This window comes from Sinohyriopsis cumingii, chromosome 12 (genome assembly GCF_028554795.1).
Source record: "Sinohyriopsis cumingii isolate HCF-2022 chromosome 12, ASM2855479v2, whole genome shotgun sequence".
NCBI lineage: Eukaryota > Metazoa > Mollusca > Bivalvia > Unionida > Unionidae > Sinohyriopsis > Sinohyriopsis cumingii.
The window spans coordinates 77,980,201-78,124,379 of NC_142972.1; the positions used below are offsets into that span (position 1 = coordinate 77,980,201).

A 144,179-nucleotide genomic window follows, 5' to 3' on the forward strand; every position below is an offset into this window, starting at 1 on the left:
CGTTTCATAAATGAGTACAATGTCATTAGTCTACAATGGTATTGCCAGATAAACAATTATAATGTTACTGTTTATATCTGCAATAGTGCTTGATACATACACATATGACAAACATTTCAATGTTTTCTCTCAATGTCAACAGAAATTGTCCGGGAAATTGAGTACAAGTTGTGTACCTACCACTTACGGAAGGTGTTAACAGGCTAACATACCTATTATTAAAACAACACTATAAAGTTTCAGTTATATCCATATTGGTTGAAAAAAGTGTAATATATCTTATTTAGAGTTATCAAACATTAACTGACAAACAGATTAAATAATGTCGTTAGTGCTGTATTTGGCTGAGGGGTTGGCATTTGCTGTACTATTTATAAACAATTATAATGGGAGAGAAGAACAGAATAATATACTTCTGTGCATGTTACATACCTAGGTTTAGCGTACTTAATGGTGTAGTTGAATTCTATGTATTTTTGTATGTCTGTCCATGTGTCTACATATATTTCTGTTTATGTTCTGCAGTCCCCGTCTCTGTCTGACTCTTTGAGGCAAACGATTTTGACGGATATATGACACGCGAAGCATGCACATACATTATCCACATTGACCTGAAGTGGAATGGGAAGTTGTCTCAGACAGGCGGGGTATTATCGACGAGGGTGAGTCTCGTAATTCTAATTGGCCTCTGCCTTCGAAAGTGCACGTATCACTTAGCTATATATCATAGCGTAAATAACCAGTTTAGTTTTTACCACATACATTTGTATCTACTTACTTCTACCGCAGACTACATGTTATCTGTCCTATGTTACAACACAATGTTCATTGTCATCTATCACATGCATTTTTTTAGCTACCAAGCAAAAAGTTTAAAGGGAGGTTTTGCTAAACTCTTAAAACTAGCCAACCTGCTTTAGTGACAGATGTATACGTTTAAGGTTTTATTTTGAGTCTGCTAACTACGGTTGTCATGGAGTCAAGTACATCAATTTATGTTAAGTAATAGTATTCCATATTAAAAAGGCATTGGTACTTTTGACTTTCACATACACGCCTAAAAACATTGATTAAATTGTACACTTCTGATAACTTATGTAATCCCATTCACGAATCTTTAAAAATATCATGAAATTAGAACTCACATGCGGATTGCACATAAAATGGTCATTAAAGGATGTACTCTTGCAGAAATAACTTCTTTTGCAATAAGTTGTAGCCTTTAGAGTGTCTAAATGGAAACGAACTGTGTTCCTTTTCTACTCCGACATGTCGTAAAACAGTGATCCTTTATGATAAAAAGTTATTCCGCACAGGTTTATTAAATGAAATGATAATGATTATTAAAAAAATCGGAAGCATATTTTAGTAATCGTAAGCAATGGAGGACATCTCACTAAAGAAATATTAAGTGTGTATGTGTTTTTGAATGTCGTTGTGCGATTATGTACGTCACTTATGCGTGGACGTTTCAGACATTTCAGAATGAATGGAAATCAACGTTGTTTGACTTCTGTACGAATAATGCTCCCAAAGACGTCAATAGTATAATATGTCCTAGCGCGAAAACTATTATAATAGTTAGCATATTTAAGGAGACTGCACTAATTGTCATAATAGACCAAATAAGTATAATCTTCAAGGCAAGCTGAAAGGATCCAGCCTTCGTCTGCGAAATTTGTTATTGGTGTGTTTATAATGAGAGCGAGAGAGTTTTTCATACCATTCATTTATCCACATATGTGCATGGACTAGCCGGTATTCCATGCAAACTTAGATTACATGTAACTGACTGCTTTGCATCGCTCTGTGAAAGACAAAAATACGTTGTTCATTCAAATAATAAGGTATGTACATGTAAACTATATACCCCCACATCTCTGAGATCAAACGTTATATAAAGTGGGTGTTATATTTATAAACTTGATGTTTGTCACTCTACCAGCACAGTAAAATATTTAGTTGTGCACAATCCTTTGAGATACGTAGTATCAAGTAGACACAGAAGCAACCATTATCGGAAAAGTACAGATTAGGTATACAATTATACATACTCATGAACATTATGAAACAACGCAGCTAGTCTATTCAAATCATCAAATATGTTTACTTATTTATATCAATTTTTGTGTATTACTATACTGAGGATTTGTTATGAGTGAAATGGATGCTAACATAATGTCGATTATTTGAATATTATGTATCTTAAGTTATACACTGGCAATAGAGTTTTCAAAGTCCGTAGTTGCAGATTTCCTGGCAGAAAGATAGCGAATGTGAATATGAAAACAATCAAATTCATTTACCACTGAAGTATTTTCCCGTTCATCATTAGTAAAACCTCAACATTACGTTAAACCAGTGGCCGTCAGTGCATTGCTAGGACAAAAAAAATGTTGATGGTATAATACTCAAAAATGGCGTAATTGTAATTCAAACTAATTGATAATAAAGATTCGATTGCCTTGGGAAATTTTAAAGAGTTGTAGCACGAACAAAGAACTTGATGTGCTGCTTGCGGGCATATGTGTATGCTTTACCGAAGTTTCGTCACGTTTCATGAAGTTCCCCATGGTTTTGCAGAGGTTGATAATAACTGGTAACATGTTACATTAACATCCCTGACGTCTTGTAGTAGCACGGATAGTCAAAATATAATAATAACTTTATCTTGTTTCTTTCTCCATGTTAATCTTACCGGAGTATTTGGTTTTGTAGGGACGTTGATCAAGGCAGGTATGTACATTATCGTTATTACATTATATATTCCACCGATCTGAATATACAATCCGTTGTACATATTTTGCATCTAAGATGCACAGAAACAATCCCATGGTCTACTGGTAAAATAAGAGGGCCAAATGGCTAAATAATTTCAGAAAGAAAGTTAGCAAAAAAAAAAGGAAATAAAAGGGGGCAGACAAAACCATTAAACATAAAATGAGAACGAAATATTAAACAAAAGCAAAATAGTTATTAAAATTAGTACATATGAGACAAAGCAACAAGATCGGATCCTAAATACACTTAGATGTCAACGAAACGTGATCAGTGTTAGGAAACTATCTGCCGTGCACATCAATGCTACATGCTATCAAATTTTGGGCCTAGCTTCTAATATAAATATTACTTCTGCTAGCTCTTGTATCATGTATGGATAATAATGAAATATAGTTAAAATGATGGGTGTAAGGTTAGGCAAAGCTCGTCTTACATAGAGATGTACGTCATCGACAATCTACCTCGGACAGTTCAAGGCTGAATAATAGTATTTTTCCCCCAAATTTCATGACGTTTCGTTTGGAAAGTGAGTTTTGTTTTATATACAAATTATTGATTTAGCCTAATGAAGTTAAATTTTGATAGAAAGTAAAACTGCTTTAAAACTGATATAAAACAAAACATATATCACTAGTTAATGATACTTCCATTCTATTTTGAATATAAGGTCCTGGACTTTTTCACAAATGTCTAGACAGAAACTTGTTAATGTTTTTAGCCAGAACTAGATAAAATTTAATACTATTTTTATTACACAATCTAGTTAAAACCGAGTGACATTCTATATTTTACCTAAATGTGCCTACTAATAATACCCGTTCAAACAAACTCACAACTTATTTATAATCAACGATCCTAAAATATGTTGCACTTCAATACAAACTTACTTCAGTTTCCTGTTGTAATATATACTTTGACATAACATGTTTATGTTTCTTCTTGATAGTTTCCCAATTAAACCTAAATAAACCTTCCAATACCTTTAAGATTCAACGCACTTCAAAAAACGTATATTGCATGAGAAGCTCTATTATTACATCAAAGATAAAATGTTCATTTTCTAATCATGCAATTTAGTTTATGATGTACTGAAAATGGTTTGGGACAAAAGAGAAAATGGGATTTGAACTGGGTTAGCATGGATAGCCATGTAAATAATTAAACTGTTCAAACAATTGTACCGGTTGAACCACCAAACCTACACTTTTTAAAATAATCTTTTGTGCCCCATAAGTGTCTTCTAACCACTTTACACTATTGTGCGGAACTAAGCTCATGATCTGGTTGTTTTTCTTCCAAAGGGCATACCAAATATAAGTGACAACAAATGTGTGAGATAAATATTAAATTTATTTTTTCCAGTCTAATAAACGATATATGGGAATGTAGATATTAATATATTTTACAAGGTTTGGATTCATTCGTCGGTCAGCAAAAATAGTCAAATTGATCAGGTACGATAAGTACAAGAATAACTAATATACATTTCATTAATTTGTCTTTGTTTTAAATTATTAGGATTAATTTACGCTAAATGCAATCTCATGAAAACTTAGCAATGTGTTTCTCTTGAGACCAGTATTAGACACTCTTGAACATAGCAAATCATGACGTACAAATATAATACAAATGTTTATATTAAGTGAGGTTTTCTAGAGTTTCTGGTTTCGTGACAAAAGGCCGTTCTGTTTTCGGATGAACTGACACCACCATCTCCACCCCCGCACCCCGATTCCATCACCACCCCCATTATATATATATATATATATATATGTATGTATGTATGTATGTATAATGTCACATATATTAAAAACACGTCTTTTAAAGTGTTGGTATACAGCAATTGGATATACCAATAATGTTGGTATTTCCAATTGTGATCCGCCCATGGCGCAGTAATATGCCTATATAAACATTCACGCAACAGTGTGCTGTTGTGTCTAGATCAATGATATATTTCCACTCATTAATCATAAGTGACGTATAAAAATAACGATAAAAAGTACTAATAATCCCCGTTTTTTCATGAATTTAATATGGTACACAATTTCCTCGCCATCCTTTCTGCTTTCCGTTTCCCGTCATATCTCATGCATTCATGCCTAAGTTACAAAAAAAACCCGCGTAAATCTGGAGTGTGAGAGAGAAAACAAAATTGGGTTTGGATGAAAACCTTGAAACTGATCTTACATCAAGTAGCATACAAGAATATGGTTCGCTGTAACGGTATGTGTACACTTTCTTTGGGATGTGTCTGCTGTGTTTATATACAAAGTTTCATTAGCCTGCCGACATTACACGGTATATTTCTTGGTTACAAGGCATACATACTGTACTGTATGTAATGCTTTATTGTTGTTGTTGTTTCTTAAACCTACTACAATGTTCTAAAAATCGATTATTAATTAAATATGAAAATGTCCAAACGCCTCCTCTCTCTCTCTCTGTTGCAAAATACGGGCGAAAATGTACGAGAAGACGAGCGTAGCGGAATTTCGCTTGTGTCATACGATGATGTATTTGAAGGTATGAATAATGATAAACGATAAGGAAACCGACCCAAGGAGAGAGAGAGTATACATATGACATATGAGTATGTTTGTGTAAGTATATGTGTGTGTTTGTATGTACGATACAGCATAATTATGACTGAGTTTAAGAAGGTTCCTTATATTTACATGGTAACCATGTAATTAAATAAATGATGAATGATTTATTTTGATGATTTACGGCACAGCAACATAAGCAGGTTACTTAGTGCAGAGTCAATAGAAAAGTAAAGTGCAATGCTCGATGACTCATCGTTTCAAAAATGATACAAAATTAAAACATTTTAGTTACCATAACCGATGTTAATTAGTTCACGAGCATTATCTTTGTATCTTGTTTGGTCTGATAGGTCTTCCTGAATCAGCCCTTATCTTATGATATTTACATTCCTACAAGAATATGATCATCAAAGAATCGTAAACATTTAAAGTGAAAACTTTGCTTCTGGGAGTTAAAAACCGGACTGTATCAGATTCAAACTGAAAACGTGTATTTGCTTTGTGATCAGAGCCTGATAAAAATAAACTATTTCGTACCGATTATGCCCAAAATATTTGTAAAAATACAGACAACAATAATGTTTGTGGTTTTATTTTCTTACATGTTTCTCATTGTTGGCGTATGTTTGTCCCGACCTTCGTCATTTGGCTGAGGATATTTACTCTTGGCATACCATTTGCTGATTTCCTGTGGCTTGTTTTTCAACACAAGCAAACATGTCGTGAGTTGGCTAATTATCCTGGAGAACAGAATTATCCCGTTTGTTGTGATGATCGAAAACCATCTGCTCTCACTGTAGAAGGTCATGACTCAATCAGAAGCACATAACTTGGTAGCTATTAATCGTTTTGATACCTGACGGCCACGGTTTTGCTTCGGCTGTTTAAGAAATGCGGTACTCTTAGGGACAACAGGAAATCCAATTAAAACTCGACAATTTCCTCTAATAGCCGAGTAGACTCTTGTGTTAAAGGGCCGTTAGTGTATAAATCGTCACAAACAACATTTGTGCATAACAAGTAGAATAAAATATTACAATGGAGTATTTGATGATAATGTGTCTACTGTGGGTAATATAATTTCACATGACTAATGCTCTGCCGAGAAGGTAAGGCAAGAGTTTTATTACTGTCTATCCATTTATGACAAAGTTATTGCATGATCATTTATCAGCATGCTGATTTCATGTTTTATGTAACCAATGCGTAAGCAAAGGTCAAGAAGTATTAAATTAGTTCGAGGAATATTTATCAAATTTATTGTTTTATGGAAGGTAATATCACTGCTGGCCAGATATGTATTCTTTAAAGTTAGCTCAAACTTATATTTGGGTTAAATCAAACTTACTTTAAGGTCACCTCTGTCTAAAGGCTCCTATACAATAAAAACACATGATAAAAATGTTGCTGACATAGAGAAAATGTGCTTGGAGTAAACAGATAAAAGTGACTAATTCTTGAAGATTAACATGGTCATTAAATACAAACGACATCGTACCCTGACAATAATAATCCTAAAATATCCATAATTTGTATCGTCACAGTAATATTTGTCACTGCGGGTAATTCTGCCAGAGACTGCTTAATATAGGTAATTGTATGAATTCATGTTGATTTAAACGTTAGTGTATAAATAAGAATTATAAATGATGGGGCTTCTAAAAAAAATAGTACTATACAAATCATGTTCATCTATAAAAGACTTATTGAAACATTTTAAGCGTTTATTGTAGACAGGTGTTACGATAATATTAGCTCAGCTCTCAAAATAGATATAGCGCAAATAAAACTTTTGGAAGGTAACACGTTAGTTTTTCCTAATTTCTCCTACTTTTGTATGTGGTCCAAACATTTTATTAGCACAAATACACATGAAAATGATTGAGCCTTCTAAATTTTCAACCTTACGTAAAATGTTTTTCGACTTTAATTTACTCGCAATCATTAGACGTATTTACTACATGTGCTGTTCCTGTGTGATTGTGCTACTTGCATTTTTCAAATGTTGTGTGGCATCATAGTTGTAGTTTTACATCAGTTGGTGCCTTTTAGACATTCAAAATATTTTGAAGTGAAATGCTTTATATTCTCGCTCATATATACATGTTAGAGGCGATTTTAGGCTAAGCGAATTAAACAGGGGTCAATTGTTCAATGCTTATCATAAAACTACCACGTATGAATTTGAAACTAAAAAGAAAATTGGAACCCGACATTCAAGGTGTACATGATGAATGCCATATAAAATGAACGTGTTTACATTCTTAGTCTGCTTTATTTAGTTCTTTAATTGCACACACACACACACACACACACACACACACACACACATATATATATATATATATATATATATATATATATATATATATATATATATATATATATATATATATATATAGTTGTAACGTGGTGACTTAAATTACACTTGGTTAGATTGATTTAATGAAAGCAAACGTGTGTCAATGTTGATATTACTCAGACATTCGTGATTTGTAATATTCTTCTTTGCTACTATTAACTGTCATTCTATATATAAGCGTTGTAAACTTGTATGAAATAATATTATAAAGTATTTGTTCCACTAATTTATGACAAATATTGTCATACCTAGAAAACAAGTTTTTGTTTTTAAACGATATTAATACATTGCTAATTCCTATATCAGGTGTATGTTTCGAGATATAAGTCATTCTCGGGGAGTACGTCTGTTATACCATACATGTCAATCTGTACAATCTAAATATAACTATCCATGTGTTGATGACTCCTTTTCAATTTGTAATATTCGTTGTAACTCTTTTTTTTACCTCTGGTTACCGTTACGTAGGTAAAAGTATTTTGTTCGCTAGTCAGGCAACCCAAACTCTCATAGTCTTAATTGCTTATGCTCTTCTATTTTCTTTTGCTACATTGATTAATTGTTGTGTTTTGGTATCCTGTATCATCCTGAATTTACTTGACCTAATGTAATCTATGTTGAAGGAGTGATAAAGTAATACATACATACATACATACATACATACATACATACATACATAGATACATATATACATACATACATACATACTTACATGTTTTCGTTCCGTGTACAAACATGTCTTAAATTCGATAAAAGAAATATATCGGTTTCCAGGTATTACCGTTTGCCACTTGTTTTTTCTTCCAGATCCCACACTTCATCTGATTTTACAAATCCCTGCACGCTCTATTACAGAGGAAAAAGACTAACATCGAACATGTATATATGTTACCTCGTCGTTCCTGTGTTTTTCGTAAGTATTACATAAAGCCTTTCTAACTTTGCATTCACTGCAGCTGGTTGGATACAAAAGACTCGGTCGAGAGAGTTAATTTACAGTTACATGATTGTTACTATATTTAATTTTCTAAGGTATTTATTTCTACTGTAATTAAAGGTGCCTTGAGTTTCGTGAAGTTTAATTAAATAATTAACTCTCAATTGTGATAACATTTCTTTGTCTCAATTTATTTAACCTGTTTGTACAAGGGTTACAATTTGACTTGATTATAATTACTTTTGGAGATTAAACTTGTAAACATCATAGACACAATACTACAATCTAAAATATTAACATTGTCGGAAAATCGTGTCAGAAGGATTAGGCGTGCAATAGGTGCGATTAATAAGCACTATCAGTTTCTACTGGCAATACCAACGTCCACACTTTTCAAAAACATGAATACGCAGAACAAATTACATGTGTTTTGTTCCAAGTGGGTGGAAAGAACATGTCTGATTCAACGTAGGAATATCCTACATCGTACCACACGTTTTTTATTTATTACATATCCCCTTTAAATCAAAATTTTTAAACATTGTAATGTTTACTTTTTAAAGCAATAAATAGGCATTTGTCTTTTATGAAAGTGCATCGTCGTCATCATGTACATGTATTTTAACTGTGGATAAGCTTATATTAACTATGAAATTGTATTATCGGTCTGTGTGTATTTTAATTATGATTTTCCTATTTAGCTTTGAATGTTTAAAAATGTTGTTTGGGACATATGAATGGATTAAGTCTTCAAGTAAGTGAATATTTCCTTATTTCTCATATAGAACATATGTCTTAGAACAATAAGTCGCGAATATTCTGATACTCAGCTAATGGAAATGCACTTTACTTCCAGGCTAATATCAGGGCAAATGTTACAGAAAACCAGTAACTAAATACATTCAAGTTTATAGGGAAATTTCATTTATGTATACTACATTCAAACTCTCTATTTTTATGTTTTCAATGAATACAAGAGAGTATTGATAGATTGAACTTAAAGTAATAATTGGAGCTTAGAATTAAGCAATTAAAGATTTGCTCTCTTTCTAACATATACAATATATTCTTAATGTTGATTTGAATATATGTTAGCAAGAAAGTTCCAACATTCTAAACAATATTGCAGTATTGAACTGTTTTCTTCTCCTTATTTTCTACTTGAGCATTCTCATTAATCAAGTATGTCAGCATAGATTTCCGTCATTATTCCCAATGATCTCGTATACACTGTACATTACAGATGTAATACTTCTAATTTGCGTTAGCTCAAAATAACTGCTTATGTCTGTGACACGTGTACCTTTATATTTCAAATGTTTGTAGATTTAATCCTCAGAATTACTAAACAAATTCGATTCCTCGGTAATTGTAAAGACAAATCTTAAATCCCGCCACATAAACGTGCTCCTAAAACGTATAATTTAGCAGACCATATTTTTAAAACTTAAATTGATTTTAGCAATGTGTGTTTGTTTCGGATTTCGTTTGATAACTTATAGTGTGGACTGTCCTTTATGGATAAACGGAGAGCATTTTAATCATACACTGACTCTTGACAGGACTATGACTATTTCTTACTTTGTTTGGATTCCTCTGAGTACTTACTGTCAAAGATTATGTCGATGATATTCTTGTGCACCTCAACAAACTCTGATTTAGCTGCCTAGATACCGTAAAAAGTAATTAAAGTATCATTGGCTAATTACGGTACTCTTTCATTTTCCCAAGAGCCAAAAGCGGATATTTATTCTAATATTACTGCACTGCTTAAAATTTCAAACGTTGTAACGATTTTTGAATAATGTCAAATGTAAAATGTATGGCAATAAATAATTTCCTATATATTAAAATAGGACGACTATTATTTAATATTTTTAATTGCAAAAGTCATTCCGGCCTGCGTGTGCGATACGGAAATTTCAGGTGTGCGATACAGAAAATGAAATATTGAATAAAAGACTTAATGTATAGATCAAACGTGAGGTAAGCCATAGAAGATTAAAATGGTATATAACACAATCTTTATCCATCCTGCAGTGCCGACATATAATAACGGTATTAATCTTGTAAAAAGGTAACAATATAAAAATACTACGATAAGTGAAATTGAATGCTTTATAAAGGAATACAAAGTTTTGTATTGAATGGAGGCAATTAAAGATTATAGCTTGAGGTGGTACTGCTGCAACAGCTAGTGGACTAGATTTTGTAAGAATAGCTTTCCATAGAATCGGTTCTCTGACTCTTAGTTGATTTGGTGCAATAATTGAATGATTTATTGCAAAAGTTTTCAAGGAGATGGTAATCAATAGCAAATTATAAAAATAAGATAAAATAGTAATATCTGCCATTTGTGAGTCGAAAAGTATTAATGAGACTATAATCGAAGAATTAGGTTACAAATCAATTGGAAACAAAAGATTGTTTTAATCATCAACGAATCGTACACAAAGAGGTAAAAACTAGAATTAGATAATTAATACAATAAGTGGAATTGACAAATTAAAAGAAAATAGAAGAGCATAAATAATTAAGACTAAGAGAGATTGGGGTATCTGACGAGCGAACAAAATATTGTTACTTACGTCATCAACGCAGGGATATTTACATTTCGATTGTACAGATTGACATGTATGGTATAACAGACGTACTCCCCGAGAATGACTTATATCTCGAAACATACACCTGATATAGGAATTAGCGATGTATTGATATCGTTTAAAAACAAAAACTTGTTTGCTAGGTATGACAATATTTGTCATAAATTAGTGGAACAAATACTTTAGAATAGTATTTCATGCAAGTTTGCAATGCTTATATATAGATTTACTGCTCATAGTGGCAAAGAAGAATATTACAAATCACGAATGTCTGAGTAATATCAACATTTACAGTTATAAATTTAATAAAATTCTATGGTCAGAGAATTATATTAGCATCTGTTATATTTTATGACCGTTTGTACATATATGTGCACATTTGCTTTCATTAAATTAGTCTAACCAATTGTAATTTAAGTGACCACGGTACGACTTTGTTGGAGACTTTACATTTTACAATTCAAGGTTGCTTTATAAACATGCACTATAAACATACTAGTTATCAACATCGGACTAAACGATATACAAATAATAGTTTGTCACCGTATATCGACAACTGGTTCTTTTTTCAAGCAAGTAACTTTGACATGTTATTGCCGCGCATACTACTAAACATAATAAATTAGTAACCAAACAATGGCGATATCATTAAAAGTCCTTAGTGAAGTGGGCTTTGAATCTGTAGCTATGAGGTTCATGGTATACAATGCAAAGGCAAAAAGAGGTCATATGTGTAACACTAGACCAATCACCAGTGACTCATACCTCAACACATCGTCGAGCACAGTGCTGTCCAGCCATTTTGACACCATGGGCCACTGCAAAATATTTTCCTTGAAGCCGAGGGCCGCAGCAGAAAACTGAAAAGCAACGACTATATAGCTGCTCAAGCTCTGGCGGGCCATTTAAAATCAGCAAACGGGCCGCGGGTTGGACAGCACTGGTCTAGCAGATGAAATGACAAGTAAGGTAAATTTATAAATTCACTCCTGAAATGTACGCTGTATAATATTTATCTGGTATTTAGAATAAATATATGTCTTTACTGTAATGGCCCCTCTATCGGTCTATGTTCACCAATTATGAATCTAAACGTGTTTTATTTACAGCATTAAGAAATCTTCCGGCATTACGTTTCATTGGTATGTTATGCAGTACCGTGACATTTCTTGCTCACATACATTTCTTATCTTGTCAGCTTAGTGTAAGTAGTATTCCCGAAAAAGCTCCATAGTAGTCATTTAGTTGCATGTATGTTTTCAAGTAAACATTTTTTAAGACAAGCTGAACTTATTGCTAATCATCGTTTGATTCGAATGGTAAAAAGTGACCAGCAAAACTTTATTTGGGTAATATAGCTGTTTCGCTAAACCTTTCAAAGTGTTTCCAATTTTCTTTGGATACATGTATTTATGTAATTATAAAATACATCATAACTCCAGTGTTTCTGTTAATTGTCATCACCCTAACATTTAAGAAGCTTTTCTGTATATTATCGCGTGAAATCTAAACCATACTACAATCATTACTTTCCTTTTCCATGTATTTCTCTCCCATTGTTCTTGAACCAATCACCAATGAGATTCTAACAAAACTAAACATATTTGTATAGTTTTTCTGCATTTTTTCTTTCCATTATTTTCTGGATCAGATTGCTGCTCTATCCACACATGGCATGAATGAATAAATGTATGTATTTGGAGTGTTGGTGGATTAATATAATTGTTCGATAAGGGACTGTACTTTAGAACTCTTGTCTATTTCTGTAGTTTGCAGATACCCCATATATTTATACAGCTGTCAAAATGTTTTCATGTTTCTATGCATAAATACATCCGTTTCCTATGTAAGCTCTTGGTTCATAGGTATTGTGGACTAATTAAAGGTGAATGCAATGTCTGATGGAATGTGTTTGTTGTCCTATAGTCTTGAATAATATATTTTCCCAGAGGCTCTAACTTGCTGTGTGAGTTTCTTCATCACTGGTAGAGTATTGCTTTCAAAATCTCAATAAATAACATGGTATTGATACTTGTTGTAATTTTACATCTGATCGTTCTTCAAGGATAATATTTACACTTTAACACAGTATGGTTAGTTTTCAAAATATGTGTAAACGAAAAAAAAAAACTTTCCAGAGATATATTTCTGCCAGTGGTATTAGTTTTTTGTTTGAAAAACAACATTTGCATTTACTTTTTGTCAGACTTTAATGGCGATTTCCTAGATAAGTGTAATTTCGACCATCACATTGAAATACGATTGATATGTCAGAATATTTTGCCAATCCATATCAGTTATGATGACGTGTTTAATGTAGAATCTGTTATTTGCTCCTCTGGTATATGCTGCTCATGTGATATATGCCCCATCTAATATTTCATTCATTTTCAAATATATATAATATTTATTTTCAAACTTGTTAAATATGTTCTATCTCTGCTGGACATTTATGAAACCACTTACAATATGTTTCTAAACAGTAATTTGTTTGTCTATCCAGACGATGATATGGGTACCTTAACATGGAAACAACGTCATGCAAGGAATATCGAACGTCATTATTATCGATATCGATACACGTACTTTATATTAGTATCCCATTCCGGAAAAAAGTATGTGTATGAATTGTATCTCAGCAAATGATATGTATATATATATATATATATATATATATATATATATATATATATATATATATATATATATATATATATATATGTACAATATTAAATGTTATGCATTATAAAACAAGGACACAGTATTTTTTGTCATTGTCATTTTGAATAATATGTGAATGGCTGCGACTTGAAACAATTTTCCAGTTGGTCTGTAATGAATGATGGTCGCTGTGTTTTGTTTTTGTCAATCCAACAAAATTCTTTGCTTTAGTTGAGATGGACTGGACTGGGTCAATTCTCGAAGAATGTACATGTGACTGGATGGGCTGGACCTAATGCAAGCACATGTATTTTCTTCTCTCATTGATAGTTTGGAATTAAAAGGCATAACAATATAATTGTTTCATTATATATTTTATTATTTTGTATTTCCTTATTGTATCAATTTCATTCATTACAAGCAAAACCTAGACAAAGTGGCGTGAGTTAGTAACGCCGCAAAAATAAATTAAAAACACCATTGCTGACAAACCTGTATGTGTTGTTCGCTCCACTTCACCAAAGGTATTTAGTAAAATCCGAATCTTGAATTGCTCGGTGTATTCATTTATGTATTATTTGTGTATAGGCTTTGCTGACTGGAAAAGACGTGCAGTCACTTTCTTCCTAATATCTACTTATTGTGCATTACAACGTAACTCGGCCAAAAGCAGTAATAAAAACAAATTCATCACTTAAATGTATATCCCATTAATTTGAAGGCTACAACAGTATGTTTATATGATTTTAGTATTTAGCCAATTTAGAATGATCGAAAACAGCATTTGATAAACAAAGACTTTTAGCAAACATGCAATTTGCAAGTGGGTTAACTGATGTCAAACACACACTTACATTTTGCTGATATACTATTTTAATATTGAGTGAAATATGTGTTACAACTGTATGATTCGAACTATGACCTATTTATATCATAACTAAAGTTCAACAATAAAATAATTTAAGCAAGTGATTGCTTCAAGTATGTGTTCACTCTACAATGCTATAAACACACATGTATAATTATTATTATTAGTAGTAGTAGTATTTGACATATAGTGTGGTCTTTTTATGAACGATTGTGGAAGTATTGTAAGTTCTTTAAATATTTCAGATAATTTTATTTGAAGTACCAATGTGTTCATCAACAACGGTCTCATCGGTTGGTATATCAATATCAACAATCGAAGCAACATCAATAACATCAACAGCAGAGACAATATCAGCAACAAATACACAAACAGCAACTACAATAAAAACACTAGCAGCAATAACAGCAATAAGAACAACGGCAACATCGACTAAAACAACAGAAGTAACTGAAACAACAACTACAACAACACCATATTCAGGTACATTTGGGTCAGAAAATATCAAAGATTATGTCTGACAATGTTTTGTATACTTATTGATTTAGGAATTTTAATAGCGAAATCACACTCACTTGCTTTCGTTCTCGATCTCTTTCTCCTGTTAATAGCTAACGGATTATATAGTTTCACAAGTCAGGATACCTAATTAAAATGCGATATGATTATTTCTTGAACTGAAAATAGTTTTCAAGAAAAATAAATCAAACTATATATGGCATTGCATGTTTTATTTCTATTTCGAACCGCATCTGTGATAATTTTAAAAATAGTTTTACCTTCATCTGTGTTATTTGTACACTGTGGAAAATCATCTGGTAAAGATACCAGATACACTTTCTCAAACGTCTAAAGCTATATGAATAAACAATGTAATCTCAAAACCTCTGGCAGAATCTAAAAGTGAGTATGCGTTAGTTATTTTGAGGATATTAGATATATGAAGATTTTAACATAGCCCTGTACACATTTTTCATTATTGTACCAGACCATATCAAAACTGAATTTCATTCAGTATTATTTAGAAGTGTAGGTAAGTGCGAAATGTACTGAATAATTTTACTGTTATCAAAAAGATTTATTTTGACACAGATTTTGCAACGAAGCATACAAAAAAAGGTCTGTTTTGTCGAGCATAATTGATATTCTGCATAGCTATTAATCATTATATTTAGATGATATCTTTCAGTCCATGCTAATGTCAGAGGCGAGACAAACGATCGTCTTAGTAATTAACGTCAAAGGTCACCTTCAATAATCTTTTCAGATTCCTAAGGAAGATATGTTGTATAGACTTACATCAGCATATGCAGGAGAACATCACTCCTATACCTGATGAACTTCGCTATTCATTACACTTCCGTAAAGACTTGTATTGACATTTTGAAGTACAGTTAATAAGTAACAATGACAGCTTCCGTTCACATTAAAATATACAATAAAACAGCGATAGGACGAAGGTTTCTCTTCATTCGTAGTTTAAAACCACTCAGGAAATGACCGTCAACTGAGTTTAGTACTGGCTTTATGAAGAAATGCAACGTCACTGTGAAGATGTTACAGCATGTTTTGACCTCGCAATAGGGATAATGCAACAAATGTAAATAAGTGAATCTTTGAAGAGCGATCTAAAGGGGTTTGTACTTGTTTATGTTCTGCATTGATAAAACTACCCGCCTGTACAAGTACATTAGCAGTGAATTCAAGTCATTTGGAAGCAGAATAATACCGGAGGAATGACTCCATTTCTCATTCAAATGGATAAAAGTAGAGTGTGCGCTTCATAACCAGTGTGCAATTATAATGTAACGGGGTTAAATCCAAGATCGAGACATGGTGTCGAGATATTCGCATCATTAGACTGAGTTCTGAATAATTTGCCATGCGAATTATATGGTGCTACATGTATGCATCTAATAAATTATTTCACATCCTATATGATATAATCATGAAGTATGGTACCATAACCAGATGGGAAAATCACTTCAAAATGTAAATATTATATTATATTTGGTTCTGGTTTATTTTACGACTGTATATACGGTTACATAACGTAAATAACAGTCATGATTATGCATACCTGACCAAATCGAGTTGTTCCCGTGAACATTTCCTTCTTACCAGTATTATTGCAAAGATTGATGATTTAAGGAAAGTCATGCAGCTTTGATGGACATCTGTGACTTCAAAGACAAGCTTTAGAGAATAGAAAGCCATTCAAACATTACCAAAAATATATCGAGTTTAAACATACTATTGACATATCTAACGATCCTGTGTTTAATATTATCCCATAACGTTTATATTATTGTAGGTAAATGAACGTTTGATAAGTTAAGATGCAGTGTTAAAATTTGTCGAAACAATCAAGTCAATAACTACGTCAATAATCTTGAAATTCCAAGAACATACGCTCCTGCTTCTTTCAGGTTTAGTATAGCAGCTGTCTGAATCTTTTCGACTTGAGGTGCCTTATCGTATTGATCTAGCGTAAGAGTTTATCAAAACCAAATGACCAGTGCGCTTTTAGGATGGGTTGATAAACCAAAAATGTATCGAATTATGATTTTAGTCTACACATTTATGTGAATTTAGCTTGAAGGAAGAAAGTTCCTTAGCTTTGTTTTATTTTCCTTCAGGTGAACCGGGCTCAATGTATTTAATTTCTATGATATATATAACAGCCTTAGTATACAATTTTTATTTCAGTGCTTGAAGCGCCTATTTGTTTGAACGTAACATCATTTGGTCCTAACTCATTAAGCATATATTGGCAAATAAACGAGACAAGTGGGGCTACATACTTCCATATCAGCTATAATGACTCTGACAGTTATATCAATGTATCGAGGGATAGTGCTTGTACACGAAACTCCACAACATGTGGATACAACATCTCGGACCTGAGGCCTGGCAAAGAATATGACATACAGATATATGCCTCTGCTTATGGGATTCAGAGTAATACGTTTTCGATTAAGATGGCTACAAGTGAGTTCAATATATGTTAATTTCAATTAAAAAAGAATCAATTTAATATTTTGGTGATGTCAAAAATGATTTCTGAAAGGGAAAGTACTAGATAAGCAATATATTGTTGTTGTACTTTAAATATCGATGTTCGCGTTGTTTCTGTTTTGAGTTTCGATGGAAATTGTTATATATAAAAACATTTAAAAAAATTGTGTAGAACATACTAAACCATTTGCTTCATTAATATTGGTTGTTATGGAAAGAAGATAATTTTACCTTCATTTATCCCATGTATTATCATTATCAAGCTACCGTCTTCTAGCATTATTTAGACTGCACAAAAATAGATCTTGAAGTTGGAAAACCCTTTACATATACTTGTATTTTTTTAATAAATATCAGTGACAGTTCTTGCGGAATTTACAATCAGATAAGAACACTCTGTGATGACAATATTCTAATACATAACTTACTTGATTATAAAATAAACAGAATCACAGTGTGTATTGTACATTCAGTATCAAACGTTTAAATAATCGATTACCTACTCGAAAAATATGAAACTTGACTATAGAGGTATCATTATTAATGACAGTGAACATTTTGAAAAACATAGTAAATCAAATTATTTGGAAACATAGCAAAATAAGGATAGCCTCTAGCAGATCTCAAATGTAAATTTTCGTGTCTTGTAATGATTGGGGGTTTTTTTTCAGTGCCAGATACATCTAAATTATCATGACATGACATCACTCAGTACCACAACAGTGCATGTGTTTTGGAATATACAAAATAAATTATATGCAGCATGCTTCCAAATAAGTCATAACGCTCTGGAAATATTTCCAATATATCTAAAGACAGTGCATGCTATCACAGACTTGAAGTCAGGAAAAACTTACGACGTACAAATATTTGCCTCTGCTTATGAGATTCAGAGTGACAAGTGTTCGATAGAGATAACTAGAAGCGAATTCAGTTCTCGCTGGTTTATTTAAAATCATGTGTACGCAGAGCAAACACATTTATTTTGAAAATTACTTATCTCTGAAAAATAATCAGAAAAAAAAACTTACTTTTATAATGTAAAGAACGGAGTATGTATTTTGCTTAGAAACTGATTATGCAATACCTGTTGGAAACCTAAATCTAAATCTAAAAGAAATAAACCTACCTAACAACATTAAAATGATATGCATTAAAGCATATTGGTTGTCATCTAATTAAAAAGTTTCCTAAATAATGCTTCATCATCCTGTTGTAGAATAAGAGGTACAAGAACAAGGAAAACAAAACAAAGCTTTTTTGTCAGGATTGAAATCGGTTTGATGATTGTAGAAGGTTGCCTTTCTTAAAATTATACAAATTGAATTTGAATTAACCAAATTGTTTTTATCAATTCGAAAGGTGAATAAATCTTCTTTAAGATATAACATCTCTCCAGGAAAGCCAAACTGTCCAAAACGTTCCTAGTCTTAAATATAGAGTTTGAAATAAATCCCTTGAACTTGTATGTACTTTATGTTACCTTTCCTTAAAACAGTCATGAAGATTAAAACAAATGTTCGGGAAAGGTGGGTGTGGGTGTGGAAAGGAGCTCTCTTTACTTTATTTTATCGAAGTTGTAATTTACATTGAGTTCCAGTAATCATCAATCATTAAAGCTGCCTATTTATAAATTCCGGAAAATCGGAAAGACTTGTGTCATCTTAAATTGTATTATGTCTTCACCAAATATTCCGTACGCGTCTAAAAATTAAGTACAAGACACAGTGGTTCAGTATTCTCAAATGTAGTGAATCTGAGTAGAAAATACGAATCATCAGAATTGTAATTCCTTTTAAACAGTTTGAGGGTTACAGAATTTCAGTTATGCATTATTATTATTAGTAGTAGTAGTAATTGTATATATATATATATATATATATATATATATATATATATATATATATATATATATATATATATATATATATATAAGAAGTATTTACAAGGTATAAGAATTGATTAGCGGTTTAGAATTATATACTAGAATGCATAATGTTTCTACCTGGTTTGTTAGTCGGTTGTGGCATAAAATCGACAACAAATGGCTTCCTTTTCAGTGCCAGATAAACCTTTGTGCTTGAACATAACAGCATTCAGCACTACTACTCTGAGAGTATTCTGGAAGATAAAAATAAATCAGATGCAACATTCTTCTATATTAACCATAATAACTCTGCAAATCCTAAAAATATATCGAAGAAGGACACCTATCCAGCCCACTCTAAATTGTGTCAACACGTTATTACAGGGTTGGAACCAGTAAAAAGTTATTCTATGCAGCTATTTGCCTCTGCTCATGGTCTTCAGAGTAGCAAGTGTTTACTCTGTGTGATTACATGTGAGCTCAATTTGCGTTGGTTTATTTTCAGATGTCGTGGACAAAAACCAAACATGCAAATATAAACAATGACTCGTCACAACAAAATCAATCATCAAATATATATTAAAAAAAACTTTTATTGATTTAATCGTGAATTCAGTATAATAATTTCTTAGTCGTTTTGAAAATATATTAGCTTTTTGAAAACTGTTTTCAAAATAAAGAAGGCATATTCATCAATGTATCATGGTTACTTTGCAATTGAAAACATATTCACTAATCAAGATACCTTATTCCGCTGTAGAACGTCAGAAAAGTATTACAATTTCACGAAATGATACAATATATCTTTTGAAAACAGAAATCGACTTGATGGTTAATTTTATAGGGTTATCCACGTAAAAGCATACAAGCTAATTAACGGAATGCAATAATCTTAAATTATATATAATTACAAACTTGTGGAAACCGTATTCAACGGTATCATCTCTTTTAAACCTATGAAATGGCTCTAATGTGTTATGAAGCTACAAACTGTTGTTTAAAGAAAGATCTGATAACTTTAACACACTTAAATTTAATTATGTTACAGAATCGGCAACAGAGAATCCCGTGGTTTTCTAAACGAACTGACATTGAAAAAGATTATTTTACATGCAAGTTAGCACCGTTCGCAAATTTTAAAACTCTGCTTTTGTCCTTAGTCAAACCCTATGCCTATTTCTAATTTCTTTGAATTTGAAAATAATTTTCACTCAAGTAATTTCCTAAATAATTAGAGGCAAACGTGGAGGCATTTCCGTCAATTAGACTAAGTCTGTTATGTGAGGATTTTCTGAGATCATTCATAAAAAGTGGTGAAAAATAGTTTCCTGTGAATCCAATATGAAAATGGTAATTCTTGATTCATTTAAGTAGTGCTAACATGGATACAGGGTATATGGAAAAACATGCGAAAGCATTCAGTAGTATATAAACAATGATAATTAAGATTTAATAAATATTATTTTAACTTGGTTTGTAATATAATTTTATCATTTTCAGTGCCAGAGACACCTATATGTCTCGACATGACATCATTTAATACCACATCGATACAAGCATACTGGCAGATAGGAAATACATCAGGTGCAACACACTTCCAAATCAGTCATAACGGTTCTGGAAATCCCTTTAATATTTCGAAGGACATTGCATGCTCAAAGAACTCAAACGTGTGTAGCCACATTATTAATGACACTGAGCCAGGGAAAACTTATGTCGTACATATATTTGCTTCTGCTCATGGGATCCAAAGTAACAAGTGCTCGTTAAAGGCAACCACAAGTGAGTTCAATGTTTGCTAGTTTATTTTAAGATCAAGTGTACGAAATACATTAAGTTAAGAGTGAAACTTCTTTCTCACAGCTTAGTAAATGAGATATTATTCAAAAAGCTCTTATATTTTAAAGTTTAAATTATATATTATTTGTTAGTAATCGATAAACAAAATAGCTTTTGGAAACCTAACTCTCCCCTAACGAACAGAAAACAGCATTAAAATAGATTATATTCTACATGTTAAAACTATATGCTTGAAAGCATATTGGTTATAATATTACTGAACATTCGCACATCATACCATATCATCCCTTTAGCAGAATACAAGATATAAAGATAACTTGAATGAAGCAATATTATATTCATTTTAGAAAGTCATCTCAATAAATAGTTCTGGAAGTTTGTCTTCTTGAATATCATACAAATTACACTATAGAATATAACAACCATATCGTCCTTGTCAATTCCAAAGCTGTAAAACTAATTTTGTCTTTGTTATTTCTCTTCAACAAAGTCAAATTCTCCTGAATATTCCCAACGTGGAATTGGGAGTTACAAAAACTTTCTTTAAATATTAATACTTCGTAACGTAACTTATCAACTCATTTTAGCAGGTCTCATAATCATGAATGATTGATACTGCGCAATTTAAACTAGGCGAACAAAAACTTCAAAATATTTGTTACAGATTTAGACTGATTCGTCCTTGCCCCACATTTTTTCCATCTGGTGAAATTAAATGAGCACAAAAGACAACACCATCGTCATGTAGATTGTTATAACCTTTGTAAATACAACACGTGAAACTCTGATGTAAGAAAACCATGACTTTAACACCAACTCTCACAAATAAATTTTGTTTCAACTTTTCAGTATTTCAACAACAAAAAATATTATTAAGCAGATTCCATGCAGATTTTAATTGTGTAACTTTTTAATATGCCATTTTTATCGATTGAGATTCTTGATATCGGAATACATTGATAGTTGTAAACTGAGTTGTCAAATAATCTTTACACTGTAAAATGATAGTGACTGCTGATTAGAAATCCTAAAAATCAAACGCAGTGCAATTTGACTAAATTTATCACAATCGTAATATTCAGCTCTTTTGCAACTAGCTAATAACCAAGACAAATAACAGGATGGCCCAGTAGAAACTGCATCGATGATATATAGTGTGCATATACATATATTCTTTAATTCCATTTAATATATGAATATATTACTCGAATTTCCAATTGTGTATCAGACTTGCAATGGGATGTGCAAATAGATGATATAATTGTCATACCAGAGTCGATTATATTATTATTATCGGCATAGCCACGAACATTTCGTTGTATATCATTTGCATGATGAGTATTGCAGGTCATGTAAGATGGTTCACCTGTTCTTGCAGTGCCAGAAGCGCCGATATGTTTGAACGTGACATCAATTAGTCCTACATCTATATTGGTATACTGGCGAATAAACGATCTAGGAGGTACAACATACTTCCAAGTCAGCTATAAAGGCCCAATACATCCTTCCAATGTATCTAGGGATAGTGCCTGTTCACCAAATTCAACAATTTGCAGCCTCGTGATCTCGGACCTTGAGCCTGGCAGAAAGTATGATATACAGATATTTGCATTTGCATATGGAATTCAAAGTGACGAGTGTTTGTTAGCGGGGAATACAAGTAAGTATATATATTTTATTGTATTTTTCAAAGATCTAACCTGCGCATAATATACTTGTCGTATGATAAGAGATTGAATGAAATGCTTTTTTAGGATTTGATTCTGATGGAGAATATGAATTAAATATTTTCTGAAGAAAAACATTGAATTAATCATACTAATGTCGTGATGTCTTCCACAAAAGGACGATCTCGGTTGATTCAAAGGTAAAACCTGAAAGTTCGTAAAAGGTCTTTTAATTTTTCTTGACATTAATGCATCTTGGAGAGAAAGTTCTGGATTACAGAGTGTTTACGAATCGATTCTACTGCCCTGAAGTCATAAGCTGTTTTGATATATTTACCATTATATATGACTACCAGAATCAGCTGTTGCAGGCTTTGGAGGCAATGATATGATGGTTGTCATGTCAGCATTGTGCAATAAATATCTACATTTCCAAAGAAATGGGTTAAAATAGCTGACTGAGATTTTGGTGCAAATGGTATAGTTCATTGTTTGGCGTTTAAAAAATATTAGACAGACAAAAATATGTTGAAAATGATATAACTATTTGTGTCTAGTAAAGTCATTACTTAGTCAATCTCACACATACTGTTTAATGTAAATGGTACACTATTATGTTTCAAAGGACAGTGCCTGTTGATACAATTCGAAACTGCGCAAACAATCACATTCATTAGGCTAAACGTATTAAATATAGACATTTTACCGTCTGCTTGTGGGTTTTGGTATAATAAGTGTCTATTATCAGGGACTTCAAACGAATTCAACAAAACTGATTTATTTTAGATGATTTTGTGAAGAAACTCTGATTTTTTTTTTAAACGTTCTTTGCACTTTCTTACATGTTGATACAATTTTGTTTAACAAACATAACCTAAAAGGTTGTATTTTTTTAGTACGCCGCTGTAGAGAGAAATTATGTTTATATTAACGTTTCGAAAATGTGTATATTTACTGATCTACAATATTGTCAAACTATGTTTTTTGCTGCTTTTAAATGTTTGAAACTTTGAATCAGTAATAACATATTTAGGTTTGTTTCTAAGTTATCCAGATAGTTACGAGAACAATATGATAACAATTCTCACATAAGAAAGACTGCCTAGTTTGCAGATGTGTCCAAATAAAAGTTTAAAGTGTTTATTATCATTTTTAAACACCTTACTATTGAATATTTATGTATCATTGTTAATTTGTTATATTCCCAAATGTCGCAGTTATTGCAAGTATTTACTGCTATGAAGTAAAGTGCATTTGATACTTTACTGCTTTGTAAATGGTTTGTAGACAACAAACGCTTTCATTTTAGTCAAAACAATTATATGTTTGAACACGTCAGCAGTCAATGCCACTAAAAGATACAAAATACACCCAAAGCAGCACACTTGCATGTCAACCATAATCACTCCACATCTCCAATCAATATAAGGAAGACCATTTCTTGTTACGTCACTTGAACGTCTTTACCCACTTTATCACAGATCAACAATCTTCCATTGATCACCATGGTGTCAAAGAATACGATACACAAAACTATAAATAATTTATAATTCTGACACCTAGGTTGATCAAAGTACATAACTTGTGCAAAAATATGAATGATGTATCATCAAAAAGTAGGATATTTAATTTTCAGTTATGTAATGCTAAAGAATTCTTACTTTCACTATACTAGCAATATTAAGCATCGATTTAAAAACGGAATAAGTGTAAAACGTGGCATGTAGTTGATAATCAAGATGTATTTCCGGTTCTGCTGCTCTCGTCGAATGGCTAATTCACCATGCATGGCCCGTCACTCCCAGCCTACCGACGGATCTCAAGAACCTTTCTTTTCCATGCAGACCAACATCAGCGTACGGATTATACGAGACCCCAAAGAGTTCCACCACTTACAATCCAAACTCAGCTAAACATATAATGACTTGAAATGTATTGGTATACGATACACTATCATGAATTCAATAAATTACGTTACGCATGCGTTCATATGGATTTGCCTTCTTCCATAATAAATCATGTCATCAGGACTACTATTAGAGATTATTATTATTATTATAACAATATTCGTGGATCAATCTGAATCCGACAAGACAACTCAATATATATATATATAATTGGTAGAACTCTTTGGGGTCTCACGTAACCCGTACGCTGATGTTGGTCTGCATGGAAAAGAAAGGTTCTTGAGAGATCCGTCGGTAGGCTGCGAGTGACGGGCCATGCATGGTGATTTAGCTATTCGATGAAAGCAGTAGAACCGGAAATACCTCGTGATTATCAACTAGATGCGACGTGTTACACTTATTCCGTTGTTAAATCGATGCTTATATATATATATATATATATATATATATATATATATATATATATATATATATATATATATATATATATATATATATATAGTTTGTATTGTGAATAATTGACGGTATGTGTTTGGGCCTTCCTGACTATGATTTTGTATGTTGTAAACAAAATATTACATAGCCATTTTTGCCTATGATTGCAGATTATAATGTAAGATTATTAGCATTCTAGGTAAGGTGTTCATCTGGATTTGGGTTCAGGGCATTGATTCAAACCTCAATAATTCATATCATACCTGATGTTCTTTCATTGAAATATCTTAATAATAGACCTGATCTTGTTAATAACTTAGAACGTTCAAGATATTAATTGTTTTGCTCTTATCCCTTTCCTATTGTGTTTTGACTGTTTTTAACAAAGTTTATGTTAGAATTACTCATTCCTAACTGAACATCTGAAGTGGAAGCAGTCCTTTTGCAGTGTTGAGTTTTAAAGTATTTATTTATTTAAATCTTACTTTGGAATTACAATGTGCTCTTTGAGTTAGGACTAAATCACTATTTTGGAATGATTGTGAATTCATTTAGTGACATTTGCGATACTAACATTTTAGTACATCAAGACTGTTAGCACATTAACTATATTTTGGGTCATTTATATATGAACGCATTCAAGGTTGGAATTCATTCGGAAAACCACTGGAATAGTTTGATATTTATGGTCTTTTGGGATTTAGTTCACAGTACTGTAAATTCGTATTGAATTTTCACATTTTTTTCAATGGAAATAAATAACTGCTTTGTGTAAGGTTACTAAACTTGTTTTTTCCCCTATTTTTGTTACTTAGTGGATGGCCATATTCTATCTAAGATCATGGGCTACATGTCATGGGTCTGACTATATATAAAAGTTTGAATAAATTATGGAACATCCAACATAAAAACACTTTTGTCACATAATACGGTTAGAGAAAGAAGAGTGAAATTTTATATTTTGCATACCTCTATAGCTGAATATTGCTTCCGTGAGATGAACAGCTTGGCAAAACTAGTTGTATTGTGATAATACAGTCAGACTTTACTCTGTAATAAACTTAGTTACGGCGAAATCCACGGCCAGAGATCGTAAGGCACATTACTACTGCAGCATTATCTGATCTTAATCCCGTACTTGTTTAAAAGACAAAGACAAAAATATACAACCATTGGGTATCGATATGCACATTAACGAAACTCAAGTACATGTTCGTTCATATATAAGCATTGCCACGAATAAACACAACAAAGACTTAAATTTGATGTTTACAACATTAGAATTACATGATAAAAATATCTGCAAATAGCCACAAGGCTCAATAAATCGGCCTTTCGTTTTGCGACCCTCAAAATACCTATATTCGGGCATGAAACGAAAGTAAAGCCAATGTCCAACGCACACTGGCATATATCTTGCCAGGTTCGAGTTTTAAATGTCAAAACCTGCTTTTGTAGATGACAAAGAATTTGAAGCAAATCATGTACAGGTATGACGTTTAGAGATAGGAACAAGATCACTGTATAATAATAAGTCGAATTGGTTAATATCTTTTTTGCTAAACTTAATTGCTTTATCATCAAGAAATTATCCATGATTAGTGTTTAGTACGATTATATATTTACATATTGATATAATATATCGAATTTTACTTATGTATTCATTTAAATAAATCGTTATCGGTAATGGTGGTAAAAGTTCATGCAGTGACTAAATAATGATTGTGCTTTTAAATCGCAAGTTGCAATTATGTTACCAAAATAGACAAGACAAGCCAAGAGAATAGAAAAAAGGCAATAAGCAAAAGCAGGTTATATCTTGTTCTACAAAACACTTAATAAAAGTGTGTGTCTGCGTGTATGTGTGAACCTATACATTGCTAGTTGACATGGAATGTGTAACAATTTAAAGAACGATTGATTTCATATATATAAGTGTCTTAGCACTAACCCGAGACAGATTGAGAGCTCTCGCGGAACACGTTGGAAACGGGGAGAGTGTCTCTACCTTTCTGCATAGTTTACGCTACATGTGGTATTATGCATTATTAGTACACAAAATGTAATAAGATGGTGTTTTTGTATCACATTGTTCTTTCTGAACGATCCTTAATAATTTTGAGATGAGAAGTACTCTATTTTGGAAATTTGTCTTTCAAAGCAACAATCTTACTGGATATTGCGACGAACATAATGAAAGTGTGTCATTTCCAAAATAAATAACAAATACAGATTTATGTTCCTATATCCTCATTTTGCTTAAGTCTAGGGCTAAAACAACTGGTCTTGGGTGGGTTCAGCTCTTTTAGATACTTCCACACGGTCTTGGTACTCTTACTATCATCAATAGCCTCTTTATTGTAGTTCTCTTTTGCCTTATATACCAGGTGGTTAGTTTTATTCCTCCACTTTCTAAAGCTTTTCATGATTATTTTTTTCCTGTGAAAATTATCTCTTAGGTGAACCGCTCCGGTGGCCTAGTGGTTAGAGCGTCCACTTCGGTTGCGGGAGGTCGTGGGTTCAATCCCAGGCCGAGTCAAAGACTTACAAACATGGTTCTAACAGCTGCCTCGCTAGGCGCTCAGCATTAATATGTTAGTGTTAGGACTGGTTGGCTTGGTGTCAGGATAATGTAAATGGGTGGAACATCGTGCTACATGTATGCGGCATGATGCCCCAGTGCTAGACATCAGTATAAAATGTCACATTGCAGACATCGTAGCTATATGAGTGAAAAGTTGTTAAAGCTACGTTAAAAATCCAAAACACACACATCTCTTAGTTGCCTAGCCTCATTAATTCACTTGGGTTTAATATGGTGTTTAACACTTTTTGTTTTAATTATTGGTGTATGCTTGACGAAGGCTGCGTTGAACATCCGATACGATTTGTCAAAGACAGTGTTGACACCAGATATATTGCGGAGTGATTGGAAGGGATGGCAAACTAAATAATTTAAAAACATTTCCTCATCACATTGTTTAAAGTCCCTATATTGTCTGTCTACCAATGTGTTGACCATTTTAGATGTTTTCGTAATATGTCTAATTATACAGACCGGGTAGTGGTCACTTATGTATCTACTGGCACATTATTTTCACTTATTCACTTATATTTTCAGGTTTTTCAGTCTAGACATGATCAATGACAGTAGCATTTTTTTATGTTACTCAAGTTGGTATGCTAATAATTAACTGCGTAAAGTAGTAAGCTTCAAAGTTACTTATCCGTGGTAATAGTGGAGTTTTCATGTAGTCAGTGTTAAAAGTGACAATTTCTAAATCTTCCTTTAGTAATGCGTTTTGAATTTGCACCTCAGATCTATCAATCTAATTAGCTGATGCGGTGGTAGAATAAGCAATTAGCTAGTATAACATGTAACTAATAAAGCGAAGTAGTGCTAATAGTGACAAAATTACCACAAATTTGACATATGATGGTACATCGATTAAATTTGCCGAAACCCCTAAACACCTTTGGAATTGCCTTATTTGAGAAACTGTCTGCACTTCTTAAGGATTTCCGTTTCATTGTCACTGTTATAAACGTTTGTGTTCGGGCTGCTGCAGTTTCTTAGTGGTTTGCGTATCCGATTTGGATGCGGAAGGTTACGGGTTCGAACCCAGGCCGAATTATACCAAAAGCTATTTTTAAAAAAACTGCCTCGCTAGGCGCTTATCTTTAAGAAGTTAATGTTAGGACTGGTCGGCCTGATGTCAGGATATTGTGACTGTGTCGGACGTAATGCCACATGTGAGCGGCATGATACCCTAGTGCAAGACATCACTATAAACTGCCACACTGCAGACATCGTAGAGATATGACTGAAAGCAAAATTAAAGCTACGTTACAAATCCAATTCATACACACAACTTTATGCTCAAATGAACTACTAATTAGACAAATATATGTTGCCTATGTTAGGCCCATATATGCACCGACGTTGCATTTGATAAATGTAATGAAGCTGATGCTTATAGATCAGAATGTTTTAAACAACTGCAAAAATAATAACTGAATTGATGCAAAGTAAGAGATCAGAGTGTTTGTAAAATGAGACTGGTTACCAGTCTTAAAGAATTCAGAGGCAGACACACAAATAAGACAATTTTTAAAAACGATTCATATTATACCAGGTTTTAGACAATTACTTACCAACAATTGCTACTAACATTTAGACGGCAGAGCATGAGTAATGTGTTATTTGTTTTTGCAGCATTTAATCCTTTGAGCCTTTAAGTCCCAAATCATAAATAAATTACTTCAAGTAGTATTAGAATTTTTTCATCGCATTCATCCTTTAAAATCATTAAAACGAAATAAAAACATACCTTTATGTTTTAACAAGAGAAAGGAATGTTCAGCTTTTGTATATGCACCTGTTTTTTAAACCCTAAATATTGATCGTTTTGTAAATCATCTCGACGTCAGGCCGCGGTGTGTTTTGAAGAAGCCAATCAAAAGACTTATCATTACTGTTTTAAACGTTGATCTTCGAACATTTTACAGCCACATTTGATTAACTGCGGTAGGCATTATTAGTTCCCATCGACATAAACCTGCTCTTTGAATTTGGAAAATAAACTTAATACTATATAATCAACACCTGTATGTTAATTACAGTATCAATCTCCATCAAAATAAATTAACTACTTCTTGTAAAAAGGCTTTAAGTATATATCTTATCAATGACACTTATTAGTTTGAAGGACATTCCATTCGTGACATCTTTAAACGATATCAACTGCAGTTTTATTTGCCATCTATGTACTGGATACAATATTCTGCTATATAGGTACAAGCATCATGATTATTTAACACAATGCAATGGCACTACATTTACCCTGTAATAAAGACGTTTCAACACATTGTATGATAAAGCGTTTTCGGCCAAACTGACTTACTGCATATATTCGTATTATAGCCTAAATTCTAAACAATTATAATTAAGCACTTTATTCAACACGTGGGTTAAGTTGCAAAAGATATTATAATAACAAACGTTTCATTAGGTTCCCTATGTCTTAATACCTTGCATTAAGGTCGCGACAAGCCGACGCATATTTAAATAAAACTGGTTAAGGCACACATAGTCCATGCCAAAAGTATGACAATGTCATGACAAGATTTTTATGAAATGCAATCTCTCGTAATTAGTGCCAGAAGCACCCATGTGTTTGAACGTGACAACACTCGGCCCTACGGCTCTACAGGTGTTCTGGCTGGTAAACTATACTGGCGGTGCAGCATACTTCCACATCATTCACAATAGTTCTGCAACTTACGTCAATGTGTCAAAAGAGACTGCATGCTACCCAAACTCAACATTGTGTAACCAACCTATCACAGAACTGCAGCCTGGCAAAACATATGGCATACGGATCTATACTTTTGCTCATGGTTTCCAGAATAACCAATCGTGCTATCTACTAGGAACCACAAGTGAGTTCAATTTAAATAAATGTTTTTTTAAAAAGATTTTGCGTGAAATCTCTTCTAGTAATACGGTGACAGCTTTATCAGAATAATGCAAGAAAACGACAGTTATCATGCTTTTATGTTTAAATTTGTCGATACTTATTTAAAGATATGTGTCAATGGAAATGTATTTATGTTTAGAATGAATAAAAGAAAATTCTGAGCAATTATTTCATACCCAGTGTTATACATATACAAGGGCTTGGTATTTTCATTTTCATTTTGGTTACTCATTTAAACATGATGAAAATGTAGGCACAAGTATAACATGTAACTCCATTTTCTTAGAAATATAATAGTTCTCACAAGCGAAAGGAGTACCGGCGAGACAGTTTTAAATGTACTGAACGTAAGAAATGAAATTATCTCACAATTATTTGCACCGTCTAACGAAGCCTAAACCAGATCTCATTTGCTTACAACAGTGCCAAACGCTCCTGATTGTTCCCAAGTGAGAACGCTGAGTACTTCAGCCTTGCAAGTCTCCTGGAGAATAAATGTTACTAGTGGTGCAACGGATTTCCAAATCAGAGTCGGCGATAGAAATGAAACTGCATCGAAGACTGTTAGCTGTGTAACCTCGTCTTTTTACCATGTTTGTGAATATATTATCGCGGGGCTCAACCCAGGCAAAACATACGATGTTGCGATTCTTGCCTTCACAAATGGTGTGCATAATGAAAAGGCCTGCTTCTTACAGGGAGCAACACGTAAGTTATTTTCTTTGCTGGTGAAAGTCAAATACAGTAACTAGATGTTTAGACAGATAGACTTTCAATTAGTGTTGATACAGTAGCAAACAATTTTATAAGCTACATGATCCAGAATAACATGTTATATCGCCGATATTAGATGTTAAACTAGTATCTTGCTTTCTTTCATGTTGAGAACGTTTTCTACCACAGCAACACTTTGAAGGTTGCAACTTTCTGAGGTAATATGAATAAGAGCCTTTCGTGTGAAAACCACAGTGGCCGATCAGGACTGACTATATTGCAGGAATCTAAATCGTACTCTTTTCATCACTAGTATACGCCTTAACCACTTAGGCATCAGGAGATTCTCTCATGTCATTAAAAGGTGTTTTCTTTATTAAACTAAAGCTGGTTAGATGATCAATTATCATAAAATAACGAATATTGTGTGATCTTTAATACAATTTGATTATACATGGATAATAAACACAACATATTCCTGGGTTCGTATCTCAATAACCTATACTTCAGTTTCCTCGTTTGAAATTGCGCTCTTTCTGCATTTACTGAAGCTCTAATGTTTTACAAAATTAAAATAAAGCAATAAGGTACAATAAACAGATCTCAGCTATGACATCATTTTGTGATTGTATTCATTGCTGTTTCATTGAATGCTGGCTCTGTTCAGCCCATATCATAATAGCCTACAACATAGGCTCCCTTTCACACTCAGCAACGAGGTCAGGTAAGCACCCATCTGGGTATGTATTAATATAATATGATAATAACTTTCGATAAGTTTAGAAAAGTGACATACATAGTTACACATGAGCAGCATAAGATGACGCATATATCACGCGAGGGATAAAGACCAAACTGCTTTTCGCGCCTAACACTCGCGTAATTTTGACGTTACCGGAATAATGTGCTGTCTTTCGAGAGCTACATTATAACACCACCAGCCCCATTCACCATCCTTTACGTGTAAGGTATAAATACCAACATTCTCTAACCGCCATATAAAGCACTCATTGTCTAGTACAGACAATGTCGCACCCAATGCAATATTACGTTTGTGAGATTCGACTATCAAATAATACCGTTCACTTCAAGAGACATTTTATCTCCAAATTTGCAGCATTATGGCAGTTTTAATACACGTATAATAGTAGTTAGCCGCGTAAGTGTGGTACATTGTTTGAACGAGAGCAATGACACAATGCTTAGAACAATGTAACACCCGTGAGTGCGAAGCATACAAATGCAGCGTTTTGATGCAAGACCTGTGACATTCCATTTGTTAAAAATTTAATTGTGTTCGTTTATATAAACTAGGCCGTTTTATGTATATGTTGCAGTTTCGAAAAATTCTTGGAAAATCTTTAAATATTGAAATATTGAAATATGCGTGTCTTTCACAGTTAAAAATTTGCAGCAAAAATATAACTTTGATAAAATTGTTTTCATTGGCTATAATTATAAAACATTTTATTGAGATAAAACATACTCTTTCAGTCAACACCATTAAGATAAACTTTGCTGAGTAACACCAGTATTTATATAAATGTTTACTTTATTTGTTATTCAATTACTTTCTCAAGTAAATAGATGGCGCCCCGTTATCAAATTACGACACACTATAACGAGACAATGCCCTGAACCTAAAGGACACACGGTACTAATTATACGGAAGAACTGTGAACCAGTCTAGAAATGGGTGAAGAAATAATAGAGTATTTACAGGTTTGGTGGTCCATAATTGGTTAATAATGAAAATTAAAATTTTAGGAAAAATATCTTTTGAGAGCTTATCCTATATGTAATGTAAAAAAAATATTGACAAATTTTTACTGATGCAATTTTAGCATTTTTACAGGCTTGACTTAGGAGTACTCAATACTGAAAGTAGCACCTGATTCATTTGGTGCAGAATCAATAACATGTGTTTCATGCACATGTATGTAAACAAATTGCCGCGGGTCATATGGTGTTCCCCACACATAAGCTTGCACCAAGGTTAGATGTGCACGAAAAATTATAGGTGTCATTATCAGTACCCATAAATTTTAAGTTATTGAATTTTGAATATGATAGTGTTTCCATATGTTTACCATTGGAGTGGAATTAGTACCGTGAGTCCTATATGCGACCTATACCATAATAGGAGCTTGTTGTTTCCATGGTTACCACGTGCATCCAGGGTATCAATTTGGTGGTTTTTACATATGACAGTCATAATGGAGTCTTTTTATCATGGTTTGCATGTGATTTTGGAGAAAAATTCTATACAAAAGACAGATGGGGATGGTTTTATACACTGGAGAGTGGAAGTAGATAGCTCAGGCCATAGGGAAAAGAGCATAGTATGGCCTGATGGCAGAATTTCATATGATGGTACCCATAGATTGGCCTGTATGGTTAAATACCATTTAACACATGCAATAATTCCCCAAAATGGGGTGGGGTGGGGTAGATTTTATATGTAAGCGACTTATGTCACACTTATGTATCAGTACTGATCATTTAACTTTAGAGACACACTCAGCAGATCAAAGCAGAGAACCTTGTAAAAATAAGGACTGTGCACAAAACTGCACATGCTGCATTGCCTTAACATGTAAATTGAATTATTATATGTCGAGTCACATTGAATATCAATTATACCGGTCTTATTTCTTATCCTAGAATTAAACTCCTTGACACCTATTCTATGTTCAGCATGTTTCTCATATTGGTACATTACATTTTTGGGCAAACAGTATTGGAACTTTTCTGCATTCCTTTTGTTGAGGGAGCAGGGAGGGATATTTTCACTTAAAATAATAGTTTTCAACCCTTCATTCCCAATATAAGTCTGCAAAAGTCCTATCTGTATTGCATTCTTTACACAGGCAGTTTTTCTTCCCCAACCTCTCTTCATACAGTTGAAACATTCTTGATGTGCAACTGCATGGTGAACATACTGCTCTCTCCCACCAAACCAGATCCCTTTTATCTTCATGTACCAAGTCCCATGATAGAAAACCTTTATACTCAGGGTGTTGCAACTTGTGGTCTCAGAACACATTATTCCAAATCTCAGCATTTCGTTACTGCGTGCGCTAAGTGATATGTGTTTTGTTCACCATATATGTTGTTGTGAATAAATGAAAACAAGCTTCATATCAGAAATATGGTTTCATATTTGAAACAAAAGCTATTTATAAAACCTACATTGCTCTGTTCTTACCATCAAATAATAGTAAGGAATCATTTAGCTGTAAATTAGAGCTTGCTATTTGGTTTGCCAAATCAAGGTGTATTACCTCCCCTTTGACTGTAATTGAGTGATTGCAATGTTTGCTTTGTTTCTCTTTTGTTCAATAATGTATGCAAGTTTTCAGCTTTATATTAAAAAGTAAGTAATTTAACACTGCTTATAGTGGAAAGTAGCCACAGTAATGATTTTGAGACTTTTTCTTAACTTTTTATGAGCTTTGGGTAAATGTAGGTATATATTTATGTATTAGACAACTTCAATATGCAATTCAATTCTATTACTTAAATTTAACAAGTAGTGTATTCAGTGACAATTTTTATCAGTGTCTGCATATTGCATAGAGACATGAACTTGTCTTCGCATAGCAAAGTTTTCACACATTTCTCCACCTCCAGCATACTTAATAGCTTGAGTCATAACAGTTTGTGCATACACTTTCTGTCTCCAACATCAATGTCAGCATTATAGGAACTTTGCATAGCTTTTTCAAATTTGTCTCTTGTTGTCCTTATGTAACATACCTCATGTTGATGTGTTATTTGGGTTGATACACATTCCCCACCCCCCTTGTTGTGGGGAACATTACCAGGCTTGAAGAAATTACTCTGTCTATTCTTTGCTTATTCACCCTTCCCCATAGTTTTATACTAAAAAGTAGCACTATGTTATTTAATTATTCAGTATAATAAAGCTTATGGAACTCTTCCTTGGCTTTTATACCTTTTTATTAACATTTGGGGGTCATGAATCACATGTGATGATAGTTTAAATAAGTTTGGAATGTCAGCATCTCTTGATGCTTCATGGGTGTGTGTATTTGTTTTAGTCACAAAAGGGCAATGGCCTCTTATCATTTTGACCTGTCATGTGGCACACTTATTTGTTTTGTTTGATTGATGTGAATAGGGATGCACTGTATCTTATTTCTATGAGAGTCAGCAAGAAAAGAAATGCAATTTTGAAATTTAAAACATTTAAAACTTGTCTTATAGCCAGTGAGAGATGAAAATACAATGCGTCATGTAATTTGATACCCTGTGATGTCATACTTGCTGATGTCAGCATGCTTGTGTTTCTTTTGTGTAGCATGCATGCCATAGAAAGATAACATGAAGATACAAAGGCAGAAAACAATTATTTTAATAACAAGAATAAGCCATTAATAAGTACAATACAACACAGCAACATGTAATGCGGATGCAATTTAACTATAGGTATTGGTATCACATAAAATGCTATTGCACTATTATCCATGCACAAGCATGGCCAATTCTTTCTTACAATTATGCTCTAATATCAAGGAGTAAAATACAACTTTTTCAAAAAAAAATAAATCTGGTTATAGGACACACGGTACTAATTATACGGAAGAACTGTGAACCAGTCTAGAAATGGGTGAAGAAATAATAGAGTATTTACAGGTTTGGTGGTCCATAATTGGTTAATAATGAAAATTAAAATTTTAGGAAAAATATCTTTTGAGAGCTTATCCTATATGTAATGTAACAAATTTTTACTGATGCAATTTTAGCATTTTTACAGGCTTGACTCAGGAGTACTCAATACTGAAAGTAGCACCTGATTCAGTTGGTGCACAATCAATAACATGTGTTTCATGCACATGTATGTAAACAAATTGCCGCAGGTCATATGGTGTTCCCCACACATAAGCTTGCACCAAGGTTAGATGTGCACGAAAAATTATAGGTGTCATTATCAGCACCCATAAATTTTAAGTTATTGAATTTTGAATATGATAGTGTTTCCATATGTTTACCATTGGAGTGGAATTAGTACCGTGAGTCCTAAAAGTGTTTATCTTCGTTCAGCACTATCATTACCATTTCATAACATGTATACCTTAAATGGCAGGAACAGTGTCATTGTAGTCCTGTTAAACCTAAAAGGTCTAATGAAAGCGATCGAACACCACGTTTCAATTGATTCTTGCATCTTAAGTTTTCAGTTTTCATTTGAGACATATCATGCTCAATATTATCTTGAAAATAATGTAATAGGGCATATAAATAGAGAGAGAGAGAGAGATACATACATACATACATACATATATACATACATACATACTTAACCTATCTATTATGATTATTACATATCTTTAGCAGCATATAGTTTAGTAAGTTTTTTATCTTCAGTGCCAGAAGCACCTACGTGTTTGAATGTGACTTCACTCAGTCCTACCGTCCTACAAGTCCAATGGCAGACAAACTATACAGGAGGAGCAAAACACTTTCACATCAGCCACAATGGCTCTGAGAATTACATTAATGCATCGAGGAATAGCGCTTGTTCATCGGCCACAACAATATGTAGCGTCAATGTCACCGAACTTGGACCTGGCAAATCATATAACATGACAGTGACAGCCTTATCATATGACATTCACAATAATCAGCCATGTTCTCTGCTTGGAACCACGGGTAAGTGAAATGAACGTTGATGTATGATAGAAGCAGAATATATAATTAAGATATGACTGATATACAGTAAATTCGTGTAAAAAGGACATTCATGGGACCAAAAACTTTGTTCCTTATCGGAAAGTACATAAAATATTAAAGACCAATTAATAGACGTATGCGAAGCGATCAAGGGGCTACACATGCGTAAGTGCCGCGCTAGATGGCTGCACAATCAAAGATTTGAAGCATGTACCTCTTGAAATGGAATGCAGAATGACCTGTTTTGTGGCTTAACCAGACCTAAAAAGTTTTACATTTTACTATTTGCATATTATTTTGTATAATAACAAACTCGTGGTAATATATAAAAACATTTTCGAGTACTTAGCAAGTAGTGAAGGGGGGCACTCTACGTACAATGGGAATTAGCATTAAAAACACCCTTGGGTCAATCTACGTACAATGGAAATTTAACATGGAGAAAAATCGTGGGTCAATCTACGTACAAGGGGAATTAACATGGGAATAAATCGTGGGTCACTCTACGGACAAGGGGAATTTAACATGGGATTTTTTTTAAATTTTAAAAAAAATTTTTTTTAAAAAAGGGGTAGGCAATGGAAAGACTATCTCTTTTCGAGAAATATGGCTGGCCCTGAAAAGGGCCTTTGGGTTTTATGTTAATGTATTCATTAACATAAATGGCACCGCATTGGTCTTCTTCTTGTCCTTAGGCTGCGTCTTACTGTTGGTCCGTACATCAGCACTCTTTTCAGGCATCCTTGTCTTTCGACGTAGATCCTACGTATCCACAGGCTGGTGTTTGTCCTGTGGACAACGGTCCACTTCGATCGGACATACATGAGCAAGTCTGTCCGAAACATCATGGAAGACACAAGGGTGGATGACTCAACTGTAGTCCACATCTTGAAGCGACGAGAACAGGTGAATCAATGCATTGAACGGCGCTTATTTATAGGCGGAGGAAGGATTGAAACGGATTGAGTTCATTTACCAATCCGAACATGCGTTACAGAATTCAGTCAGCTCGCATCCAATCCGAAGAGAGCAGTCTGTGACGTCACGTAGTCAATATAGATTCGCTAGCGCTTGTGTGCAGTCAATCTATGCGACAGTGATTCAACATGACGGAAACTCAGAAAACGATCCAGTGGGGTGCACCAGCAGGGGAGACTGCCCAAGGGAACCCGGACTTACTTTCAGAAGAGGTGAATTGGGATTTTGTGGATTTTCTCTCCTCGCAAGAATTTGTTCCGGAACCTTCGTTACTTTCTTCATTACCGCAAGTGGAGAATTTTAGACAGAGACAGAAAGAAGAATTGGAGAAATTTATACAACGACAAAAGGAAGCGGAACAGACTTTTCTCCTACAGCAACAGCAACAAGAAGAAGAGGTAAGAAAAAAACAACAGCAAGAAGAAGTAGCAGCAAAGAAACAAGAGGGTGAAAATCAAACGGTCACGGTACTGTTGGACATTTTAGCGGAGTTAAGAAGTCTGAAACAAATGTATCAGACTTCTTTATCACGACCGAAGAGAATACGACCTTCCCGAGCCAAACATGTCAACCCTGTGACTAAGCCTACCGTACCACCCTTAGTGATTTCAACCCAATCATTATCATCATCAACATTACGCAGTCCAGAAGTAGGCCTTGGCCGTGGCAAAGGCTTAAGGCAGTTAAAATTGATTGCTTAAACTCACCCCTACACCATGAAGAAAAAAGGCCCTTTTCAGGGCCACCCACATTTCTCGAAAAGAAATACAATTTCAATTTGCCAATAACTCAAAAAAAAAAAAAAAAAAACTCACCCATGTTACCCTTTTAATACGTGTCTGTGTATGAGTGCGTGAGTGTAGCTTCTTATTTTAAAATCACAACTCAAAGACACTTACCTTATATCATTCATTTATTCTTTTCTCCATTTTTTACAATCCAATTCACAATTTATAACTCAACACTTTAATAAAAAGTTCATTAATTTCTTCTTTTCTCCTTGTTTAGTCTCTCTGTTTTTTGAATTTCTTCACCGTCACACTCTTTTCCTCTTCTTCCTCCTCGCTTTCTTCCCTTCTTCTTTTTTTCTCCTGTTTCTTTTTCTTCACCTGTCTTCTTTCTTCCTCTGAAGAATCCCTCTCTTCCTCTGAAGAATCCCTCTCTTCTTCTGAAGAATTCCTCTCTTCTTCTGACTCCTCTTGTTTCTTTTTGGGGCAATCTGGAGACCAATGTCCTTTTTCTTTACAATAATAACAGGTATCTTGACTTTTGTCTTTTTTATCCCCTGTTTTTTTTCTTTTTTGACGGTCTGGACACTCTGAAGACCAATGCCCTTTCTTCTGACAGATATAGCAAGTATCTTGACTTTTATCTCTAAAGGAAGGAGAGTAGTCCGTAGGCTGGTCTGAAGAGAATTTTCTAATGACCCCTCGCAAAGCTCTGACGAAACGTTCCATCTGGTCAGTCTCTTCCATCGTTGTGCTCGGCTCGAGAGTGAAATGAATAGTGAAAGGACAAGACACACACCCTTTTATATACGCTGGTCTGCTATGACTATAAAGTAGTTTATGGTGTTTGAACTTGAGTCATTTGACTTTTTGCTTTCAAGATGAAACGATCCCATTCATTCGAGAAGAAAGAAGAAAGTAAGAGGCAGAAACGTGATCTATCGCCTCGTACCAGGGCTGAAATCTTGGCACAAATTCATGCCAGTGATTTTGAAGAGGACATGAGTGAACCAGAATCCGAACCCTCTAAACCAAGTTCACCACCCTTTGTCAACCCTGAAAAGTACTATTCCATTCGAGAGACGGAAAAGCGCTCCTCTAGAAAATTTAGAACCACGGCTTACAAATACACGGTGAAGTTTAAAGATTTCAAGTCCGAAGTACCGTTAGAGAAAGCAGAAGGGTTCATCACCGGAGTGTGGGATTCTCTGCTCACTGCACTCAAGCGACAATGTCAACCCAAAGAAGACGATCGCTTGAGACTTTCCATACAACACGACGGTTTGAAATCCCCTGTTTGGATCGAGTTTAGCACCCCTGCAGAATTAACTGCTTCCAAAGTCATGGACAAGATTCAACACGTACAACAATCTAATGATCAGTTTGACATCACCGATGGTAAAGCCACACTGGATATGACCCACGTCTCTCCTCCTCAAGGGACTGGACGCAAAAAGATGTTATTGGTGGACGACCTTCGCAACACCAAAACGAGTCTCGTCCGAATTAACAACCCTCATGACCAGATGTGTTTAGCCCGTGCCATCGTGGTGGGACGAACCTATGCCAACAAGAACGACACGGTAGAATGGAAAAGAACCTGGAACACTATTCAACGTTCCGACCGAGCCAAACAACGAAACGAAGCAGAACTCCTGTTACAACAAGCCGGACTGCCCAAAGACACACCCTGTGGCATTCCTGAGATGCAAAAATTGCAAGATGCCCTAGCTCCACGCTACACCTTGAAAGTGCACCCTCAAGAAGTGCGCGGACCTCTGTTGTTTCGAGGCCAAGACTTTAAGGACGGAAAATACATTCACCTTTATCATCATGATGACCATTTCGATACCATTACCAGTATCACTGGATTCCTGGGATATGTTTATTATTGTGAGAAATGTGACCATGGTTATAACAATCGAGAGCAACACAAACATTGTGGATCGAAATGCACAGGATGTTTGGCCTCTTCACCCTGTCTGAGCGAAGAACCAGTGCCTTGTTCCACTTGTCTGCGCACGTTTGTCAGCCCTACCTGTTACCAACAACATTTGAAGACGCAAGGTTCACAGAAGAAATGCGCTTGTCAACTGCTGAGATTGTGCCCTACGTGTGAACAAGTCATACGTACCAATAATACCAAGGCACACGTATGTTCAGGAAAGAAAAAATGTCACATTTGTCACCACATCGTGGACTTGGAACACCAATGTTACGTGCAAAAATACCAACCCTCACCAGAGAAAGAGGACGGTCACAAGAAGAAAGGCAATTTCATCTTTTTCGATTTCGAATGCATGCAAGAGACCGGCATTCACATTCCTAATTTTTGCGTGGCTCATCGAGCGTGCGAGAAGTGCATTCAAGAACCTATCTTCAGTCATTGCCCTCACTGCAGCAAGATACCCGGAGGACGTGAAAAAATCTTTCGGGGACCGAACACGTTAGCCGATTTTGCCCAATGGGTCTTAGACCCCGTTGACAAGACGTGGAGCCAAGAGGACATCGAACGTTACGGAGATTGTCATCGTCATGCCACGGTGATGGCTCACAATTTTTCCGGATACGATGGACAGTTTCTTTTGAGGTACTATACGGAACAAGGCACCGAGCGTCCTAAAGTGACTTTGAACGGAGCCAAAATCATTTTCATGCAAGTGGGACAAGTGCAGTTTAAAGATTCGATGAGCTATTTGGCCATGCCTTTGAGTCGAATGCCTAAAACGTTTGGAATGACAGAAATGGCTAAAGGGTACTTTCCACACTTTTTCAATACGGAAGCCAATCAACACGCCGTTCTACCCCATTTACCTGAGGCTCACTATTACGACCCCGACAACATGCGTACCGAACAACGAGAAGCTTTCTACGCTTGGTACCAGGCTCACGCTTCGGACCCTTTCGACTTTCAGGAAGAAATGCTAAAGTATTGTCGTTCCGACGTGGACATTTTACGGCGTTGCTGTGGAAAATTTCGAGAACTGTTCATGGAACACGGAGGGGTGGATCCTTTGAAAGAAGCTTGCACCATTGCCAAAGCGTGTTCCCTAGTGTATCGACAACGATTCATGCCTGAAAACACCGTGGCTGTCATCAGCCCTCAAACGACCCACTTTGTCAAACGTCAATACTCGGTCAAAGCCCTACGTTGGTTACATTACTTGTGCGACAAGGAAGACAAGTGGATTCAGCATGCCCGCAACGGAGGGGGCGAAAAGACCATCGGAACGTATTCGGTCGATGGCTGGGACTTAGAAAACCCCAAGATCGTGTACGAGTTTAACGGTTGCTTATTTCACGGATGTCCTGTTTGTTACCCTGACCGTGGCACTAAAAATCAGTTTTTGCAACGAACCATGGAAGACTTGTACCAGGACACTTGTCAGCGACGCCTAAAGTTAGAACAGGAAGGATACCAAGTGGTGGAAATGTGGGAACACGAGTACGATCACCGTATGAAAACCGATCCCGAGTTTAAACGCCTCGTGGAAAGTTACCAGTTCATGGACCCGCTGAACCCAAGGGATAGTTTGTACGGAGGAAGGACCAATGCCACCTGTTTGCTGTACCAAGCCGACGAAGAGAAAGGAGAAGAAATCAAATACTTGGACGTGTGTTCGCTGTATCCCTACGTGTGCAAATATTGTCGCTTTCCTGTAGGGCACCCGCAATTGCTGACGGAACACATCGACCTGGTCAACATTCGACAATACGAAGGCTTGATCAAGTGCAAAGTTTTGCCTCCCACGAACCTATACCACCCCGTCTTACCTCACCATTGTCAAGGCAAACTGATGTTTCCCTTGTGCCGTACTTGTGCCGAAACGTGCAACCAAGACCAACCTTGTCAGCACAGTCAGGAAGAACGGGCCTTGACGGGAACTTGGGTCAGCGTAGAATTGTTCAAAGCTCTGGACATGGGATACCAACTGTTAGAAGTGTACGAAATTTGCCACTTTCCCAAGACACAACAGTACTGCAAAGGTGACCCTACTCAGAAAGGCATTTTCGCCGACTACGTGGATGCCTTTTTGAAACTGAAGCAAGAAGCCAGCGGCTATCCTTCCTGGTGTCACACTCCCGAAGACCAAATAAAATTCAAAGAGAAATACCGGGAACAAGAAGGCATCACTTTAGACCACATCGAGAAAAACGAAGGCAGGCGATCGTTTGCCAAAGTGATGTTAAATTGCTTGTGGGGTAAAATGGCACAACGACCGTGTTTACCCAAGACGGAATATTTGACAGAACCTTCCTGCTACTTCCAGATGATTCACGACAAAACCAAATACATGAAACACGTGGACGTCGTTCGAGAGAATTTAATCTTGGTCAATTACGAAGAAGATCTGGACTTTGTACAAGACGACCCTTTTGGAAATGTCATCATTGCGGCTTACGTGACAGCTCATGCTCGCTTAAAATTGTACGAAGCTTTAGAACTGTTAGAAGAACGCGTCCTGTACTTTGACACGGACAGTTGCATTTACATCCATCACCCGATTCAACATCACCCTAACATCGAAGGAGACCGTTTAGGAGCCTGGACAGACGAGCATCCCGACGACAAGATTCTAAGTTTCGTCAGTGGCGGTCCCAAAAATTACGGCTACGAATACCGGGACAAACAAGGAGAAGTGCACACGACGTGCAAAGTGAAAGGACTGACTCTGAATTATCGTACCAGTCGAGTGGTCAACTTTGGGGTATTGAAAGAAGCCTTGCAATCGGGAGAGGATGGAAACTTTAAAGTGACCACCTATCAACCGAACAAGATTGTACGTTTACCCACTCACCACATCGTCAGTCGGCCCTTGGAAAAAGTCTATCAAATCGTGTACCAGAAGCGAGTTCGACTTCCCAATCATTTCACCTTACCGTATGGACACGTTGGTATAAAACATTGGTTGTAAGAGGATAGTTACCCCACCAGAAAGATGACTTCGCCACAGCAAGAATCGAGTGAGAAACCCGATGAGAACTCCAAGTTCAAACCCTACCATTTTCCAGTCTTCTTACCTGACTATTGTGATTGTGCCCGTCGATTGGACACGTTTCAGAAATGGCCTACGAATAGGGAAGGATTACCTTCTTCGCATGTTTTAGCTAGAACAGGATTTGTCTACTTGGGACCTGAGTCAGGATTGGGATACGAGGTACAGTGTTTCGCTTGCGGACTGAAGTTACGAATGGATCTATGTATCTATAAAGATTCAGCTATTCTGGAGCATACTCGATGGTCTCCGCACTGCCCTTACCTTTCTATGGCCTTTCCACCCATCACACTACGGTACAATGTTGACGGTACCTTAGAGACGGTACCTTCCAGAACAGGACATAAAAAACGTAAAAAAGGAAAGATGTACAAGTTGGAGACTGCATTGAGACTAGTATAAAAAAGGGGCTATGGTCAAGATCGATAGTTCATTGTGACTACCAAGACCGAGCGAACAAGATGAATACTTTGAAAAAGACATCGTTTCAGTTTGGGGATTGTAAAAAAGTTGTATCTTCCTCTAGTGTGACTAATACTGGATGGATAAGACCCAGGCATTGCGACGGAAAATGTCCGGAAGGAAACTGCGATTGTCCATGTGGTTACCATTGTAATTGCGTAACGGAGTTTGCAGACGAGTGCGATTGTGAGCCTTGCGATGGGACCGATGCTGTACCTTGTGACCTGAGCGATGCCGTAAAGCATCATGGGAACTTTAGTACCCCTACCCCTGTCATGGAAAGTGATGCTGTGCGTGTCAAACCTGTGGGATGCGAAAGCGATGCTGCTCGTCCTCTTGGACATTTTACTGGGTTTCGTTTTAAAGGGGAATGTCGACCTTCACGTTTACCTCCCTACGGATGTCATCCAGCCCTGAGCAAACTCCTGTTCATGTCACCCAACCCTCATCGAAACGAACCTGTGAAAGACGAATATTCGTTTCCTGTGCGTTTGTCGGAATACTGCGACTTTGAAAATCGTCTTCAATCGTTCAAAGGAAAATGGCCAAAGTATCTGGGAGGACCGACCCCCGAAGAATTAGCCAGAGCCGGATTTTTCTACTTGGGCGAAGGAGATAAAGTCAAGTGCTTCAGTTGCGGTGTGTCACTTCACCACTGGGAACCGCAAGATTCGGCCTACGTTGAACATGCTCGATGGTCACCGAATTGTCATTACTTACCTTTAGTGGGACCGAGACATTGAAGTAACTTCTTACCATAATCATCTGTTCATGGATACTTTACAAGAGAACATTCGTGCTTTGCCTGTGGAGTTGAGAGAACGCATTTACCGAGAGCTGGTCAAAATACAAGTGAAACGTAAAGAACAATTGCATCCGATACGTCACCGGTGTTTGAACCACTGGTACCTGAAGGCTATACAAGGACTGATTCAATTGAAAGTGTTCCATTGGACAGACATTGATCAACGACCTTCTGGTTATAAAAAGGAATGGTTTGGTATGGACGATTGTAGTTACTACATTGTAAACGTACTGCATCGAATTCCAGAGGAAGAGTTAACGAATTACAAACTTTTTGAACACAATGTCAACTTGGTGAAAGAGGAAACTTCTGAACGAATTGTAATGTGTAGATTAGTGACTCAACGATTTAAATTCGACACTGAAGTGAAACCATGTTTGTGCAAAGAGTACATTTCTTGTGTCAGACCAAAGAGGATTTAGTATGACCTATTCATGGATACTTTGCTAGAGAACATTCGTGCTTTGCCTGTGGAGTTGAGAGAACGCATTTACCGAGAACTGATCAAAATACAAGTGAAACGCAAACTCAAAGTGATTCATCCGTTTTTAAATTATGCTCTGTTCCAAAGTACAAGAAGACTGATTATGAGTGGATATTACATTAGGCACAAAGTTAAACGAGGCTATTGGCTACCACCCAGCGATTCCAAAAACAGTGTATATACTTATGGATACTTTACAAGAGTACATTTTGGGCTTGCCTGAGGAGTTGAGAGAAAGGATTTATCGAGAGTTGGTGAAAATACAAGTGAAACGTAAAGAACAATTGCATCCGTTACGTCACCAGATCTTTAACCACTGGTACCTGAATGGTATAAGAGGACTGATTCGTCAGAAATTTTTTCACTGGTCAGACCTTGTTGAATACTTTCAGTATATGAATGATGATGGGCTAGACGTTCGTAATTTTGGTTACTTGGAGATTCACTTACTGCAACGTATTGAGGAAGACGAGTTAAAGGATTACCAACATTTGTTACATGGAATCTGCTTAGAAAAAGACGAAACATCTAGACAAACTCTGGCGTTTCAGTTACAGTATGTAACATTTAAATTCCCTACTGGAGAACGAACGTGTTTGGTTAGAAATTACCTTTATTGCTTCCGAAACAAAGACACTATAAAATCAAGTTGCCATGCCACGGATTATGTCACATATCATTCAACAGATTCCGTGGAAGGAACTCAATGACCATATTCAAACCGTGGATCATTACCATCAATTATTACAAGAACTGTATCCATTCAATTTTGGACGACAAGTGGTGTGTGTCTTAGTGACTTGTTTTCTGGGATTTCGTTTACCAGCCGATTCTTTGTGGACTCTTTACGATCAGTACTTACCACCTCCATGGCCTTAAATGGTCACGAAAAACTCCTTTTGTTCAAAGCCTTGCGTTTTCATCTGGATACTTCTCGACCTCAACAGGAAAAAAAGATTCGTCAACTTTTAGCGACCCAAGACGTGTATGACGATGTGTGTGTAGCTTGTGACTTACATGCCCATTGGACAGATGTTCGTGATTGGAAAAAGGGGGGTTTTGAGGCTTGGACCCAAGAAGTGGCCCAGTATGCACAAGAGTTGTTCAAGGAAAAAAGTTACTTTTCAACCCGTGTTAGTGACGGTGCCAGAAGAACCCGTCACCGAGAACAACCACTCGCTTCAGGACAGGACTGTCATGGACATGCCTGAAAGGTCATTCCGGGAGGACACTTGTGTGACAATACCTCATGTAGAAACTGTAAGAACATTACACACTGTCCCTAGGACATCTTGGTTAACCAAAACATGTTGTACAGACACTTGTTTATATTCCACTTTGATCACTTTGCTGTGTTTTATATTCCTGTACATCACTATTTGGGTTGTATGTATTTTTGTCTTTCGTGTTCATATTTGAAACATTCAATAAACGTGTTCTGAAAAAGTATATAAACTCTTGTCTTGTTTGTTTTTTCGTGTCACAAGTGACATTTCTCATACCATGGCTACCTCTGCTGTCTCTGCTCCCTCTTCCTCTACTGTCAAAGTCATCGACGAACACTTAGATCGTGCCAGTTGGGAGGCTTTGTATCTTCGCCATCCCTTTAACATGCTCATTGCTGGACCTAGCGGTTCGGGCAAAACCGAATTCGTCAAACGTTTGATCGAACATAAACATCATTTGATCGATCGGCCCCCTCAACGGATCGTGTGGTGTTACAAAGAGTGGCAATCGGCGTACAACCTCTTGCGAGAAAGTCAAGGCGATTCCATCGTGTTTGTGGAAGGCATTCCTAAAGAAGACGATGGCATCGTCTCTGACTCCCGTCTAACCCATTTGGTCATTTTCGACGACATGTTAGGAGAAGACGAAGAAGAAATTAAATTGTGGTTCACGCGCAAAGGGCATCACCGTAATGCCAGTGTCGTTTACATCACCCAAAATTTGTTTCAACAAAGTAAAGCCCATCGCACCATCAGTCTCAATGCACATTACGTGGTCTTGTTTAAAAGCCCTCGAGATAAATCGCAAGTGCAAGTCTTAGCCAAACAGTTAGGAACGCCTTGGCTGACTCAGGCGTACGACGATGCCACTCAAACTCCACACGCCTATTTACTCGTCGATTTGAAACCTACGACCCCCGAGGATTTGCGATTTCGTACCCACTTGTTTCACCACTGGTGCCAAGACGGAGGACCTGTCCTGTACACGTCTCCGTCCTCGACTTCATTTCACTCCTCCCATGAAAAAAATCTATAAAAACCTCGGACCCTTTTTCGTCTGTCTCACACAGTGTGAACATGACGTCCCTTCAGTCACATCTTCCCGTCAAATTGATTCGTGCCTTGTATGGCATCAGCCGAGAAAAAGATCCACAAACACGAGCCCGTGTCTTAGAAGCTAGTCTCAAAGAAGTCTTACGATGGTTCACGGTGACGGCACGTCAATTACTCCAAGGAATCATTCAGATTCCTCATCAAACCCAACGCTTTTTCGATCGAAACAAAGTCGCTTTGGTCCAACTGGCTGATCCCCGCATCGACACTCAAACCAAAAAACAAATCATTTTGAAACCTGGAGGGAGCGGTACTCTAGGAGGGGTCATCATTCGCTCACTCTTAAGATGGGATCCTAATGCCCCCAAAGTTATCCCCAAGACAAAAGTTCAACGAAGCCCCAAGAAGAAAAAGAAAAAGACCAAGTCCCCAAGAAGAATAACTTCTCCAGTGGCAGGACCCTCCTCTTACCAGACACCACCACCATCACCCCGGAAAAAGAAAAGAAGCCCCAAGAAAAAGAAACAGAGAAAAAGTCCTCAAAAAAAGAAAAGTCCACAGAAGAAAACTAGTCGCAAGAGAGGCACTTCAGCCAGGACGCAACCTTACACTCGCAAGCCACGACCTGCCACAACGTCTCCGGTAGCCTCACGTTTGTCCACTTCTCCGTTGATGTCACCAGGAACTGAAGAGTACTTGGAGACGTTGATCACACCAAGAACTTCTCCGTTGATGACCCCCAAAAGAGCTTCCCCAGTGGCAGGACCTTCCCATTTAGCAGCAGTGGCTGCTGCTCACAAAGTACCTTCTCCCAAAATCAAAGTTCAAGAAAGATCGGGCATGTTACAAAGTTTACTGGATTTGTCCAAGCAAGAACTGGCTCGATTTAGTCCGTTACGTACCCCTGCACGACGTGTCATGCCTGTCCTCAAACTGATAAAACGTAAAGACAATCAGTGGCGACGCGTTCCAGTATAAAAAAGGCCTGTGACCGAGTAGGGTATCAGTGTTTTTAGGTGCTCCTAAAGACTCAAAGATGTCACCCTCCAGAAAACCCCAAGGAAAGAAAAGGAAAGGACTACCACCACGTTTAGCCAAACATGGGGACCTGTTATCTGTCCTGTCCAAAGCTTCTCCACCCCTACGAAAAAAACTCATTCAAACGACCTCCAAAGAGGTCATCGATACCGTGTGCGAATGTTGTTTGAACGTTTTGAAAGGCACTATCCCTTTGTCCAAACACCAGAAACAATGCTTAGGCAAACATCGTCACGTTCTTCGGAAAATGGTTCAAAAGAAAATTCCCATTCGTCAAAAAAAGAAGATGTTGGTCCAACGTGGAGGCATTTTACCTCTCTTGTTAGGCCCCATACTGAAAGGAGTCTTGGGAACCATGTTGGGAGGACTGGTGGGAGCAAGATAAAAAGGCCTTCGGAAGTCCCAAGATCTCAGAATTCACCCCTGACAACCCCATGGAAGGACGAAAACTAGCTTTAGTGCCTTACAAACGATGGATGGAATACCATCGGTGGCAAGAACAACGCACCCCGCATTTACCTCCCAATCCCAATTTGAGCGAGATGTCCCAGTTACAACACGAATTGCAATCCTTGCTGGATCGCCAAGATTTGTCCGAAACAGAAAAATCGCAAAAGTACGGTCAACTCTTGCAAAGACTGCAACTCTTTCACCAGAAAGCTTTAGACGAAACAGCTCTACCCACTTTGAAAGATTTTAAGACCTTGATGAAAAGTCCAGCACCATCACCAGTACCAGTACCAGTACCAGTACCAGTGGTCAAGACAGAAAAAGGAAAAGAAGAAGAAGAAGAAGGATTTCAAACTCCACCCGAAAAAGTACGCAAGTTAACAACACCACCTACCTCCAGAATTGGATGGATTAAAAAGATGATGGCCACCCCTTCTTCCTCACAAGAGAAAAAGAAAGTGAAGACAGAAGTGAAGACAGAAGTGAAACAAGAACCGATATCCCCTGCTCAGACATCCTCCTCCTCTTCGACACCTATTGCTGGCCGCACACGCAAAGCCTTGCAATCCAAGAAAATACCCCAAGAGAAAAAGAGTAGCCTCTTCCAAGAGTGGGTGCCTTATTAAGACACCAATCAACACAAAAAATGGAAAAAGTCTTAGCTAGCATTTACTACGATCCCTCCCATCCTGCAGGTTACGCAGGAGTTCAAAAATTGTATCGTGCTGCCAAAACGCGACTGAAAAGTCTCCGTTTACCTCAAGTGCAACAATGGTTACAAGAACAAGCTACCTACACTTTACACAAACCCATTCGACGCAAGTTTGCCAGAAGTCGCACCCGAGTGGAAGGCATCGATCATCAATGGCAAGCCGATTTAGCCGATGTCTCTCATTTGGCCAGCTACAATCGTGGTTACAAATATTTGTTTTGTGTCATCGACGTCTTTTCCAAATTTGCCTGGGTCGTGCCTTTGACTTCCAAATCGAGCAGCGAGTTAGTGCGAGCCCTGCAACGGGTGTTGAAACAAAGTGGCCGTCGCCCTCTTCGATGGCAAACGGACAAAGGCACCGAATTTCTGAACCAAGCTTTCCAAAAAGAATTAAAGAAACGTGACATTCATTTTTTTACCACCGAGAATCCCGAAACCAAAGCCAGCATCGTGGAACGTTTTCAACGCACTTTGAAAGAACGCATGTGGAAATATTTTACGCATCACCACACTCTGAAGTACATCGACATCTTACCGCACCTGGTGCAAGCGTACAACCAATCTTACCATCGAAGCATCGGACGTGCCCCGCAAGACGTGACTCCCGACAACGAAGTGCTGGTGTTCGAGCGCCTGTTCGGTACGTCCCCGACGAGGGCTGTCCCCAAGAAAAGTGGAGAGTTGACCGTAGGAGATTGGGTGCGCATTGGCAAAACCAAACGCACTTTCGACAAAGGTTACTTACCTAACTGGACGACCGAACTGTTTCGCGTCACTGGACGAGTACATGGCCGTCATCCTGCCGTCTATAAATTGGAAGACATGAACGGAGAAGTACTCAAAGGAACGTTTTATTTGCCCGAGTTACAACGTGTCACCAAAAAAGAAGACGACGTGTACGACATCGAAAGCATTCTCGAACGCAGAACCCGTAAAGTGGGCAAACGACGTGTCAAAGAAGTCAAAGTACGTTGGAAAGGATATCCACCCAGTTTCGATTCTTGGATCGACGCTTCGCAAGTCATCGACTATAAAAAGAAGAAGTGACCATCATGCCCTTTCACACAGCAGACGCAGCTACGTCGACCAGTCCTTCTTCCCCTAGTTCTTCTGTGCAAGATTTACAAAAACAACCCTTGTGGGTGTGGTGTGGAGAACGTGTGCCTAAAACGCAAATCGTCTTTTTCTGCCAAATCTTCGTGGTGTATTGTGTCATCGGAGCAGCCATCGCCAATTTGAGTTTGCAACAAGGAGACAAACAATTGTGGACCATTTTATTGAGCAGTTGCATCGGTTACCTACTTCCCAATCCCTCCCTGAAATTCTCCTCGAACGGGAACGTTGTGTCCAGTGCCAGTGCCAGTCACCACTCCAACCACAATCAGAACCCCATTTTGGGCGGAGACACGCCTCTGACGTCCAGTAATATCCCCTCGGACAGCCACAGAACTCTGGAATTATGAGTCACCAAAACCAATTTTACTTAACCTTACCCAGTGACAGTTCCATGGAGGTGTTTCCCAACAACACGTTGTGCTGTTACACAGCCAAATTACCTCAAGCCATCCCCTTAGATCACGAAGCCCATTGGGAAGTGGCTTTAGTAGAAATGATTCACCCGACCCAAGTCCTCAATGTCATTGCCCAGCAAAATACTTTTACGGTGGAAGTTCATGACGAGCCATTGCAAGAGTACTTGGATAAGAATGTCAAATATGACAATAAAACCTATGATGAGAAAGTTAAAACGTGGACCTACAACTTTGTGATTCCCCCAGGCTATTATTTCAGTGGTCATCATTTGGTCAGCACCATAGCCTCCAAGTTTAATGGTGTGTTTGGGGAAGTTTTTAAGAAGGACAATTTCAGGAACAAAAGTGTCACCATGGAGTACCACAAAGTAGCTCGTCGCTTCTTGATGAAATTTGAGCGAAGTAAAATCGTGTCCATTATATTTTGTTCCGAATTGTATGACATGTTGGGCGGGGACACGGAGCTGAGGAAGAACTTAGAACGAAAAACATCACCCGAATTACCAGTCATTTTCGACAACGTGACTTTTGGCCAGTATTTTCGTACCCCGGTAGAACTGAACCAAGGACTGAATTTGATGTTCGTGTACTCCGATGTGGTGGAATACAACGTGGTGGGACACACCTCCGTACCGTTACTGCGTGTCATTCCTTTCAAAGTAGATTCTGCCACAAACGCTGACGAGGAAGGTGGAAACACTTATCACGTCCACCGCGAATTTGTCCATCCTCACTATTTGCCGGTCACTAAGTCGTATTTGGACACGGTCAACATTACTATAAAAGGAGATTTGGGACAAAATATTCCATTCACTAACAAAGGAAAAGTCACGGTGAAACTCCATTTTCGAAAACGGTTCTCTCACGACTCGTAAGTAAGTCATGTATCCAGTGTACCAAGGGGTGGCTCGACAGCGAGGACACGGTTTAGGAGACATGTTAAAATCGGCCTTTCGTTCGGTGGCCCCAGTGTTGAAACCGATGGTGACACGAGGATTGCACGCCTTGAAAGATGCGGCACTGACACAAGGCAAAGAATTTCTCCAAAATGTCATCATCGACAAACAGAACCCTAAAGAAGCCTTCATGAGGGCAGGCAAAAATGTCTTGCTGCAAACGGGCAAAGACATTTTAGGCCGACGAGACACACCTATAAATGCCCTGCACGCTACCGAGTCAAGCATTCAGCAAGGACAAGGCAGAAAGAGACGAAGAAGAAGAAAACACCCTTTCACCAGACTTCAAGCGAGAAAGGCCAAGAAAAGAAGAACCGTTCGAGACTTAGACGTTTTCGATTATTGAAACACAGCAACAACAAAAAATGATGCACCGAGAGTCTTGCGCCTGTTCCAAGACGGAACTGGATCTGTTTGCCATGCCCCCCACCATGATGACCATGCAAGAATCCCAATGGGTGGAATTTCATCCCGTCTCCTCATTGACCGATTCCGCTCCCATCGAGTTTGAAATCAAAGGACAGCCCGAAGATTACATCGATCTGAATAGCAGTTACTTGTACTTGAAAGTCCAAGTTCTAAAAAAAGATGACAAAGGAGTAGAAGACGATGATAATATAGCTCCCGTCAACAATTTCATGCATTCCTTGTTCAGCTCAGTGGATTTGTACTTGAATAACAAACTGGTCAGCAGCAGCATGGATACATACCCTTACCGTGCCTACCTGGAAAATCTCTTGACGTACGGAACAGATGCCAAGACAAGTCATCTCAATGCCTGTGTGCTATGGGTAGATGACACACCGGACAAGTTCGACGCAATAGATCCAAGCAATGAAGGCTTTGAGGCAAGAGAAAGCAAAATCCTAAATAAGAACAGTTTAGAACTGATGGATCGTTTGCATTTGGACATGTGGTTGCAAGAGAAATATTTGCTGAACGGGGTGAATGTCCGCTTGAGACTGAATCGCAGCAGTACCACTTTCCATTTGCAGGCTGCTGATCTTGCTAAGGCTCCTAAAAGCACAATTTTAGAGGCCAAACTCTACGTACGACGCGTAGAAGTGTTACCCAAAGTAGGTAACGACATCAGTCAAACGTTGAGCAGAACGACTGCCAAGTATCCCATAAGACGTGTGGAAGTGAAAACGTTCACCATTCCTGCTAACCAGCAATCCATGATCGAAGATCATCTGTTCCAAGGACAGTTACCCAAGCGTTTAATCCTTGGTATGGTCCTGAATTCAGCCTTCAACAGAGCCATCAAAGAAAATCCTTTCAACTTTCAACACTTCAACGTGAAGAAAATCGAAGTCAGTCGCGATGGCAAGACCTTGTGTACCCGACCTTTCGAACCTGACTTTGCCAACAAAAATTACTTGAGATCGTACTTGTCCCTGTACGAAGCCACCGGCCAGTTAGGAACCAACACCAGTCACGGCATTGAGTATGACGATTATGACGGAGGCTATGCTTTGTGGGCTTTCGATTTCACTCCAGACCAAGGCAGCGACGAGGGACATTTCCACCCTATAAAATCTGGCCAGATTCGTGTGGAACTTCAGTTTGCAAATCCTCTGCCAGCAACAGTGAACGTCATCCTGTATGCAGAATTCGATAATACCATAGAAATCAACAGTTTGAGAGAAGTCATTCTAGATTATTAGAAAGCCATGGAAGACTGCTGTCCCTCTTTACCTAGTGGAGACACTTTGGAGATGGAATGTAAGGAGACCGTGGAAGGAGAAGAATCTCAAGACAAAGACGAAGAAGTTTTGATGAAGTCGAGATGGCCAGAACAAGAAGCCCATTTAGTCTCCTGTTTTGCCAAACACTTGGTCGACAAAATGACGGAATTGATCAAGAAAAATTGTTATGGATGTCAAAACGATCATCCCAGTCAAATTCAACACGATAAATGCCTGATGTTGAGTCAAGAAGAAAAATTGGACGAGTATCTGGACGAAGCTTGGAGTCTCATCTCGAACAAAGACGTGTTGCACCAGTGGTATAAAGACTTGCGTGAACATTCTTGTCCAGCATTAACCACTCAAGAGATCCATCGCATCGAAGCTCTCCTGAATCAGAGTGAGGAAACAGAACGAATAACCGTTTATTCGTCAGACATTTTCAAGCAAAAAGTCAGGATCGAATTGACAACTTATTATTACCTGTGAAGAAGAAAAACAAACACAAAAAACAATGGATACCTGGGAACTTTATTACCTTTTGAACCACAGTTCGTATACGTCTTCTTGGAATCCCGTCGTCTGTGCTAAAGATGAACTCCCTCATCGCAAACCTAAAGACCATCAAGCTTACGTGATCAACACGGACGAAAGTCATCTCCCAGGAACCCACTGGGTAGCCGTCTACTTTCCTCAAGAAGGATGTGTGGAATATTTCGATTCGTACGGATTGCCCCCTTTGGAAGACGATATCATAGACTTTATGAGAAGAAATGCTCAAACCACCCGATTCAATAACGTGAAATTACAAGGCACAGATTCCTTGGTGTGTGGACAATATTGCGTGTATTTTCTGCATCATCGCAGCCTGGGCTATTCCTTAGAACATTTAGTGACTCATTTCGATCCTCGTTCTTCTGCTAGAAACGATGTGAAAGTAGATCGATGGTTTTGTGACCATTATGCTTATCTTTTGTCTCAAGCTAGGAAACGTAGTGTCCATCAATGGCCTAATGATTTCCAACATTGGAAATCACAATTTCATTCACAACGTTGTCAGCCTTGTTTAAAGTAGATTGTATTTGAAGAAAAAAATGTTTGTAATTTGAAAAAAATTGTTTGATGTTATAATGTTGGAGTTGTTGTTAGTTAGTGTTAAGTGATTTTTGAATAAAAAATGTTGTGTTTTGAAAAAAATGCCTTTGTGGTTTGTTTAGCTAGAAGAATGTTGGATTGATGCTCTTTCATTTCTTACTATCCCTCTCATGAACGTTGCGGCTCGAAAACCGTGTGGGGGATGTTTTCCTTCACGTCCGCGCTTTCACTTTAAGAACCGGGTTGTTCCCAGTCTAGCCATCCATTGTCGACTCATCCTCCTAAGAAGATGTGCTCCAAACTAGCTAAGCTCAACGAAGCCTACGTGAATCTGCATAGGGTCAGACACAGTCTGATACCGAAGCCAGAAGAAATAGAGAATGTGAGAATGTTAAAAATCACTGAAGACCTGATAGAAGAGCTCTTCAGAGAAGAAATGAACAGGGAAAAAGAAGAATGGACAGAGAAGTACAGACTTCAGAGACAGCAGCAACAACAACAGCAGCAGCAGCAACAGCCTGAAGCTGACAGAGGCTTTGTGGATTGTCGTATCGACACCAAAGAATTCTTCTTCTCTTTCCGAAGAAGCAGACCTATCGCCAGAAAGTCTATCCTCAGAGGACATCGCATTCTTAGAAACTAAAAAGAATGCCATAGCAAAACAAAAAACAGCCCTTTTCAGGGCTACCCAATACTCTAGAAAAGAAATAACGATCGATTTGCCAATGTATGTAGGTAGAGTAGTGTGAAAATAAACACTAACTCTAGCTTTTAAAAATGTGAGCGTATGAGTTTGTGTGATTGTGTTTGTAAGTGATAAAGTAGGTTGGTGTGGATAGTAGATTAAAATGATGTTTGTTTTTGGGGTTGTTTGAGGTGTATATTAGGGGTTAGATTGGATTGCTTTGCGTATGTGGATAGTCAATTGAAGTGATGGGTAGCATAAAAAAGTGAGCGAGTGTTTCTTTTAGGTCCGCGCGTTGTTGTTTTAGGTCATGATCTAGGTAAGATGAATTTTATGTTTTTAGGGGGATGTTTTCCATCACGTCCGCGCTTTCACTATAAATTGAAACTCGTTCGGCAGTCGAGCTACCCTTGTTGATTGATCAACACCAAAAATGAACACGAGACTTGAGAAACTGTTGGAGCTTCATGTGCATCTGGAATATGCCAGGCGCATATTAAATGAACTGGCCGCGGAAGCCATTGTCGAGGAGGGAAGGATAAGAGAGGAGGAAAGAAGAAACAAAGAAGAAGAAGAAAGAAGATATAAAGAGGAAAGAAGAAACAAAGAAGAGGAGGAGGAAAAGGAGAGAAGAAATTTCAAAATCCCAGAGAGTGAAAATTGGGATTCTGAAGCAACATATCCTGCCTCTGCTCTCTCCCCTCAAAAGGTAAAAAGTAACTGGGGGATAAGATGTGTATGTGGCGCCAGGCCTGGAAGGTGCCACCATTAACCAGGTGCCCATGAAGTTCCAAACAAAACAGCCCTTTTCAGGGCTACCCAATACTCTAGAAAAGAAATAACTATTAATTTGCCAATGTATGTAGGTAGAGTAGTGTGAAAATAAACACTAACTCTTTATTAATAGTGGAAGTGTATGTGTTTGTGTGTTTGTAAGAGCTAAGGTATGTTGGTGTGAATAGTAGATTATGGGTTTCTTAGCAAATGTGGAGAGTATAGTTAGGGTTATATTATATGAAATGAGAAAAGTGGGATGTTTTCCTTCACGTTCGCGCGATGTTCGGTCATCATCTAGGTAAGATCCATTTTATGTTTTAGGGGATGTTTTCCTTCACGTTCGCGCTTTTCGTATAAGAACCCACAGTATTCGTCGTTCAAACCATTCTGCAAAGAATACAAAGAAGATGGCGTCAAACCAAATGGACAAATTACAAACCTTGCAAGACGTTTTAGACAACTTAGGAATAATGGAACAGATGCTATTAAGACTGGTTGAAGACCATTATTCCTATAGTCCCCATCGTGTAAAGATGGAAATTAACAATTTAAGGAAAGCAAAGGACAAGATTAGTGGTGTAATGAAAGAGATCAAGGAGGAGAAGGAGGATGAAGAGGAAAAGATAAGAATAAGAACATGGAACGAAAAAATTGAAAAAGAAGAGGAAAATGAGAAGAGGAAGAAAGAAGAAGAGGAGGAAGAGAAGAAAGAAGAGAAGGAGAAAAAAAAAAAGAAGAGAAAGAGTGTTGGAGATAAAATAAGAAGTTGGTGGAGGAAAAGAAGAAATTAAAAGCAGAAGAAGAAGAAAACCCAAAGGCCCTTTTCAGGGCCAGCCATATTTCTCGAAAAGAGATAGCCTTTCCATTGCCTACCCCTTTTTTAAAAAAATTTTTTTTTAAAATTTAAAAAAAATCCCATGTTAAATTCCCCTTGTCCGTAGAGTGACCCACGATTTATTGCCATGTTCAATTCCCTTGTACGTAGAGTGACCCACGATTTATTCCCATGTTAATTCCCCTTGTACGTAGATTGACCCACCATTTTTCTCCATGTTAAATTTCCATTGTACGTAGATTGACCCAAGGGTGTTTTTAATGCTAATTCCCATTGTACGTAGAGTGCCCCCCTTCACTACTACGTTGTTTTTGGAAGCACTTTAAATAAAAGTGATTTGGACACATGTATACTGTTTTGCATGTTAAATTAACACACTTGTGTAAGGTTGTACATTCGTTGCATAGCTCTAAAGACTAGCACATGATTTCATTTGAATCAGTACATTTATTTACACTCCAGGCCCTGTTATATGGAAAATATTTAAGCATTTACACCGAAAACACTTCCCTTTCAATTATGTCGTTGCAGAGGCCCAATAGACAAAAGTATATTAGAAAAGATTCAATATAATTTTCTAATATTCTGACATCTCCCAACATCAAACAAACGAAACGGGTTATAAATTCTGCCACTACCTGCTCTCGAAAGAAGCAAGTTGCAATGGCAAAATTTGTAAAGTATCTGATTTTTAAAACGTCAAATCCTCTATCTAGAATTTAACTTTGTCGAAATGCAAATTAATAATCCGTTTGAAATAGTAAGGTATTTGTTATGCTTCTAATGTCTGCTTACAGATGAATCCGTTGCGAAAGACCTTTTAGTTTTATTTTCCGCACATATTTGCAGTGCCAAATGCTCCGAACTGTTCACATGTATCAGCTGTTAATACCTCGACACTTCAAGTCAATTGGTACAAAGACTCTGTTGGAGGTGGGACTGATTTTGTTATTCATTTGAATGGCGGTATATACAACTTTACAGTTTCCAATGAGAGTGCCTGCTCTACCTCTTCTATGTGTAGCTACACCATTGACGGATTGGTGCCTGCATCACAACATGACATCAGGATATTGGCATCCACATATGGAGTTCTGAATAACGACGCGTGTTTACTATTTGGAATAACAAGTGCGTATATCTTACATTAATATAAACAATATTATATTTTGCGCTTTGCCTTTTATAAACGTAAGTAATATTACTCTGTAGCTAATTACAATTAACGGTAAGTTACTGCAATTACTGTGTTTGTCATTATCAGATTTTTTAATTGATAGCTATACATCAGCTATCATGATTTCATAGCATACACCTTAAAATTCATGGGTTTTACACAGTACACGAAACAAATATTTAGATAAACATGTAACAACCAAGCATTTGTCCTAAATACACCTGCGATTTTGTTCGTGTTTAGATGCATTTGTAATTAACTATAGCAACACAGAGGTTGATGGAATTTTCAGAATCAATAGTTCTGAGACGTTCTGACCTCTCTGAGGAAAGACATGTAACTGATTAAAATCAATATGTTTTTGTATTTTGAACATATTTTAAAAGGGAGTGTCATAACAATTTATATATTCATCATCTATGTTAACCAAATTCGTTACTTTTGATACCCCTGTGAACAATACATAGTCTTGTTTGATGCAGTCGGATAGACAAATGCTTCTAGATTATGTTATCGAGCATTAGATGATGACGTAACCTTCCAGTTATCTGTTTGTTTGAAGACATATTTTTGCCAATAAGATCACACACATGTATATATGGCAAAGGAATGTAGTTCGCCTCCATCATAAATAATTAATTAAAGAGCATGCAGGCAAGAATTCCGTAGAAAGTAAAGAAGAGACGCACATACATGTAATGAAATTACAGCAACGAAGGAAGGATAAAGTATGGAGAGATAGTTTATGTGTGGTCCGGTAAGTAAAATTTAAATTGTAATCATAATCGATCACAAAATCATATCCCTATAAACAGGTACAATATCATACATGTCAATATGATAAAAAGCATGTTTCAGACAAAAATGTTTACAGAATCCTATTGTTCACATACATAACTTATAATTAAATTCATTGACCATTCAGAAAATTTTATTTTTGATATTTTTTGACTGGTGTTGCCACTTTAGATAATTTAAATTTTGGAATGTCTCGTTGTGGAAGTTGGGAACGAGAGATTAGCACAGCACACGCACGGTTCAGTAATGTTTCTGTTCTTTGATTCGTTTTCTTTCTTTTGTCTAGGTGTGTAGGTTGCGAACTCAGCACTTTGCGGCTGATAGCAAACTCATTTGGAACATAATATCTTACTTATGCAATATGGAAACACGAATTAAATATTTGTTTCGAACGCCAGTTAGCAGATCAGACACGAAATAATAAATAGATCTGTAATAAAAACTATAACAGAGCAAATGATTTTCTTACGTTTGCATTAAACGTTTTTCGTGCTACGTTTAGATCGTGAATGTTAGTAAACTTAAACTTAATATTATGTTTGTATTTTAATCAAAGAGACTTATGACAAAACAATCTGATTGCTAAATGAACCATGTTGGTGAAAGCATACATAATCCATGTTTAACTTATGTCAGTAGCACGGCAAGATTTTAATCCAAGACGATATTTTGTATTTAGTGCCAGAAGCGCCAATATGTTTGAACGTGACATCGCTTAGTCCCACAGCTCTACAAGTGTACTGGCGGGTAAACTATACTGGAGGTGCAACATACTTCCTTATCACCCACGATGGCTCTGCACGTTACACCAATGTATCGAGAGAGATTGCTTGCTCGCCGATCTCAACATTGTGTAATTACAATATCACAGATCTACAGCCTGGCAAAACGTATGACATACAGATATTTACCTCTGCTTATGGTGTTCAGAATAGCCACTCATGTTCACTATTAGGAACCACTAGTAAGTGTACTTTTGCATTATCCATTTAAAGTTTTAGATGAAATTCCTTCCAATGTGACGGCAAAAGGGTTATAAGAACGATGTAAGTGAAAGACAGTTAACACACATGTTCCGATTAAATGTTCTAAGAAGTACTTAGAAACGTATGGCACGACTTTGGAAAGATATTAGATTTATCAATGAATAAAACTTGTGCTAAGCAATGTTTCATACCGTTAAAGATATAAATATAACACATTAACTTGTTTATTTTTTGCTTCCAGGTTTAAATATGATAACCATTTAATCATGGCTAACACACATTAAATCGTATTTTCCTCACCAACTTATATATATTACAAACCAAGAATGGACTGGTGGCATATTTATAAAAGCACTTGGCCTACGAAATTAAATTATAATCTTCATCAGTACAAAAGTGCTTATCACTGATATAATATGTCTATAACAGTGCCAAACAATCCAGATTGTTACCAGTTGAAAACATTGAGTACATCAGCTCTTCAAGTCTTCTGGAGAATAAACGTTACGGGTGGTGCAACAGAGTTCCAAATCAAAGTAGGAGTTCAAAATGAAACTGTATCGATGACTGCTATTTGTAACGCCTCCTCCTCCTCCTCCTCGTTCTACTTTTGTGAATACAATGTCACAGGATTACATCCAGGTTCGGTGTATGATATTGCAATTTTTGCCTCTACAAATGGCACACAGAATGACAAGTTCTGTTCCTTGCATGGAACTACAAGTAAGTATTGTACGTATTAGATCAATAATGTTAGTAAATTTAAACTTAATATTACTTAAGGAAACTTACTACGTTTATATGGCATCTTACTAAATTTATATACCATTACCTGGGATCATTTTTTAGGCATGGATTTAGCGAAGAACGTGAAGATTTTCAAAATCCACACTGAAATGCCGAAGAACTAATTCTGATTAATTTTCGTTTCATTGATAATCATTTCCATTTTCATTTATCAATAGACGGACAGATGATCTAGCGCTAATTTTACAAAAGAAAAGGAATTTCATATACGCAGAGCAAGACTGTACGATATACGCTACTGTGTTCATAGAATGCAATAAAAGTAATATCATTCATTTTCTCTGTGAAGCTCTCTTTGAACATTTTCATTCGCTGAAATTCGTTACTATATATTATGAATGGAAATATTCTTGAGGCGCGTGTGGTGATTCATTCAAAATGTTTGATTTTTGAAACACTGATAATTTGACGAACATAATAATAATTCAAACATCAAGTGGCTTCATACTTATGTTCATGTTTAAAATAGGAGAAAAAACGCAATTTCTGGGCCAGTCAAGAATGAACAAACTGATTACAACAGACATTCACTGCCTGAGATAGAATGGTTAATCTGCTTCCCAAGTATTGTTCCGTTTCATTTTGCAAGTGTCTCTTGTTCCTAATCATAGGATGATATAAATATAGCAAACCTTTTAGTCATATTGGAAAGTTAGTTATTTTCTTCAGTGTTAAAGTCTGAAGATTTGCGCGATAGTATGTATTTTCAAGATGGCATCGATTTATAAAATGTGATAGATTTAATGAAAACAATGCTTGATTGATTGAAATGACAAACATACTAGAGAATGCTTACACAACGTTTTAAGAACGCCTGAAACAAAGTACTATTTTTAAATCTATAGTTTACAATTGTGGGATCAAACTTGAAGCATTAATGCAATACAATGATAGTGTTAGGTCGTAGAAACAAATCTTGACTTTTGCTGGATTTTAATTAGTTTCTATAAAAGTAATAGGGGTCACCCTACGGACAAGAGGACTTCTATGTTAAACTGGGGGAGGGTTGTATCATAGGGACAATGGAAATTTAACATGGAAATTTAAGGTAGGAATGTATAGGGAAAATGGATTGGGCCTGTCTACGGAAAATGGGAATAACCATTACAAAATACCCTGTGCCTGTTTACGATCAAAGGGTAGTTGAACAGTGGTTGGGCCTGTCAACGGACAAGAAGAACGGAACATGGATACGTCATAGCCTCTGGTAACATTGTAGTCAGGGGCTGACTGCAATCGGGCAAAACATGGACAGCGTGGGAAAAACAGGACGCTTGGCGGGACGGGTAAAATCAACTAATTCAGCAGTGAACCTATACGAATAATAAATGCTTGGCGTGGCGGGATATATAACTTAATGGAACGCTTACGCTTGGCGGAGCGAGGCTTAGATAAAGCTTCTTGATAGGAATATCACACAAATATATATTTATGAACATAAACCTATCATACAGAAAATAAACTAAAAAAAATTTAGGCAAGAGAGAGCACATATCCTTTCGAGACAATCGATTAAAATCTATTATGTATAAAAAAAACGACTAAAATGTTTTGTACAATGACAAGTACGATTTCAAGTAATTCTTTTTGACAAACTTAGGTTCCAATGGTCTGGTACACAAGGTTTTGCCATCACGCCTGGCTTCGATCTTGGATACTGTATATTGCTTAAACTCGAACGCTTTGGCAGTGACGGCTCTGTTGATGGCTTCGTTGCTGACGATACCAACAAGTAAAATTTTGTGTAACTGTCCTGGGAACAGATGATCTTCGATCTTGGACCGGAGTTCAGCGGAAATGGTCCATGTTTTCACTTCCACACATCGTATCGGATACATGGCGGTTGTTCTGCACAAAGTGTGACTAATGTCATTTACCACATTAGATTGCACTTCCATGCGTAGCACGTAGAGTCTGGCTACATGGATGATGGTTTTGTAATAGCTGGCATGAGGCAGCAAATGAAAAACGGAACTGCCGAGATTCAGTCTCAGTCCCAGGCGCTACGTTTAGCAAATACTTTTCTTGTAACCATTTGTCCTATGTAAATGATCCTTCAGTCTAAACTACGTCCTTGCAGGATTTGTTTTTCGACGGTCGTTAAAACCACAATGTGAGGATGTTCATCGGCTGTCAGGACTCTGCCGTTAAACATGTCTGGTTTCCATACCACACAAGCATCTGGATGAGTGTCTTTTGGCCTCCTTTCCGTACGTCAAGATATTTTCCAGGTACGCTTTGTAAGGGTAAGTATTCATACTGCTGCTGACTAGTTTGTTATTCAAGTTTAAATTCGCTTCGTAGAACAATGAATGCATTAAATTGATGAAGTCAGCTACTCTAGCATCGGCTCCCGGAGTGGCGTAGACCGTTTGATCACTTTCACTTTCAGTTATAAGTAACTGATTGTTAGATCGATGTAATCTCCAGACTGTCCACACGTTCTCCGCTCCACACCAACAAAGGCTGCTTTAGCAGATCTTGCAGAGAAGAACTCGGAGAAGGAGTGGTCACTGTGGAGGTTAAGGCTGTGTTGAAGGGTATGATGGTCACTTCTGTTTTTTGTCGATGACTTGCGAAGCGTTGATCTGAGAATCAAAAATGGGAGGATATCATTTTAACGTACTTTGTCTTTTTTACACGATGTTTACCCTCTCTTCGGGCTCTTCGATCGAGAATGTTTTCGATGTCGTACACTTCGTCTTTTTTTTGTCACTTGTTGGAACTCGGGCAAGTATAATTTTCCTTTTAACACTACTCCGTTCACGTCTTCCAATTTATGGGCGACAGGATGACGACCACGCACTCGTTAAGTGACAAACAACAATTCGGTTTTCCAGTTGAGTAAGTAACCTTTGCCGAAAGTAAGTTTGGTTTTGTCAATGCGCCGTTGATCTCCCGTCGTCAACACTCCACCTTTCTTGAGGACAGCCACAGTCGGGGACATACCAAACATGCATTCAAAGATGGCCACTTCGTTGTAGGGAGTCACTTCTTGGGGGCACATCCAATATTCCTGTGGTAAGACGTTAAAGTGTTCTGATGCGTACAATATTTCCACATGCATTCTTTCAAGGTGCGTTGAAAACATTCCACGATCTGGCTTTGTTTTCTTGATTCTCAGTGGTAAACAATGGATGTTGTTTCAGATTCGGTGCGTTTGTCGTTTTGTCATCGTATAGGGTGATGACCACATTGTTTCAACATCTGTGCTCGATTTGGAAGCCAATGGCACAACCCAGGTAAATTTACAGAAGATGTTGAAGAAACAAAACAAATGTTTGTATGAAAAAAGAGACATCGGCTAAATCTGCTTGCCATTGATGATCAATGCCCTCCACTAAGGTGCGATTTCTGGAAACTTTTCGTCGAATGGGTTTGTGCAAGGTGTACGTGGCTTGTCCTTGTAACTATCGTTGCACTTGAGGTAAACGGCCACGTTTGAGTCGGGTTTTGGCAGCACAATAAAACTTCTGAACTCCTCCGTAACCCGAAGGATGGGATAGATCGTAGTAAATGCTGGCTAACATATTGTCCATCAGAATGTTATTAAATAAGTAACCAACTCATCACTGATGTTACTTTGGATGGGGTGAAGGGTTGGTTTGGAAATGGCTTTACGTGTCCTACGTAGAGGGTAGTAGTGGTGGTAGTGATGGTAATATGATGGCTTTGGTCTTTCTTTTTCACTTCTGGATTCCCTTCCTTCATTTTGTCTTCTGTAGCAGGAGCAGTGGACATCATCTTTTTAACCCAAGCTTTGAGTTTTTCTCGTTGGGGTGTGGGAGATGGGTTCGACCAGGACGCTAAAATCTTACTGGGGATGGGAGCTGCAGACGGTATTTGAAGGACTTCTCGTGCCTCTTCTTCCTCAGGCATCCGTGGTCACTGGGGGTGGATGGGGATGGAATTATCAACAAAGTCTTAAAATCAATGAGAAACGGTCGAGCTGTTTCTTCTAAAGATTTCTGATGAAAATGATGCAGTCGTTGCAACAGCTGACCATACCTGTGCAATGTTTCTGACAAATCGCTCCGTTCCAATAATGATTGAAAATCTGGGACATTTTGAACAAATGAGGATTGTGAGGCCAATGCAGGGTCCGTTGCTTTGCCAAGAATATTATAAAATCAAAGGTTTGTAAGGCGCTAAAGTCAGTTTTCGTCCTTCAATCGGATTCCAAAGGTCACGTCTGAGACGTTTTGACCCCTCAGCATTGTTCCTAATACTCCTTTAAGCAAGGGTCATAACAATATTGGCAAAAGTCCTCCTTTTCTTTTTCTTTTCTGAGGACTTTTCTTTTTTGAGAATGTGAACTGATCGTGATACCACTGCTCTTTTCTTCTGGATGCGTTGGGGTCAGTTAGTAACTTTCTCTTGGGGATGACTTTGGGACCATAGTGATCTCATTTTAAGAGGGAGAAAATGATGACACCTCCAAGAGAAACTCTACATCCAGGTTTCAAAATGATTTGTTTTTTGGTTAGAGTGCCGATGCGAGGATCTGCCATCTGCCAGTTGCGTATAGGGTACTTTATTTCTGTCAAAAATCGTTTGGCTTGATGGGGAATTGAATGATGAATTGTAGTAACTAACATGCTGTCACCGTAAACCATAGTAAGTCTTCTCTGTTATTGGCTTCTAAGACACGAGCACGTATTTGTGGATGTTTTCGCGACTGATATCATACAAGGCACGAATCAATTTGACAGAAATGTCATATTGACGATGTGTGAAACAGACCAAAATTATCTGAACATTTTATAGACTTATTCGAGTCAACTGGGAGTTGTACACGACAGGCCCTCCATCTTGACACCTGTGATGAAACAGATGAGTACGAAATCGCAAATAATCGGGGGTAAATAGGCGTGAGGGTATTGAGTGGCATCCTCGTGCGCATGAATCATCCAAGGTGTTCCTAACTGTTTGGCTAACACATGCACTTGCGAAATTATCTCTAGGACTTTTAAACAAGGCCGCGTAATGAGGATTGAGGCTGATAATGCGATGGGCTTTACGTTGTTGAAACCAATTTTGGATGATGTAAATGACACTGGCATTACGATGATGCCCTTTGCATGTACACTACGGTTTAATTTCTTCTTCGTCTTCCTCTAGCATGTCGTCGAAGATGGTCAGATGTGTTTGACTTGGGTCAGACACGATCCCGTTGCCTTCGTCATGAATGCCTTCCACAAGCACGATGGAATCACCTCGACGTTCTCGCAGGAGACTGTATGCCGATTGCCACTCTTTGTAACACCACACGATACGTTGAGGTGGGTGGTCGATCAAATCTGGTTTTGCCTGAACCTTCTCGGTCCAGACACTAACATGTTAAAGTGATGTCGAAGATACAAGGCCTCTCAACTAGCCTGATCTAAGGTTTCGTCAATGACTTTGAAAGTGGAGGAAGAGGGAGCAGAGACAGAAGAGGTAGCCATAGTGGAGGGAATGTCACTTTTTAAACGAAGACAGGCAAGACAAGAGTTTTTATACTTTTTTCAGGACACGTTTATTGCAGGTTAAAATGGAACATGAAAGAAATACATCAAGGCCAACGGGTTATGTTAAACGATAAGCTAGACATCGAACCAGTAAAGTGGGATATTAATAAGTCAAAGTACAACATTTGTGGTGACGAAAGTATGGTTCCCTAGGAACAGTGTGTCATGTTCTTAGAGTCTCTACACTTGTCACAGTCACACAGGGGTTCTCCACGCTTCAGAATCATTAATCCTGAATGGTTTCTATTTGAAAGGATTGATCTTCCTGGTTTGGCAATGGTAGGCACAATGAACTCTCGGTCTTGGACGTTTTCCTTTTTTATATATAGTACAATATTGGCATATCCGAATGGTAAAGTTAAGTGTTTTGGAAGCATCACTGTCTTTTGGTACACGATTTGGTACAGTGTTTCCAAACGTCAACTGTTCTATCTCCCTTGTCGTTATATCACCGTGAAAGGCTCTAAAACTTGGCGGAGCGGCACATATCACTTTATATAACGCCTGGCGGTGCTGTCTGAAGAGAGTCCTCATCTAAGATCCAAAGGTAAGACAAAGTTTGAGGAAGAGAAGAAGATCCGTGAGATCCCCTCTATGTCAGCTAAATGGTATTAACATAAAAACGAAAGGCCCTTTTCATGGCCACTGCATCGCCTCGAAAAGATCAAAGTTCTTGCCTGAAGAAAAAAAAATAGTCGATTTTTATATAATTGATTCACTCGACTGTCTCTAAAAGAGATATATATTTTCTCTTGCCTAAAAATTGTTTAGTCGATTTTTTCTTATGATAAATTTATGTTCATAAATCTGTTTGTGTGATATATTCAATTAAGAAGGTTCATCTATGTCCCGACCCGCCATGAGTAAGCGTTCTATCAAGTTCTTTGTCCCGCCCCGCCAAGTGTTATTACTCGTTTAGTTTTATTGCTGAACTATCTGAGCTTACCCGTCCCGCCAAGCGTTCCAGGGTTTTCCGTTGTCCATGTTTGGCCGATTGAGGCCAGCCCATCGCTACATTGTTGCCAGTGTCCATGACGTCATCCTATTTCATTCCTCTTGTCGGTTGATAGGACCAACCTCTGTTGAACTCCCCCTCGTTCGTAGACAGGCACATGGTATTTTCTAATTGTAAACCCCATTGTCCGTAGACAGACCCAATCCATTGTCCCTATACATTCCTATGTTAAATTCTCATGTTAAATACCCATTGTACTTAGGGTAAAAGCCCCCTAGTTTAACATAGAAGTCCCCTTGTCCGTAGGATAACCGCTATTACTACCTTCTATTTCTGGTAAAATCATTCAGAGAACCTATAGATAGTCGGGGAACAGTCATTGGATGTATATATTTAATTACTACGGTTGTATTGTTCATTCATGGAATGTTTGATTTTGTTATTTTTTATTTTTTGTTTGTAGTTTTAATACATTATTTGCTTATTACGACCATACATTCTCTAAGAACAACATTATTAGCCAACATTCGCATCAGTGAGCTTAGCAGTTGGAAATATTCCTCAGTTGTTCTCATAAAAACTCGCCAGCGCCAATACGTTCTGACTGACCAGAGAGCTGAACCGTTTAAACAAATCGGCATTTACGTATCGAATCAATTCGCATCCACAGTAACATTAACATTTTGTAACATTTTGTTTATATCTGGTCTAAATGTGTGGATCTGTAAAGTCCGATTTCAATTCAAGAGGTGCGTAGGTAAATTGTTCTGCATCCTAAAGATAGTAGAATCCTGGAAAGGCGACATTGATCCTCTGTATGCATATTTCCACACTCTTGCTGCCTATTGGTAAATAAATATGTAGTCATGTGTCTAGGAAAGGGGAGATAACTTTTCACACGCAAATGACTTTTGATTACCATATTTCGCGGCAGCGTTCTTTTATAAACTTGTAGCATTCCTTTTGGTAGCTAATTTTAATCCACAGTACATGATCGTACTTAGCATCGGCTTGTTGGACAATTCCTTTCCTGAGTTTGAAATATTGGATCTGCAGCATAAATATGATTTTGGTTATTATAATAATTTTAATTGATATAATTATCCAAATCATTATGTAAAAAAGCATAATATCTTTGCTTAATAGCACCAGTATTGTCATAGCGTTTGTATTATTTTATAATTCAGTTATTTTCTCAGATGATATATCTACTAATCGTAGATGACACCAGGTTATCTGGAAAATATCTCAGATACATACTAATTTGTATTGTACTAAGGGATCATTTCAAATATATATCTATACTTACGTTGTACTTCTCTATTATTCTTTCATTTTACTATTACAACCAAGAGCGAACTATTTGTCTTAGATTACACATGTATTACCTTACGTAACTGATTAGATGTCTTATAAGCCCTTTCTTATCTTCAGTGCCAGAAGCACCTACGTGTTTGAACGTAACAACGCTCAGTCCTACCGTATTGCAAATTCAATGGCAGATACCCTATAGAGGAGGTGCAACATACTTCCACATTAGCCACAATGGTTCTGCAAGTAACATCAACATTTCGAGGAATAGTGCTTGTTCATCGTCCACAACTATATGTAGCGTCAATGTCACAGCACTTGGACCTGGCGAAAGATATAGCATAGCAGTTTCAGCCTTTGCATATAGCATTCAGAATAATCAATCCTGTTCAATGCTTGGAACAACAAGTGAGTGAAATAAAAGTTGATTTAAGATATAAGCATCTTATGTGATTACAATGTGATTGATATACAGTGAGCACGCGAATTTAGAACAATAATAAACCGACAAACTTTGATCTTTATCGGCAGCTGAATGTTTTATTAAGATCAAAATCTGAAATCAAAATGGGATCAATTTTTTATATATGCGAATTGATCAAGGGGTGATGCATAGGTAACAGCCACCTTAGGTAGCTGCAGCTTTGCGCATTTGAACCCTGGGTCAAAATATAGTATGCCTCTACAAATGGAATGCAGAATAGCCAGTCGTGTGACTTAAATGGGACTACACATTCAACATTTAAATGGGACTCGAAAGTCATTCATTTTAGGTTTAGCATATAGTTTCATATTATAGCGAGTTCGAAGAGATTTATCAAAACATTATTTTCATACTTAATATCAATATTTTTGTATGCATCCTTGCTAAAACTGATTGGACACTTGTATTCTTTTTCATACTGCTGTCATACGACAAAAGTTTAAAGGTTGACCGGTATTGCTAAACTCTATTGATGAAAACATGATTTTACACACATGTCCTTTCAAACAAAATATTAATTTGGACCTATTGCTTTGTGATATGGAAACATTTTAGTATTTGACCGATGACAATTCCCCTTCAGTTCTCTCGGCAAATATGCATTGAAGTGGCGGATTGGGCTTAATTTAGGTTCTAACTTTATGAAGAAGAAAGCTTCTTAGCGGCTTCACATAATTCCCAGAATATGTAAATAAAATGGTGATTACTTTATGCTGCTAGGTTTAGATAACAGAGCGAACAGGTCTAAAAGGAAATTTATGTTGTCAAATTGTACTTTCCTTGTACATTTTGCAGTGCCAAATCCGCCAAACTGTTCACATGTAGCGGCTGTTAATGCATCGGCTCTTCAAGTCCATTGGTACAAATACACCTGTGGAGGGGGAACTGATTTTGTGTTGAAGTTTGACGACATCGTGTACAACTATACGGTGTCAAATGAGACAGCCTGTTCTTCCTCTTCCTATTGCAGCTACACAATTAATGGATTGGCGCCTGGATCCGAACATGATATAAAGATTTTTGCCTCCTCGTATGGAATTCTGAATAATATGGCGTGTTCTCTTTTTGGAATAACAAGTGCGTATCTATTATATTAATTTATATCATAATATTGTTTGCTTTCTGCATTTTTGTTTGCATAGAAGTATTTTTATTATACAATTTAATTCTCTATTATGGCCAATTTACAATGAGTTACTATTATTTATTGGATCTGTAATTAGGAGTTGTGAGTATATTATTATGATTATACAATCCTAGTAAATGGATATCTTTAAGGTAGGGTATTTATTTTATATCTGTTTTGTTGTTTTTAATTTGTGTTTGAGTAGCCGTTTATTTCGTTGTGTTTTATAAATTTCGCAGATTACCTTCGTACGCTTAACAATCAGAAAACGAGCGATGATTGCTAAACAAAATGGCAGTAGATTATTGAGAGGTATAAAAACCAAAGCCATTTTGAGAAGTAGCTTAGATTCCTCTAAAATAATATATCCAATGTCCTGATAAAGCGAATTCAATTAGAGAAAGATTACCAAACAATTGAAGAGCAGCTAAAATGAATTCATGATGCGTGGTCTATGCGAATATATACATTATTTCTTTACTGCTGTTGAAGGATGCAACATGCGTTTCTCGTGAGCAAAATTAAATTTAAAACCTTCACAGTAAAAACACAAGTCAACAAACAAGACTATTCATATAAAAAGTAACGAAATGAAAACAATAATTATATAACTAATGTATAATAATATATAATATCCCAGTTTGTTTCAATTTTATTTCGATTGTAATATTTTTGTCAGTGCCAAATCAACCAACGTGTCTCAATGCCACTGCAGTAAATACATCAGCCATACGAGTGTTTTGGCAGAAACCTGAAGGGGCAACGCACTTTCAGATTAAATTAGATACAAATGATACAGATGCCAATGTCTCCAGCAAAATTGACTGTTTGTCGTCTTCTTTATGCAGCCGTATTATCAACAACGTCACACCTGGTTCCAGGCATGTATTTAAAATTTTCGCTTCATCAAGAGATGTACAGAATGTTCAAAGCTGCTCTATATTGGGAACAGCAGGTATGTTATTTGTTTAGCATGTTCCCTTGTCTTACGTTTTGAATGACATTAGCTAACTAATTTCTACGCTAAATATGAATAGATTGTCTAATGCAATCAAAAGTTGTTTGAGTATGTATATTAACAATAAAAACAAAGAATACAAAACAACAAAATAACACAATACGTCAACTTGGTTCTCTGGTTAAGGAGATATGGCTTTTTCATCATCCAGTATTCACACCCTACTTAATAATGGTCTTCTATCAACAGTTACCGACCGGTTTTTCTTATGACGTTGTACTCGTTATCTATATGGAAAAGCAAAACTACTATTTTATGCAAAACTAGTTTTGTTACAAGAATCTTGCGATTTTAGTTAGCAAATAAACTTTACACCATTCATTGTTTAATAGCCCATCAGTTTAATATAGAGAAAGGTGAAACATTAAAGAGCATATAACATTGGTGCATTTATTTGATTGCTTAAATATCATCCACAGATAAAATGGATTTTAGAAAAATAATCTAGTTTTCATACACTGAGATAATAAAAGTTGATTCAGTATTAAATATAAAACCATTGAATCCTGATACAAAACAAACTTGCCTTCAAATTCTGCTCATTTAAATTATTCAGAAACTTTGTATTTATCAATGTCTAATATTACGGTATCGGTCAAACCCTTATATGCTAATTAGTGTCTATAAAGTGTACACTAACTATATAGCGATTTAATTATTGTCAAAGCTGTACTTGTTTCTGTAATATTTTGAGGATTGAACTAGTATTTCTTGGAGACACAATTTTGTGAAGCAAAGAAATAATACTACACTTATTTGCGCTAAACGTAGTAGGTGTTTTGTATTGATCCTCCTATCATCTATAAAATAAATTGGGCAAAATACTGTACAATGAAGTTCAGCAAAGGTTACCTTGGGCCAGTCCAGGATTTGAGAAGGTACCAAATTCTACAAGTGCGACATGTGAGATTGCCAGTTTTAAATCACAAGGGCGATTAACCTCATATTTTAAGGAACATATTTTATCAACGGCCCTTTCGAATTTGATACTACCTGTTGAACATTGTTTAAATGTGCCTGTTGTCTTTAATTCAGTGAATATTTGCTTCAAATTCAGTGTAGCCCTTTAGTAGTCACATTGTCTATCCATCGATAAACATACAGGCTCTCCAACCAAGTTTGAACATTTTTGATTTCGCAAGATAAATGTACACATGTACTTGAAATCGTTGGATTTTAAGCAAGTATTACATGAAACTATATGTTGATGATATCTGGAAATAAATTTTTAACGTTACGTCCCTAGCTTCCATTTTCCATTGATAGTTTAAATTCGCCAAAAGCTAGTATGCAACTCTAAATTGATAACACCTTAAAGGTATTTATTTCCATTATTTCAAGCCATATTTTACAGAAGTTATTCCCCGCACTGCCCTTACCGGACTCATTAGTTTCTGCAGTATAAGTTTGTGTTTCTATGTTATAGGTCCTCTTGCAATGTAAAGCATGTATTATAGTGAAATTGCATTAGTTATCTTGAAAGGTTTTTCTAATGAGTTTCATGCATAAAATCTGAAGGCGTGTTTTAGTTATGTTAGGTAAAAGAAACATGTAGCAGCTAATTTTTCTCAGTAAAGAAATCGCAAAAACGAAATTCTTCACAGGAGCTTGATAAAGGAGATAAAACGAAAACAAGGAATTGAATGTCGCACTTGTTATATATGTACACCTGAAAACGTAGAGACACACACGAACTCTCCCAGACAAACCCAAATGCATACATACATACATACATACATACATACATACATACAACCCCACAATAGGTTAGATAGTTCTAGAGAGGAAAACACATTCAGCCGTTTTAAATATTTAAGAGATGCAGCTGACAAATGTCACAAAGATGGTCAATTTTGTATTTGCTTTTATAGTGCCATCGGAACCCATTCGATTCCAAACGCTGGAGCGGACACCTCACAATTTTACCATCAAATGGGAGGATGGTTCAGGATACAGGGATTTTTACAGAGTCTACTACAATTGCTCAAGTCCAAATGAACCGAGTGAAAGTTGGCACGATCGCGAGGATCTCAATCCGACAGTGAAGACATATACCTCCATATATCTTGAGCCTGGAACACAATGTGAATTAAATGTTTACTCTGTAGTCATAACGGGGATACTCAGCTCTCCTTTAACCGCCAATTTATCAACAGCTGAAATTGGTTAGTTAGTACTGACAAATTAGTTGCAATGTTCAGTCAAAAGGATTATACGGCTGCATGCTTTTATCCCTTTTATTAATCTACTATTAATGTAAATGCAATACAACAATAGACCAAAAATGGTCAGTCTTCAAGTTGATGATAACGTAAAAGAACACTATACATTTTGCCTTGGCATTATATTCACCAACATCATTACCTAAAATTAATATGCCTAACGTAATCATGTGTTCTATGCAATATTACTTCGATAACAATAATTACCAACAGCTAAACGGACGACCACGCATTTCACCGAACCTCTGAAGTAATTTTAACGACAACCAAAATTTCTTCTAACATTTTGTTGAATTCAAGCTCAAATTAATTTAGAAGAAACCTTGTACTTTTGTCATTGATCCATTATATAGAGAGATGTGTGTTGGGTTTATAAGCGACTATCTTGCAATTTGTAGAAAATACTAGTTGCAATTCAAAGAGTAAGATATAATCTATGACATAATTATGTAAGATATTTTTATTTATGAGAAACATGACGTCAATTTATTTGGATTATTGTTTCCAACATTCATAGCTCCAGGACCTGTATCCTATTTCAATATTTCGGAAGCTGCCTCCACATATGTGAAAATAAATTGGCTACCCCCTTCCAGAAAAAATGGAATAGTCAGAGGTTACATTTTGACTGTAATGAAAAATGAAGGATACTGCCCAGAAAAACAAGCGTGCGTGAAACATGTAAATTTTTCCAAACAATTAGGAGGTCAAAAAGATCACATTTGTCAGGTAATATTGTCTTCATTCATTCATTATCCTTTTTTTCTTATTTTGAAGCTATTTAATATTCGATGTTTTGATAACATAATCAATATAAATCATGTATGAAAGTTAACATTTATATATTTGTTAACATTAATTGCATTATAAAGAACTTGATTACATTAATTAACGTATTGGCTATGAAAACATATTACTAAATTGTTAGAGACCTGTGGATGTAATAAAGTTTTACAAGCACATATTTTAAATGAAATTTAACAATAATTTGGTTTACAACAGAATAGTTTTAAAAACCGCAAAAAGACATTTTCCTTTTCTTGATCATCAGGATTTCCTTTACTACACAGGATACAGTACCATGGACAGATAATGCAAGCTGCTCAACAGATATAAGTCCAAACTGTAGATCGCTTCTGCTCAGCAATTTGAGGCCGTATGTTACTTATAGCATTGGAATAAAGGCATACACCATATGCTCAGGACATCAGATCCTCGTGAATGCAACAACATTATCAACTGGTATGGATATGCAAGCCTAAAAAGTGCAAGATATACTAACTCTAATGATATATGTTCTTTCTCCAGTGTTTCTGTTTTATCCTAAAACCATTCTGACTGTGTATTGCTTTTCCCTCTTTTTCAGCTGCAACAGACACATACACTTTCTGAAGTTATCTTAGATATAGTTTTAAAACATACGAATGTGTGAGTGTGTGTGTGTGTGACTTGGATTTTTAACATAGCTTTAACACTTTTGTAGTCATATCGCTGCGATGTCTGCAATGTGATAGTTTATGTGATGTGATGTCAAGCACTGTGACATCATACCGCTGACATGTAGCATTATGTGCAATCCAGACACATTATCTTGACACCAGGCCGACCAGGCCTAATACTAACCAACTAAGGACGAGCGCCTAGTGAGGCTGCTATTAGTGCCATTTTACGTCTTTGGTTTGACTCAGCCGGGGTTTAAGTCCGCGACCTCCCGAACCCGAGGAGTTCTCTCTAACCACTAGGACACCGGAGCGGTCTAAACAAAATGTATTAAACTATTGTATGAAACTAAAATGTACGAAACTATTGTTTTTAATCCATGTATGGTGTGCTTGTTTACGATTATACAGTCAAATTGAAAGAATAAACATTTTTTTACTCTAATTGCAATTTGTATAATCAGTACATTGACCATATCTAGGGTATCAAAGAGAGCGGCCCACAAACAATTAGCATTAGGTTTAGATTGTCACCAACCTGGTAAACTCTCTACATAGTGTCGTGAGTTTCCCTCGTCAGTCAGCGAAGACAGATTAAAAAAATTCATGTTAGAGAGACATACAGGTTACCACAATATATCTCGCGCCATTGCGTGGACGTAATAAAAACACTGAAAAGATTTACCTGACTAGGTTTTAATGCTATTACACGGATCCATAATCCAGGATCATGTAAATGAAATCATACGGTGCCATATATATATATATATATATATATATATATATATATATATATATATATATATATATATATATATGGCACCGTATGATTTCATTTCTTTCTCTCTCTCTCTCTCTCTCTCTCTCTCTCTCTCTCTCTCTCTATATATATATATATATATATATATATATATATATATATATATACACACAGAGATGGAGCCTCGTTAATCCAAACACTTCGTTCCTAGCGAATGTAAGGATGCAAAGTTATGTCAATCTATATCGAGCACAATAATTTGCGCCAGAGAACAATTAATTAGATTTATGGAGACATGTGCTTCGTAAATCGCTATACTGCAAAAATGTATAATGTCTGTGTCAGGAGAGGAAATGATTTTTAATTAAGTCTTCTAAACGAAGACTGTTAGACGACTTGAAAAGGAAATGTTACCTTCGATTTATATCGGAACTGTCAGAGTTGAAATTTTCCAGTCCTGTTGTTTGGAATTCTATAAGTCATGCTGTCCGAAATTTTGGCGCCTAGTTATAAAATGTGGTAGACATATTTAATCCTGATTGGTTACGCTAAATAAGGGGCGGAGTGCCCACACAAAACTTTCTTGGGCTCAAATTGCTCTCTTCAAAAGAAATCTAGCCAGTCTGCAATTTTCCTGCAAGAGTGAAAATATAAGAGACTCCGAGACGGAATTTGGACTAAATTCTCTCGTAAAGCATTGGTCAAAGGGACCGGATGTATGGAAAGTCAACGGACACAATTTTGGCGGTAGAAGCGAACAGATCTTTAAAGCACAAGGTATTTGCGTCAATTGCATGTAGTTCGTTGAAGCAATATAATGATTTGCTTGAATTTAATTGTTTATAGTTGCATGAATTTATTCGTTTAAAATCGAAAATTAATATTCTTGATATGCGTATTACTGTGGTGAGTTCAGATATCTGAATTCGTACAATGATCTTCTTTATATAAGTTGACGAATCGTTTGAATCTCTGGTCTTGATTGTTATAGGAATCTAATAATTTAATGTATTACTTTAATTGATATGAGTTACGAGAATCTGTGTGAATTCACTGATCTTGAATTATTTCATGTATGATAAAGACTTGAATGTGTGTATTCGCTGAAACATAACGTAGTTAAAACATTTAATGACTATCATTCATTCATTTATGTAATTGAGACGAGAACGGAACCGTTATGTCTCGTGTAATATTCATGAGAATCTGTAATGAAATAGCCATTAGGAAGTAAATCAATCTTGTGAAACTAGGTTTGGTTATAGTCTGCCATGTTTACCTTGAGCAGACAGCATTTGGTCTGTTTGAATTCAGATAGAACGATATCTGACATAACGAGAGGGGAGTAATGATCTGTCCCCACTAGGACAACTTACATAATATTTAGGTTGCTTCTGTTTATTTTGAAAGGGGAAATTGCCCCACGAACGTATCCACGGACGTGTCCACTGACGCGTCCACGTACCTACTTATCCAAGTATCTACACACTTACATATCCTCCTGCCCACACAAAGTTTGAGGGTCGAAAAGACGCGAGACAGTAAAGAGGCCTGAAGAGGAAAAAAGCGGAAGGACTAGGAGGAACCACCATAGTGAAGTCGGAGAGGATCGGAATAAGCAGGTTATGAAGTTGTACAAGGCAATGACTTCGATTATATGATGAACTGATTATATAATTTAAAACAGATCTTCCATTTACATAAATATATGTTTGAAATTCGGCGAAAGATTTATTTCAGAAAGTATTGTATCTTCGTAATGTAATGTGTTATCCCAGTTGTTTATGTAATTGATTACATTTATGTTTGTTTTTCCATGTACGGGTGCTCGTCTCATTCTGTTCTATACATCTGCTCAGATCTCTATTTATTCCATGTATAATTTCACACTTTATTTTAAGATTTACTCGATCCGGGCAACAATACCGAAAGCGATCACCCTCTAGACAACGATAGCCAAATAAAGCGTACACTTTGTAAGAAGGCTTAACCTCATAATACCACACCACCAGTAGCAACCGCTACAGCGAATATGACCTTATTTATGAGTTTTCTGGATAATTCAATCAGTTTTATTTTACAATGTTATCATATGGTATTCGTATGCAACTATTTGCAAGTTGTTGATGTATATTCAATACTGGTTGAAATAGATTAAAGAATACATAAACTGAAATGTTTATTTCACTTTATTATAGCATGCACTTGTACATAGATATACGTTTAAACATTTACTGGCAAATCTTTATATGCTGCCAGGTATCACTCTTCATCTGCCTTTGATTGATGGTGTCCCCATAATACATGTAATATTACACATGCAACGAATAGGGGCCCCGACTGGCCGAGTGGTCTAAAGCGCTCTCCGTTACGGATCACTGTCATCTCACCTCTGTCTGCATGGGTTCGAGTCTCAAATTCAGCCAATGTTGGTATGTGAGAAAGCTTGCCAGTAGCTTCTCGTGGGTCGGTGGTTCTTTCCGGCGTTTTACCAGGTTCTTCCTCCACCATTAATACTGGCCGCAATGTATAGCCTATCGTGTCCTGGAACATGGCGCTAAATCCTACAGTAACAACAACAACAACGAATAGAAATATATATTGCAGTTGAATGCGTTATGGTGAACTAATAAAACGCAATTATTCTTATAAGTCGTACTTTGCAACTGTTATAGCCACTAATGAGCCAACAATTTGTCATTTTATTCTGATGAAAAGCATTGTACAGTCCACAACTTAAATTAATCAACATTATTTGTACAGACTGTCACGGAATAAGGCAAGAAAATATTTAGGTTTTGCATTAAACGATGACAATGTATATTTGACTTTGTCGACGCGTTCAGCGTAAACTAAGGAGTAGCATGTTTTTATTACCTTGACGTCTAGTTGATGCTGCACGAATACATCTCGCTGTGGGTCGCTCGTAGCGTGATGCCCATGTTTCTCGACACGCACGGGTACGTTACCCTTGGGTCTTGAACGTCTTGTTTTTTATATATAGTATAAATAGTAAGGTTTTACTACAAGCGGTACATCATCGCTTGGATCTTGTCATGGAGTGTTGAATTGGAACCACAAAACTACAGCCACAGAGCTGAAACTGGTGGAGGAGGAAGTGTAGGTGAACCAGACCGGAACTGATGGAAGGCGTTGTTGTGCCAGACTGAAACTGAGGTCTCACTGGACAGTTTATCTGGTGAATTTGCATCCAGCAATGACCTATTGCAGAACAATAAGAACACTTTTACAGTGAAGGTACAAATAAAAACAAACTAATTATTTTTGTAGAAAGCATGCATGTGAGATTTTGACTGCGGCAACCAGATTAATTCCTGATGCAACTGGTGGTCCTTATACTGAACCAACACTGCCACCAACCCCTAAATGTTACATTCCTTTTTTACAGCAAATAGCTATTTTGAATGATTTCATGTGACAAGGCAGCTAAAAGAAGCAGTATGTGCCTTATGGATGAATAAAGTTCACTAGTACTATAACAAATTAGCGTATTTTTCATCACCCCTCAACCATCTAGATTTTTAGATATTTACCTCTGAAGCATGACACTCGTAAATACGTAAGCCAAGTCGGCTGCTCATTTGCAGTCCAAGTTACATATTTGATCTCTAATGCTCTTCTAACTATGACAGGCAGTCACTAACAAGCCAACCCATTTCCAAGCATAACTCAAAGTAAATATAAACCACATGACATATTTAGCTTGTGTGTGAATTTACAAATGCTAGGCTTGTGATAATTAGGTTTATGCCTTCTGCCTTACAAATTAGGGGGTGTCAAAATACGAAACTATCCAATGAGACCTGATGGGAACGTTGTTGCGCCAGACTGAAACTGGTGGAGATAAAAGTAGAGCCAAAGTGGAGGGTGAATTTGAGCCAGTATGAATCTGGGAAGTTGAGTCAAAGTGGAACTGTGATATTTTGTGCTTTTTTCCACTCAAAGTGGAAGTTGAACCAGAGTGTACTGGCTTGTGTCGGAACTATGATATTTTGTTTTGTTTCATTTTATATAGCATATCATATCAATCCTCGTCATTATCATTATATATATTCTTTTGTGAATGTGTGAAGGGTGTGTGTGTGTTATTCATTTAGACCAAATCCCACTCGGTTTCAATTCCGTTACACATACATCAACAAACTGTGATTGTAACATACAACTGGTAACCAATGACGAGACTTAATGACACATACAATTTATTAACCATCTGTTATGTCTAAAATGTGTCCGATTTGTTCCCCGTGTGTGTATTTAATTATTAGCAACAACCCATCCCCGTCGAAGGAAAGCAGAAAAAAACCTGAAAATTGTTTATATAATCGTTGGTTATAATATGATCCCGCTTCTTTAAGTTTGTCCACACAAACGATTATGTGATCATTTATTTAATTTTAACGTACTACTAGAATATGACCAAAGATTGATAAATTGACATACCTCCACATTTGCATATATGAATCTCTGCTATCTGACTAACTGTGTTTTCATATGACTAACTGTATTTTCATATAAAATCTTTCAAATTTTTTTATGTTTGGACGGATTATTTCCGGATTTTTGAGGCAGCATTTACAGTAATTTTACACTTTGCTGCCCAACGTTGATTTCAGGATCCGGAACGCAGATTTGTGGATTAACGGAGCAAATTAACGTTTAGAAATTCCGTTTCTGTTGAAATATTCTGGATTTTTGAGGTTTACGGATAATCGGAGTCCGGAATGACGAGGATATATTGGCTTTATTTCAGCACCACCATATCCCTCAAGAACCCCGACACAATCTACAGCGCGTGTGACTGATCGAACAAGACAGATTGCGATTGACTTACCATTGTCGGATTTTCTTTGCAACACAGTATATGGATTTCCGGAAAGTTGGGGTGTTGTTGTATCTCAGTATTCAAAAGCTACAGGTTACATGCATTTGTGAACGTACATAACGTTACCTTGGAATAGATGACATTCATAATAACATTTAACAAATATTTTAGTCATTAGTTTGACACCAACTTTTTCATTTATTGATCTGGTTTTCTAATTTAATTAACTCAATAAACATATTCAAACAATATCCATAACCTTGCAGTTTATTATTAATAATAGTGATTATTATTATTAGTAGTAGTAGTAGTAGTAGTAGTAGTAGTATGCTAATTATATATTATTAAAGATTTTTATTAAATATTAGTATTATGAATTATTATTATTATTATTATTATTATTATTATTATTATTATTATTATTAAATAATATTGTTATAAACAAGTCTTAGAATATAAAGAAAATAGTGGCTACATTGCTGATTGCGTTGACGAAATTGTAACATCCATTTGTTTTGCAAGATCATCTAGTACAGAGCAATGTTTAAAAAGGTATTCTACAGATGTGATTTCTTACCAAACTTATTCTCAAATTCTAAAGAAAGGTTTTGTAATTGATGTTTTCCATGAATGAGTCAGTAAATTATTGAATGTGCCTGTATATTGTTTTCTAGATGATCCATTCAGGGGAAACACGTCAGATTTTCAAACAAAGCTAGGTCTAAAATACAAAAGTTGGAGAGATATAAAGGATCAAGACACTTTTCCACCATATCGAGCTACTTATGCAGCTTGGAAACCCACTGAGTCGTGTGGTAAGTAGCATTTTCTTCGTGTTATTCAATATTATGTAAGTTAGGTTTCTTATTCCGTCTACATGTCAGACATTTTGTAATAAAGGTCTTAAATTATCAAAATCATCTGACTAACATTGTCATTGGTGTGGTAAGTACTTCTATTATCCGATAGGAATCTCTGCGTAGATTCAAACATTAATAATTTGAGCACTGATCATTTAGCTTTAAAAAAACATAATTGCGCATGAAGCTATAATTTTAATTTTACATAAAGAAAAATAAAAATAAACAAAACATCTTATGCTAATCAGTCAGTCTTCCGTCATATATATCAAGATAATAATCGTTAATTCTGGTCAGGTCAGGCATCTCCTTCAACAATAAGTAACAGTAGATGGTATTGCCTGCCTGACACTGTTGATCAAGAGTGGACAGCTACACCTAGCTCCTTCTAGAATGTCTTTTCTAGTGGAACGTTTGGCAAAGCAGAATTATGCAATCCGACCGTTAAGGCAGATGGCAAGAGCTTTATGCACATCGCGGGGCATCAGCTCAGGTGTAGTAAGAATTTATGGTCATCCAATGCATCTGGACGTGTCTCTACACGTCTCTAAATAATCGAGCCATTATATTCAGATAAGCCTGGACGAGAGAGTGAGAATGAATCTACGCACCCTTCCCTCACTGAAATCCAACTCACGTGCAGGGCATGACATATTCCCTTTCACCACAGACGCTTATAAAGAAAATATTGACATAGCGACAAAGCAGCAGGTGTGGATTCACTGTGAGCAGCAGCTGTAGACCAGCACACACCCTAGTGTCGCTTTTCACTGGATCGAAAGAGCAATGAAATTTGGTAGCCCCCATTGGTGACTGAGCAGCAGCCCTTTTTAATGATTACACTGCTACCCACAAAAGGCATGAGGAAGGGATATAAAATGTCTCTAAACATTGCCTGCAGACCGCAGCAGTCTAAAACAATCAAAAAGACAAAAATCTTTGCAATATCCAATCGCTGCATAGCATATACACACTAATGGACAATAAATCAGCAGATAGACCAAATAGAAGAACACCCTTAATTGGCTTGATGCAACATTCTGATTTTAGCCCTGAGTTAAAACCGACTAGCTGAATAGGAACAACTAACTGTAGTCGGAGCATGCTCCACCTTCTTCTATAGTGTCTAAGTGAAGATGAGGGACGTGAACCTGCTGTTGCCTTTGCCATCAAATCACAGCTAGTCAGCACACAAATCACAAATCTCATAAAGGGTAACTATAAGACATTACCAAGTATCATTGACAATAATAGGCTTGACAAATGCAGCAACATTCGATTCATCCAGCTAAGAAAATATGACCTCATAATTACCAGTACAGTGTTCCACCTGCCAAACCAAAACGCGACGTATTAGATACATCCGCTCTCCAAGAATTGGTATCTTATTGACTATGTCATCACCAGGAGAAGAAATAGGCGGGATGTCGGAATGATGAAGGCTATGAGTGCTCGAATGACCACATGCGACTAGTCTCCCAGCTTAATATCCGATCCAGCTTATCAGAGGTCTACAAGACATGCAAGTTCCCCAAAAGATGAATGTCACCAACTAGAAACTGGAGAATTCGAAACAGGCATTTGTTGAAGAACTTTGCAGCAAGCTGGATACAATCGATACAAACTGCGAGAATGTCGATTATATCTGAACAGACACTACGTTAAACTCAACTGCACCCACAACTGGAGTTGTACCACATGCAAACGTCAATAAAGTTTTGATAAGAAGATCAGAACTTTAGAATCAGAAGCATCGGATGCAGAATACTTACGTAGAAGACAGCACTTCATCATCTAAGGCGACAACCTTCGACAACATCACGAGGATTCCCAATGTACACTCAGAGAGCTTCAAAACCCGTGGCTAAGTCATAAAAGGCTCAGGCCTATGCAGACAAGAACGATAATAATAACTTATTTGAAGCTTTGAGGACAATGTACGGGCTACGATCATCAGGAACCCATTACGAATTGCTGACAATGCCACGCTGCTCACCGACAAATAAACGATACTTCAAAGATGGACAAAACAGTTCATCAATATCCTCAATCAACATTATTCCACCAGCAAAGATTTCTCTACGTAGAAATCGACATAATAATTGCTGATTCTCCAGCGATAACTCAAACGGTGCAATCAACACACCTGATGTCAAATGGCCAAGCACCTGGAGTAGATAATATAACAGCAGAAGTATATAAGGCACTATGCTCACAAATGGCACAGTAACTAACTGAACTATACCCCACAAGTACAAGGATGCACCTATCGTATACTACTTGTACAAGCAGAAAGACAACATACAATCCTATTTGAACCATATGGACATCTTGTTGTCAATAGCTGGCAGAATCATTGCCAGAGTTAGTCTGAATCGCCTTGTGTATTACATCGATCAAACGCTTATTCCATATAGTCAAAGTGGCTTCAGGAAAAGACGAGGCATCACCGATAAGATGTTGCAACTTGTCAACGGTAGGAGCAATGCCAGGAACAAAACTAATATCAATATATGATATGCATTCATCTACTTGACAACATCCTTTGACACAGTCAGCCATGAAGGCCTTTTGAAGATCATGCCAAAATTCAGTTGCTCAAAGAAATTCATTGTGATGGATTGGCAGTTTCATGCTGGCATAATCGATAGTAGTTTGGATGACGTGAGTCATCTGAACCATTCCGTCACCAAAGAAGTCAAAAAAGGCTGTGTGTTGGCCCCAACCCACTTCAGTATAATGTTCTCCTCCATGTTTCTATAAAGCCTTCCCGAGTACGAGACTATGACACTGGGATTGACATAAAAGATTGGACTGAGGGCACAATGTTCACTCTGAGAAGACGCCAGGAAGATAATATGTCAAAGGAAGTGACTGTTCTTGATCTCCCATTTGCTTATGACTATTCCCTGAATGCAAAATATGAGTCTGACACGCAACACAGTCTGGACGATTTCGCTTTATCTTATGCCAATTTTATCTCACAATTAATGCACTGAAGACAGGGATAACGAACCAGTCTGCATCACGAAAGCCTTATGTACAGCCTACCATCACAGTAAAGGACTAGACCATCTAGGTAGTGAACATGTTCACCGAACTCGACAATACACTGTCACGTGCAGTATACATCGATGATGAAGTCAACACTAGACCTAAATCAAGTGTATCCTTTAGCATGATGCTTGCATGGTATCGGAGAGCATGGTTGTCAGTCTGCAAACATAAAATAAAGTCTAAAATGCCATTGTGTTGGTGACCCTGCAGTATGCTTAAAAAATCTTGACGGTATAGAGACGCAGTGCTAACAAGCAAAACTGTCTTCACACGGGATGCCTGATGTAACTGGTGATGACGATGCAGCCCATAACAAACAAAAGAAACAAACTGATGCATATACGTTTACAAAACTACATCCTTACAAACAAGAGAGAGAAAGAGAGAGGGATACAGATGCATTATATCTTACTATCTAAGAGTAAATCATCTTGTTTTTCATACAACACACATACACCAGAATAATGTATCAGCTAAATAATGAATACACAAGACCTTGTTTAATCTTATTCATTGTCCGTAAGACTGCCACAATCTAGAAAATCTAAAATAGTGAATCGATATGAAATCACCTTATATTCTCTCCAATATACCCTAACAAAAGAGTGTTCTGAATAACTTAAAATATTGGTTTCCAATCATTTACAAAAACGAAAGCAATTTACAAATACTAACAAAGATGTAACACAAAAGGCGATAGCAAATACTAACTATTTACATAACAAGGAAATTCTACAAAGAAGTTTTTAAAAATACTTTACGAAAATGAAGGGGCCACGGGTGGCGTTGTGGTTTAAAGCGCTCGTCTATATCGATCACTGCCATATCTTCTCTGTGGCTTCGGATCGCGGGCTTGGCAGATGTGATATACGAAAAGCCAAGCTTGTGGCGAATTTACTGGGGTTGTTTGCATCACAGTTTATACTGGCCGCGATGCATACCCTATCATATGTGGCATCAAATGGCGTTAAATCCAAAACAACTAATAAAAACAACAATAAAGAAATACGAAACTCTAATTTGCCTAAACCTATGTCTAGGCTGACTACTAAGAACGGACACGATACGCTGAGAGATACAACAACGCCATCTAAGGCTAGCAAATTAGCAATGTACTAACCATTCAATGCCAGTAAAGTAATGCGCGGAGATGCACGTAAATGAACAATGTCATGTGTATGTCATAGCTGGATACTGAAAATATTTAACAATACTAGTAATACTACAAATAAAAGCAATAGCAATCATCATTATCATCATCATCATCATCATCAAATAATTGCAAATAAAGAATCAATGAGTATTTACTTCGGCAATATTTATTGAAATTTTACCTCCTTGTCATAATATAATGTTAATGTGAAATATTAATAAGAGTGCAAAGCTTCTTATCGCTTAGATTACATTCCCAATATGTTCTTAGTTGTTTTAGAATCCGGATTTGTTCCTTTAGTTTGCGTTCAATATTTCACTAAATCCATTACATTTCGGAATACTCTACTGAGTATAATATGGGTAAGGGACTGAGAAGAGAGGTACGAACGTGTCACAAAAATGATCCATTTTTCAAACATTATTGACGATCCAACCAATTCTTTTTCAAAGTAACAGCTGCAAGAAATAGACGTTCGATCGAAACACAAAACGGACATGACAGCGTCAGTTATATCACAGGGGAGGACGGGGATTGTTCAGGCTCTGGTCAGCGTTTCTGTAATGGCTATTTAAAACAAAACACTGAATACAGGTATATCTGCCCATACTCAAAAGAAAGATTGTCTTTCAGATATGAATTATGCTGAACGAATCTTTAGTGTGGCTGTGTTAATATTTTCTTTCAACTAACATCAGATCTGGAAATTTGAAGACGTCAAGATTGTATTACTAAGTGGGTAAATTTTGTCTAATTATACGATCATTTATGTTTGCAACATTAATTCTCGTTTAATTCTCGTTTACTTTTATCATTTACACAGTAATATGGAACTGTCTTTACTGAGCGAAAAGCGTTATTCATTTTGTTGCTGCATTTTTGTTGCACAGATGATACAACTGTAGACCTTTCATGGTTGCCCTTAATTTCATACTAAAATATCCCTCACTAGAGTTTGATAAAAAATAATTTAAAGAAATTTCAAAATGTATTATTGGATTTGTAACTCTTTCATCAGTTTACTAGACTTTGTCACAACAAAATTGTCCATATTTGTCTTCATGACTATAAAAGGAATGTCTTAATTTAATTCCACACTTTCTCACTGAAACAGCTTTAGAGTGTATGTTTGCACATCCGGAGGTTGCACCGAAAGCTTTTGGTCCCCGCCGATTAAAACAGGTAATACCACAATAAAAACATTGCATTGTATTAATGATACATAGTGAAGAGAGCTAAATTAGAATGTGGTTCTTTAAGGGTAATAATAAATACCAATTGAAATACAATTTTCGCGTTTTGAACGCAAACATCGTGCATTATATAAGGATTTTATTGAAGTTTAATGACTTTCTTCTGCGTTTGTATGTGTTTCACTAAACGAGTATGCTTCCAATCTTAAAATATATATCTATGCATTTTAGAAAGGTTCGAGGTTGACCTTTAGAACGACTTTTTCTGCATTTTCAGAGGCCCTTGAATGACGTTTTTCCTGTACATTTTTCAAAGGAATTTCAGATTTTATAAAAACATAAATGTTTCTTAAGATTGTGTACTTTTTATTTTAGGGTGTCTTAGCAAGTCTCCACTTACGTGATATTGGTGTTTAAATAGTCATGAATGTTATCTGTTTAATGGGTTTAGCTTAAAATGTTTTGCCGTGAACGTTTCATTACTTTAGTTTTCATATTTCCGGCTTTAGATGAGTGGTCCAGATATATTTTTTTGTCTGATTTTAGATCGTAAGAATACTCATTTTATCATATGTTAAGGTCGTTAGGATATAGTTTGGATAGCATTATGAATGATTTTGTTGCACGTTTGCGAGGATTTGGTATGATGCTTTGTGGATTTTATAGGGTCAGGAATGGTATGCATGGAGAGGGTTGCGAATGACTGTTTTCCACATTTTAAGAATAAATAATTATCTTTGATTAAGTTTTACTTGCTTTAAAATGATATTTCTCTGAGTTTAAGAGGTTAAGAAAGAAGTGTTCTGGAGTTTTATGGGGGAAAATAATGATTTTCCGAGTTTTATTTTACAGTGTAAGGAATGATTTTAATTTAAATTTTAGTTGGTCAAGAACGACGTTTATATGCGTTTTAGAGGGCGTCTTGGTAGTGTTATGAATGATGTCATTTCACGTTTCGATGGTTTAGATTGGTGTTTTATGCGTTTTTAGTGTCAGGAATGATATGCTTGGAGAGAGTTGCGAATGCATTGTATTCCTATAGTGTTCTAAGGTCTTATGCTTTTTAGAAGGTCTAGATCGGCTGATAATGATGACTTTTGGTTTTATGGGGCAAGTCATACTATTTGTAAGCGCTGTAGAGGGTCACAAATTGTATGCTTAGAGAGTTCCTAAAATCAGATACTCCGAAGGTGTATAAACTGATATATTTTTGTACTTTTAAAGTGTACAAATGATCTGTTTAAAGTGCTTTTCATGACCAAAAGTGATCTAGTTTCTAGGTCTATCAAATTTAATGTATTTGCAGTGTTTTGTCGTATGAATAATGCGATATTTATATTGTTTAGAGAGTAAACATTTCTTTCTATTCTAGTAGCTGCCTATTTGTGTGCTGCCTACTAAACCTAAAAATACCATGGTACTCCGGCACTAAACTTTGCAAGACCTTGAAAGTCATAACAGCGCTTCTGAAACTAATATGGTCCTTTATTGGCATCCTATCTTAGAGGGCTTTAAAGAACAGATGCATGCGTTACAATTTCCTCGACATTTAAAATCGCCCTGACTGCGTTTTCTATAATCAGTAAAATTGCTGCACGTTAGTGGAATTTTGAAGTTCTCATAACAAAGTGGAGAAGTAGATAAAATGTGGTAAAAACTGCATTTTTTTGGATTAACTGTACCGACTATAAACGTCTCCCTTTTTCTCAAATTACTATTTTTGAACTTGTTTTTATTGAAGTGTTTCAATGTAGCTGGAACTAGATAAAGTATTATCCGTAAGGTTGTCTAAAAATAGTTTATTCAGCAGATTCACTTTCACAGTGTATCATTTACTTCTAAGTACAATTCTCTACTCTTGGCAGCTCGTTATGTTATGCTTGACTTTCTCCGCGGTACCATACTCTCTTTATCATTATAATTTATCATCTAACAACGACATTTGAAAGCTTGCGTTGCCAAGTATAAAAGCACTATTATTGACCCACTAACTCTTGAAAACGCATTTCTTAACCTCGAAAAAACGCGAAAACAGCAGGTTTTCAGCTTCTAGCAATAGTATCAGTCATGACTCTCTAAAATGCATGAAAACGTCATCTCGATCCTCTGTAACGCAGACAAATGAACATAAATTTTAAAAACTGAATTTAAAAACAATCTATAAAAGACATACAATACATCTGAATTAAAGTACCATAAACTTATAATTGGAGACATACAATACAATTGCAAACAAAGTAAACGGAGAAACGAATATTGTCATTTATGATAATTTTCATTCTAAAACATGAAATACAAATACAAGATATCTAACAAACATTGTATTAAATTCCAGCCATCAAACCCTCAGCAGCGCATACATCATTATTTTTGATCATGTGTGAACAAATCATCACTACTGGGAAACCTCTGTATGCAATTTCCAGATAATAAGATTATTGTATTCAATCATCCTGTATCAAACGAGAAAAATATGTACATTTAAAGGGTTGTTCCAGAATAACATATTTGTAGCGCAAATGTTCAGTTCGTCAGGGTTAATTTTATACATTTCTCATATGTCATATGATCATGTATCATCTATGTTTCTAACAAAGATGACGTATATTATTTTGAGCTTCGTTGTTATATCATTATCGTATATGTTTCCTTTCAGACAAAGATTCTACCTCATTGATCATCGTGCTATCTCTGATCTCATCATCATTACTACTGTTTTGTATAGTGGCCGTTGTGATTCTCAAGCTAAAGAGTATGTTGTAAGTGTACAATAGTTCTTATACAGGAAACATGTACTGGCCATATTTATGAATGTCTTTCTTCAATGGTTTCAACTATTATTTGTTTGCAGGGAGGTATGAAATCATAGATTAAAAAGGGACTGCTACTGTTAAAATTTAAGTGAAACTCAAAAAACAAAATAGGTTGATGTTATTTATATACAGTGGATTCTGGATAAATATTCATGTGTAATCAAAGTAGTAACCAATTATTTGTTATAGCTGACGTTTATAAGTTTTATACAGGAATACTAGGAAATATCAAATGAAAATTATAAGTCATCTGGTCAGTAATGATTAGGCCTATTTGAAAAAAATCATTAAAACTACAAGGTTGCGTAGAATGCATTACACGCAAATATAGTGTCGTCTGACTGAATAGGCTTTGAATACTCGCTGTACTAGCAATAATTTCTTTTTTTAGTAGACAAATATTTTACGACAACTATGATCAGAACCAATGCCGAACCATAAAATTGATCCAGACTGTTTTAATTGCAGAAACAGGAAATATACCTTTGTGAAATAATTTTATATAGACAGTGATCTGAATCAATAATACGAATGTACATTTGATTTAGGGTCTCAGGTAGTTGTTGTGAATATATTTTGCATTGCCTATTAAAGGCGTTCTATATTATTTTGAAATAGATTCCACCGAATACAGTTAGGATTTAGGGGCAGTTTATTTCTAATTGTACTTAAACAAATGCACCAACTGAGATTTTGAACACATTTTATTCATCTAACACGATGGGTGCAGGGATCCACTATTGTGATACTAGAATGACGTTATTTCAGAATAAGCCTTATTTTAAACTAGTATGCTCAGTGTTGGCATCCAAGGTATGTTCTTCAAGTTAGGCTGGACTTCAAAAAGTGAGATGTGCCTTAGTCACTATACGTCTACTATATAATCAGCTGAAGAAAAAAACATTTTCTCGATAAAAATAATATTTGCGATTAAAGAAGAGTTCGAGCAACCCATTCAAACAAATATATGTGATAAGTTTTTAAAGTTCGAATGCAAAGAAAATATATAGTATGTTGCTTGTTTGTTGTTCTAGATAAAGTGGATCCCAATATGATCAGTCAGAAGATGATTTCAGAGGCTGGTAGAGATAAGGAGCAAAATCCTAAGTAATAATTGATGTTTTGGGATAGGGTGTGTTTTTATAGAACGAACATCTTACATCTGGTTTGACTAAATAAGGATTATTAACATTTTAGTAACACAAGGTGTAAAAGATATATCTAGATGATGTTTTATCTGTATATCAAGACCTTTAGAAGTACACAAATAGAACTCAATAACCTTTGTATAATGAGATACTGAACGCAGTTCGTGCTCCACTAAGGAATAGGCAAGGAGATTGCAGCTCAAAAATGTCACTTACGAAGGAATACCTTTTTGATAGGAAAACATACAAAGCTACTCATCTATTGCTAAATAATATCTGTCGTTTTTATTTGTTTGGATAAGAAATCATGAAAATTTAATTTCACATATACGTTGGTTCATCTAAATTATGCTAATCAATGGCTGTTAGGTTGTGATGGTATTGTATCATAAATCCATTTTAGTGTATTTATTTTGTTCTTTTAATGTTGTTCAGTTTAACCATTATCAGTGTGCTTATGAAGGAATAATTTAATCACCATATTGTATCTTAACAGATATTGCAACCCACATATTAAGATACTATGAATATATCTTATCTTCTAAGAAAGTAAGAGAATGAAATGACTTTGTTGCTTGGTCTAAAAAAAATCATTTACACTTTGTCATCCTGTTCTACGTTTATTTTGTTTTATTCGCTCTTACTTTTTCACTTTCTGCAAATATAATACCTATTAGTTCTTAACACGCATCACTCAGTCACGTACAAGTAGAACAGGTTATTAAGAAAACATTGACATGCTCAAACTAACATTCGGGTAAAGTTCTAACGTCCATGGAAATGTTACAACCAGACATCAAATTTTCGGTTGAGTCGAAGTATAAGCATAAGACTATTTGTATAACCTCCAGCCAGGATTTCGGATAATGACACCGGTTCCCACACGATTTTTCAGCACTCATCACTTGCTATCATCCGATTTTTATAAGTTATAAATCCTTTTATGGAATCAAAACGATTAAATCATTTTGGATAATGATATACTCAAAGCGGTCAGCACATGTACATGCAATAATGAAATATGATAGCACATTACAGTGCTCATCAAAATGCTCAAAATATTAATTGTATTATTTACCTTTAATATTTTAACCTAAATAATATGCAAGCGATATGATGATGGGTTTTATTATGTTTATTGTTGGAGGGATAAGTGGGTTGTGGTCGTGGAGGGGTCTGATGATATTCGGGGGAAAAAAAGTAACTTGTTATTGGAGTTTTATCATATTAAAAAGGAAACAAATATCAAACGATCGTATGTACGATCGTATGTACTTTATTTAATTTGAAACGTGTAGCATGGGCTTATATCAAATAAATAGCTAATACGCAATGAAAACAAGCGCCAAAGAGCTTGTATGTATGTATGGATGTATGGATGATGGATGGGTGGATAGAGGATGGGAGGGAGGGAGGAATGTACATAAATAATGCTAAAGTGTTAGATGTTGTGTTGCATGTTTCACATGAAGGATCCCAAGTGTGTTTTTTTATGTTTTTTGGTAGGAGAACTAGTATTAGTATAACTCATTTTAATAATAATAATAATAATAATAATAATAATCTGTTATAATCAATTAGTACTAGCATTGTTATTGTTATTATTAATAGTAGTATTATTTCCAATAGTCGTAAAAGCAAAAGTATAAGTAAACATAGTAGTTATTTTAATGTTAGATTGTTGATATTGTTCAATGAATAATAGACATATTAACATAATAGAAAATATATGTAGTATATGTTAAAGACGTAAGCTTAATACTACCGTCAGATCGATTCAAATATTTGTATAAAAATAGGTGCTTCAAAGTCTACAAGACAGAAGAGACAGGGACGTTTACACATGACACCCCTTTTGGAATGGGAGGATCCAAACTAAAAATACACAGGTATGGACATTCTGATACAACTTCATAACAGTTTTGCGCATGCTCCTTACTGTAATTTGATTGACGCAATGATTAATGTTTAACGAAAGATCAACACATGAAGGTTTAGACTGTGCCAAGGAGAATGGAGTAAAGTGTCTTGCCCAGAGACAAACCAAGTCGCCCCAATCGACTTAGTCGGGACAGGAATCGAACACACTATCCTTGCATGTCAAACACACTATCCTTGCATTATTAGCAGGAAAAAGAAAATTAATTTCATGATGACTGCAAATGGGATCAGTGACATTTAATAATTGTAACGTCCATAAAGTTAAAGTTTTGAAAACACTGTATAATATTAATGCCAAAAAAGGTTTAAATTGGACAGAAATTAAGCAAAGCCAACTTTTAATAACTTAGTGCAACATAGAAATAACTCGGTGATTATTCATTAAATCAGTCAGAGAATATGGTCTTTCTTCCTCGATCTCTAATGTGTTCGCGGCTTTTCCCCCTTTATTTGATTTAGGAAACATTAATTGCCTGATTATCTTGTCCTCATTACTTATGACACAAATGTTAAAATCTCGACCAATATATACTGCTTTATATTCATTAATAATATACAGTTAAGTGTGGTGCACGTTGTTATCGTATTCATATTGTTTAAACATGGAAAAAGAAATATGAAGAAGAACTGTGTTCGCCTTTTCGGCTGTCAGATCTAAAAATATCTATTTTGCACAAGCTATTATTGTTTGCCATTTTCGTTCTGATTCAATGTGTGCTACTGCATCCTTTTGGTTAAACGTTTTAATATGGTATGTATAAACAAGACGTTATGCTATCAGAATAGTTTTCTAGTCGAAACTTCATATTGTTTATGAAACTTGCATTATCTATATTTTATGGACTTTCATTCCATTGTTTTCTATGTTAAAACATATTGATCAATTAAATAATCTTGGTTAATTTAATATATAAATTCCGAAAATGTGAAAAGGTTGCAAATAGTGTTTACTAGATGTCTACTAATAATTAAAGATTTCAAAACACGTTAAATTGCAGGTATTTGTTCTTTATTTGTTGGGTTTACAAGTACCTGTAGCTGCTTGAAACGATCTCCATTGTCATTGTTTTAAATGTTCTAATTGTCCAACAAATAAAGAGAATCATCAAAATATAATATTATTTCTTTACTTTTGTTATTCTTATAATGATGCAATCTAAACTTATGTCTTACAGGCCAATAAAATTGTCTGAACTAAAAGGTCACGTCGACACAATGCACAGGGATTCAAACGTGGGTTTTTCAGCCGAATATAAGGCAAGTAGGGACGTCGTTGTCTTAGTTTGTTGTGTAATTTAATTCCGTTATTTTATTTGTGCTTTTAGTTGCAAAGTCACTGGTGTAGTAGGTAGTCATCATAAATTGTCATTTAAAGAACTAATTGTATCCGAAATTCTATTTAAAAGTTAATATTAGAATATTAGAATCAAACACGTTATACAGTCTTGATTATTATATATTATTTCCATTTTTCGTAACCAGAATGATATTCAAATGTGGTCAAACATATTCAAAAGATGATAATAGTCTGTAAGCACTAAGGGTACACTCGAAGGAAGTGTATATTTATACCACGAATTGATTAATTCTGTATGTTTGGTTTTTGTTATTTTTCATTAGTTAAACTCATAGTTTTCATTATTTAATCAGAAGTAGGCATTTATACATTAGTAGAGGTTATTTGTTTCATATTTGCCCCTGTCGCTCATTCACCTTTGTTGATAAATGCAATTGCAGGGAGCATTTCTATCGATTTTGTTAGGTACTATTGTCATGAAAACATCACCAGCACGTGTTTGTTAAATTTTCCAAACGTTATTTATAATTATTCGGAAACAACTGATAACGATAATTTGTAAAATATGGAAGCGGTGTGAGTAACCGCAATGGTGTCCTTTACTGGAAACTTTGGTTTCACAAGTATGATAAAAATTTTGGATTTCAAAGATTAAACACTCAGAGTTAATTTATACCGACCTCACTGGGTTAATATTCCTGGCTTGCCTAAGTAGCGAACGGATTGTACTAAGCAGCAAGAATGTGTGATATTAGGAATTCTTCTGTTGTCATATTGATTATATTGGATCCTTTGAAATGTCTGTAACAATTATAATATAAATATGTTGCTTCACACGATATATTAGGGGCATTCTATATTACAATCACATCACGCTCACGTGACTGTCCGTCGGTATAACTATAAATCTGTCATTATATCTATCTATCTATCTATCTATCTATCTATCTAGCTATCTATCGTTTTCTACAATGAGGTAGTTTACTTGATTTCATTGCATCCGGTCGCTCTGAAACATTTCTGTATGAATCTGTTATATTTATACACGAATCACTATGGCTTTGAAACATAAAGATCATGAAAATTATCCCATGCTTTTTCTCGAAAGGATGCATTATCTTTCTGTTGTTCTTAAAATAACTGTTAGCGGGAATGAATTTGTTTTTATCATTACTATGAACCAGTTCCTAAAAGAGATTGAACCCAAACATTCTACGGAAACTGCAGAATCTCAAGCTTGCCGATCAAAGAACCGATACACCAATATTCTTCCATGTGAGTGATTTTGCTATTTTAAGAATGATATAGTTTTTAAATATGTCCTTGAATTCATTATGTTGATAGTTCCTTTTGGTTATACTGTTTTAAAACATATATGAATGTATCTCTATCTCTCACACAGACAAACAGAGAAACATAAAAACACATATGTCATTTAACTTGTTTGGATGTTGTTGGAGAAATATATGTTACTGTAGTTCGTATCTTTAAATCTTTATTAATTTTATAACTTCACTGGATTCGTTGTGTATTGTAATTACTAGCTTATTTTACATTTTTAATTCATTTTTGATTAGAAATGCGTTTTGACGGTAAAATAATAGCGATATGTATCTCCCTCAAAATGATGAGCAGTACCTCTCAAGTGTTCCTCTCACCCTAAACATTAGAAATCGAGTCTGAAAAGAGTATCATAAAATATCTACTTCCTCATTTTTGTACTTAAATATATAAGGAAAGGATTAGAAAAGGGCAAGCAGCAAAAACAATTCTAGATAGCTGAGTGCTAAATTGAATGACACCTATTTGAAATCTGTTCTTCCATTCAAGTGATGATTATATTATGTTTTCTGTACACTAGGCTGTTACACTAATAATAAGCGTATATTGGTTGTAACTTTTATTGTATTTAACGGAACAAACGATAAACAAATACCTAACATAAACTTAGATAAGGATTGAAGCGATGAAACATGTGCCATTTTCAGTGTTCGCTATCACTGTTAACAGTAGGCTAGTATCAACTTCGAGGATTTCATTTTGCTAAAAACATCCCAATTTTCATATCAATTGTTAAGTACTCCATGTAGGGTAAGCAAATGGTCACCTTTGGTCATCGCATACATATGCATGAATTAAAGAGTAAGATAAACCATGTGATTCTATAATGCAGATGACCATTCTCGAGTCAAACTGTTGCCAATAGAGGACGAAGAAGGATCGGATTATATCAATGCCAATTACATTCAGGTCAGTGGTTAGATGGTGTCACGATTAATCCAGTCATAGTACTATCCTCTTGTGAAAATTATGCAGTGAAAGAAAATAATTAAAGAATCGTCTATTTAGGAAAAGGACGAAAGGAATTTTACCCTTAGCAATAAGGTAACATGTTGGATATTAACCTAATTAATTCGAATATTAATTTTCTTGAATACAACATTAGATCAATAATTCGGATTTGCCATTAAATGTACTGTTACCTACATTTTTCAGGTACCTACATTTTTCAGGAGTCGATTAACATAATTTTTAAGAAGTCAGCTAGGACTATTGATGAGTGTCATCACGCAAACAATCTACACGTTTTGTATGGTTACAAATATGAAGACATTCCGATTATTATATGCTTTTCCAGGGTTATAACTCTAAGAGAGAGTATATAGCTGCCCAGGGTCCATTGCCAGCGACAAGGGATGACTTTTGGAGAATGGTATGGGAACAAAGTTCTGAAATTATCGTCATGTTGACGAAATGTACGGAAAAAGGAAGAGTAAGTGCTGAACGTTTTTGATATAAACGATAACATTCAAATTGTTCGGAAAGCTTCTGTTGTAACTGTACACAATAACTTTATAACAGTAAGCTGTACAGAGAGTTACTTTGGGATAGTTGAAGTAATTGCTATCCTACAAAAGATGTATCTAGTGTGCAACATTAATACCTAATTTTCTCTTTGCGTTGCCTAAGAAGACTAATGTTGTTCATGTCTGAAGTATGCATGCTGCGGATTCAAGAGGAGAATCCTTTTCCACTGCTAAATGCACCTTCTAGTTGTGGATTTTACCTGTACTTTATGACTTGACCATACAATTTTATTATAAGACGGTTTCTTCGGTTAAGATTTGCTAGAAAAACATGCTGCAAATAAATTGTAAAACTGTGTTATAAACGACATAGGAGTTCTCGCTGGTACATGGCAATTTTCTTTGTGCCACATGCAAATTAAATCTGAATGAAGACGAATTCTCAGGATTCCCCAATATGCTGATCTTGATTGGCGAGAATCCTTCTCCTCTTCTATCTTGTACATTGACATACTTCGAGTCACTTTATTAAATCATGCCATTTTGCTACACGGCAAAGCTCATCACACTTGGTATTACGTTGCAGGCGTTTATAAAGACCCTCTATTTTGAAATATCGATGGAGTTTGATTTCATGGTGCATCCTTAAGTAATTTCGCATGACGAATGAGAACAGATACATGCTTCATAACAATTACATCGCTTCAACGCATAATTTGTATTTCTTTTCATAGAAATCGCTTTAGATATTTTCATTCCTTGTGCTATTCATGGAACGTCTAACCCAACCGACAGTTCAACAATAATAAGTAATCATTTAATATGCATATAGTTTATTCAAAGGAAAGGAGACAAATGTAATTATCTTTGAACATGCAACAAAAATACATTTTGAGAAGCCACTTTGGCCTGAGTGTGGTCGCGATGTGCTAAAAACCCCAAACAAATACTAGTACAAACGTATTTAAGAAATACTTGATCACTCTTATCTGCAAATTATTAGCTTTACTAAAATTTGATGGTTATTCCATGAGGTGAAACTGTGGTTAAGCTCATAAAGCAATTATCAGTTATACAGAAGATTTTATTGAATCACTGCCTGGTACTGCATTTAGAGGCTATTACACGTTTCTTGCTTCATGCCTTCTTGTACCACAGCGTCGCACGTGCATGCATAAAGGCTATTCAAAACATCGTAAACCAGTTGAGAATGGCTAACTACAACATTCACGGTCTCCAGTACATAAGATCAAAATTTAACCATAATATAAGCATATGTGCTCTTATATTGCAATCATTAGGTCAGAATGGGAACAATCAATTGTGTTAGTACACTACAGTTGCCTTTAGCTGTTGTCGCGAGAAATCCTATCACTGCCAGAACAATGCTGTCTATTCTATGACGAGTTATTAAACTACCATAAAGATGTTTTATCCATAATAAATAATTAAAGAAACTATTTTTGTTGGAATGAGCAAAATGAAGACTCTCGTAGTGTAATATTATATACACACATTGAAGAATACTTCCAAATAGCAGATATTTGCTTTTGTACCCTTTAATGCGAAAAAGCACATTTATATATGATGATACGACATAAGGGTATTTTGTAATAGATTATAGCTAACGGGACGTAACTCCTGCATGTGCAAGAGTTAATATATATATATATATATATATATATATATATATATATATATATATATATATATAAAACTAATTTTAAATCTCTTTGTTATTTTGATGAAATTCTGAATACATATTCTAAATAATGAATATTGGATTCCTAATCAACTGGAATGCCTTTAAGAGAGTTCACTCCGTCATACATTGTCAGCTTGGACGAGCTTTTATCAGTTATTTGCTCTTTCCCCACATGTCGCAACCTTCGAACGAAATTAAGAGAATTATATTTGTCGAAAATTCCGTCTTCTTTTAAATGACTTAGTGTTGTACTATCGTGCAAAATACATATTAATTTACCATATTGCAACGTATATTATTATGCAGGTGAAGTGCGACAAATACTGGCCAGATGTCAACGAACCAGTTTACCATGGAGAACTGATAGTAAACGTCTCATCTGAATCTACACTTGGCGACTATATAATCAGAGTCATTCAGTTAAGACTGGTGAGCTTCTGCTGCTATAAAATTTAAGTGATCTTTATTTGAAAATTAACCACCTAAGAATGTATCATTTTGAGGAGGACACACTCACACATGAGTTAATTTATTTAGCTGCCCTAAAGTTTGAACCACGTTTTGTTAATTCTTTTTCTTTTTACCACCATCCTCCGAAGCATGCTTCTATTTCATAGAATGCAAAGCACTGCTATGCTTGATGTTGGGAGCATGGTTTTAGAGATGAAGGTCTTGCCATAGATTATCAGGCTGAAATGTATACAAAGCAACGTACAATGGATCACATAAGTCACTTCCGAATCAGATTCAATGCCTCATTACTCACTGTGGGATGTCTCAACAATACGCAAAGACAACTACATCATAATTCTCGTGCTCGAAAGAATAAACGTTTGATTTTAAATCATGAATGCTAAATTCAAAGTCTTGTATCGCCATCAAAGTATGAGATGAACAATGTTACGTGTTTAGGCTCGAATAAACAGTAACACAGAAACAGTGAAAACAACAAGCTTTTAAAATTTAACAAATAATTTTTTCCTGGAAAATTCTGTAGAAACGAAAAAAGGAGAAGAACTTACGGTTTCAAGAATTAAATCCAAAAATATCTAAGAATAATCCACGAAATAAATTACAAAAGTCCTAGTAATATATGTTCTAATAATTTCAAATTCGAATCCTGATGTAAAATCCAAGATGGATGACGATGACGTATGATGTTGTCAGTAATGTGTTTATCTACAGTTCCTTGTAGAAATGTAAATAATGGCAAAATCCAAATTAACCTTGTAAACAATGTCTTTCCAAAATCTGTGTGAGCATTCCTTAAAATATTTCCAAAGAATAAAGAGTTAATCCTTTTGAAATCCAAATGATCTAACGAAAATTATAGTTCAAGATCTGGCTACAACAAATTAACTTGACATCAGTGTGAAAAACCCAAAACTGAGATCTCTCTCTCTCTAAAACAAGGGTTATATTTTATCATAAGACGCCGTTTCGAAAATCCCCATCGTTGCGAAATCAGAAAGGGGGTCACGTGATCGTGTTTATATCACGTACACAGAATATGGCCTTGATTAGACCAATAATTTTCTCTATGAAATAAAAAATTAAAAAAACTGTTTACATCTTAAATGTAATCCCGTCATGACCTTGGAAACAACCAATCATTTTAAAATAAAATAGAACTTTGTTTACTAATTTTGAATCAACGTCAGTGTTTAGATCAACAAATGCTCTAAAATAGACCAGGACTACTTTCGTTTTTACTTAAACGGGAGTAGCAATTATGATATAAGTCCGTGTATTATCCGAACATCTAGTAGTTGTGTACACCAAATGCAAGTAATTTGTCGGTCCTATATCCTGTAATACGCAATATAAGCAGTACGATAACTGTCATGAGCGGCATGTTTGTAACGTGATACATATCAGTCCAAAATGACTACTCATTAAATCTGCATATACTTATTCTTTGTCGCCATTAAAATAGTTCAAAAGCCTCTTATAACCCTTTATTGATCAAATACATAACGTTTATAGAAATTGAAACGAGTATGACAAGAATATTTTTGTCTCAACGGTATATCATGCTGATTATTATAACGATGACAGCCAATAATTCTCACTATTTCTGCTGGGGTATTGTATGCTGTGCCAATGAAATGGCTTCAAAGGCTCTAATTGAGGAAATATTATTATTAAACAAGAAAAAATGAAAACGGTACTTTATTTTATTTATATGGATTGATGTACTCTTTCGCTTTCATGATCTTCGATTTATTCGAAGTCACTTATTATCCGAAGTTTTCTTATATTACTCAAGAATCTAGCTTCTACTGCATGGATATATATATATATATATATATATATATATATATACACATACATACATACATATATACATACATACATACATACATATATACATACATACATACATACTTTGTATTTGTTAGTTTTTCTCCAAGATTATAAGTCATATTTGCATGTTGTGTTTGACCTTGTCCAAAACAAGTTCACATTCTTCGCGACTAGGGACACCGATGTTTTTATTTTGATAAACAAATAATACATAGCGAATATTTTAGAAGAGTGTGGATTTAATATCAAGATCATTATCAAGAGAAATAAGCAGACTGTACGGTCTAGGTCATAGTTATTGGAATGCCTCCATAAAAATGCATAGGCTACCAGATGAGTTCCACACCCTACTTATCATTTCAGCAACATATGTTCCACAATGGAAATTTCCATTAAGCCATAATATTTCCAAAATAATGCTAATTGTGACCAAGTCATGTAGAGGGCTTTTCAGTCTTGTTTATCTGGAAATTATTCATTCTTCTTATCAGGTCGTGAAACGCAGTCATTTGTATTGTTATGTTTAGTACTTTGATTTCGAGTTATTGAATTATTCAGATTATTTATTCAGCGGAAAACGGGCTGTTAAATAATAGTCTTAGACAGAAACATTCATTTGGAATTATAGATAACTCAGACAAAGACATTCTGGATTATGTTGTTGTGATTAATGGGAAAGCTGCTAATGCATCATCAATCTTCAATATATTTTTACATTAGTACATTTAAGACAGTGGGCGACATCGGCGCCTTCAATGCTGGATCTTAATTCGAATGCCACTGGAATTCAATTAAAATTCATTATTAGGTCTGGTGATATAAATGTTTGACCATCTAGCATCTATTTCTCAATATTGTAAGTTCCTTAAAATTATTAAATGTTTGTTCTAGGGGAAAATATTATTTACAGAATTTTACAAAATTGGTATTCACTCTTTTCTGTTAGCTAGTTCCATACGATAGACCGAGACGTATATATATATATATATATATATATATATATATATATATATATATATATATATATATATATATATATATATATATATAATGCTTAAAGGTCAATAGATTCTCAGTCTCATAGTTAGGTGATGTGAATCGTGCTTAATGCTTACAGACATTTTCCGTGATAAAAAAGGCTAAAAGGACGCTATCAGTCGGACTTTGTGCCTTTGTTCCTAAAGGTAGATAATGTTTTTCGATTCTCTTCATTTTCGTTCCTTGCATTGATATTCAAAAAAGGATGTAATGTTAACAGGTCAGCATTCATCAAAATATTTTGTCGTGAAAGACAAAGTCATTAAACTATTTACATGTTCGTATCCTTATTATCAATCATGGTAGTATAAAGAGTAGTAGCGTTAGTATTCGTATTAGTAGTAGTAACATCAGCAGTAATTTGTGTAATCAGTAGTAGTGGTAGTAGTAGTAGTAGTAGTAGTAGTAACACCTGTATTAGTATTAAAGAAATCACTATTTCTAATTTACCTGTGCGGGAATGTTCTTTTCTTTCTGTTCTTTGTTTTGGAGAACTATCCAGTGACAACACCACATCAGTTTAATAATTTACTTTAAACTAGCCTAAGTTACACGAAGTTTTCCTATTTGTTTTCGTTTGCCCTATATTGGTATTTCTACCCTATGTAACATATTTTTTGATAATACCGTGCACTACACTTGACATTTAGTATTATAAAACACATTGATATTATGATGTACTATGTCAATGGATGAAATTGCTCATTACAGGCACAGATGACAAAAAAAGTTTACCACTTTTCCTTCTTGAACTGGCCTGACATGGGTTGTCCGAAGGCTCCAGCAGCTCTTTTGAACTTCGTTACATCTGTAAGAACGTATGTGAAACCTAATTTCCAGTCTCCCATTATTGTGCATTGTAGGTAAGTTATTCCATGCACCATTTACCCCTTTATGTAGCAGTTAAATCTATATGGAAGTAATTATATAATCATACTACATTTTCCAGGAAAACCCAAGCTACATCTATGTAACTGCTATGACCTTCGTTGTTTATACGACCTTTAGAGGTAATTATTGCTTCTACAGTTCACTAAGATTGTCCAGCGGGATCATTACGTCTCTGAATTTGAACTCCGTGACTTGTTTACAAATCTCAGTGTAGATACTAACGCTCCTCATTCTAGTTTTATTTAGATTATTGTTGGAATATTGTTTAAAGGCCTTTCACTCTAAGACGATAATGCAGTTTTTATCAGGGTACAAATATGTACATTAAAATAGATTTAGCAAGGGAAATAGACTGAGTATCACCTAAAATGTCAATAAAGTTTTCGTGACCATTGTCGTCATTAACAATGTGAAAACAAAATGAAACGACCAATTAATAATGTAAAACATTTTTTCAACAATCATGCTTGAGAGCAAAAGCAGATTGTGTTTTATGGTGTAATGAGATTACAGTGTGTAAATAAAACAAATAACACGTGTTTCAAATACAAATGCAATTGTTACCGATAAAGCAAATTATCATCATAAGAAAAATAAAACCATATAAAAAATCTAAGTTATTTGCAAATCTAGCAATATATATATTTAATGCACTCTTTCTAGTGCTCACTTTTTACTATATAAGTATTCAGAAAGGAGTGTTGGTAACGCATACAAAGCTAATCACTTGACAAAAACTGTAACCAAAAGTTGCAACTCAAACACTAAAATGGATTGTATCAGCAAAAACTTGTATATCTAACTTTTAATAATACAGTGCTGGCGTTGGACGCACGGGTACCTTCATCGCTATAGACCACCTGATGCAACAAGTGAGAGATTATGATGAAGTAGACATATTCAACTTAGTGTACGAGATGAGAAACCAGCGTTGTAATATGGTGCAAACAGAGGTAATATATGAAAAACACATGCGTAAATGGAAATAGGCAATAATTAATCAGCAAAGACGATATCTAAGCTCGACTCTTCAAGTGCCTTGTAAAACTACCTTATTCCCCCAAAACAACGTAAATGAGATAAGTTGGAATAGAGAGTATAAAAAAACAAGAACAAAGTAAAAGCTCAATTATTTATTATTTATTGACTTTGGTCTTCCCAAAAGCTCTGGTGTGTGTGGGGTTGCATCTGATAGAGAAACATATTTGATATCAGTACATAAATATGCATTTCTCTAGTAGATGTAGAGTTATCCGATTTTAACTTTGCAAAAATGTGCGGTTGCCTATAAGGGCTGTATGTGTCCAATATTGATAGTACTTGATTTTAAGAGCAAAACTCAAAATGTCTTAGAATGTTTTCGAATACTACATAACCATACGCTTTGGCTCTAGACAAACAATGCTTTTTCTTTTCCATTGTCATGTATAAACATATAAACATTCTCAACATATACCTAATGTTTCATATAAACAATCTCAACAAATTAATGACAATCAATAAGATACACATTCATATATTTTATCAGGCACCTAAGAAGGAAACATTCTATTTACAGGATCAGTATGTCTACATTCATGACAGCATTCTTGAATACATTACAGAAGATGACGACGGTGAGGAAGAAGAGGGTACGTAATGTAATATCCTGGATCTTAGTTTAAATGTGTACGAGTACATTCGTCTCTAAAAAAAACAACATATATTAAATATTTTCGTTATAATAGCCATTACGTTCTTTAAAAGATTATAAAGTGTTTATCTATATACGCACCAATACATACCATAATGATCAAATTAAAACTATATACGAGCCAGCTAATTAAAAAGGTCATACAGATATAATCACAATGACATGCATATGACGTCTTTCTTCGCATCATGATTTCGTAAATGTTTTGGAAAGAAATTCAAACTTATTAGCAGCGTCCATGGAAAATGCCATTCTTAGTCTAAAGATTTAAAACGAGCACACTTATTTTGCTTTATCTTGCAGAGTGAAATATATTTACAAATTCTCACTATCAAAAAAGTTTTGGAATAATGACAATTCATAAATGGGCATTACACTCGATTTATTAAATTTGTGAGCCATATGTGAGCTTTGGGTTATATTGGCAACATGAAACATGTAGCTTGGGAAATAAAGTAACCCCATAAAATTGGTATACAGTGCAGTTAATTCTATTATAACGATCTCATGATTCATATTTGAGAATAACACATTTGATCGAAGTCCAAAATGACAATATTTTTCTCTTTGAAAAAGTTGAAAATGATTTTATCAATTTATGATTTAAAGGAAAAGTCACGAATAGTTTTCTTTACTTGCTTTCATAACTTTGACCTCACGTAAGTCTAACACTAAAGTACATATCAAAAAAAACTTTCAAATATGAGTGTGCATCTAGTTCATTACTGCATTATATCTCTTTTTCTGCGAATGGGGAAATATAAAAGTAAACGCATTGTCAATATCCGACGTCTCAAAGTGAGCTTATTTGTTATAACATGAACATGTCCGGCTTTGTTGACTTAAAACGTTCTGAGAGCACCTTTAGTAACGCGAGTAGTTGATTGTCAACATAACCCTGCCTTCTAGTTTTTTTCTTTCTACTAGACGTAATTATTGTTTGCATTATTATTTCACTATGAATCATGAACAAAAAAGCATCAAAACAGTTTCATTGGACGAAAATGACAGAAAATCTTATATATTCCATGCTATCAGATGATTACAACATTTAAAATTAAACCATTGGAATTCATTGTCCACAAATGCTATATTGTGCATTTACGTCCTCAAGGATAATACTATTTACAGCTTTAGGAAGATATATACTGTATTGCAGAAGAATTCATTCCATTATTCATTTAACATGATATTACTTATGCTATATCCAGCCATCTCCAATTTTTTCAGCACTTTACATTCTTAATTGGTATCAACTCAATAATCGTTTATAGAAATCACTAAATTGTCCTTTTTGGCTTTATGCGAAAGTTTAACTATTTTTATTTCTTTCTTACATTTCCTGGAACTGAGGCTTTTGAAATGATTATAATCGAGCTTTTACAGCTGTCGCACAATTATAAGACTTACATTTACTTTTTCATTTTAGGCATTTACGTTAGCAAAGATGATGATCACAACAAGGTCCATGAAAATACTGCAATTATCCAAGACTAATATCATGGAGATTAACATGCGTCCATTTTTGTATGCAACGAACTTACTGATACCATGTATCATAATGTTATTTCAAATGTTCTCATATTTCCAATTTCATGAATGATTGTGCTGCAGAGACCTTCTTCTGAACAAATGTACGCATTCGGTTCTCTACGCAAAAGTGTGTGCGCGAGCTAACTGGTTCTTTCAAAAGACAGTTGACATTAAATGCAAGAGTTTCACATGACGTTCCAAAATAAAATTTAAATAAAGTAATATTTAACATACTTGTTACAACACTTGATGCATGCAGTTAAGCCGAATATCTATCTATCTATCTATCTGCACACACACACACACACACACACATATATATATATATATATATATATATGCATGTGCTGTTTACCAGCACTTACGGCTTGAATCTCGATAGAGTACCAAATAAAAATTATCTAACTTGTATCATGATGTTATGTATTCGTATTTACTAACTTCTGTTAATATTATCAAGCATTTTCGTTTCGAATTTAGGGATAACACTTTCGGTTCTCTTTGATATGTATGTATGTATGTATGTATGTATGTATGTGTGTATACGTATGCTGTGTTATCACTCCAAAAATAAGTATATGATCTAATGTTTTCTCAAAGGGTCGCGACATCGCTCTATATAATGGATACATAAAACATTCAAATTTGACAAGGATTCGATTCGAACATGTAGTGATGGGATTTCCAGTGCGCAGTTACGCTGTTGCATCATAAATGTGCCAGTCCGTTGTATTCTCTCCCCACCAGTGGTCTTATATATCTTCCTTTTCGGAGCCTTTAGTAATTTCCTCCCTTTTCCTAAATTGGGACCTTATGGAAGTTTAGGTTATATTTAGTAAAAGTATATTTAATGGTTAATTGTGCGTATTAACTTATTTTCTATTTCATTTATTATATTTGTTAATGGGCCATTTCTTGTGGGCGATGTGCCCATTATTAATCATGATCTTAATTATGAAATTAGGCACCACTGCATATATAGTTGTATCACCTATCCAAGCTGTGCCTAAAAGTAGGTTTTCATGGTATATCCATATTTCCTGCAGCGTTTGTTTGATTTTATTTGGTTTGCAGTGCATGACAGAATAAGATGTTTGTTTTTGTTTTGGTGTTTTAAGCAAGCCCTTTTTGCATAAAAGGCATTTGGGAATAGCCCTTATAATGTGTAGATATTGGGCGAAATTGCCCGTTAATCAAACATCATGAAGATATTTTAGCATGCTATTCTGTTTCTTGGTTGGTCTCATTTATGCCTTCATTTCCATACCCGTGGTCACATAACTTGTCTTTCACTCAGCTGTACTTTATGTTTTGTGTGTTCAATCCTTTTTAATAATAGAGTGTATTTTATTATCTTCTTTTTATTCCCATATGTCTCCCAGCTCCCTATATTGAGCAACAATAACCCTATCATATTTATATTATTAGGTGGTTCTAGCAATGTCATTAATTATTATTTCTGCAGATTCCTACCCTAAATTTAATGCGAAATCCAAACCAGTATATATACATAGTTTCCTTGCCAAAATTGCGTTTGTCTGTAACATTATACGTTTCGTTTCATTTTAAATTTTTTATATTGGGCCTTCCCACTTCTTTCTGTCTGCATAAATAATCTCTAGTCTGTGTGTATGCACGTGATTTTAGTTTATCATCGGAAGATTTCTCCGAAACCGAAATATTTTAGTATTTCATCCATATAGTTTTCTAATAAATCAATTCTTGCGGGATTATTTTATCAACTAGTATCGTAGCTCCTTTTTTCTCGTTGTATTTATGTGTTCATTTGTAGTCTATATTGCTATGATGTTGTTCTGAATATCCTTTCCTTTTATTCCCACAGCTATCTTTTTGTACTCTGTTCCGAAATGCTACTTAAAATTGTATTACCTATGTTCAGTAGAGATATGTCTCCAATGCTTAAGATTGTCATGTTTGCCCTTCCGTTTGAAAAAAGTAGTTATAATCCATTCCGTCATAATCTTAGTAGTATCCCCTTTAAAAAGTAAATTACTATGTAGGGTTTCTAGCATAGGAGTTCATTCGTGTTCAATGATTTGATATAACTTCGAGGTTAAACCATCGGATCCCAGTGAATTCTGTTTGGCAACCTTCTTGATAGTACTATTATTGTCTGATCCCTTTATCTATTCTTTGCATCGTTTGTCTAGTTTTATTTTTCCCAATGGGGTTTCTTTAATATATGTGTCTATTTTTTCCTGTTTATATTTTGGATGGTGTACAATTCCTTTTAAAATAAATGTGCTGGTTTCAATATCTTCTTTTTCTCTGTATAAAGATTTTAGTATTGTCTTCTTCTTATCTCCTCCCTTCTATATATCCCTCTTGCTTTATCATATAATTCCCCATATGTATTTGCCCCTAACCTGACCCTCTGTATGTCTGCATCCTGTAATGTACTATAATCCATCTTTTCTTTCAAGGTCGTTTCTGTACCATCAATCATTTTACCTATAAATTTCATTAGTTTATTTTTCCTTTTAGATTCGAGCCCATTTTCACTCAGCAATGTTTTTGAGTTTTTCCCTTATAGTTACTTTTAAGTGTCCTCATTCGTCTATTATGTTACGTTTCCCTTTGTCTATACATTTAGTAAATTGTTTACCTGAACTTGATATTATTTAAATTTTAAAAATGAATTTTTATCTTCCGTGAACGTTTTCCTTATCTGTAATTTTTATGGTTAAAGTACACGTATTCTGGTCCGATATTTTTAAGTCTTTGATTTCACATTCTTTTAACACATTTTGTCCCTATTTTGGATAAATAAATGTATACAGTCTACTTCCATCGTACGTTAGTATTTAGACGAATACACGTTTCAATTAAAGTTTGATCCCTGTATATATCTTTTAAACTATTTTGGGACGTAAACGTAAGAATAATTTCCCTCCGAATATAATCTTCCCCTGTTAATACAGTAGTCCCATCTATATCAGACTCCATTCCAGGTTTTTCATTGACTCACTTTGCGTATATTCCATCAATTTCTCAATAAATTGCACTTTCTTTGCCCTATACTTTGATGGTACGTATACTTGTAAAATATGGCAAATAGTCATTTTCCGTGTATTAATCTCCTTTTTAAACTTTCTCTCATAGTATATACCCCTATTGCGTTACGGACTTACAATGTTTAAAATAGCTGCCACAATATCATTATCTTGCAAGTTATTGTTGTTGTTGTTGTTGGGTTTAACTCCATTTTTCAGCACACGATAGGCTATACATGGTGTCCAGTATTAATGGTGGAGGAAGAACCCGGATAAACTCCAAAAAGAACCACCGACCCACGAGAAGCTACTGGCAAGCTTTCTCACTCCCAAGTTATTATTTGTTAAAACTGTCGTATTCATTTGTTCTTCTATTTTCCTTCGGAGCTCACTCTCTATGTTACGAGTCTCTTGTATCAAAACATATTAAAATTTTACGTTTCCTCATTGATCTTATTTTTTCCGTCTTCATTGATCCCATTTATATTCATAGTAATCAAACGAAGTTCGATTGCCCGTTATTGCTGTGTAGATAGTTTTATCCTGATCTAAAATAACTTTTATTGTAATTTTGTACATGTTTTTCGTCTCATTCATGGTTACTATCAGCCAAGATTTATCATATTTCGACATCGCATTATTGTTGGTCTTTGTCTTCATCGTCGTTCTGCTCTTCCGTTTCTTAATCCATTTCCTCTTCTGTATCTTGTTCTATCGTTTCTGTCTTTTCTTGTTCTTCCTGGTCATTTTTTGTGTCCCCCTGGTTCGAATTATATTGTCTGTGTGATCCTGTCATGAGTTTATCTTGCTTCTTGCTCGCTACTGCTCAGATGTAATCCTGTTTTTATCTACCCAGTCTTGACCTGCCATTCTTCGGAGTGTTTGTTACGTCTTTTCCGTTTGTGCTGAAAGGGGCTTGTTGTCAGGGATTTACCACTTACTTCTTAACCTCAGTTTTTCGCCCCTTTTCGCTCTCCATGTTTACTCCATCGTCATTTTTACTCCATAATCTGATGAGATTTCTTCTAATGTTCTGTCGGCGTGTCTTCGGCTTGAGATTTTTCTCTCCGTTTTCTTCGTTGGAGGAGACTTGCTTTAGTACATAACACTTGTAGAGTCTATCTTTCTTGAAAGGCTTTACATCGTTTATGCCATTATGTTAGATGGAATTAGGAGGTCTTCTTCTTTTTCGGAAATTACATTTTCCCGTTCCGTGGTTGGGGTTTTGGTTATACTTTGATGCGTACCCGGATGGTTGCTTCACTCACTAGTGCAGAGAAACTCCTATGATGTATGTGTCCTCTATTTCATTTACTTGTTTCCCAATTTGGGATCCCAATCTCCATTGTAGTACGTATCCTTTGTTAGAGAGTTATGGCAATCCCTGAAAGAAGTGTGGCACGTAACATTTGTTGAACATCGTCAAGCCGGTTTTCATCCCCTATACAATGTTTTTTTTAAAGAACTATTACTATACATACACCTTAGTTTACAATGATGTACCCCCAGACAGTCACTAGCGTTTGTTTCTCGATCGAGTCTTTGTTTTTTCCATTCTCCCCCAAGTTATTTAGTATATATTTCCAACTGGGGTAGACTAATAATTCGGCGCTCTTTGCCTCAATCTTTCTTGTAATGTGTTGGTGGTAATGGTGGAATGCTTTTAACAAATTTGCAAGTTTTACATTTATGGTGATTAAACCTACTGATAACAGGTGCTCTACCTTGGCATATAAGTAAGATTTATTTTGTCATCCAGTTTGCAAAACAGGGATGTCTGTAACTTTTATTCACTTTGCCATTAGTGCTATCAAAATTTCCGCATGGCGCGGTCACTCTTCAATTTTGGTATCTCCAAAATCTATAAATTCACACATTGGTAGATGGTGTGCCACTATTTGCTACCCTCATATATTCGGCCACCTCCGTCTGGAAGTATTGTTTCAGTTAGGTTCCCATTTTGATTTTTGGTTTAACCTCAAAATGTCTTAAACCCACGTGATATATATTCACAATGGCGGTCATGTGATCATCTTCTGGACGTTCATAGAATCAAGTACTTTTTACAGCTCACGTTTACCCAGTGTGACCCTGACGAAAACAAATAATTTTCACTCTAAGAAATAAAAAATAATAAAAAATTGTTTATATCTTAAAGACAAGATCCCATCATGACCTTGGAATCAACCAATCATTTTAAAGTAAAATAGGACTTGTTTACGAATGTTGCTACAAATTCTGAAACAAGGTCAGGATTTAGATCAACACCTGGTGTTTCTACACAAACAGTCAAGATCAAACTATTTCAAAAGAATATCTCTAGTGAATAAATTTACATTACAATATCATGTAATGAAAAATACAAAATGAAAAAACTGATAAACAATTAAATTGAAATAAATGTATATTAAATCAGATAAAATGAAATCAATTATACATAACAATATATATATATATATATATATATATATATATATATATATATATATATATATATATATATATATATATATATATATGCTACATAAATTCACATACTCTAGTACATAACTAAAACATGACATGTTTGTTTGCGACTTTTTTATTGGTTCCTTTATCCTATGTTTTTTATTTTGCCTGAATCTGTTTTACAATTCATTTGGCTACAGCTTTGACATACTTGACAGGTGTCAAAGATGTGATTAGAAGATCATAAATCAAATTATGTTTGTGACCGTTAATTTGTGATAGATACAATCTTTTGTAAAAATAAAATATGACCTTTTTGAATTATTTTGAACTGAATAATGAAAGTATGCTGTGAAAATTATTGAAGTGGTAACAAGAGTCCTCAGAAATTTCCGTACATTCATTAATGACTGAAACTAATGACGTACCGTACATTAAAAAGTACCGTGGCACTTACTTTCCGGACAATATATTGCGGTAAACCGATGTACCTGTAGTCCTCAAATATATAAAGTTTATGCGTACAACTTTATTTTTTTTTAAATTAATCGCATAACCTGCATTTATCGGGGCACTTATTGTTTCTTCATAGCTTTGCATTTCTGTTGTAAATAAACAAAAGCATGTACTATTGGGAACAAAATTAATTTTGTGAGAGTATTCCATTCTTTGATATGCATTGATGATTTGTTATCTGTGATACAAAATCATTATCGTATTTTGTCTTTCTTGTGTAGCATGTTATAACTATGCAGAAAACAGTTGAATATTTGTATACATAATTAAAGCTGAAAGTCGAAAGTATTAAATGTTACTCAAACAGCTAAACTAAATGTATTGTAATTAATCCACATTCTGCGGTTTTCTATTAAATATGATGTCTGTACCGTTCAATGCATTAGCATCGCGGTTTATATATTGGATTACGGCACACATAAACGTCACACACACAGTAATAATATGACCCCATATATACGTATGCAATAATAGCCAGACTCCTAAAATGATGAGTTGAATTTCGGAACAAAGATGATGAAATAAATACAATTGTTTTGACAACGTCCCTAAATGTTTAATTTATTCTGGATTTGTTCATAAACATGTACAATCCCGATTCGTATTACTAAGAAGTTCTTATACTAGAGTCGTACATGTCAGAGAGATTCTTGAAAAAGTTTCACTGTATGAATGTGTGGTGCAATAAAGTTAACCTCTCGAGAGAGAAGATCCTTTCTTCAAACTAAACCCCACGAACTCTAAAGACACAAGGTATAATAAGGTAAAATAAGTCGGTGAATTTAAAACATCTTCTCTCAAGACATCTCTCTTCAAGTTATATGCGCTGTACCTTATGATAATGTCACAATTATTATTTCTTGATATTAACACGAATTTTGTGCTGAAAATGCTCCCTACTTCCGGTTAACGTTTACTTTCATGTCAAATTGCTCAAGAAATTCAATGTGCCAATGACATATGCAATGTTTCTTCAAATCCACATAGATGAGGATTCTGCTTAGTTTCAAAAAAATAAAACGCCTTCACAAGCAACCACATCACTTTGCTATAGAACTATATTGAATAAGGGTCATTTTCTGCCCCCTTTCCATATGTCCTTATGTTATGACGATAACATGAGGTGGTTAACATTTATTTCTGACATCAGTTTAGTGTTCACGTGTCCATTGCTATGGTTACAAGGTGTCAAAACACTGTCAGAAAAGACATGAAAAGCAGACACCTTTTCCATTTACTTCTCATAGATACTGCTTTTCCATGAGCTATTTACTCAGTTTCAAATTTGCAATATGCATTTTTATTATTTTAGAGGTTATAAAGCTCTATTTATAAAGTTTAGTTTCTAAAACTATTCCAAAATGGTCCATCGCAGACAAAAATAGAATATCGAACTTATACGTCAACTGAAAACTGTTTCTAAAATACGTTGACATAAGGTACTGAATCGTACAATACAAAATTGTTCATCAATAAAATATTGTTTAATATTATTGAATGATGTTTAACATTATTGAATTATTTAAATGATTGTTTGATGTTATTGAATATGATGGTAAAGGAGGCGTTAACAGGCGCCTGTATGTTCACTTCTTCGCCGAATACATGGGTTTCTTACCTTCACTGGAAGTGACAAGTGTTTTTTTAATGTATTTATGTACTTTTATCCTTATATTTTCATGGCTATATAACACATACACTACTGTGTTTCTATTTTTAGAAGAAACAAATCAATAAATTGTCTCCCCTAGAGATAGTCAAACTGTAATCTAGATATAATAATAATAATAATAATAATAATAATAATGAGGACTTTGTATAGCGCCTAATCTTTAGAAGCTCTAAGCGCTTTACAACATTAGACAACACCTATAAGATGAAAAAACATATAATAATATTATTGCAAAAACAAACACCATGAAATTAGAAGAAACAAACATTAAAAACTAAAAAACATGCTGAGAATATTTCAGGTAGGAAACATTATTAGATCTTTAAGTTTGTTCTTGCAGTCGAAATAAGTGAGTTTTGAGAGCCCTCTTAAATGTGATCACTGTGTCTTTGTGTCTAAGTTCAGTGGGCAATTCATTCCCTTTGCTGGACCTTGATATGCAAAAGAACGCTGTCCATATGACTTTGTTTTCATAGTGGGAATAATGAGTATACGATTGTCAGAAGAGGAGCGTAAGTATCTTGCTGGTGTGTACACATGGGCGAGGCCAAATAGGTATGTTGGACAAGAGTCCGACAGTGAAAAGTAGCACAGATAACAAATTTTGTGTTTGATTCTGGATCGAATGGACAGCCAGTGTAGGGTACAGAGCAGCGGGGAGGTGTGCTCTGATCGTTGTGCTCTAAGCATGATCCGAGCAGCTGTGTTTTGAACCTTTTGAAATTTCTGGAGTAGATATTGAGAAGCAGCAGAGAGGGCGATCAGACCACTTTAGGGAATGGTCACCCTTGTTTTTAGACAAAAAAAATATAGTGACCCTTGATAGAGGTCAATACCACGTCTACGATTATTGTTTGTCCCAAACAGAATTGTAGACAAGGCCCTCTCTGCTGCTATGTTATTCTGAATAATCCTGGGATCTTCATCTGAATCTTGTGAATTTGTTCTATGTTTCAAGTAATATTCAAGTTCTGATGGTGGTTTTTCTATTTTTGGATTTATGTTCTTTCTTTTTCTGTAATATACCATTAAACTTCTGTATCGATCTCCATCGCAATTTTTGCAAATCTGATATAATCCTCTAACGCCGTTGTTACAACCAACACAACTTCGTGGACCAGCATGAGGGGTTTTCTTTATAAGATAATTATGTTTTTTGCAATATTCTCCACGACATTTTTTTATCACATTTGTTAGTGGTTCCTTGACGCAGCCACGCACAATTGTTCATTATATTAATGATATCTTTTTAATTCAATTTAATTTTATCATCACCCCTTCTGCTGCTATTAATTAAAAAATTGTTATATCAAAATAATGGTACATCCAGAATCTCATACTGCAAGAATAGCACGAGAGAGACTAGAAGCAATTAAAAAATTTCTTCCCGTGCGAGATTCATTCAGAAAAAATCTACAAGCGCAGCAGGAAGCACAAGTTGAATACGAAGAGGACACTAAAAAGCTGTTTAGACCCGTCACTGCAGCTATTGAAAAAGTTACAACTACCATCAAAGAAGATCTTCCGGTATCAAAACAAACAGCAGAACAAACTGAAAAAATAGCAAGAAGAACCAAACAGACAAAGAAGATTTTACGAGATCTTCCAACTGATACAGCTGCGGCTCAGCCTCCACCCGTTGGTGAAGAAATACTTGAAGGTATTGGTAAAGTTCGTGCTGAAATAGTGATATGAAAGAACGTATACCAGAAACAGAAACAGAACAAACCAAGGAAAGGGTTAATATAAACGATAAATTTACTGAAGAAGGTATTATTTTAATTTAAAAAAATTGCGAATGTAGATAAATTAGCTGAATTTGCCGAAATATTTTATAGTCGGCGAAAACTTTTTTTAAAATCCGAGTATGCTGATGAAGCTATAGATCGTGATAAATGGCAAAAATGGATATATCGTATTCACTATGATCTTGATCAAGCTAAAAAAACTGATCCTGGATATACTGCGTTATTAGACGCAATAGATATATTTTATATACGAATGCACCAACAACAAATACAACCTCCTCCACAACAACAAATACAACCTCCTCCACCACCGCAGCAACAGAAAAAACAAACTCCACCACCGCAGCAACAGAAAAAACAAACTCCACAACAGAAAAAACAACAACCTCCTCGACCGCAATCTCCAGAAGAAGAATTTCACGATGTACCAGGTGCTACTGGTAGTGGTTTCGGAGGTAATTTTGTTTGTCCTGATAATATCCTCAATGATGTGTCACGGTTAGAAGTTCTCGTAGGAGGAAAACGTGCCGGAAATAATTCACCAGAAATAATTAATGAAGCAGCTGATATTTGTCGGCGATTATTTCAAGGTGGTATCATGGATATCGGAGTTTACCGAGAACTTATCGATGAACTTGTTGATGACTAATTGTTAGATAAATAGCAAATAACATAAGATGATCATACATAATAATCATCGCAAACCTGTACAGGTCAGAGCGGTGAACTCACGATTACCATTCTACAGAGCTTCTTACGGAGATGGACTTGGTGATGTTATACAGGGATTATTCACATAGATGGCTCCAAAAGTAGCACCTGTTGCAAAACAATTATCGATGAAAGCTATTGATATTGTTCGTGATAAAGCTCCTGGAGCAATTGTCAATGTTGCTGGTAAGGCGTTTTCGGCAATCAAAGAAAGACTAGCACGATTATTGCGACGAAAACAACAACCACCAGTAAAATTACCAAGTACTGAGGTGATGCCAGAAGATGTCAGTAAAATAGTTAATCAGGCTGCAAATCAAAAATTAGCAGAATTATCTGAAGAAGCAGAAAGAAATATAACATCAAATTTAATAGCAGGAAGCGGTTTTCGTCGACGATAATTTGGATCACCATTTGGAGAAATGGTAATTATAATAAAAATGTTCAAGCGCGAATCAGACACAGCATTTGATATGGAAGCACCTGTCCTTAAGTATGAATCGGTGCGTGATTATCAATTTTATTCATATGACGCAAGACAACCAAATCAGCGGGGGAGAATCGAATTACAGGTTCATGATACAAGTAGATATTTCTTGCCTGGAGAGGCGTTTATTGAAGTAGAAAGTAGACTTGTAACGAATGTTGTAGCTAATACACCATAAGGTGCCAATTTACGTGTTGGTTTTGTCAACAACGGGATTATGGCGTTGTTTGATAGCGCCACATACATGATTTGATGGAAAAAATATTGAACCAGTTCAGAAGGATGTCGATGTAGCTACAACAATAATTGGTCTAGCGAGATATTCTGATGATTACACAAGATCAGCCGGTCCAACAATGATGTTTGCTGACAACGCTGATCATATCAGGTATGCTAAAATACGAACACCACGAAATACTGCAATTGATCCACAACCAGTTGCTGATGGTCCTGAATACGCAGCCAGACCAGCTGCTGATTTTGATATTGTACGAGGTGATAACGCGACTTACAACTTAGGGTTTGCAACACGTCAAGCGGTGTTGTCAGGAGATAATAGAAATTTTTCATGTGCAATTCCATTATCTCACATCTTTGGATTTTGCAGAAATGTTAGAAAGGTCATCTTTGGAGCTAAACACACAGTTGTGCTTGTAAGAAAAGGTGATGATAATGATGCAATCTGGCGAGGTGCTGGTGTTGCTGATGGAAAAGTAAATATATCAAAGCTTTCACTGTGGATGCCAGTAATGACTCCGTCTATTACTGAAGAACAAAAATTAATATCTTTTATGGATCAAGGCGGTAAATCATTGTTATCATGGTTAACAGTAACCACAGATGCTATTCAAAGTAATGTTAATGGTTTATTTACATGGCATATAGCATCACAACAAGGTGTTTCTGCACCACGGCATATTTTTATTGCGCTACAAGATAATGCTAGGACGAATAATCAAGAACGTTCACATATGATATTTGACAACCTTGGAGTTAATGAAGTTTCCTTACGGATAAATGGACATCAAGAACCAGCTGAAGATATATTATTACATTTTGATCAAAATCACGTAGCCGTGCATATCATCGTTTAATGTCATTCATGGGACGTGATCAAAATATAGATACTGATTTGCAAATATCACAACTAGATTTTACAAATCTATATCCGATTTATTATTTTTCACTGGAGCATCTTCATTTGTCCAAACAATCTGTCGTTGATATACACTTTCGAGCTCGTGTTACTAACCCGCCAGGTGGTGGTGCCTTCTACAGAGCGACCGCGGTCATACTCAGCGATAAAGCCATGTTACTTGAAGGTGGTAGTGGTCGAATGAGAGTCGTTGATGCACCAGTGGAAAATCTTTAATTATTCAGAAAAATATATTTTATATAAAAATGTCGTATGGTCATGTTAATGTTACTCTGACTCCTGGTCAGGTCAAAAAGCTTCAATCAAAAACCACCAGCAAATGCGGAACTAAAATATCACTAAAACGAGATCAGATGGGTGGTGGTCCAAACAAATTATCGTTGACAAATAATCAGATTAAACATTTCAATAAAGCCCTAGAATCAAAAACTGGAGTTAAATTACATCTTTCTCCGAGCGCCATCAAGGACATGGTTAAAATAGGTGGTATATTTCCACTTCTTGCGGCTATTCCAGCGTTAATAGCTGCTGCCGCTCCAGCCGTAGCAAAAGCAGCTGCGTTAGGTGCTGTTGGAACAGCTGCTGGAATGGCTCTAAAGAAAGCAACAGGAAATGGATACAAAAAATGGACCCGGTCTGAGATTACCGGGATCTCGATGGGGAAGAGGTCTGAGGCTTCCACGTTAGATGTTCCAAAATCAAATTTTGATTTACTTGATGCTGCTAAAAAATTAAAAATAAAAGCCTTTAGAGGTGTTTTTATGCGAGATCAATTACCGAAACAACCAAACAAACTCGAAACAGGTATCATTAATCTCGACTCGAATTCAGGACCCGGTACTCATTGGGTATCATACGCGGTTGATCCACGTGGTATTTTTTATTTTGATTCATACGGGTTAGCTCCACCTGTTGAATTTATCAAGTATGTCGCACCACTTCACGCAAGAACCTCTGGTTCCAAAGTTTGGTATTCAACGCTACCCACGCAAACAATGACAGATCCGCCAATATGTGGCCGTGAGGTAATTAATGTACTTAACGCTATATCAAAATCATCCAAACCACCACATAAAGTCGTGCATGATTATGCAAGCAACCGATTCGTTGCGCGTAAGGCGTTTTAAACAGATCTTGGATCCGAAGGATCTTATATAATGGTTGATATTTACGGAAGAAGATCTTCACGCGTTGAGAAACAATCCGGCGATGTTGATCTGTCGAAGTACGCGACTAAAGGTGAACTTGCTGATATTATGAACCTGGCTGGAGTTGATCCAGATGAGGTTGTTATTTTTCAGGATCGATAAGGTAAACTAAAAACGAGCAACATCAGATGGAATGATATAGTTCGACGAGTACTCGGTGCAGTTACGGATAATATTCCCGTGTTTACTGACAGCGGCAAAATCAGGGATTCAAGTATATCGTTTACAACAATTAGAGAGATGAAATTGCAAGAAGCGTTGCTAATCGCGTGAAAAATACCGGTGACACAATGACAGGTGAACTTAACATGAACGGGAACAAAATATAGCTGTAACAACTCCAAAATCTGACAACGACGTCGAAAACAAACTATACGTCGACAACGTAGACAGTAAACTATCCACGCTGCGGGCCGAGTATGACGTTCATGTAAGCGCTTTTGCAAGATTTCGCAGAAACCATCAAAAAACCGCAGAAGAATTCTTCGGCACTCGGCACGCCAGTGACATAAAACTCGTTCATATCAAAACTAACCTAGAGACGATCAAACCAACACAGCAAGACATCGTAGCGGGGATTCCTGAGATCGTTAATAAAACCAGTCTGATTAAAATTGCAGCCGGAATAACTCCTGGGCATATCACAAACATCGTATACACAGTATCATCGGGATTTGCAACATGGTCGCAGCAAAATAAAACCATCAAATATACCGCAACAGTCACTGGCGTGTACAGGTTGTCTGTGTTTAGTGCTGCAAAATTTGAAATATTTACAACGTATCCATGGCGTCATTCAACTGATAAGTTTTCCGGGGTTGTATCTGTTATATTAAATAGCGGAACCGAAGAAATATTTATTCTGGAAGCAGCTGATAAGAAATTAACCGCAACATCTTACTGATGGTGTTTGGAATTTGTAGCTGAAACACCTCAATTGGTTACTGCATAAAAATATATGGACGGTGCACAATACAGGTACAATCAAGCGCGTGAATGGCAGGTGGCGCTAAAAGATAGAGTAGAACAATATACAGTAAAAGTAAAAAAAATATCGATGACGATTAGTTATCGTTGATGCGATTGTTTATTCAGTATCCGCTGTTGTTGCTGGAACAGGTGTTATATTATCAGCGGTGACAATGATGGCACCAGTAGCCGTAACTATTTGTATATCATCGCAAAAAAAAATATGCACTTGCACGAATGAAAAATAATCCGATTACATGATAAGATTACATACAGCGACGGTCGCATACTCGAAGTTATCCTCGTTGTTATCAGCAAGTCTCAGAGATGGAATTATATCTGATTTCGAGTTTTCAATGATGACTAAAATATACGACGAAGGTATCGGTATTAAAGATACAAGTACTAATAATGACAGAATTACTCCAACAGATCGTGACTAATACAACTCCGCCAAAGATAACGATGATCTCGGTAAGTTCAACTAATCCTGAATTTAGTATTAACTTTCCTACTGCAATTCCAGTGAAGGAAATAGCATTAGCTCAATTACGGGTATATTACAGCTGGCCAAATATCAGATCAAAATCATTTAATGGTACACCAGCAAATAATTCGCTTGTATTTGCTAACAAGAACAAACCAGATGGTACTCCTGACTGGATAAATGTTGGAATACCCACTGGTAGTTATGAGATTGAACAAATTAATGAGGAATTTCAACGTAGAATAAAATCAATAACCGGAAAAGAAGCGAAAATATCGATTAACGTTCATGAACCGACGCTATCCTCGACGATTGAAATACATTCTCCTGATTATGCCGTTGATATCTATCAGTCCACGATAAGATCCGCACTAGGTTGGCCGGATGTTCCCCCGGTGTATGAAGGACCACCTGAACCAAAACGAGCTGATTTTACGTCAACAAATAGCACTCGTCACGGAGTTACAGTGAATTCAGATTGGTTAGATTATATAGAAGTAAAACCAGAGATGATAGATGGAAAATTTTATTTTGATCCTATGGCTCCTCTTTATAATCTTGATAGACGTGTTATTGCTTTGAATATCGATTCTATATTTTCTTCAATAAACTCAGACCATAAAATACAGTTAATTAATTTATGTGATTATTTTCATGATTATTTATCTGATTTGAAGTCTGAGCGCAATAATATCATTAAATACATAGAAATTTTAAATTATATAGCTGATTCTTCTGAATATATTTATAATAGAATTAGAGATACGGTTCTTAAGTCATCAAACGATTACAAAAAATCCTTCGCAACCAAATACAAAATACCTGAAGCTGACATTGCAACGTTTAAATTCCCTGATTATAATCCAGATAGATTAAGAAAATCTGTCAATGATGTCATTGATGAATATTTTCCTAAAATACTCGATGCGTGGAGAAAACTAGCACCACCTCCAACTGTTCTAAGATACATTAACGATCCATATGGCGGCGGCAGGCACGTATCTCCCGGAATCGTTAATATAACCAGCACAATCGTGGTCAATCTGGTTTGTGACGTAATTGATGGCAGCTATCAAATAGATCTCGGAAAATCAAATCAGGCTCAACAAGGATATATTTTATATACATTTACACCACAAGTATCCCCTGGAAGTTTAATCGTGCAAGAACCAACTAATCCTGTGTATCTGCGGTGTCACAATAATATGTTAACACGAATACATTTTAAGCTCACAGACCACCTTAATCGCTTAATTGACATACGTGGAGAAGAGCTTGTAATAAATCTGTATGTGAAATCTTAATTAATCCAGTAAATATTATATAATGTACCAGCACGTGATGGTTTTTATACATGACAAAGAAGCACTTGAAAACGCCATCAGAACAGTGTTTTCACAAAACACAGAGTATTTTAGCGTTAATTTAGTTATTGATGAATACGGAAGCGAGGATTTCTTATTAACACAAGAGCAGTTAGATGAACTCAGTCGAGAACATATTATCGAGATCATTTGTAACAGAGATCAGATTCTAAATTATACACACAACTGTATTAAACTCGATCAACTTAAAAAAATAATATTTCAGAACAAATAAATAAATATAATCACTGATGGGATAAATTACACAAATTAATCAATTTTGTGCAATCTGAAATAGTTTATTATTATTCTGAAATGAATCAATCTGATGGGGTAATTGGTACTGAAAATTATACAAATCAATCAGTTTGCTAATTCTGATGGGGTAATTGGTACTGAAAATTATGCAAATCAATCAGTTTGCTAATTCTGATGGGGTAATTGATACTGAAAATGATACAAATCAATCAGTTTGCTAATTCTGATGGGGTAATTGGTACTGAAAATTATGTAAATTAATCAGTTTTCCCAAAAATACAACCCAAAAAAATATTTTATTGTTATTCTGAAATATATTTATTATTATTCTGAAATATTTTATTTTTTTATGAATCAATCTGATGGAGTGGTTGGTACTGAAAAGTATACAAATTAATTAATTTATTAATTCTGGTGGGGTGGTTACTAAAAATTATACAAATCAATCAGTTTGCTAATTCTGATGGGGTGGTTGGTACTTAAAAGTATACAAATCAATCAGTTTATTAATTCTGATGGGGTGGTTGGTACTGCAAATTATGTAAATCAATCAGTTTTCCAAAAAATACTACAAAAAATATTTTATTATTATTCTGAAATATTTTATTATTTATGTAAATTAATTAATTTATTAATTCTGATTGGGCGATTGCTACTTAAAAGTATGCAAATCAATCAGTTTATTAATTCTGATGGGGTGGTTGGTACTGAAAATTATGCAAATCAATTAATTTATTAATTCTGATGGGGTGATTGCTACTTAAAGTATGCAAATCAATTAATTTATTAATTCTGATGGGGTGATTGCTACTTAAAGTATGCAAATCAATTAATTTATTAATTCTGATGGGGTGATTGCTACTCAAAAGTATACAAATCAATCAGTTTTCCAAAATATATTTTATTATTATTCTGAAATATTTTATTTTTTTATGTAAATTAATTCTGATGTGATAAACATGATGAGGGAAATTATATTACTACTCAGGGTTGCTTTGGTCGTTACCCGCTGACATAATTTTTCTTAAGTATCTTATGCGGGTACTGATTGCTTTTTCGTTTCGTACTCGCTGGATAATCCCGATCTGACCTTTTCTACTGCGACAGAAAGAGGAATAAATTCATTTACTTGATCATCGTTCACCATAGCCAGTGACTGAAACATAGCTGCCTGAATCCGCTTTATGAACTTATATTGAGATGATAGAACATACTTATTTTCATTTTTAAGTTCTTCTAACGTTTCAAAATCAGATATTAGTTTTTCAGGATTTAGTTCATCAGATATATTAATTACGTTTTCTTCTAGTTTTTTTGATAGCAGATATAATGTCTTTGATATTTTCATGGTTCATTATATAATATATAAATCTTTAAAATGAAAAAAAAATATCTCTATAGAACCCCTATCGAGTGTTTAGCGAGTTCGTCGGGATGTTTCAAGGACGGCACAACATATACAATGAAATGAATGACGAGCCCCTATCGAGTGTCTTAGCGAGCTCAGATTATGCATGTAATGAATGAAGGACGAGCCCCTATCGAGTGTCTTAGTGAGCTCAGATTATGCATGTAATGAATGAAGGACGGCACAACATATATTATGAAATGAACTTCGAGGTTTTTAGCAAGTTCATTAAGTATGAAATGAAATATATACAATAAATGAATGAGATGAAATGAATGAAGGACGGCACAAACATATACGCTCAGCAGACCCCACCCACCATAATCAAACCCGTGGGTGATACGAAAATATGTATCAACCACCGGTTGATATGTGGTTGAGGTTTTGCTGAGCGGGAGGGTTTTTTGCTGTTACCCCAATTATAAAAATCGCAATTATGCGCACACCACCGACCAGTTGTCAGCCATGGGGATTCGATCCTGGACCGCGAGCGTCACAGTCCAATACAATACCGATTGAACTATCTTGTTACAAACATATGTTTCGGAAGTTAATATATAGCTAATAATCATTGAAAAGGAACTAATTTCAAATATATTTACACTAAAACAACGGTTTCTGAATAATAATAGTTTCTACATTAAAATAACGGTTTCTGTATTATAACAACGGTTACTGAATATATAAACAGCGGTTCCTAAACAGACTGCGAAATCAATAACGGATTGTGAAATACATCTGTGCACCATAACAACGGTTTCTAAGCAGATTGTAAATGCAGTGTTGTCTGTCTATATACAGTAACCTGCGGATCAATAATAGCGGTTGTAAATTGCCCTGATTTCTCGTAATAGATCCGCCATGTTGTATGATGGGTAAATACGTTTATATATATAAAAACCATAAATATGCTTCTACGAGTAATTAATTACGACGTAAATGGTTAAACTGACTAATTACGATCATAAATATTAGAAATCTACAAATACAGAAGTAATCTCCCTTTCATGAATCAAAAATTCAGTAGTGTATGGAGGAAATACTGTGACATAAATTAAAAAAAATTAATTCGAGGTGGTGATGATAGTTAATAAATATAATTCGAGGTGGTGATGATAGTTAACAATACTGAAAGGTGATTTTCTGCTTATATTTTTTTGAGAAAGCGGTTTTATATATATTTTCTGCTACTTTTTGTACTGAATATGAGTGAATATCAAAATATTGCGCAGCAGAACATATCGAACGAAATATAATTACTTCGCCAGTTTCTGTGTTTGTGGAATTTACCGCCCTCTTTCCGATTGTTTTACGTCTTCCAGTATTACCACGTGTAGAGTTCTCGCTCTGTGTAACAACTCGAAGGTTGGATAAACTATTATTTTGAGGATCCCGTCAATATGATCAATAACAAGATCATCTTTGATCACTCCAAAGAAACATTCGTAGATGAAACGATGACAGAAATAATGTTTCTTTCCTCCATCGCTGAACCTTAGATAACCAGTATTATTAACAACACCAACTGGTCTCTTCAACCTACAGTGTCTGATCACACCATTACGATTTGCCTCGTAGTTTGTTATGACAGGATGTGGGACAAATATATTTTGCTCCATTATAATAATATTATTTGTTTAAATGATTGTTTGTCTGAAATCTTGATATATAATCCTCCACGGATTTTATAGCGTTTTCACTATTATTATTTTTTTGTCATAATATCTTTTAAGTTCTCTGAACCGTTTTCCACCGCATTTTCCACATAATCCTGTTTTTCCTCGCACTCTAATACCACATCGCAGACATGGTATTGGTCCTAGACTTCCTCGCCGTATATTTTGTAAGTGCATCCAACAAAATTCACCTCTACAGGATTTATTGCATCGATTTACTGAACCGATCATGAGCCATCTGCATTGAAACATTGTATATATAATATTCTTTATTTAAATATTTGTTTTAATTATATGAACGAGTTTGAGAGATTATCCCAAACTAGGCCTTCTAAATATAAATTTAATCTCGACAGATTATCTCCTGACTTACCAGTACGAGATTTGGTTGATCCGAAAAATAAAAGTTTGATCAATAAAATTCACGACGCCAAGAAAGAATTTTACACGGATGGTGCATCTCATACATGGTCAACGTTCAAGATTATACGCAATACTGTCAAGGACGCTACAATGAATGACAAATGAGCGGCAACTATCATTAACTACATCGCTGAGTATGAGGGCAATCAAAAATATTTTTTTAGAGTAAAATTTATTGTACTAACAGAAACAGGTAGTTGGATTATTCGTGACAAATATGATCCTGTCCTTGGTAATAATAAAATCGCCATATTAAGTAAAAATTCCAGACCGGGTCTGTTGACGGGTATTGACAAACCGTATTATGAACGAGCGTATCCTGTAACAGCGGTTATTTATGGAATCTATGAGATAAATAAAAAACCCAACGTTGATAAACTGACACCCATGAAATTTTCAAGGTTAAATTATGTAGCCAAACGAGTAATAGAACACTTTACAAACGCGATGCGTGGAAACGGATTAACTGATTTAAGACGTGAAAAAATAAACTCATGGGCTGATTCAGTTAAGGATACCGGTGCCACAATAAAGGATGTTGCTGAGTTAGGAAAAATATTAAAATTTCCAATAACCGTAGCGACAATAACGGGAGAAATGCTGTACGAATCAAAATATAAATCGAAAGGAACTTCAATAAATATTATTGATCATAAGCGCATGCATAGACCAGGGCAGTAACAATATTTCCGCGTGATCGAACTGTTAGATTTTACCCCTCAGATATGAGTATGTTTGATTTTATCAACGAAATAAGTAAAAACGATCCTGTATCGGTATGGTTATTTAAAAGTAATGAAGGAGGTGGATTTGACCAGTTTGTTAGACCAAACGGTGAAATATATCGAACAGAATCTCTCCATGACGAGATGAAAAATCTCGCGAAGAAGTTTTTAGAGTGCAAGCACGCGGAAAATACTGACAAATTACTAACTAATTGTTTTACCGTTCCATCTGTTGCGACTCACTTTGCAGGAGAAGGAAATTCATGGAAACCGACACGATTTGATTTACTCAAGGACGTACGCTCAAGTTGCGTCGAATACGGACACGGTGGATTATGGAATACCAAATATAATTACAATGATGTTATTTCGGTTGATATGGTTGCATGTTATCCAGGAAGTTTTCTAGGATACGGAGATTGGTCTGTATACTTTAAAAGATTTGGTCACCCTACAAACGAGATGACGCGAGTGGCAATTAATGGACCATTACCTGATTTTGATCTGACTGGATTCGCTTGTGTTGAATCATTCGAGCTTAATGAAAATCTTCACAAGATTTGTTATGTTTGGTTTGGCAGACATTTTTATGAAAAACGTTGGGTGCCTATAGTTTTATTACGATATATGCTAGATTGTGCTGTACTGACATCGTTGATTGTCAGTGAGGCAATTATATCATATCACGCGCAGACCGACGCTTGGTTGTCCATGTCAGATTCTATCAGTTTTGATGAAGTTATTAAGGAATTTAAGGAAAAATATCCTGGTGTTTCTGAAGATGACATTATCAAAGAAGCTCCTAAAATTCTCGAGATTAAACTTAAAACCGCAAAAGATCTAGGCAACAGCGAGAAATATATTTGTAAATCGAGAAAGTGTTTATTTATCCGACGGAACAAAATTGGGTACGATCGTTAGTTACATAAATGATATCTTCCCACAGTATACTCATCTAAGAACTTCCGTGTTGGCTTATGTTTCTATAAATTTATTATCGATGATTAATAGATTTCCTGAGACCGCAGTCAGAGTCGCAACAGATTCGTTTTATATTTCGAGTAAATATTTAGAATCTGTTATGAAATTCACAAGTAATGATGAACGATGGAGTTCATGGAGAATAGAAAAGGAAATATTACACAATTATACAGAATCAGCAGATGTTCCAATGAGAGATTTTTATCGTAAGGGTAATAAAATATCAGAAATGTCGAAAGCACCATCGTTGAGTGATCCAATAACTAGATATAAGACAGTATATCTCAATGGACCTGGTGGATGCGGCAAAACGACTCGAGCAATTAATGTTTTTAAAAATTCAGATATGATCGTGCTGACACCCACACACAGGCTTGCTCGGGAGATGAAACAACGGCAAGTACAATCGTGCACGTATCATAGTTTCTTTCGGTGGCGCGGGGATACATGGATTCCTGAACGAATGGGAGAAAAATATATACCTAAAATAATTATTTGGGACGAGATATGTACGGTGTCATTGAATATATTAAAAATGTTTCTTGATTGGTTGCTGACGAAAAATACCGCTATAATAATATGTGGCGATCATGGTCAACCGCCGCCTTTTGTTGGACCATCTCCACATGATTGGTTAAAAAATTTCGCTGATTATTACGAAGAAATAGATGATGATCATAGAGCTCTCGATGCAAGTTTAAAGGAATTTAACAAATTAATCAGATTACAATCAAACAAAATTCAGTGTGAAATAATACGTGGAGTGATCTCAGAGACCTCAGTGAGTAATTTTTTGAATTTGTGGAGACCCAACGATTTGATAGTAGCAAGCAGAAAAATAATCAGAGACGCTTTACAACAGCAGTTATTTCAGCTGCATAAAGAAAGATACTCAGAATTACCCGTACCGTTGTGTTATAGACCATTAGATACACGAAAACAGAATATTAATGTTGATATTCCAGGACAGACTGAGAAGCAAAATCTCGTATTAAATGATATTGTCGCCGTTGATATCAGTTTGGTCGAAGATGCATTACGCGCTGACAAATCTCCATGGGTGTTGGGATACGCTATGACGATCCACTCCTCTCAGGGATTAACTATTTCTGATACACGAATTTGGATTGTAGACGATCGTATCGAGTGGTCAAACTTAGTCTATTTAGCGGTATCGAAGGTCAGAAAAATATCTCAATTACGGAGAATTATAATTCCTGAAATCGTTGATAAATTTAACATCATCGATGATGATATAATAAGAAAAAAATTAATCGGATACAAATAATCTGATAAAAAAAATAAACGCGACTTTGATCTTGATGTTGAATTTATTATTGAGTTAAAACAGCAGCAGAATAATCATTGCGCAAGTTGCAATTGTATAATGTTGTGGAGGTATTCGAGTAATGATTCAAGACAATTTACCGTAGACAGAAGAGATAATAGTCGCGGTCATACACGAGAAAATGTGATGTTAACCTGTCTCGAGTGTAATCGACGTCGGGGTGCTGGCACCAGTGCTAGTTAAGTGATCGCGGTGGTAGTTGTGTATCCTCGGGAATTATTTGTAGTTGTTCACGTGTAAATCCACGTTGAGGAGCAGCCGAATCTAGTCTGTAGATTGCAGGTCTACCTGAGGAACTTGTCACAGTGGATATTTTGTGTGTGGTAACACTCCAAATAGGATCAGTCGCTCTCGCTTTACCACCTTCAAGTTCACCCGGTTCATATAAATATCTAACTGTAACATCACCCAATATTTTTTGTTTTTCAATATTCTTTCGTTGTAATGGTATATTTTTTTGTAATTACATTAATGGGTTTCATGTTGGTTGTTCGTGTAATCTCATTATTTAATGCAGTTATCACGCTTGGTAATCTTGCAACCCATTCGCGAGATCTTTTATCTTGAATAAATTCCTTAGCGTATTGATATCCAAATAACCGCTCAGCAAGTGTTCCATTAAATCGCTCAACAATTGCCTGATCACGGTGAATTGCAGTATGACCTCGTCGTATTTTGGTATTATGTTGTTTCATCAACGATGATTGTGGACCAAGAAATTCCTTACCAGGATCAACCTGTAGAAGCTGTGGCCATCGTAATGGTCCTCGTTGATAAATACGTTCAAACGCATCGGCTACTTCAGATGCTGTTTTCCTTGATAGCGGCTCTGCCTCTTTATATCTACTTGCAACATCAACAACGGCCAACGCGTACTTGTACGTTTTTCTGTGTACAGTATCATGTGGCAAAAACAGAATATCTGCTTGATGAACTTCATTAGGAACATTAACATCGAAATACGCGTACTGAATTCGTTTCGGTGGTGGTAGGTAAATTTGCCATATTGCTTGTTTGGATAACCACGCTTTAGCAGTAGAATGTTTAACCGCTGCTGCATCAGCAAGTTTACCAATTGCTGCTTTGCCTCTCCAATATCCTCTTGGTGAATAATAAATTAATTCCATTATATATTACCAGACCCAAACGCTAATTTACCTTTCATCGCAAATCTTACTAACCAATTAGCTAATGATTCTCTAATATTTTTATTTTTTATAGAATTTAATGCATGAATTAATTTCACATCTGCAATATGCCTGTCTTGTAGATTTTTACTTTTATAGGCTACATCATGAACATGACAAGCTTTATCAATAGCGTTTACTGGTTCCTCGCCTGGTTTTGGTTGATCTTGATTATCAAGTCTGATATCGAGTCGAGTACCAGGACCGCAATAATTATATCCTGGTAGATGTTTTTCTCCTGGGTATTTAGTCCATGGAGTACCTGGAAACTTTGACATCAAATTAGCAATATCACCACCGCGCTTATTAGGTAAAAATGAAAATTTTCTACCGCACACAGAACATTTTCCACCATCAGCTATTTTTTTTATTTTTTGTTGTAACTGTAGCTAAATCAGTAGTTGGAGTTTTAACTCTACAGCGTAAACAATATAAATTCATGTTATAAAATATATGGATATAATTGATTTCTCAGCGACAAGAAAACGAGAACCTGCTAAGCATCATCCTGCGCTACAGAATTCTATCAGAATGATTATCATAGGACCATCTGGATCGGGTAAGACGCAGTTATTACTTAATCTGATAATGAGATGGTTGAAATGGGATAAATTATATTTAGTAGCACCATCCGTTGATGATCAACGATGTTATGATGTACTTAAAGATTTCAATGAAAACGCAAGATTACTGGACGAAAATAACGATGTTATAGAGTTTATAACAGATATTGATGAAGCACCGTCCGTAGATGTTTTAGACGGATTTATTAATAATTTAGTTGTATACGACGATGTGATGCTGGATAAACAATCAAATCCAGCCAGAATATTTTCTCGCGGCAGACATAAAAATACAGATGTGATCTATGTTACTCAACGATATACACAAATACCAAAAGTGATCAGGGACAACTGTATTATTTTAGTTGTATTTAATGGCGTAGACACACACACGCTGCGAAATATTTATCAAACTTGGTGCAGCGGTGACATGGATATAATTAAATTCAGAAATTTCTTTTCACGAGCGCAAGCTACTCCGCATAGATTTATAACAATAAATTTACATGATCCAAGAACAAGATATCGTGCAGGTCTTGATGAAATATTTGGATAACAGGGGTGATGATAAAATTAAATTACATTAAAAAGACATCATTAATATAATGAACAATTGTGCGTGGCTGCGTCAAGGAACCACTAACAAATGTGATAAAAAATGTCGTGGAGAATATTGCAAAAAACATAATTATCTTATAAAGAAAAACCCTCATGCTGGTCCACGAAGTTGTGTTGGTTGTAACAACGGAGGATTATATCAGATTTGTAAAAATTGCGGTGGAGATCGATACAGAAGTTTAATGATATATTACAGAAAAAGAAAGAACATAAATCCAAAAATAGAAAAACCACCATCAGAACTTGAATATTACTTGAAACGTAGAACAAATTCACAGGATTCAGATGAAGATTCCCAGGATTATTCAGAATAACATAGCAGCAGAGAGGGCCTTGTCTACAATTCTGTTTGGGACAAACAATAATCGTAGACGTGGTATTGACCTCTATGAAGGGTCACTATTTTTGTTTTGGTCTAAAAACAAGGGTGACCATTCCCTAAAGTGGTCTGATCGCCCTCTCTGCTGCTTGAGATGAACCAGACAGAATTGAGTTACAATAGTCCAATCTTGAAAGTACTAATGAACACACAAGTGTTTTAGTGGCATCAACTGAAAGATATTTGAAAATGGAGCTGATGCGTCTCAGCTCATGATATGCAGCCTTGCATATGTTCATGACATGTTGGTGCAATGTGAGAGTATTGTTCAGAGTAACACCTAGATTTCGTACAGATTGTGTGAATCTAATGTTGGCGTTGCTGATATTTCTTGTTTGAGGTAAAGGATGTGAATGAGAAAGTCTTTGTGTTGTGATCAGAATGTCCTCAGTTTTATCATCATTCATCTGCAGCTTGTTACATGTCATCCATGATTTCACATCAGAAATGCACCTCTCTACACCTTGGATGGTAGCATCAACTTCAGTTGGGTGGCTAGATTTGTATATTTGGGTGTTATCAGCGTACAATTGGTGAGACACTGGATGATGATCTATGACACTTGAGAACGGCTGAGTGTACAGAATGAAGAGAACTATATATTCATCCCTAAATATATAATATTTAAATTAATAAGAAATAAATAAACTATTGGTTCAGCACTTTTAATGAACTTCTGAAAAATGTGAAATATGTTTTAGAAGTAATGGTATTGGAGATTAGTAGATTGAACTAATAGGTTTTTGGCGTAGAAGTAATGCAAATATTATTTTCAATTACAAAATCATAATTAATTGGCTTCCATCGCGACTGTGGACATTGTTCCCACTGTTTGGAAACAGTTATAAATTTTAGCAATTGTTACGAACATCATTAGTGTAGTAAGCAAGTTAAAAGATTGTATGTCATTCTTTAAACGATTATTCTTGATATCAACGAGTGCACCGGAAAATTTGATAAAAATTCAGTATGAAAAAAAATGGATATAAATATACTTATATGATAGTTATACTATCTAATTATGAAATAATAACCGCTTCACAACACGGATTCCACTACCTTTATTTTCTGATGCAGACATGATTGGTCACCATAGTAATGTTCGATTTTAGATGAATAACATATTGATAAAAATGTTACCTTGCTTGAAATAAAAATAAAATTATTTTCAACTTGTGCATTATTTTTTGTTGTTTTTTAAAACTGAGTAGATACTAATTTTATTTCAAACTGTAAATTCACAGCTGTTGATATTATGAATATTAAATCTTTTTAAAAAATGGAGAAGAAGAGAAAAAATAAATGACTTTCGGTGGATTCGAACTTGGTGCGAGCAGCAGAAGGGGTGAACAGACAAACTTTATTTTTAAATCCAGAGGCTTTTACGAAAAAATAATTTTGTAAGACCTTTATTTTCAATTCCAAAGGCTGCTATGAGGTGATATTTTCGATCGAACAGACCACACATACACATACGTGTGTCATAAAAGCATAGGTGTGCAGACAAATTTATTTTTTAAAATAGTTGGTCGAGACCGACTTGTAATTTTTTTATCATTATAAATTAAAATTATTTGTATATAAATACTCATGAGTGTCGGAGAACCACATTCTGCTAGATTAGCACGAGAACGACTAGAGGCAATAAAACAATATCTTCCTGTGAGAGAATCAGTTAAAAGAAAAATACGAGCAGTTGAAGATGCAAAACTAGGATTTAGAAAGTTGTCGACCTAAATATTTAAACCAGTAACTGAAACTACCGAAAAAGTTTTACTTGGAGATGTTAAGGATCCTGATGTGAGAAAACGTGGTATTCTTCCGGTGTTAAAAAAAATTGAAGAACAAACTGCTGTACCTGCACCTGCACCTGTAGTTCAGTTTGTATCAGCGGCTAAATCTAAGTATAAACCTAAATCTAAAATTAAGTTTAAACCTAAGGCTGGACTTGAACCTCAAGATGAGGATGAGGAATTTGAAGACATAGAAGAACAAATCACTGGTAAAGTCCACGCGATTGAAAAATTTACCGATGATGCTGTTAATGTAATAAAATCGTTAAAACCTAAAAAAATTTTTAAATATACTGCAGAAACTTATGATAAAAATCGACGAAGAAATATTTTAAAATCTGAATACGCTGATAAATCTATATCTCGTGAGCATGGGCAAGATGGATATATTATGTATATATAAATGTTGATCGTGTATCTCAGTCTGATCCAGATTATAATAGATTTATTGACGCGGTAAATTTTCATTCATTACAACCTCAACCATTATCGTTATCCAAACTAAAACCTCGACAACAGTCTCCACCACCGGAGCAAGTTCGATCACCAATACCTAAGGAAAGAAAATCACCTCATCTATTATTTAGCGATGATGCTCTTGATACTTTTGAAGATCGAGAAAAATTAGTTAATATTGCTGCGTATGGTTTTGATAAAAGAAATGAATATATAAACCCAGATAAAGATGTAAAATACGATAATTTGGTTCCTGTTGTGTATTTTGCTCATAGAAGATTACCCGTTAATTATAAAGATTCGGAATATAGAAAATTTAAAAAAGAGGTAAATGAATTGAGAGCTGCACAACTTCGACCACAATCCCCAGAGGAAGAATTTCAAGATGCACCAAAAGGAGAAACGCCTTATAATTTACTAAGAGAAATTTTTAGCGAACAACAAGGTGCTACTGGTAGCGGTTATAATTCTATCTGCCCAGATAGTGTTGTTAACGATCTTTCTCGGCTAGAGGTTCTTATTGGGGGAAAACGAGCTGGAAATAACTCACCTGAGATAATTAACGAGGCAGCAGACATTTGTCAACGATTATTTCGCGGTGGTATCGTAGATGTTCACGTTTATAGAAATCTCATCGATGAAATTATTGACGAGCACAGCGATTAGTTGTTAAATAAAGAATTAATTAATAAAGATGATCGTCCACAAACATCATCGTAGACCTGTGCAAGTTCGAGTTGTAAATGCTCGGTTGCCCATGTATAGATATACTTACGGCAATGGACTTGGTGACGTTTTTAAAGTATTAATCTCGCGAATAGCTCCTAAAGCTGGGTCTCTTTTAAAATAATTAGGAATGAAAGCTATGGGCGTAGTTGGTGATAAAGCTGTTTCTACTGTTGGTGATTTAACTAGTAAAGCTATTGGTTTCATAAGGGACAAAGTATCAAGTTTAATAGGCAGAGGAAAAAAAACAATTCCCGCTCCGGTTAAATTACCTAGTACCGCTGTTATGCTTAGCGACGTTAGTAAAATAATAAACGGTGCAGCAAATCAAAAACTAGCAGAATTAACAAATCAGGAAATTAATAAATTAGTAAATCAGGAGGCAAATCAGGAAGTTAATAAATTAATAAATCAACTAATAAATACTAGTTTTATATCAGGCAGTGGTCTTCGTTTTAGAAGATAATCTTTATTATAAAATGTTTGCGCGGACATCTAACGAAGCATTTGACATGGATGAACCCATAAGTAAAGAGACCTCAGTACGTGATTATCAATATTATTCGTACGACACAGTAATGCCAGATAGCACCAATCGAGTTGAGATTAAGGTTCATGATACAACCAAATATTTTCTTCCGTCTGAGGCATTTATCGAGGTTGTAGGTGAATTTTTAAGACTTCATAATACCGAGTATGACCCAAATTTCAAAGTTGGATTTGTCAATAACGGTATTATGGCGTTATTTAAGAGCGCCACATATATGATTGATGGAAGAGAAATTGAATCAATTACTAATGATGTTGATCTTGCTACGACAATTATAGGCTTAGCTAGATACTCAGATGATTTTACCAGATCAGCTGGTCCAAGTATGATGTTCGACAAAGATACTTCTTATGCAGCTGAACATATACAGTTTGTTCACAGACAACCCAAAACTATCACTGGTGGTAACGACAACGCCCTTGTTGTACCAGTAGTTGTAGAAATGCATAATAATTTTAATATAGGTTTTCCTACACGCAATGCTATGTTAACAGCAGGTCGCAGACGATCTTCATGTGCGATTCCGTTATCACATATTTTTGGATTTTGTAGAAATTTTAGAAAAGTAATTTTTGGATCCAAACACACAATTGTTCTTTTTCGAAAAGGTAACAGTAATGATGCAATCTGGCGAGAAGGTCTAGCTGATGACGCCGCTGATGTTGCTCTTGATGGTAAAGTTGTATTACATAAACTTATCTTGTGGATGCCAGCAATAACCCCATCGATAGAGGAGGAAAAAAAATTACTTTCTTTTATGGATCAGGGTGATAAATCAGTAATGTCATGGTTACCAACAACCACTGACACTGCAACTACTAATATTAATGGTGATTTTACTTGGCGTATTGCATCACAACAAGGTGTTTCTGCACCTAGACAATTTTTTATTGCTTTTCAAAATGCTAACAGATATAGTCAAAAACTTGATATCATATGATATTTGATTTAGTTGCTGCTACTAATGTATCGTTGCGAATACACGGACAACAAGAACCATCCGAGGAAATATCGATACTTTTTAATAATCATTCGGTAGCTCGTGCATATCATCGCTTGTTAAGTTTTATGGGGCGAGATCAAAATATTGATACCGGATTACAAATATCACAGTTAGATTTTATGACTCGTTACCCGATCTATTATTTTTCACTAGAACATCTTGATTTATTAAAACAATCTGTCGTTGATATACATTTTAAAGACAGAATACACACAGGTGGAGTTAATCACAAAGTAATCGCGGTAATACTTAGTGATAAAACTATGATTCTTGAAGGTATCAGCGGCCGAATGAGAGTTATTGACGCACCGGTAGAAAAAAATGTAATTTAAATTTAAATCAATCGCATTAATTATAATGCCATACGACCACGTTAGTGTGACTCTGACTCCGGGTCAGATAAAAAAAAAACTTCAATCAAATATAACAAAAACATGCAGGGTAAAATTAACGTTAAAAAACGCTCAGATTCAAGGTGGACCAAATAAATTAGCGTTAACAAAAACTCAACATAAAAATTTTATAAAAACTAAATCGGCGAATACTGGCATCCAAGTTGGTTTTAGTCCGGGTGCCATCAAAGATATGATTAAAGTCGGTGGATTTTTCCCGCTTTTAGCTTTATTACAATTGATAATAGCTGCTGCTGCTCCAGCCGTAGCAAAAGCCGCCGCATTAGGCGCTGTTGGAACCGCTGCCGGAATGGCGCTAAAGAAAGCAACAGGAGGTCGATATGGTAAAAAAGAAGGCCGCGGTCTGAGATTGCCAGGAACATATCTACGACACGGTCGCGGACTAAGGTTACCAGGAACATACCTGTAACACCGATGTCAAATTTAGATTTATCTAACGAGGTTAAAAACAAAAAAATAAAATTCTTTAGAGGTATATTTATGCGAGATCAGTTACCGGTCAAACCAAACCGCAACGAAACCGGAATTATACATCTCGATTCGAGTATTGGCCCAGGAACACACTGGGTAGCTTACGCGATAAATCCACGTGAAATTATTTATTTTGACTCATACGGGTTGGCGCCATCGAAGGAGTTTCTTAATTATGCAAAACACTTAAAAATTCCAATTTGGTATTCAACATTACCAACACAAACATTAACAGATCCACCGATATGCGGCGTTGAAGTAATTAATATTCTTGATGCGATATCAAGATCAATCAAACCGTACCACAAAGTTGTACTTGATTACACTTCTGATAAATTAAATCAATAACGATTAAATAATGGTTGATATTTATGGAAGATCTTTATCAAGAGCACCAAAAAGGGGTGTTGACGTCGATTTATCTAAATATGCAACAAAAGAAGACCTCAATAATATATTAGCGATAGCAGGAATAGATCCTGACGAGGTTGTTATTTTTCAGGATCGACATGGGAAATTGAAAACGAGTAATATCAAATTAACCGATATAATTAAACGAGACGAGTACAGCGCACATGTAAATGATTTTACTAGTTTGCAAAATGATATTAGGCGAATTAAGGAAGATGTTAAAAAAGCTAGCGAAGATGTTAAAAAATCCCATAGTGATTATAAATTGGAATTAGATTCTTATCTTAACAGAAAAATTCTTGATATTATTCGAAGAGTAGATTCTTCTACAGAATCAAAAGTTGATAATACAAGATATGATGCGGATATTATTGATATTGGTAATAAAATCACTAATATTAGGGCAAGTATAGATCTATTTGAAGGTGTCGGAAAATTACTTCCAGGAATTATCGCGAAAACCAGTTTCATTAAGTTTCCATCACCAATAACACCACAACAAGTCAGCAATATAACATTTACAACTGCGTCAGGATCAGCAACATGGACACCAGAAAATAACACTTTCAAATACACAGCAACAGTTACTGGCGTGTATCAATTATACGTTTTTTCCTCGGTGAGATTCAAAATAATCGCTAAAGAATATAAGTGGAGGCATATCAGCGACAGATTTCTTGGATTTTTAAATATTTTGCTAAACAAAGACGTCGAAGAAACATTTACGCTAGAACCACCCAAAAGAGTAGTAACAACGTCGACAGATTTTTGGTGGCTAATGGAATTTATCGCTGAAACACCTCAATTATTTACTACATAAAATATAATGACCGCGTCCGAATATAGATATAATCAAGCGCGGTCGTGGCAGGATTCGCTAAAACTTAACATACATACGTACCAAGCAAAAATAAAAAAATATCAGCGACGATTAGTTATCATTGACGTAGTTGTTTTTTCGGTATCGGCAGCTGTTGCTGGCGCTGGAATAATATTATCCGCGGTAACAATGATGGCGCCCGTCGCTGTCACAATTGTTGTTTCTACGGCAACAACAATTGCAGGTGTTCTTAATATTATTGAGAAAAAAAATATCCTCGTGCACGAATGAGAAATTATCTTCGTATATAAATAAACTGCACACGGCAACAATCGCGTATACAAAATTATCATCGTTGCTATCTGAGAGTCTCAATGACGGAACTATATCTGATTTTGAGTTCTCGTCGATGATAAAAATTTATAATCAAGCCGATATTAAAGCTACGAATATTAATAATGTCGGAGCTACAACAGATTGTAACAAATACAAATCCGCGCAGAACAACAATGATCTCGGCAAGCTCGACTAAACCAGAATTTAGTATTAAAAAAAATGACAAATAAGCAGATAAAAAGCAAGAAAAATTAACATTTTTTTTAGTTTTTCAATTCTCAGAATTTGTAAAATTCTTAATTTGTAAAATTCTCAATTTGTCATTTTTCTTAGTTGTCTCGCTCGGGTATTGATTACTTTTCTTGATTCGTACTCGTCAGATAATTCTGATCTAATCTTTTCGATGGCACTAGATAACGCAACAAATTCCTTAATTGTTATTCATTGACAGATGCCAATGACTGATACATCGCCGCTTGAATTTTCTTTATAAATTTATACTCAGCCGGTAGAACGTATCTACCTTCTTGTTTGTTTTGTGCAAGCGTATCAAAGTCCGTGACGATTTTATCAGTATCTAACTCGTCAGATAGTAATATCTTTTCTTTTTTAATTCCTCAATGGCATCGATTATATAATTGATATTTTCTTCGTTCATTATACAAATATTATATTTCTAAAAGTAAATAAATTTTAATGTTTCTGAAATTTAATCAAGTATCAAAGGAACATAGTAAAATTTGATCCATTCTCCAAATTTATATGAAAATGTAGATTTTTGTATTTTTTCTGCAACTCTATACACTGAAGCTGGATTAATACCAAAATATTTACCAGCAGCGGCCATAGACTGAAATACCATCTCTTCGCTGGTTTCTAACTCTATTGATTTAACAGCCTTAGGAGTTCTTGAACATCTACCAGTGTTTCCTCGCGCAGAATTTTCACTCAGAGTGACTACTTGAAGATTTTGTATCGAGTTATTTAATTTATCTCCGTCAACGTGGTCAACAACGAGATTATCCTTAATTAATTCATGGTGGCATTCAAACACAAATCTATGACATAAATAATGTTTATTACCTCCGGTATTAAAACTAAGATAACCAGAATTAATAACATTACCAACTGGTTTTTTCAATTGGATGTGTCTGACAACACCGTCGCATGATGCCTCGTAGTTATCGATGATTGGATGCTTCATGAATATGGAATTCATACACTATTATTTGTCTAAATTAAGGTTTGTTTGAAAACCTATTAAGATAATCTTCCTCACACTTAATGGCGATGTCACTGTCAACACTTTTTTGTCATAATGTCTCTTTAACTCTCGATAGCTTTTACCGCCACATTTTATACATAGACGAGTTTTTCCTCGTAATCAAATATCACATTTTATGCACCTAGTTGGTCCATAATTACCCTCACGGACAGCTTGCATATGTTCGCCGCAATATTCACGTTTACATGATTTATTGCAACAATTCAACGAACCGACCTATATCCATTTGCACTGGTTCATTATTTATTTAGATATTTGTCTAAAATATAATATGAAATTAGTTGATCTTGATGAAGCTGAATATGATATACCTGACGTTGATAAAGCCAAGAAGGAGTTTTCCGACGATGGAGCGGTTCATACTTGGTCAACTTGGAAAACTAATTTGACCGAGAATACGATGACCTACGAACGAGCCAAAAAAATAATTGACTATATTCGAGATAATCACCGCGATGAACAATTTATATTTGGAATACAATTTATCGTACAAATGCCAGACGGGGTTTGGAATATTCGTGATAAACGCGATCCTGTAATCGGAGGAAAGAAAAATGTTATTTTATCTGCGAGCAGCCGGCCTGGATTATTAACAGGCATAGATAAACCGTACTATGCTAGATCTTACCCGGTAAGTGCGGTTGTTTATGGAATTTATCGGTTAAATAATAAACCAGATGTTGGAAAATTATCTCCTATGAGAGTTTCTTCGCTGATAAATTGTGTAGCTGAGCAAGTAATGGAACATTTAAAAAATACGAAACGCGGATCCGGTTTAACCGCGCTAAGGTTAACAAAACTAAATACTTGGGCGGAATCTGTTGTTAATGGTGCATCAATAACTGACGTAGCTGCGTTATCAAGTAAATTAAAATTTCCCATAGTGGTAAAAACCCTATCGGGAGAAATTTTATACGAATCCGCGTATAAATCTCGAGGAGCTTCTATAGAAATTATCGATCACAATTCTCATGCTTGGTCGCCTGCGGTAACAATATTTCCACGAGATCGTGTTGTTAAATTATATCCCGTGGAATTATCTGCTAAAAATTCTGATGAAGAAAATTCTGCAAATTCTATTAAGAAAGATTCTGATAAAGAAAATTCTGATTCTGAAGATAATTCTACTACAAATAATTCTACTACAAATATGTTTAAATTTATGCATGAAATAAGTAAATCAGATCCGGTGTCGGTGTGGTTATTTCGTGGCGAAGATGAATATGATCAGTTTGTACGACCTAACGGTGACGTGTATAGAAATAAATCATTACATGACTCGATGAGTGAATTAGCAGATAAATATTCGATAAATTCTGAGCAATTATTGGTTAATTGTTTTACTGTTCCATCTGTTGCTGCTCACGCTGCTAGAGAAAAAATCTTTGGAAACCAACTAGAAATGAATTTCTTAAAGATGTCCAGATGAGTTGTGTTGAATATGGACATGGCGGACTGTGGAACACTAAATACGATCATAATAATATGATCTCTGTTGACATGGCGGCTTGTTATCCTGGAAGTTTTCTAGGATTAGGTGAGTGTGCTAAATATTTCGCTCAATTTGGACATCCTTGCAGTGAGATGACGCGAGTAGCACTTAATGGATCTTTACCAGATTTTCCCTTAACCGGATTCGCTCGTGTTGTATCATTTAAATTTGCTGAAAATTTACATAAAATCTGCTACGTTTGGTTTGGTAAACATTTTTCATATCAACGATGGGTCCATACGGCGTTGTTGCGATATGTGTTAGATTCGGCCATGTTAAAGTCGTTGACGGTCAGTGAAGCAATTATTTCGTACAAGAAACAAACCTCAGTTTGGTTGCCAACCGACCTTGACGAAAAAACCGCTAAAGATTTAGGTAGAAAAATAATAGATAAATTTACTCAAGGTGGCGCGTATGATCATAAGCGGCATCATTCTAGGCTAATTATGGACGATGCTGAAATAGATTTTATAATTGCTGATACCGCATCGAAAGGTATATTTTGTAACCGAGAGAGTATTTATCTTGATAATGAAACAAAATTAGATACCATAGTTAGTTATCTTGACGGAGAATCACCTCAATACACTCATTTAAGATCATCGATGCTCGCGTATGTAAGTATTAATCTACTTTTGATGATAAATAAATTTCCCGATCTCGCAGTTAGAGTAGCTACAGATTCGTTCTACATCGATGCTAAACACTCGTCGTTGTTAAAAAATTTAACCGGTGATGGTTTATGGGGCACTTGGAGAATAAAAAACGAGGATATTCTTTGTTATTGTGAATCTCCTGAAGTCGCAGATAGTGACGAATATCATCAAAATACAATATCAGATATTTTTTTAGCACCGTGCGTTTATGATCCGATTTCGCGGCATAAATTTGAATACGTGAACGGACCTGGCGGTTCAGGAAAAACGACTCGAGTAATTGATTTATTTAAAAATTCGGACTCGATTGTGTTAACGCCGACACACAGATTAGCGAGAGAAATGAAGCAATGTGGCGTTAATTCCTTTACTTATCATAGCTTTTTTCAAATACAGCGGCGGTACATGGACATCTTCGCGTATGGGTGAAAAATATATAAATAAAGTTATTGTTATTGACGAAGTTTGTACAGTAAATTTAGATACGCTAAAGTTATTTCTTGAATGGTTATCGTCGAAAAATACCGCCGTAATAATGTGCGGAGATCACAGTCAACCAAATCCTATTGACGGCGAATCGCCACATAACTGGCTAAAGAATTTTGTTGACTATTATGAGGAAGTTAACACCGATTACAGATCTCTTGATGAATCACTAACCGAGTTTAAGAAATTAATTCGATTACAACCAGATAAAATTCAGTGCGACGTTATGAGAAAAGTAATTGATGAAACATCGATGAAAGATTTTCTAAATTGATGGCGGCCGGATCATTTAATACTTGCTAGCAGAAAAATAGTTCGTGATAATCTTCAACGAGAATTATTTCAACTACAACCAAAGAAATTTCCGTTATTGCAAGTGCCGTTATGTTATCGGCCAGCAGATACTCGACGACAAAATACTGACTTTCATATGCCAGGAGGAGAAAAAAGAAATTTAGTATTAAATGATATTGTTGCTGTTGATATTAGTCTCGTCGAAGATGCGTTAAACGCAGAAAAATCTCCGTGGAAATTAGGATACGCCATGACAATTCACTCATCGCAAGGATTAACTATAGATACTTACGTTTGGGTTGTCGATGATCGCATAGAATGGTCAAATTTAGTTTATTTCGCCGTGTCTGGGGTTAGAAAATTATCTCAGCTAAAACGAATTCGTTATTTAAGTGACTTAGGAGGTAATTGAGTATCTGCGGGAATTACTTGTAATTCTTCGCAAGTAAATCCACGTTGAGGAGCTAACGAATCAAGAATATAAATTGCTGGTCTTCCCGTTGACCTTGTCACGGTAGATATTTTATGTGATGTAACGCTCCAGACTGGATCAGTCGCTCTTTTTCAGCCACCCTCAGCCTCGCCGGGTTTATATAAATACCTAACAATGATACTACCTAATACCGGTCGTGTTGAAAAATCTCGCCTTATTATCGGCATAATTTTTTTTGTAATTGCAATTACTGGTTTCATCTTTATTGTTCTTGTTATTTCATTATTAATCACGCTAATTACGTCAGGTAATTTCTCTACCCACTCCTGAGATCGCTCATCAGAGATAAATTCTCTCGCGTATTGATATCCAAATAATCGCTCAGCTAGTGTTTTATTAAAACGCTCAACAATTGCTTGATCTCGGTGAATTCCACTGTGACCGCGCCGTATATTTGTGTTATTTTTTTCATCAACGACGAAACAGCAC

General features: G+C 35.7%; 1 protein-coding gene across 4 annotated transcripts; it reads left to right on the plus strand.

Moving 5' to 3' along the window:
• The first annotated feature begins 6,331 nt into the window (after positions 1–6,331).
• On the plus strand, positions 6,332–110,184 carry LOC149786792 (receptor-type tyrosine-protein phosphatase H-like). 4 transcript variants are annotated; one of them, XM_089977291.1, is made up of 33 exons: positions 6,332–6,439; positions 8,500–8,605; positions 15,007–15,244; positions 17,471–17,752; positions 21,147–21,428; positions 22,825–23,106; positions 30,613–30,897; positions 31,359–31,643; positions 37,041–37,325; positions 58,697–58,978; positions 60,502–60,786; positions 61,238–61,531; positions 69,515–69,799; positions 70,671–70,952; positions 71,681–71,956; positions 73,891–74,184; positions 74,759–74,970; positions 75,312–75,483; positions 81,212–81,376; positions 81,958–82,098; positions 86,806–86,947; positions 87,468–87,535; positions 90,203–90,305; positions 93,307–93,396; positions 94,624–94,705; positions 95,930–96,020; positions 96,919–96,995; positions 97,384–97,518; positions 99,564–99,686; positions 103,314–103,465; positions 104,311–104,446; positions 105,052–105,124; positions 106,616–110,184. In XM_089977291.1, exons 1-33 carry the CDS (start codon positions 6,417–6,419, stop codon positions 106,681–106,683), a joined length of 6,096 nt encoding a protein of 2,031 aa, XP_089833417.1. In that variant the 5' UTR covers positions 6,332–6,416; the 3' UTR covers positions 106,684–110,184. The 4 variants fall into 4 exon arrangements, with proteins under 4 accessions (XP_089833417.1, XP_089833418.1, XP_089833419.1 ...); XM_089977292.1 differs by having other exon boundaries at positions 86,812–86,947; XM_089977293.1 differs by having other exon boundaries at positions 73,891–74,103.
• The last annotated feature ends 33,995 nt before the right edge of the window (positions 110,185–144,179 follow it).

What these genes read in the sequence shown, in the direction of transcription:
- LOC149786792 (XM_089977291.1), top strand. Translation starts at nt 6,417, where the DNA reads ATGACTAATGCTCTGCCGAGAAG. An exon ending in TGCAACAACATTATCAACTG is followed by an intron (nt 75,484 to 81,211) that starts GTATGGATATGC and finishes GCTTTATTTCAG; the next exon opens with CACCACCATATCCCTCAAGA. An exon ending in ATACACCAATATTCTTCCAT is followed by an intron (nt 96,021 to 96,918) that starts GTGAGTGATTTT and finishes TCTATAATGCAG; the next exon opens with ATGACCATTCTCGAGTCAAA.